Source organism: Haematobia irritans, chromosome 4 (genome assembly GCF_050003625.1).
Source record: "Haematobia irritans isolate KBUSLIRL chromosome 4, ASM5000362v1, whole genome shotgun sequence".
In the NCBI taxonomy this organism is placed as follows: Eukaryota; Metazoa; Arthropoda; class Insecta; order Diptera; family Muscidae; genus Haematobia; species Haematobia irritans.
This window is the reverse complement of record NC_134400.1, coordinates 160,846,592-160,990,770: the sequence shown is the minus strand read 5'-3', so window position 1 is coordinate 160,990,770 and position 144,179 is coordinate 160,846,592. Positions and strand designations below refer to the sequence as shown.

Below are 144,179 nucleotides of genomic sequence, written 5' to 3'. Positions count from 1 at the left end.
CATGGCCGCTAACAACCAGGTCCGTATCGGTCTATAGTTATATATAGCCGATATAGAAAATTTTGTCAAATTTTATTACTATAGAAAATTTTGTCAAAATTTTATTATTATAGAAAGTTTTGTAAAAATTTTATTACTATACAAAATTTTGTCAACATTTTATTTCTATAGAAAATTTTGTCAAAATTTTATTTCTATAGAAAATTTTGTCAAAATTTTATTTCGATAGAAAATTTTGTCAAGATTTTATTTCTGTAGAAAATTTTGTCAAAATTTTATTTCTATAGAAAAATTTGTCTAAATTTTATTGCTATAGAAAGTTTTGTCAAAATTTTTATTTCTATAGACAATTTTGTCAAAATTTTATTTCTATAGAAAATTTTGTCAAAATTTTATTTCTATAGAAAATCTTGTCAAAATTTTATTTGTACAGAAAATGTTGTCAAAATTTTATTGCTGCAGAAAATTTTGTCAAAATTTTATTTCTATAGAAAATTTTGTCAAAATTTTATTTCTATAGAAAATTTTGTCAAAATTTTTATTTCTATAGACAATTTTGTCAAAATTTTATTTCTATAGAAAATTTTGTCAAAATTTTATTTCTATAGAAAATTTTATCGAAATTTTTTTTCTATAGAAAATTTTGTCAAAATTTTATTTCTATAGAAAATTTTGTCAAAATTTTATTTCTATAGAAAATTTTGTCAAAATTTTATTTCTATAGAAAATTTTGTTAAAATTTTCATTTCTATAGAAAATTTTGTGAAAATTTTTATTTCTATAGAAAATTTTATTAAAATTTTTATTTCTATAGAAAATTTTATTAAAATTTTATTTCTATAGAAAATGTTGTCAAAATTTTATTTCTGTAGAAAATGTCAAAATTTGTTTTCTATAGAAAATCTTGTCAAAATTTTATTTCTATAGAAAATTTTGTCAAAATTTTATTTCTATAGAAAATTTTTTCAAAAGTTTATTTCTATAGAAAATTTTGTCAAAATTTTATTTCTATAGAAAATTTTGTCAAAATTTTATTTCCACGGAAATTTTTGTCAAAATTTTTTTTCTATAGAAAATTTTATTAAAATTTTATTTCAATAGAAAATGTTGTCAAAATTTTATTTCTGTAGAAAATTTTGTCAAAATGTTATTTCTATAGAAAAATTTGTCAAAATTTTATTGCTATAGAAAGTTTTATCAAAATTTTATTTCTATAGAAAATTTTGTTAAAAATTTATTTCTATTAAAAATTTTGTCAAATTTTTATACCCACCACCATAGAATGGTGACGGGGGTATAATAAGTTTGTCATTCCGTTTGTAACGCATCGAAATATCGATTTCCGACTATATAAAGTATATATTCTTGATCAGGGAAAAATTCTAAGACGATATAACGATGTCCGTCTGTCCGTCTGTCTGTCTGTCTGTCTGTTGTAATCACGCTACAGTCTTCAATAATGAAGCAATCGTGCTGAAATTTTGCACAAACTCGTCTTTTGTCTGCAGGCAGGTCAAGTTCGAAGATGGGCTATATCGGTCCAGGTTTTGATATAGTCCCCATATAAACCGACCTCCCGATTTGGGGTCTTGGGCTTATAGAAACCGTAGTTTTTATCAAATTTGTCTGAAATTGGAAACCTTGAGGTATTTTAGGGCCATAAAGAGGTGTGCCGAAAATGGTGAGTATCGATCCATATTTTGGTATAGCCCCCATATAGACCGATCTCCCGATTTTACTTCTTGGGCTTATAGAACCCGCAGTTTTTATTCAATTTACCTGAAATTGTAAATCTAGAGGTATTTTAGGACCACAAATACGTGTGCCAAAAATTGTGGGTATCGGTCCATGTTTTGGTATGGTCCCCATATAAAACGACCTCCCGATTTGTGTCTTGGGTTTATAGAAACCGTAGTTTTTATCAAATTTGTCTGAAATTGGAAACCTAGAGGTATTTTAGGGCCATAAAGAGGTGTGCCGAAAATGGTGAGTATCGATCCATATTTTGGTATAGCCCCCATATAGACCGATCTCCCGATTTTACTTCTTGGGCTTATAGAACCCGCAGTTTTTATTCAATTTACCTGAAATTGTAAATCTAGAGGTATTTTAGGACCACAAATACGTGTGCCAAAAATTGTGGGTATCGGTCCATGTTTTGGTATGGTCCCCATATAAAACGACCTCCCGATTTGGGGTCTTGGGCTTATAGAAACCGTAGTTTTTATCAAATTTGTCTGAAATTGGAAACCTAGAGGTATTTTAGGGCCATAAAGAGGTGTGCCGAAAATGGTGAGTATCGGTCCATATTTTGGTATAGCCCCCATATAGACCGATTTCCCGAGTTTACTTCTTGGGCTTCTAGAATCCGAAGTTTTTATTCAATTTACCTGAAATTGGAAATCTAGAGGTATTGTAGGACCACAAATACGTGTGCCGAAAACTGTGAGTATCGGTCCATATTTTGGTATAGCCCCCATATAGACCGATCTCCCGATTTTACTTCTTGGGCTTATAGAAACCGCAGTATTTATTCAATTTACCTGAAATTGGGAATCTAGAGGTATTGTAGGACCACAAATACGTGTGCCAAAAATTGTGAGTATCGGTCCATGTTTTGGTATGGTCCCCATATAAAACGACCTCCCGATTTGTGTCTTGGGTTTATAGAAACCGTAGTTTTTATCCAATTTGTCTGAAATTGGAAATCTAGAGGTATTTTAGGACCATAAAGAGGTGTGCCGAAAATGGTGAGTATCGGTCCATATTTTGGTATATCCCCCATATAGACCAATTTCCCGATTTTACTTCTTGGGCTTCTAGAAACCGTAGTTTTTATCTGATTTGCCTGAAATTGTAAATATTCTGGTATTTTAGGCTCACAAAAACGTGCATCGGATTAAGTTTTTATCGGTCCATTTGGTAATGCCTCCATATAGACCGACTTAACTTCTTGAGGGTGTAGAAGGCGCACTGATCATGAAAATTGCTTGAAACTCAATGTAAAATTTCCAGATTTTACTTCTACAGATTTAAGATTTCAAATCAAGACGTTATTGTATAATTTTCTTGCACACTTACAAGAGATGTTAATGATTCCTCTAAAACTCAAACAAAAATGGTTCTTATAAATCCAGAATCTGATATAGTCCTCATAGTTGAAATCTTTAAATTTATCTTCGGGAAGTGTCCTCAAGTCCTCAAGCCCTCCTGAAATTTCAAAGGAAACCCTAATATTTGGTTCATGGTGGTGGGTATTTAAGATTCGGCCCGGCCGAACTTACTGCTGTATATACTTGTTCTTTGTTACACCGGGGACTTATCAGCCAACCTGTTATATATTTATATTCTTGATCAGGAAGAAATTCTAAGACTATATAACCATGTCCGTCTGTCTGTCTGTTGTAATCACCCTACAGTCTTCAATAATGAAGCAATCGTGCTGAAATTTTTCACAAACTCGTCTTTTGTCTGCAGGCAGGTCAAGTTCGAAGATGGGCTATATCGGTCCAGGTTTTGATATAGTCCCCATATAAACCGACCTACCGATTTGAGGTCTTGGGCTTCTAGAAACCGTAATTTTTATTTGGAAAAACGTAGTTTGCCTGAAATTGGAAATCTAGAGGTATTTTCGGACCATAAAGAGTTGTGCTAAAAATGGTGAGTATCGGTCCATGTCTTGGTATAGCCCCCATATAGACCGATTTCCCGATTTTTCTTCTTGGGCTTATAGAAACCGTAGTTTTTATACAAGTGGCTTGCAATTTGAAATCTAGATTTCAAATTTAACTCCTTGGTTTTCTAGAAACCGTAGTTTTTATCCGATTTGCCTGAAATTGTAAATATACTGGTATTTTAGACTCACAAAAACGTGTATCGGATTTAGTTTTTATCGGTCCATTTGGTAAGGCCTCCATATACAACGATTTCATTTCTTGAGGGTATAGAAGGCGCACTGATCATGAAAATTGTTTGAAACTGATTTCCAGATTTTACTTCTCGCAATCATTTAACTAATGGCGGTAAAAATCTTCACATTTACCCCCATATTCATAAAAGTTAATGTAAACTTTAAACGTACTATTACCATACAAATTCCTTCGATAAACTGTCAGTAAATTATTATGAATATGGGTATTAAGATTTCAAATCACTTACACGAGATGCGTATGATTGCTCTAAAACTCAAAAAAAAAAAAAAACACGTATATACGGCCATAAGTTCGGCCAGGCCGAATCTTATGTATCCTCCACCATGGATTGCATAGAAACTTGTACTAAACACTGTCATCCACAATCGAAGTAATTGGGTTGCGGTAACACTTGCTGATGGCAAGGTATCTTAAAACTTCTTAACACAGTCTTCTCAACTGTAAGTTAGTCCATACGGGGTATATATTAAACAAAAACAAGTATATACAGCAGTAAGTTCGGCCGGGCCGAATCTTAAATACCCACCACCATGAACCAAATATTAGGGTTTCCTTTGAAATTTCAGGAGGGCTTGAGGACTTGAGGACACTTCCCGAAGATAAATTTAAAGATTTCAACTATGAGGACTATATCAGATTCTGGATTTATAAGAACCATTTTTGTTTGAGTTTTAGAGGAATCATTAACATCTCTTGTAAGTGTGCAAGAAAATTATACAATAACGTCTTGATTTGAAATCTTAAATCTGTAGAAGTAAAATCTGGAAATTTTACATTGAGTTTCAAGCAATTTTCATGATCAGTGCGCCTTCTACACCCTCAAGAAGTTAAGTCGGTCTATATGGAGGCATTACCAAATGGACCGATAAAAACTTAATCCGATGCACGTTTTTGTGAGCCTAAAATACCAGAATATTTACAATTTCAGGCAAATCAGATAAAAACTACGGTTTCTAGAAGCCCAAGAAGTAAAATCGGGAAATTGGTCTATATGGGGGATATACCAAAATATGGACCGATACTCACCATTTTCGGCACACCTCTTTATGGTCCTAAAATACCTCTAGATTTCCAATTTCAGACAAATTGGATAAAAACTACGGTTTCTATAAACCCAAGACACAAATCGGGAGGTCGTTTTATATGGGGACCATACCAAAACATGGACCGATACTCACAATTTTTGGCACACGTATTTGTGGTCCTACAATACCTCTAGATTCCCAATTTCAGGTAAATTGAATAAATACTGCGGTTTCTATAAGCCCAAGAAGTAAAATCGGGAGATCGGTCTATATGGGGGCTATACCAAAATATGGACCGATACTCACAGTTTTCGGCACACGTATTTGTGGTCCTACAATACCTCTAGATTTCCAATTTCAGGTAAATTGAATAAAAACTTCGGATTCTAGAAGCCCAAGAAGTAAACTCGGGAAATCGGTCTATATGGGGGCTATACCAAAATATGGACCGATACTCACCATTTTCGGCACACCTCTTTATGGCCCTAAAATACCTCTAGGTTTCCAATTTCAGACAAATTTGATAAAAACTACGGTTTCTATAAGCCCAAGACCCCAAATCGGGAGGTCGTTTTATATGGGGACCATACCAAAACATGGACCGATACCCACAATTTTTGGCACACGTATTTGTGGTCCTAAAATACCTCTAGATTTACAATTTCAGGTAAATTGAATAAAAACTGCGGGTTCTATAAGCCCAAGAAGTAAAATCGGGAGATCGGTCTATATGGGGGCTATACCAAAATATGGATCGATACTCACCATTTTCGGCACACCTCTTTATGGCCCTAAAATACCTCAAGGTTTCCAATTTCAGACAAATTTGATAAAAACTACGGTTTCTATAAGCCCAAGACCCCAAATCGGGAGGTCGGTTTATATGGGGACTATATCAAAACCTGGACCGATATAGCCCATCTTTGAACTTGACCTGCCTGCAGACAAAAGACGAGTTTGTGCAAAATTTCAGCACGATTGCTTCATTATTGAAGACTGTAGCGTGATTACAACAGACAGACAGACAGACAGACAGACAGACGGACATCGTTATATCGTCTTAGAATTTTTCCCTGATCAAGAATATATATACTTTATATAGTCGGAAATCGATATTTCGATGCGTTACAAACGGAATGACAAACTTATTATACCCCCGTCACCATTCTATGGTGGTGGGTATAAAAACACATTGTTTTGTCAAAATTCGTTTTTATTATTCAACATAGTTCCCGGCAAGAGCGATGCAACGATTATAACGACCTTCCAATTTTTTGATACCATTTTGGTAGTACTCCTTCGGTTTTGCCTTAAACTAGGCCTCAGTTTCGACGATCACCTCTTCATTGCAGGCAAATTTTTTCCCTGCGAGCATCCTTTTGAGGTCTGTGAACAAGAAAAAGTCGCTGGGGGCCAGATCTGGAGAATACGGTGGGTGGAGAAGCAATTCGAAGCCCAATTCATGAATTTTGTGCCACCGTTCTCAATGACTTGTTGCACGGTGCGTTGTCTTGGTGGAACAACACATTTTTCTTCTTCATATGGGGCCGTTTTGCCGCGATTTCGACCCTCAAACGCTCCAATAACCCCATATAATAGTCACTGTTGATGGTTTTTCCCTTCTCAAGATAATCGATAAAAATTATTCCATACGCATCCCAAAAAACTGAGGCCATTACTTTGCCAGCGGAGACGGTTCACCGGTCGCTGTCCACTCAGCCGACTGTCGATTGGACTCAGCAGTGTAGTGATGGAGCCATGTTTCATCATATCGACGGAAAAACTTGGGTGTATTACGAGTTAACAGCTGCAAACACCGCTCAGAATCATCAACACGTTGTTGTTTTTGGTCAAATGTGAACTCGCGCGGCACCCATTTTGCACAGAGCTTCCGCATACCCAAATATTGATGAATGATATGACCAACACGTTCCTTTGATATCTTTAAGGCCTCTGCTATCTCGATCAACTTCATTTTACGGTCATTCAAAATCATTTTGTGGATTTTTTTGATGTTTTCGTCGGTAACCACCTCTTTCGGGCGTCCTCTGCGTTCACCGTCCTCCGTGCTCATTTCACCACGCTTGAATTTTGCATACCAATCAATTATTGGTGATTTCCCTAGGACAGAGTCCGGAAACTCATTATCAAGCCAAGTTTTTGCTTCCACCGTATTTTTTCCCTTCAGAAAACAGTATTTTATCAAAACACGAAATTCCTTTTTATCCATTTTTTTCACAACAACAAAAGTTGATTCACAAAAGACGCTCTATCTCACAAACTTATTGACTTACAGACGTCAAATTTTGACACGAATCATTTAAAGGTTGGTACTATACAAAAATAATAAAGGGTGATACGGTCAAAATTTGGTCAAGGGAAAACGTGTGTAAATCGGTAAAATCGTTTATTTAAAAAATCAAATTAAATTTCTTTTTCAAGTTCAATTAGTATAAAATTCAGGCAAAATATTCAGTTAGGCTTTCGCTTTTCCAAATCCGAATTGCCGGGCCTCACGCTTGACACCTGCCATCAGATTTTGTACAGCCACCTTGTCCACCTTCTTCGCCGCAGAAAGCCAGTTTGCCTTGAACTGCTGCTCGTCCTTAGCAGTTTTTTTTTGGTCTTCTTTAGGTTCCGCTTGACAATAGCCCAGTATTTCTCAATTGGGCGGAGCTCTGGCGTTGCACTTTGTTGGCGGCGTACCACTCCATGGCCTTTTTACCGTAATGGCAAGATGCCAAATCCGGCCAAAACAGTACCGAACAACCGTGTTTCTTCAGGAAAGGCAGCAGACGTTTATTCAAACACTCTTTCAAGTAAATTTCTTGGTTGACAGTCCCGGAAGCTATGAAAATGCTGCTTTTCAAGCCACAGGTACAGATGGCTTGCAAACCAGATATTTCTTTACGAACTTTGACAGTTTTATGTGCTTGAAAATATCTGCTACCTTTCCCCTTCATTTTGCCGTATAAAACTCCTGTCCCGGAAGCTGCTTGTAGTCGGCTTTGACGTAGGTTTCGTCGTCCATTACCACGCAGTCAAACTTCGTCAGCATCGTCGTGTACAGCCTCCGGGATCGCGCTTTGGCCGTCGTATTTTGTTTATCATCGCGATTTGGAGTCACTACCTTCTTGCAAGTCGATAGTCCGGCTCGTTTTTTGGCTCAATGCACGGTTGTAAACGATACACCCAGCTTATTTGCGGCATCTCGGAGAGAGAGGTTAGGGTTTCGCTTGAAACTACCGGCAACTCTCTTTGTCGTCTCAGCGGCTTCCGGTTTTCGATTTCCCCCCGATCCAGACTTCCTGGCTGTCGACAAACGTTCCCAAAACACTTTAATTACATTTGTAACGGTTGATTTGGCAACTTTTAGCGATTTTGCCAGCTTTGCGTGCGAGTAGCTCGGATTTTCGCGGTGCGCGAGCAAAATTTTGATACGCTGCTCTTCTTGCTTGGACGGCATTTTGACAACTGAAGAGTGAATTCCAAAATCAAAATAGGAGCAACATTCTACACACACACACCTTCAAAATGAGGGGTGTTCAGGTTTTTTTAAATGTAAAATTGAAAGAAATACGTCAAGTTTATATTGACCAAATTTTGACCGTATCACCCTTTATGCATTTAATACTAGCGACGCCATCTATGTGCAAGACCGGGAACTTATCAGCCAACCTGTTACTTTATATAGTCGGAAATCGATATTTCGATGTGTTACAAACGGAATGACAAACTTATTATACCCCCGTCACCATTCTATGGTGGAGGGTATAAAAACGCATACAAAACCCGTATATGACCACATTATAATGAATGTAGCGAATGCATTTGCGATGATTCACTAAACAATTTATTCACATTAATTAACATTCTCACGATGTTGTCACCAATCACATAGTTTATAATAATTTCGTTTGATATTACTTGCATCATCGGCGGTTGCCTCTGTGGGATATTCTAAATTTGGTTCATTTTCTGGCAATTCTGGATTTTGGTCAGGAATCGCAGCAGCCTAAAGCCATTGAATAAATGAACAACGAATACAGTTAATTAATAGAATATTTAGCTAAATTGCAATTATCAAATAAATTCACCATACCTCAGTGTTTAAGGCAATCATGAATAGACCACAGACCACAGTGACTAATAGGAACAAAACTGACAACAGCTTCATAGTGCTTGAATTGGCGATAATTATTCCGTGCTGCAGTAAGATGCTGTTGTTGCCTTCTCAAATACTTGAAATGTACTGGAACGATTACCTCAAACTCTCAAGATTTTATACCAAATAGTTATTGCAGAAAAAACGCATAGCTTGGTCGAAGTTTATATACCCTACTCTAGGGATTTGTATCATCTGTCCATGTGGCAGAAAAGGCTTGTTAATTGTGCATGGAAGAATCGTACTTTGATGATGATATCCGAAGCCTTAAGTTTCGAGGTGATCGACATTTTGGTACTTTTAGTGCCAAGCATACTCTTCAAAATGGCCTACGATCCAACAGATTGCGATCCGAAGATTTTGGTGGCCATTGTGTTATTGCGATAGTTCTGTGGAATGTCCATGCGGGCGAAATGTTTGTCTGTTCAGGACATTTTCCCGATATTTATTTTCACCACTCGCTCGATGAATATGAGCAGGGAGCGACCATTGGCCTTTACGGCGGCCCACACATTTACCATCTGGCCTTTTTGGCAAATAATCACGGTTACCACAGTTGGTAGAATTCTACCAACTAAAATGGTAGATTTTTTACAGTTTGGTAGATTTTGTAAAATATTCCTCTCCAACAAAAATTTACAAAATTTTCTATAGAAATAAAATATAGACAAAATTTTCCATAGATATACAATTTTGACAAAATTTTCCATAGAAATAAAATTTTGACAAAATTTTCTATTGAAATAAAATTTTGACAAAATTTTCTATAGAAATAAAATTTTGACAAAATTTTCTATAGAAATAAAATTTTGACAAAATTTTCTATAGAAATCAAATTTTGACAAAATTTTCTATAGAAATCAAATTTTGACAAAATTTTCTATAGCAATAAAATTTTGACAAGATTTTCTATAGAAATAAAATTTTGACAAAATTTTCTATAGAAATAAAATTTTGACAAAATTTTCTATAGAAATAAAATTTTGACAAAATTTTCTATAGAAATAAAATGTTGACAAAATTTACTATAGAAATAAAATTTTGACAAAATTTACTATAGAAATACAATTTTGACAAAATTTTCTACAGAAATAAAATTTTGACACAATTTTCTTTAGAAATAAAATTTTGACAAAATTTCTATAGAAATAAAATTTTTGACAAAATTTTCTATAGAAATAAAATTTTGACAAGATTTTCTATAGAAATAAAATTTTGACAAAATTTTCTATAGAAATCAAATTTTGACAAAATTTTCTATAGAAATCAAATTTTGACAAAATTTTCTATAGAAATCAAATTTTGACAAAATTTTCTATAGAAATCAAATTTTGACAAAATTTTCTATAGAAATCAAATTTTGACAAAATTTTCTATAGAAATAAAATGTTGACAAAATTTTCTATAGAAATCAAATTTTGACAAAATTGTCTATAGAAATAAAATTTTGAAAAAATTTTCTGTAGAAATAAAATTTTGACAAAAGTTTATATAGAAATAAAATTTTAACAAAATTTTCTATAGAAATAAAATTTTGACAAGATTTTCTATAGAAATAAAATTTTGACAAAATTTTCTATAGAAATAAAATTTTGACAAAATTTTCTATAGAAATCAAATTTTGACAAAATTTTCTATAGAAATCAAATTTTGACAAAATTTTCTATAGCAATAAAATTTTGACAAGATTTTCTATAGAAATAAAATTTTGACAAAATTTTCTATAGAAATAAAATTTTGACAAAATTTTCTATAGAAATAAAATTTTGACAAAATTTTCTATAGAAATAAAATGTTGACAAAATTTACTATAGAAATAAAATTTTGACAAAATTTTCTATAGAAATAAAATTTTGACAAAATTTTCTATAGAAATAAAATGTTGACAAAATTTACTATAGAAATAAAATTTTGACAAAATTTACTATAGAAATACAATTTTGACAAAATTTTCTACAGAAATAAAATTTTGACACAATTTTCTTTAGAAATAAAATGTTGACAAAATTTACTATAGAAATAAAATTTTGACAAAATTTTCTATAGAAATAAAATTTTGACAAAATTTTCTATAGAAATAAAATTTTGACAAAATTTTCTATAGAAATAAAATGTTGACAAAATTTACTATAGAAATAAAATTTTGACAAAATTTACTATAGAAATACAATTTTGACAAAATTTTCTACAGAAATAAAATTTTGACACAATTTTCTTTAGAAATAAAATTTTGACAAAATTTCTATAGAAATAAAATTTTTGACAAAATTTTCTATAGAAATAAAATTTTGACAAGATTTTCTATAGAAATAAAATTTTGACAAAATTTTCTATAGAAATCAAATTTTGACAAAATTTTCTATAGAAATCAAATTTTGACAAAATTTTCTATAGAAATCAAATTTTGACAAAATTTTCTATAGAAATCAAATTTTGACAAAATTTTCTATAGAAATCAAATTTTGACAAAATTTTCTATAGAAATAAAATGTTGACAAAATTTTCTATAGAAATCAAATTTTGACAAAATTGTCTATAGAAATAAAATTTTGAAAAAATTTTCTGTAGAAATAAAATTTTGACAAAAGTTTATATAGAAATAAAATTTTAACAAAATTTTCTATAGAAATAAAATTTTGACAAGATTTTCTATAGAAATAAAATTTTGACAAAATTTTCTATAGAAATAAAATTTTGACAAAATTTTCTATAGAAATCAAATTTTGACAAAATTTTCTATAGAAATCAAATTTTGACAAAATTTTCTATAGCAATAAAATTTTGACAAGATTTTCTATAGAAATAAAATTTTGACAAAATTTTCTATAGAAATAAAATTTTGACAAAATTTTCTATAGAAATAAAACTTTGACAAAATTTTCTATAGAAATAAAATGTTGACAAAATTTACTATAGAAATAAAATTTTGACAAAATTTTCTATAGAAATAAAATTTTGACAAAATTTTCTATAGAAATAAAATGTTGACAAAATTTACTATAGAAATAAAATTTTGACAAAATTTACTATAGAAATACAATTTTGACAAAATTTTCTACAGAAATAAAATTTTGACACAATTTTCTTTAGAAATAAAATTTTGACAAAATTTCTATAGAAATAAAATTTTTGACAAAATTTTCTATAGAAATAAAATTTTGACAAGATTTTCTATAGAAATAAAATTTTGACAAAATTTTCTATAGAAATCAAATTTTGACAAAATTTTCTATAGAAATCAAATTTTGACAAAATTTTCTATAGAAATCAAATTTTGACAAAATTTTCTATAGAAATCAAATTTTGACAAAATTTTCTATAGAAATCAAATTTTGACAAAATTTTCTATAGAAATAAAATGTTGACAAAATTTTCTATAGAAATCAAATTTTGACAAAATTGTCTATAGAAATAAAATTTTGAAAAAAATTTCTGTAGAAATAAAATTTTGACAAAAGTTTATATAGAAATAAAATTTTAACAAAATTTTCTATAGAAATAAAATTTTGACAAGATTTTCTATAGAAATAAAATTTTGACAAAATTTTCTATAGAAATAAAATTTTGACAAAATTTTCTATAGAAATAAAATTTTGACAAAATTTTCTATAGAAATAAAATTTTGACAAAAATCTCTATAGAAATAAAGATTTGACAACATTTTACGTATAAATAAAACATTGACAACCTTTTATATAAAAATAAAATGTTGACAAAATTTTCTATAGAAATCAAATATAGACAAAATTTTCCATAGAAATACAATTTTGACAAAATTTTCCATAGAAATAAAATTTTGACAAAATTTTCTATAGAAATAAAATTTTGACAAAATTTTCTATAGAAATAAAATTTTGACAAAATTTTCTATAGAAATAAAATTTTGACAAAATTTTCTATAGAAATATAATTTTGAAAAAAATTTTCTATAGAAATAAAATTTTGACAAAATTTTCTATAGAAATAAAATTTTGAAAAAAATTTTGATACAAATAAAAATTTTAACAAAATTTTCTATAGAAGTAAAAATTTTAACAAAATTTTCTATAGAAATAAACATTTTAACAAAATGTTGTATAGAAGTAAAATTTTGACAAAATTTTCTATTGAAATAAAATTTTGACAAAATTTTCTGTAGAAATAAAATTTTGAAAAAATTTTCTGTAGAAATAAAATTTTGACAAAAGTTTATATAGAAATAAAATTTTAACAAAATTTTCTATAGAAATAAAATTTTGACAAGATTTTCTATAGAAATAAAATTTTGACAAAATTTTCTATAGAAATAAAATTTTGACAAAATTTTCTATAGAAATCAAATTTTGACAAAATTTTCTATAGAAATCAAATTTTGACAAAATTTTCTATAGAAAAAAAATGTTGACAAAATTTTCTATAGAAAAAAAATGTTGACAAAATTTTCTATAGAAATAAATTTTTATTCGTTTTGTTTTGTTATTGTTGCTTTTGTTCTTTAATCATTGTTTTTCTTTTTTTTTTGATTTCAGCTTAAAACCATGCATTGACTAAACTCCAACTGTAGCTTAACCAACAGAGGAAAATAATGTTTGTCAATAACAAAACAAAACGAATGCAAGAAGAGGAAGCACGCTCAAAATAAACCCAGCCAACTGCACTCAAATCGATGATTTGATGGTGGCAAAGGAAAAGAGATATGTTTGTACGAATTTATTTCGGCATAAGCCGGCTATCATGTAAACCCTTTTTTCGGAAGCTTCAAGTGTGGTTCATTGTTGGGTTTAATGAACTGCCTGGATTTATTCTGATAATTGGTTGATAGTTTTGCTGCAAGTAGAGGATGCTGATGAGGAATGTGGTAATTCCGAAACGTCCATGCGTCCATCCAAACATCTTGCAGTCTATAGGGCTTTGCCCAAATAAAGTTGACAAACATTCATTTTCTCTGTCGGTTAAGCTACACTTGTAGTTTAGTCAATGCATGGTTTTAAGCTGAATTCAAAAAAAACAACAACAAATAAAATTTTGACAAAATTTTCCATAGCAATAAAATTTTGACAAAATTTTCTATAGAAATAAAATTTTGACAAAATTTTCTATAGAAATAAAATTTTGACAAAATTTTCTATAGAAATAAAATTTTGACAAAATTTTCCATAGCAATAAAATTTTGACAAAATTTTCTATAGAAATAAAATTTTGACAAAATTTTCTATAGAAATAAAATTTTGACAAAATTTTCTATAGAAATAAAATATAGACAAAATTTTCTATAGAAATAAAATTTTGACAAAATTTTCTATAGAAATAAAATTTTTACAAAATTTTCTATAGATATAAACATTTGACAAAATTTTATATAGAAATAAAATTTTGACAAAAATCTTTATAGAAATAAAGATTTAACAACATTTTACATATAAATAAAATATTGGCAACATTTTATATAAAAACAAGTAAGTAAAGTCTAAAGTCGGGCGGGGCCGACTATATTGTACCCTTCACCATTATGTAGGCCAAAATTTGTGTTACCATCTCAACTACTTCACATTTGCTGGAAGCTATATAAAGGAGACAATTTTTTTACTTCTACAAAATCTCTAGAATTAAAATTTAAATCGGCTAACGCTATCCAGTTAATTGGAGGAAACTGCCATTGAAAATGGGTCTAAAATGTGTAACAGTCTACCATATTTCCCCAACTCTAGTGTAGGTATATATGGGAGCTATATATAATCTGAACCGATTTTGACTAAATTTGACATGTATAGTTAGAATAATAATTCTGCTATCTATGCGAAATTTCACGTAAATGGGAGTATAACTTTGGCCCCCCTGGTCATATGAGTGCAAATCGGACGAAAGATATATGGGAGCTATATCTAAATCTGAATCGATTTTGACCATATTTGGCACATACAATAGTATCGTTAAAAGTACCGCTTGTGCAAAATTTGAAAGAAGTCAGGGCAAAACTCGGGCTTTTGAGACCATATAAATCCAAATCGGGCGAAAGATATACATGTGAGCTATATCTAAATCTGAACCGATTTTAACAAAATTGGACACACTTAACGATACTATTAAACGTACCCCTTGTGCAAAATTTGAAGCAAATCACGGCAAAACTCTGGCTTTTATGGCCATATAAGTTCAAATCGGACGAAAGATATATATGGGAGCTATATCTAAATTTGAACCGATTTCAATCAAATTTACCAAGCATTGGTAGAATGTCAATTCTACCCTCTGTGCAAAAATTCCCGAAGATCGGTAGTAAACTTTGGCCTCTGTGGTCATATGAGTCTACATCGGACGAAAGATATATATGGGAGCTATATCTAAATCTGAACCGAATTGGCTAATATTTTGTAGGATTTGCGAGATTCATAAAATATTTGGATGTACGTATTTTAAGAAAATCGGTTGATAAACACGCTAACTATGACCAAATCGAGGATAAATATATATGGCAGCTATATCTAAATCTGAACCGATTTTTTCCAAAACCAACAGCGATTGTCTCTGTCCCAAGAAACGGGCCTATGCCAAATTTGAGGACGATCGGACTTAAATTGCGAGCTGTACTTTGTGCACAAAATTACATACACAGACAGACGGACGGACAGACAGACGGACATCGCTAAATCGACTCAGAATTTAATTCTAAGCCGATCGGTATACTAAAAGATGGGTCTATGACCACTATTTCTTGGCGTTACATACAAATGCACAAACTTATTATACCCTGTACCACAGTAGTGGTGAAGGGTATAATAAAATGTTGACAAAATTTTCCATACAAATAAAATGTTGACAAGATTTTCTATAAAAATCAAATTTTGACCAAATTTACTATAGAAATAAAAGATTGAGAAAATTTACACTAGAAATAAAATTAAGTATTTTATTTCCATAGAAAGTATTTTATTTCTATGGAAATAAAATACTTATTTTATTTCTAAAAATTTTTATAGAAATAAAATTTTGACAAAAAAATTTTTTTTTTTGTTGCGACACGGTAATGAGCAATAGCAGTGAAACGCTGATTTTGGTGATATAATAAATTCGGATTTGTAAACTGCTTGCACAGAAAAAACACCGTAGTTAAACTAACGCTTAATTTCACATATTTTTATTGCAAAAAAAAATATTTGTCAGATGTTAAATTTTATTATTATTTTTTTTTAAGTTTCCACTGTGCATTGACATTTTCCATTTTTTACGTATGTCTCAAACATTTTATGAACTAAACGTGGGTAAAAAGTTCAATGACCGTACACAGAAGTTCAATATGAACTAAAGCAATAGAGAATTTTCGTACGATTCCCAAAAATAGTAAGAATGACCAAGTGTGTGATTAAAATGGTCATGATTTCGCGCCAATGATTTTCTTCCTCACTATTTATACCCTGCGCCACACTGTAGAACAGGGTATTATAAGTTAGTGCATATTTTGCAACACCCAGAAGGAGACGAGATAGACACATGGTGTCTTTGGCAAAAATGCTCAGGGTGGGCTCTTGAGTCGATATAGCGATGTCCGTCTGTCCGTGAACACATTTTTGTAATCAAAGTCTAGGTCGCAGTTTTAGTCGAATCGACTTCAAATTTGGCAAAAGTATGTGTTTTGGCTCAGAATAAATACCTATTGATTTTGGAAGAAATCGGTTCAGATTTAGATATAGCTCCCATATATAAATTTCGCCCGATATGGACTTATATGGCCCAGAAGCCAGAGTTTTACCCTAATTTGCTTAAAATTTTGCACACGAAGAACAATTAGTAGATTAGTAGAAGCTAGATTTTTGGCCGAATTTGGTTTAAATTTTGCACTAGGAGTAAAATTAGTAGTATAGTCAACTGTGAAAAATTTGATTGAAATCGGTTCAGATTTAGATATAGCTCCCATATATATCTTTCGTCCGATATGGACTAATATGGTCCTAATAGCCAGAGTTTTGGCCCAATTTGGTTGAAATTTTGCACAGGGAGTAGATTTAGCATTGTAGCTATGCGTGCCAAATTTGGTTGAAATCGGTTCAGATTTAGATATAGCTCCCATATATAGCTTTCGACCGATTTACACTCATATGACCACAGAGGCCAATTTTTAACTCCGATTTAGTTGAAATTTTGCACAGGGAGTTCCACCTTAGTGCATTAGCCGACTTAAATTTTGAGTCTATAGATTTTGTAGAAGTCTATCAAATTCTGTCCAGATCGAGTGATATTTAAATGTATGTATTTGTGACAAACATTTATATATAGCCCCCAACATATTTGACGGATGTGATATGGTATCGAAAGTTTAGATCTACAAAGTGGTGCAGGGTATAATATAGTCGGCCCCGCCCGACTTTAGACTTTTCTTACTTGTTTTCTTTTAATTTTTAATTAAAAATTCATTTTAAACAATCACAATTTTATAATTGCATACACAAGAATTAAATTCAGGGTAACGGTATATATTACGGCTTAATAACACAGCTACAGCTTACATACTGTGGTTTGGGGCTGAACTATATTCGTTACTGTCATTTCCTCTTGGTAGCACCACTTGCTGTGTATATTACACTCCACGACTAATCGTACAAAATCACACGCATAACAAACCGCCATCTGCATTTATGGAAACTTGGCATCACTGGTTAATGTCACGTCAGTAACGAGAATGACAATACACAACGAAATGTCAAAGACACATTGACACGACAAATATTGCTAGAATTTTTAATTTCATTTCTATCGCTAAATAAAATTAATACGAAAGTTAACTAAATCACACCTGATAACATGGTTTTTGTAAAAAGTTGGGAAGACTTTGAAATAGCTGCCGAAAATATGTACATGGCAAATCCGGCGTCGTGTCGTTATACCATGAAATATATTCATACCAAGGGCCACATACTGCTCAAGATGACGGACAATGTTAAGGTAAATGGAGGAATTATAGTCGATATAAATCTCTGGCAGTTACTATGACGTTCCTAACCATGATTTTATGTATTTGCAGTGCATACAATACAAAGCTGAGAATATGCCTGATTTAAAGAAGATCGAAAAGTTTTCTGGGAATCTAATGGGTCATATGGCTTCAAAGGAATAATGAATAGTATGAAGTAGCCGCTCCATTTTACATTACTTTCAACTGATGACTGTATTTGAAAAGATACATTGGAATATGGTCATTATTGGAATAGGGGCAAGATAATTAAGGACAATTGAATTGGGTGGACAGTTTTGGGCACAGAGTAAAAGTGTAAATATCCATTTAGTTTAAATAACATTTTAAAAATGTTAGCTCTGTATACCACCACCCACTTGCGTACTATATGAAATCAATGTATTCGTTTTGCTACCATTTAAGATAGACCCTAAGAATGAGAACAACAGAAACCGCATTGTGAATTAAGTAAACCAAGCAAAAAAAAAAAAACAAAAGCTTCAAAAAGAAACATTTATTTTAACTTTAATAATAGTAACACTCAGTCAAAGAAATGTTGTTTCTAAAACATTTCGGTGAAGTGATTTTTTTAAGTTTTTACATAAAAATAAATGAATATGTGTATAGCAAAAATGATTTCTTTTGTAGTTTACCATTGTTTATACTCTAAGGCAAGTAAATTGTAAAAATAATAATTAGATCTTCCTGTACTGAATGTTACGGACCAACAGTGAAATACCCAACATGGACTTCTTTCTCATTCATCGAATACATGCCGGCACTAGAACTGACACCCATACCATTTCGTTATGATGATAAGTCAAAATTATATTCCCACATTCAGTATGAGTGTCTTAAGAAACGTTTACATTGGGCATAGTTATATCCAAAAGCGTAGAAAGGCGTCTGGAGGAGGGCTTTAACCCCTCCAGAAAATGTTCAGCCCCCAGCATTTGAAAACCTATTTACGATTTTCCAATGTATTACATTACTATAGCCCGCCATTTGGGGCATTTCGTATTTTCAACAATTAATTAAAACCCGCAGTGATTTAAAAAAGGCTTCCACGATGAAGCCTGCGCAACCCAACATGCTCTAACAAATACAACAATCAATGACTAATCCGACTCTCACGCCAGTGAGTCCAACCTACAGCTTTCGACCCCGGTACGTATCTTATGATATGTACAAATCATTTTGGTATCTACAGGTACACTGACAGCTCCCTCACACATATTCATCTATCATTTTCCGAAATATAAGCAGTAAATTTGCTGTTATTTTGGAACCATTAACTGACACGATGATGACGGTTTATATCGGTATATGTTTCGATATAAGACAATGAAGATCCATTTGCAATATATCTTCTTGAACAACCACAAGCATTAAAAGTCAAGAAAGAAACGATTTAGCTGAAATAGAATCTGCCTTCTTCAAACATTGAGAAACAGATATGGTGGATATGCTAATTTCTTACTTTTTGAACAAGTGGCTTGTATCATTTTCATGAGCCGAGACTCTGTCCTTTGCAAGAGAAACGGAAGTAAATATAATTGCCGACTATTATTTTAAGTAAATATTATTTTGTGTTTATAAAAACAGAACAAAATATAAAACGAGTACATACTAACGAAAGCTCAGCAGGGCCGAAGACCATATAACAGGTTGGCTGATAAGTCCCCGGTCTAACAAAGAAAAACACATTTTTTTTGTCAAAATTCGTTTTTATTATTCAACATAGTTCCCTTCAAGAGCGATACAACGATTATAACGACTTTCCAATTTTTTGATACCATTTTCGTAGTTCTCCTTCGGTTTTGCCTCAAAATAGGCCTCAGTTTCGGCGATCACCTCTTCATTGTAGCCAAATTTTTTCCCTGCGAGCATCATTTTGAGGTCTGAGAACAAGAAAAAGTCGCTGGGGGCCAGATCTGGAGAATACGGTGGGTGGGGAAGCAATTCGAAGCCCAATTCATTAATTTTTGCCATCGTTATCAATGACTTGTGGCACGGTGCGTTGTCTTGGTGGAACAACACTTTTTTTGTCTTCATATGGGACCGTTTTGCCGCGATTTCGACATTCAAACGCTCCAATAACGCCATATAATAGGTACTGTTGATGGCTTTCCCCTTCTCAAGATATTCGATAAAAATTATTGCATGCGCATCCCAAAAAACAGAGGCCATTACTTTGCCAGTCTTTCCACGCTTCGGAGACGGTTCACCGGCCGCTGTCCACTCAGCCGACTGTCGATTGGATTCAGGAGTGTAGTGATGAAGCCATGTTTCATCCATTGTCATATATCGACAGAAAAACACGGGTGTATTACGAGTTAACAGCTGCAAACACCGCACAGAATCATCAACACTTTGTTGTTTTTCGTCAAATGTGAGCTCGCGCGGCACCCATTTTGCACAAAGCTTCCGCATATCCAAATATTGATGAATGATACGACCAACACGTTCCTTTGATATATTTAAGGCCTCTGCTCCCGATCTCGATCAACTTCATTTTACGGTCATTCAAAATCATTTTGTGGTTTTTTTGATGTTTTCGTCGGTAACCACCACTTTCGGGCGTCCACTGCGTTCATCGTCCTCCGTGCTCATTTCACCACGCTTGAATTTTGCATACCAATCAATTATTGTTCCGGAAACTCATTATCAAGCCAAGTTTTTGCTTTCACCGTATTTTTTCCCTTCAGAAAACAGTATTTTATCAAAACACGAAATTCCTTTTTTTCCATTTTTTTTCACAATAACAAAAGTTGCTTCACAAAAGACGCTCTATCTCACAAACTAATTGACTTACAGACGTCAAATTTTGACACGAATCATTTGAAGGTTGGTACTATATAAAAATAATATGCATTTAATACTAGCGACGCCATCTGTGTGTCAGACCGGGGACTTATCAGCCAACCTGTTACACTCCACCAAGAATCACATAGATGAATGTCTTGCAACCATTATTAGATCTGGTGTTTAGATTTAATTTAATCTTGGTCTCTTCTCATTCCTTTGTTTTCGTCCACCGGTCGTTTTCTAAAAGATTCTATTGTGGTAATTCCTAGTTCTGTTAAGTCATCCACTGTAAGATCCCTGGTACATTCTGGTGGTGAGACACACATATTAGGCAAATATTAAATCCCGTTGAGAGATTTGCCGCAGTCTATGGTCGTTTTGAGAAACACTGAATTCAAAGATTTGAATGTAAATAGACTGTTTATGTTTGTGCCAACATTTGTTGGAATATTGCATCTTAGCTACTTCGTCAGCTCATATTTCGGTCTGGAAACCTGTAGTGATTTGCTTCTGCGATATTGAGTTCAAGATCTTTTGAGTGGACACCAAAACCTACTTGTCCATCCAGTTTGGAATTGTTGGTATTGAAATTTAAATCTAAATTATAGACCGACCATCATCTCAATTATGGAAATGTCATTATTGAAGATTGCCTCCGACTCCGAACCTATAGTAACACTTTTTTGTACTACCATGAATCTCAAGGTTGTCTACGAGTTAAAATCGAAAAGTGGGTATTAAAGGTGGGTATTAAGTTCGAGTTTAGCCGCTAAAAACGTCATTTTTTACGTTTACTTTTCTTTAATAATCCATTTTAAGGAATACAAACTTTGTGAAAATTTGCTTTGGGCTTTTCCCCATCATGTTATAATAAAATTTGCAACAAATTTGTATAATTTCATGGATTTTTCTTACTGATTCAGTTTTCACTTTAGCGATTTTAGCGGCTACACTCGAACTTAATACTCACCTTAAACTCGAACTTAATACCCACCTTAAGGTAAATACTATGTTCGTTTTTCGAGTTGAAATTTTCGCGGTTACTTTACTAAAACAATGCAATATAAAGCAGATAAATTAACTCAATTGATGCGCAATTTCTTGTTCCTATAGATTTCGGCATGACTTTACGGGAATATGTTTGTTTTCATTTATAATTTTGATTATTTCAGGAAAAGTAATCGCGAAAATATAGTGATTTTCAACTCGAAAAACGAACATAGTACACACCTTTAAGGTGAAAACCATCTTATTTTCGCGGTTACTTTTTTTAATCAAGTAATTTAGAAGGAGTAGTTTTTTTTAATTGCAAATTATAAAATTTTATATTTTTTTAGACTTAAGAAGTTTATATTTGTGATCACTTTAATTCCATAACTTTAACCATTTTAGATTATAAGTAAAGGTGAGTATTAAGTTCGAGTTTAGCCGCTAAAAACGTCATTTTTTCACGATTACTTTTCTTTAATAATCCATTTTAAGGAATACAAACTGCGTGGAAATTTGCTTTGGGCTTTTACCCATCAAGTTATAATAAAATTTGCAACAAATATGTATAATTTCATGCATTTTTCTTACTGATTTAGTTTTCACTTTAGCGATTTTAGCGGCTTTTGCTTTGGATCGTTCAAGTAAAATAAAGCATACTATTATTCATTGTTTATAGTTTTATTTGTAATTGAAATTATAAAATAAGAATAAATATATATAAATATCTAAGATAAGTTGGAGGGAATTGGATTTCTTCCACTAAGACCGGTACTACTTCGGTTTTCGATTAGAAAATCACATTATATTCCCGATTACTTTTTCTAAAAAAATCGAAATTATGCATGAAAACAAAGTCATTTTCAACTCGAAAACCGAACATAGTAGCCACCTTTAGTGATACTACAAGTGCAAACAAAGTTATTTGGGCTTCATACAAATCGTGGTCGATCAAAGTTTTTATATTTCTATATATGTTCCAGACCCATCGGCTCATAGAATTTGTCAAGATGTGCCTCAATTTGGACCAAATTTGAAGCAACCACTATGCCAACAATACTGCAAAAAAAAAAAACAAAAACTACAGTATATAATCGAAAAATATAGTAGGAATAGCCTCACTATCATCCTTTTTATTGTGGGTCCCACGGGACCTCATCACGATGGTATCGCACATATTAATAAGGGACTTAACCAGCCCAGGCCGTGTCATAGGACGGTCCTCGTGGCGCTTGACCTATCGAAAGCATTCGATACGGTCAACCATGCCACATTATTTGAGGACATCGAGAATACGTCCCTACCGACAGGAGCGAAGCGTTGGGTGCTGAATTATATGTGTGGACGCCAGTCGTACGTGGAATTCAGGGACAGAAAGTCAAGACCGCGTAGAGTCAAACAGGGAGTTCCCCAAGGTGGGGTGATATCTCCGGCACTGTTTAACCTCTACATGTCCTCGATTCCACCACCTCCTGACGGCGTCGAGATTGTATCATATGCGGATGACTGTACAATCTTGGCATCTGGGCCCAATGTTGATGACATTTGCGATCGGTTGAACGTCTACATAGCTAATCTTACCAGTTATTTCACTGCGAGAAACTTGAGGATATCCCACACCAAATCCTCAGCCACACTATTTACTACATGGACGGCAGAAGTACGCAGGCAGTTGAATATCAGAGTCGATGGAGTTATAATTCCGACCACAAATTACCCCAAGATTCTTGGGGTCACATTCGACAGCCTTTTTAGGTCATCTGCCCATGCCACTGCAATTTGTAATAAGCTCCGTGGTAGAAACAAGTTCTTCAAGTCACTTGCCGGCAGTACATGGGGTGCGGACAAAGAAACCTTGATAACTACTTATAAGGCAATTGGCCGGTCAGTGGTAAACTATGCAGCGCCAGTGTGGACACCGCAGACCAGTGATACGCAGTGGAATAACATACAAACCTGCCAGAACGCTGCTCTTAGAACTGCGACTGGATGTCTCCGCAGCACACCCCTGGATCACCTTTATGTGGAGACAAAGATCATCCCTGTGCGAAGACACAACTACATGTTATCAAAGCAGTATCTCCTGGGTTGTTATCGCAGTAATCATCCAAACCACCATCTTATGGATACACAACCACCACCCAGGAACGTAAGGGTTGATATACATAATCTAGAGCGCGAGATCCAGCGCTATAAAAGAGAGCCTCTAGATCAAGCAGCGTACCAGGCAGGTTTGAACAGGATTCATGAGGATACTGTAGCTGAAGCGGTGAGAAGCTACAAGGTTAATCCTGTTCTTGGAGTCCGACCACCGCCTATAGCACCGGAGGAAAGAGACCTCCCACGGCAGACTAGGGTAGTTTTGGCCCAATTAAGATCAGGCAAGTGCAGCCGCCTCAATTCCTACTTATCGGTGATTGATAGCAGCGTAGCTGACGTTTGTCCAATTTGCAACCAAGGGCCACACGACACGCGTCATCTTTTCTCTTGCCCAGCCAAACCAACCCGACTTACCACCAGATCACTCTGGACACACCCCACCTTAGTCGCAGGGTTCCTTGATCTGCCAACAAGCTGATGTACCAAGCGTATAACATGAAATGGATGAGATCACAATAAACTGTTACAACAACAACAACAACAACGATGGTATCGCTTCCGGAGTTATCACATACAGGAGTGTTAACGAAATTATAGTATATAAAAGTTCGCCCATCGACAATCGTTATTGTTGTGATTTGGAAATATACGAGCGTTAAAGGCCATGCATTGTATTTTTTCCGACAACTTTCAAGCAAATGTCATTATTCACTATAATTTGTTGTTGCGGTACTCTCTTTCCAGTCGGCTCTCATTTTCATGGGGTGCGATTGTTTGGATTACTGATTACTTTGTAGCTATTCGTTATTCAATTTATTGAAAAATTTTCACGTCATACGTCTAATATCATAATACGCGTTCAACTTTGCTAGCAAAGAAAAAATATTTTATACATTTTAATGAATTTTAGAATGAAATAAATCTGTTAAAAATATGCTTAAACACTATGTGCAAGTGATAAAGTTCAAAGTGCAATACAATTGGGGCCTATAATATGGCATAAAGAAGCAAATTGAATGCATAGAAAATTGGAAAAAAAATCTAGTCATTATATTTTAATTTTTCTTTTTGCCTTGTTTCTTTTGCAAACAACCCACGACGACAGACCAACCAGCATATATACATGTATATATCTTTAACAACGACAAAGTTTACCTTGAATATAACACAATCTGCAGATAATTCTATTTGTTAATAATTCATTAGCAAAATTCATAGAAGTGTATAAGTCTGTGGAGTGACAAAATAAAGAAAACGGAAAATATGACGAAAATGAAAAGTGTGCGGTGATGTTGTAAAAGGTCTTGGCCAATGTTTTCGGAAACAAATGCAATATTAATTGTGTGTACAATTATGATAATAATGGTGATGGAAAAAAAGTATTAATGATTTTCAAAGTGGGCATATATCCTTTATTTTCATATACACATAGGCAGAAGGTGTTCATATCTGTCATTGAAAAGAGAGTGACATAACACAAAGAGAGTGTGGTGAGAGAGAAAAAAACGGAGCGGAATAATTTCTGCAATTTACAAAGGGGTTGTAAAAACCCCCCAACGTATGTGTGTTTGTGCGCGAGACAAGTGTATGCTGCCAGCTTGTGACTCCTTCGCATCACTACTATTATTCCTCGCTCCAACAGCTGACGAGTGAAGAGCCGCCAAACCAACAAACAAAATCATCTTTGACTTTTTGAAGTGTCGTGTTTTTTTGTTTTGGCAAGGAGTAATTGTGGTCTGTTTTGTTGCTAGCTTTAAGCAAGTACATACAATTTGTGGGCATAAAAAAATAACAACGAAATGGATAACGACGACGCATTACTCAACAATAGCGGTCCTCAGCCTGGAGCTGAGACCGTGTATGGCACCGATGACAACAATATGGTCATGTCCGAAAAGGTTTGTTCTTTATTACATTACAGGATAGATACATATGTATTATAATGTAGGATATACTTGAAGGCATCCCACATCCTTTTGTTTATATCGGGTTGTGGAAAATGTGGTTGGCGCAAGAAGGGGATTTATGTTTCACTAAATATTTTGCATTACACACCATCATTGGTCATTGAATAAATCATGATATCATTGGGTTGGGCAATAAAGTCTTCATACTATCATTTTGGCAATGAAAGACAAATTGGCCACAAAGAATTTTTGATACATACATACATATATGGATTCCCCATGGTTTCTTCTTAATGTGGGCTTAAAAATTCCTTTTTTTTAGGTTTCACCAAAACACAAAATTAAAAGTACAAAAATCTGTAAGAAGACGATTATACTTTTATAAAGTCTTGTGAAATACTCGTAATGAATGGAAAACATCAAAGGAATTAATTGTGAACAATTTTATATATTGATAATTTAATTAATTTAAAAAAGTAATCGCGAAAACAAGCTGGTTTTCAGCTTGAAAACTGATCATAGTACTCAGCTACTCAAAAAACTAAATACTTCTATGAAGTAAAGTTAAAATATATTTTGCGAATTCAAAATATTTTTTGTTAAATATATTATTAAGATATATCGCGTTTATATTTGACAGTGCAATTTTGATTTTTTTAGTTTCTCCTTGGGACATTTTCTTCCAATTTTTCTCCAATGAAGTAATACGTTAAGACGATCCACTGCTCCAGCTTGAATTTCAGAATTATAGTCTGTCGAACTGGAACAATAAGTCTCCAATAGTATTTGCAAACTTTTTTCAACTGATGTCTCATTGGATCTATCATCTTCGCGGTCGCAATACAAATCTTAATCATTTTTCATAATTATGGTAGTAAAGTATTTAACGCCACAATTAGGGTTTTTTCCGGGATCCCGTTTCCGGGAATCCCCGGGAATTCGGTATTTTTTCGTTCCTGCTTTACCGGGAATTCGGTATTTTTTCGTTCCTGCTTTACCGGGAATTTAGTGCGGGAATTCCCGGGAAGTTTTCTTTGCAGTATTTTATGTAAAATGGAGGGATAAATACTACAAAAACATTATTTTTAGAACCATTGGGTTAATCATCATGCTCATTACACATCCAAAATCTACTTTAACTATTTTCAACTGCCATTTTCTTTGTAAATATTATTATTATTATTATTATTATCTTTATTTGTAATTTGAAGCCTTAAAGGCCAATTGAGGTAAATTACAATTAATCTACTAAAGAATAACTCCTCGAAACAAAGTTTTACTTATAATCTAAGATGGTTAAAGGTATGGAATTAAAGTTATCACAAATATAAACTTCTTAAGTCTAAAGAAAAAAAATACAAAATTTTATAATTTTCAATAAAAAACTACTCTTGCAATTATTATTAATATATATTTTTTTATTGTTATTATTATTTTTATTTTTGTATTTTTTTATATCTTTTTTTTTTTTTTTTTTATTTATTTTTAATCGTTTTCTTTTAAATCAATATTACTATTGCGAAAAAATATATATATTTAAAGCTTTTATTGTCGTCTTCAGTGACACCTACTCTTAAGTACAATATGGTTTTATTTTTGGTATTTTTTTTATTATTATTATTTTTTATTTTTTTATTTTATTTAAAATTTTTTTTTTTTTAATTATTATTATTATTTTTTTTTTTTATTTATTTATTTTTTTTTTATCCTATTAAAAAATAGCATTATGATAATCAGATTATAGTGACTAGGATTTTATATATATAAATATGGTATATGTTAGTCCAAATCTTGACAGTATTGCAGAAGATGCTTGCGGTATGTGGCATTTGTACTATTAAATACCCTTAAAGTGCTGGGAAGGGCATTGAACAGTCTAGCCGTTCGTACTGTGAATGAATGTCCCAAATAAGGTCCCACTCGAGGTATAACAAGTTGATTGGCTCGTACAGAGTGACAGAATGTAAACATATTGTAAAGGAAAGACGGGTTGCGACTACGGAAAAATTTATAGAAGGACTTCAAATCCATTTTGAATAGATTTTGGGTCTCATGTGTATGCGGTATAATTTAGCCTAAGTAGAGTAGAATATATAACAAAAAACTATAAAATGAAATAATTTAAGTAAAAATTTTCAATTACTTTGGGTTACGTTAGGTTAGGTGGCAGCCCGATGTATCAGGCTCACAAGGGACCTCCTTTTTATAGCCGAGTCCGAATGGAATTCCAAATTGCACTGAAACCACTTAGAGAAGCTTCCTAATGCCTGCAGATATGACTTCAACAAAAATGGATTCACACAAACCATAAGAATCTCCCGAAAACACCTTCTTAAATTTCAACGATTCTGAAATAAGAATTCCTACCCCTCCCCCACGGCGGGATGGTCTATCATTTCGACAAAAGTTGTAACCAGGAACAGATACTGCTCTATTAGAAATGTGTGGCTTCAGCCAAGTCTCCGTCAGCCCAAAAACATCCACCCGGGAGCTAGAAATCATATTTTTAAATTCATCAAACTTAACCGATGCTCCGGATGGGTTAATACTCTGGCAATTCACATGGGCAATATTCAGCAGATCGCAATCAGTCGGGAATAAATCGTTGACATTTAGGTCATAGCCAATTATCGGTCCCAAATTGGAACTACGGGACATCATTGAAAAAGAATAAAATCCGAACCTTTAGCCATATATAAAATAATAATCTAAAATAATTTTTTAGCGTAGAGAAGAACATCTTATTCATACAAATTGGTTTTAGAGGCAGCAAAGTTAAGCAAAGATTCGTGAAAAACAAAGGGAAAATACATATATAATATTTGTGCTATAACATTTAGTGTAATCTGATATAACAGGTGCAAAAATGCAATGAGATCAATATAATTACTTCCCCTATTATTCTTAAATCTAACACCCGGCTAGTCTTAAGAATAATTATGTTCTATACAGAATAGGATAAAAACATTAAACAGAGATAACAGTTTAACAACATATGGAGATAATCCAAACTGAAATAGAAACATTAGGGATTATAGCAATCCCGATCCATACATTTCTCAATACTATAAGAAATGAAAGGACGAAAATCTAGATTTTCTTATTTCAAAATTAGTCTAACTATAATATTGCGATTATTAAAAAGTAACTGGAAATAAGGAAACTCATAAATCACTTAAATACGTTTACATCTGTTCAATTAAGTAAGAAAATATAATATGTTAAGCATCAAATGGTTCATACATTGTTCAAGAATTCAATCTTCTACAGGGAAATCACATAATAGTTTGTAACACATCGAAATATCGATTTCCTACTATATAAAGTATATATATTCTGTCTGTCTGTTGTAATCACGCTACAGCCTTCATTAATGGCGCTATCGTCCTGAAATTTGGCACATATTCGTTTTTTGTAGGTCAATTTCGAAGATGGGCTATATCGGTGCAAGTATTGATATAGTCCCCATATAAACCGACCTCCCGATTTGGGTTCTTGGGCTTATAAAAACTGTAGTTTTTATCCAATTTGCCTGTAATGAAACTTCCTGTGATACCAACTGTGATATAGATGTTGATAACTTGAACAATTATTATACTAATGTGTCGTCCCTTTTTTCGCCTAGTTTAAGTACTTCTTACACTTCTGATATGCGTGACAATTGTCTCAATTTTCGTAGAGTTGATCCCTTTGAATTACATAGTGCAATATTTAGTATTAGGTCTAATGCTATTGGGACAGATCATATCCCAATACGGTTTATCAAGTTGATATTTCCGTATATACAACAGCACATTCTCCACCTGTTCAATACTATCTTAATGACTTGCAACTTTCCCTTGGCTTGGAAGCTGGCAAGAGTCATTCCACTAAGGAAAAAAGGTACATCAGGTTTTAATTGTTCTGATTACCGACCCATCTCTATTCTGCCTGCCTTGTCGAAAGCTTTCGAAATATTAATTAAGGATCAGTTAGTGGATCATCTCAATCGTTTCTCGTTGGTGGATACTAGTCAATCCGGTTTTAGGAGGTTTCATAGCACTACCTCGCTTATGATCAAGTTGACAGATGATATCAGGCGTGCGATGGATAATCGTAACCCAGCCATTCTGGCTGCTCTAGATCTGAGCAAAGCTTTTGACTCTGTAGATCACAACATCCTGTGCTATAAACTTAATCATGAATTCAACTTGACAGTGTCATCATGCGAGCTAATGTCCTCGTTTCTGTCTGGTCGTTCGCAGTTCGTGTCATATCGGGATCAATGTTCGGGTGTCAACACGATACTTGCCGGGGTACCCCAGGGCTCTATATTGGGACCGATTCTATTTACTTTGTATGTGAATGACCTACATCGTTACGTTCGGCATGTTAACTTAGCTATATATGCTGACGATATTCAGTTGCTAAGTACAAGTGATACGGAGGATCTGGATACCTGTGTCTCCAATCTAGATGATGATATTGGTCGTATCTGTGAATGGGCCCGTTGCAATAAACTTAGGATTAATGTAGATAAGACTAAATGTATAGTATTTGGTGGATCTCACAATTTACGTGCTAATAATTGTATTGTTGTCCAGAATAGTGTTGTCGTTCCGTCTAGTTGTATTACTTCGCTCGGATTCGAACTTGACAACGGTCTTACATTTGGCTCACATATCGCCCATGTGTGTGCGAAATTGAATTTTGTACTTAAGAAGTTATATTCCCTTAATGTTATATTTCCTACACAGATTAAATATATGTTGGCACATTCCTTGCTCATGCCGCATATACTTTACGGTATTGAGGTCTATACGGGTGCTAATCGATCCTGCGTTAACAGACTTATTTCGTGTTTTCATGGTATTCTTCGTTTTGTTTACGGCCAGCGATGTAGGAGGGACTACGACTACTTTGCTTCGCAGTTCTTGGGTTGTTCTTTTAACGATTTTGTATCCATAAAATGTCTTTGTTTCTTTTTTAATGTCATAAAACGCAGACAACCTTCTTATCTTCTGCATAACTTCAATTTTTTACACTCCACGAGAAATTCACAACTCCGTGTGGAACATTTCAGCCACAACATTTTTGAGAAATCTTTTGCAATTCGCATAACAAGGCTATGGAACCATTTGCCTGCTATTGCTAAGGATTTTTCAATTTCTTCTCATACATTTAAAGATAGATTGACTTTGCATTTTCATAATAATCGTTTGAACTAGTCATGTTTCTCACTGACAATAATTTTATCACCATTTATTTTTTCATAATTATTTTATTTTTTTTTTTTTTATAAAAGTGTGCGTTAGGTTTTTAGTTTTAGGATATTAGTTTTAAACATCACATTTCTTTGTTTTTATTTTCATAATTTTCATATATATTTCGTTTTATTATAGTATTTTTCACTTAATGTTTTTAAAATATGTATTAGTTAGTTTAATCATTTCAAGCAAATACCTGTAATCATTTGTATTATCTATCAACATATAGTCCGCATGGGCTCGGTTTGATTAAATAAAGATGAATATGAATATGAATATAATTGGAAATCTAGAGGTATTTTAGAACCATCAAAAAGTGTACCGAAAATGGTGTCTATCGGTCCATGTTTTGGTATAGCCCCCATATGGACCGATTTCCCGATTTTGCTTCTTGGGCGTCTAGAAAGTGGATTTTCTATCCGATTTGCCTGAAATTGGAAATCTAGATAAAGAGGTGTGCCGAAAATGGTGAGTACCGGTTCATGTGTTGATATAGCCCCCATATAGACCGATCTCCCGATTTTACTTCTTGGGCTTCTAGAATCCGTAGTTTTTACCCAATTTGCCTGAAATTGGAAACCTAGAGGTATTCTAAGAAAATAAAGAGATGCGCCGTAAATGGTGATTATTGGACCATGTTTTGATATAGCCCCAATATAGACCGATCTCCCGATTTTACTTCTTGGGATTCTAGAATCCGTAGTTTTTACCCAATTTGCCTGAAATTGGAAACCTAGAGGTATTCTAGGAAAATAAAGAAATGCGCCGTAAATGGTGATTATCGGACCATGTTTTGATATAGCCCCCATTACACCGAACTCCCGATTTTACTTCTTGGGCTTCTAGAATCCGTAGTTTTTACACAATTTGCCTGAAATTGGAAACCTAGAGGTATTCTAGGAAAATAAAGAGATGCGCCGTAAATGGTGATTATCGGACCATGTTTTGATATAGCCCCCATTACACCGAACTCCCGATTTTACTTCTTGGGCTTCTAGAATCCGTAGTTTTTACACAATTTGCCTGAAATTGGAAACCTAGAGGTATTCTAGGAAAATAAAGAGATGCGCCGTAAATGGTGATTATTGGACCATGTTTTGATATAGCCCCCATATAGACCGATCTCCCGATTTTACTTCTTGGGCTTCTAGAATCCGTAGTTTTTACACAATTTGCCTGAAATTGGAAACCTAGAGGTATACTAGGAAAATAAAGAGATGTGCCGAAAATGGTGATTATCGGATTATGTTTCGATATAGCCTCCATATAGACCGATCTCCAGATTTACTTCCTGGGCTTAGTTTTTATCCAATTTGCCTGAAATTGGAAATCTAGAGGTATTCTATGACCCTAAAGGGGTGCGCCGAATATACTGTGTATCGGTACAGTTTTTGATATAGCCTCCTTATAAACCGGCCCTCCGATTTGGAGTCTAGGTTCTAGAACTAGAATTGGTAAAGCCCCCATTACACCGAACTCCTGATTTAACTCCTAGGGTTTCTAGAAATTGTAGTTTTTATATGATTTGCCACAAATTGAAAATATACTGGCATTTTAGACCCATAACAAAGTGTACATGATTTTGTTTTATCGGTTCATTTGGTAAGGCCTCCATATAGACCGATTTCACTTATTGAGAGTATAGAAGGCGCACTGATAGGTTAGGTTAGGTGGCAGCCTAACCTAACCTATCAGTGCGCCTTAGACTATTCAGTCCATTGTGATACCACATTGGTGAACTACTCTCTTATCACTGAGTGCTGCCCGATTCCATGTTAAGCTCAATAACAAGGGACCTCCTTTTTATAGCCGAGTCCGAACGGCGTTCCACATTGCAGTGAAACCACTTAGAGAAGCTTTGAAACCCTCAGAAGTGTCACCAGCATTATTGAGGTGGGATAATCCACCGCTGAAAAACTTTTTAGTGTTCGGTCGAAGCAGGAATCGAACCCACGACCTTGTGTATGCAAGGCGGGCATGCTAACCATTGCACCACGGTGGCTCTCAAGGCGCACTAATCATGAAAATTGCTTGAAACTGAATGCAAAATTTCCAGATTTTACTTCTCGTAGTCATTTAAATAAGTGGGATGAAAATGCACAGATTATAGATTTCATATCAAGGCGTTACTCGTATTTCATCATTTTCTTGCACACTTACAAGAGATGTTTATGATTCCTCTAAAACTCAAACAAAAAATAGTTCTTATAAATTCAGAATCTGATCTAGTCGTCATAGGTAAAATATTTACATTTATCTGTGGGAAGCGTACTGGTTGAACTGATCTGCTTGGGAAAATATCTGTCATCTAATCCAATAAAAAATGAATTGATACTATTAATTTTTGTGATTGATTTTTGTTTCAATTAAAAAAATTTGTTGAATCAATTAAATTATTAATTGAATATGTTTTAAAACTCAATTAAAATTTTAATTGGAAACATTTTCGTGGAATTTTTTTCTGTGTATGGTTTTGTAAAGACTATTTCAAAATTTGGGAAAATTTCGGCTTTTTAGAAGATTAGATTTATACCATTATAGAAAAAGTCGGCTTTTCCAAATTTGGAGTAGTGGATTTTTCGACGTTCGATTACGATACGATTATTGAAAATTCAACTTTTGACGTCGCAACATTCGACTCCAATTTGACTTTTGGCTAAAGTTTGGTTAGTCAATTTTGGTCACTACCGGTCTTTAACCATCAGGTTTGATCACTTTAGTTACTATGAAGAGTTCGATTGTGACCAAAACAATGTCGATTTTAGTCGATTATGAATATTACAAAAATTCGACTTCGACGTAAAGCAGATTTTCGACTTTTGTGTCGCTAATGTTCTGTACCACTTACATATTTCGTTCATTGTTTTTTTTTGTTAATACTAGTCCATGTAAATTCTATGCTATGTTAATACAATGATGAGAACTGTATTAAGGTCGTCTGCATTGATTCCAAGCTCAATAACCTTTAAGGTCGATCGATGCCAAACCGCAAAGTTATGACAAAGCATAATGCTGGTAGGCCAATGTATCTTATGCAAAAGTCGTTTCTCTTGTAATGTTAGTAGCAAACCGATTTATTTTTATTTATAATGTCATTATTATTGTTGCGTATGATTGTTCATACATTTATTCATGAGTATTCATCACGTGTTTACGATTTGCTAGCAATAAACAATAACAAAATATTTGTAGTCGCAAAATCATTCCCATGAGCATTTGCACTTAGATATTTAAATCATTATTCATTTGTATACTCGTAATGTATTGTGGAAAGTTTAGTTTAGGTATTGTGGCAGCTATTTGGGTACGACAGGTAGGGAACTTCTGGAAAATGGGGTCTTTATAATGAACATGTTGTGAAAAGACGCCTCTGTTTTCCAAGTCACACTAAAAAAAGTGAACCCACCCGGATAGAAAATATAGGTTAATATTAAAAAGATTAGCTGAACTCTATTATAGACGCCATTATGAGAAGAATAAGACAATTAAGAGAAACATAAAGATATAAATTAAGAGAAATTTATTAGACTTTTTTAATTTTTTTCCTTTGACTACCTTTGGAGGACATCCAAAAACGACAACAAACTCTATTTCCCCACTTAATTTCGATTTGATGTTATTTTAAGTTAGAGGCTTTAATCTAAATAAGCTGCAAATATTTCCCATATTGGTGAATATTAAAATAAAATATTAAAATATATTTTTATAAACTTTTTAATAATAAACGAAAAATACGAAATTTTGAGACTATTTTTCCACTGTATGTCTCCAGTAAAGGACATTCATACTAGAATTATAGCCGATATTTTTCCGGATTCTTGTTTGTATTTTCTCTCACACTTCGATAGATATAGTAGTTCAAATAGTGGTTATTTTTGTAAGGCCTTTGGTCACAATTCAAGAATCAAATTCTCAGAACAAACTTATATAGCTCTTGAACTAATTGATATAGGTGCTCAAAATTTTCATTTTTTTCTAAATGCTGTTAGGACAAGTAAAACAAGAAGAAAAATTAAATTTTTTGACATTAGGTTTGTTTTCGGTAGTTTTAAGGAAAGGTTTAAGGAAAATTTCGTATTTTACAAATTTTTGTAAAAATTTTACTAGTAAATTAACAACTTTATGTGAAATTGAAATTTAGTAAAATGTTATGCTTCATTTGGGTAATTTTTTTTTATCTTTTTAGTTCATGTAAATAATGAAAAGCTTTAACTGAAACACAATAATATTCATAAACTAAAATAAAGTGAAATTGGCTATAGTGACCCCTTTTTTGGATGTACCAAAGAATAATATTTTTTAAACGAACCCAACGCCCACTTTCCCGCTTTTTCGACTGATGGGGGGGGGTGGTGCCACACCCCCATTACGTAGTGAAAGCGTATACACCATATTTCGGAGCATGGCGGCGTTGAAGCAGTGGATTTTAACCACCTACAGAGAAAAGCACCCATCACCAGTGCTGTGGAGTCGGAGCCTGAAGATTTTGCTGGAGTCGGAGTCGTAAAAATTTTGCTCGACTCCGACTCCGGCTAAACTAAATTTTTTAAAACAATTCACATTTTTGTAACTAAAACAGTTTTTACGCAAATTAGTTTCCAATGTGTTATTCTTTAGATCAATGTACGGTATGACCGTAAATGAAAAGCAACTTCCAATTACAGAACGTAATGAGAAGTTTCCTAGAATGTTAGACTCGCAGATGGGTTGAATCGATGCATTTTAATGCCCAACACCATAAAAATTTATTAAAAATATTTCGAACAAACGATTTTATTTTTGTACCCTTCACCACTACTGTGGTACAGGGTACAATAAGTTTGTGCATTTGTATGTAACGCCAAGGAGGAAAAGTCAGATACCCATCGTTTAGCATACCGATCGTCTTCGAATTGATTGCTGAGTCAATTTAGCTGTGTCCGTCTGTCTGTCTTTTTGTGTGCAAAGTACAGGTCGCAGTTTATGTCCGATAATCAAATTTGGCATACGGTCGTTTTTCGGGACAAAGACTATCGTTATTGATTTTGGAAAAAATCGGATCAAAACGGCCCATATGAAGAGGAAAAAAGTTTTGTTCCACCAAGACAACGCACCGTGCCACAAGTCATTGAGAACGATGGCAAAAATTCATGTATTGGGCTTCGAATTGATTCCCCACCCACCGTATTCTCCAGATCTGGTCCCCAGCGACTTTTTCTTGTTCTCAGACCTCAAAAGGATGCTCGCAGGGAAAAAATTTGGCTGCAATGAAGAGGTGATCGCCGAAACTGAGGCCTATTTTGAGGCAAAACCGAAGCAGTATTACCAAAATGGTATCAACAAATTGGAAGGTCGTTATTATCGTTATATCGCTCTTGAAGGGAACTATGTTGAATAATAAAAACGAATTTTGACAAAAAAAGGTGTTGCCTGTAATTCTTTCAAAAATTTATTTCTATAGAAAATTTAGTCAACATTTTATTTCTATAGAAAATGTTGTCAAAATTTTATTTCTATAGAAAATTTTCTTAAAAAGTTTATTTCTATAAAAAAATTTGTTAAAAAGTTTATTTCTATAAAAAATTTTGTCAAAATTTTCTTTCTATAGAAAATTTTGTTAAAAAGTTTATTTCTATAAACAATTTTGTCAAAATTTTCTTTCTATAGATATTTTGTTCAAAATTTTCCTATACCTCTAATTCATATTTATCGACTGATGAATCATAAATACATTTTTGAAAAATTCCCTAAATATTATTAATATTATAAATATTTCCCATATTTATAACCTGCGCCACACTGTGCCCAAGACATTAGCTGTGCCCAAGATTTTGTAGAAGTCCGACAAAATATTGTCCAATTCGGGTCAGTTTTAAATATTGGTTAATGGGAACATAAACCTTTATATAAAGCACTCAACGAATTTTAATATACCATGCACAAAGTTGTGCATGGTATATTAAAGTCAGCCCCGCCCGACTTCAGACTTTCCTTATTTGGTTTTTACTGAAATTGTGTTTCGTCCCATAACGTTAGATTTAAATTTTAAGTACATAGATTTGTAGAAGTGTATACAATTTTGTATAAATCGGTTCAGATTCAAATTCATGTATATGGGAACATAAACCTCGCAACAAATTTAAAGGATTTGAGATGGTATTAATAATTTTGGTTCACAATGTGTTGAAGGGTATACTACAATGAGCCCCGTTCGACTTTGAACTTTCTTTACTTGTCTATAAATACATATTCTGAAGACTGTTGGTATATGCTCATATTGTGATGGGTATTTATATCATTATTTTATTTATTAAACATAGGACCGACATTGGCTTAAATTTTGAAATATAGAGTTCAATTGCCATCAAATGTGAAATTAAGATCTTTTTGCACACATAAATAACTACGATAATTTATGTCGACCCGTTTACGGTATCCCCCACAATAGAACTACAAATTAGTGGTATTAAAATGAGATTTATTTATATTACCCGGAGTCGAGGCTGATGAAAAATGCTGGAGTCGGAGTCGAGCAAAATTGGTTCGACTCCACAGCCCTGCTCATCAGTCGGTTATAAAGACTACTAAAATCAATACTCAAATCTCCACTAAACACATACTTTTAGGTATTTAAATATGTTTTTATTAGTAATGAAACCTAGAACCACGGTTGCCAAAGTTGGTAGAATTCTACCAAAAATGGTAGATTTTTTACCGTCATTTGTAGAATTATTGATATTTTGATAGATTTTGCAAAATATATCTCTGCTAATAAGAGATATATCAATTTTCTATAGAAATAAAACTTTGACAAAATTTTCTATAGAAATAAAATTTTGACAAAGTATTCTATAGAAATAAAATTTTGACAAAATTTTCTATAGAAATAAAATTTTGACAAAATTTTCTATAGAAATAAAAATTTGAGAAAAATTGCCATAAAAATAAAATTTTAAGAAAATTTTTTATACAAATAAAATTTTGAGAAAATTTCTATAGAAATAAAATTTTGTGAAAATTTTCTATCAAAAAAAAATTTTTGAGACAATTTTCTATAGAAATAAAATGTTGACAAAATTTTCTATAGAAATCAAATTTTGACAAAATTTTCTATAGAAATAAAATTTTGACAAAATTTTCTATAGAAATAAAATTTTGACAAAATTTTCTATAGAAATAAAATTTTGACAAAATTTTCTATAGAAATAAAATTTTGACAATATTTTCTATAGAAATAAAACTTTGACAAAATTTTCTATAGAAATAAAATTTTGACAAAATTTTCTATAGAAATAAAATTTTGACAAAATTTTCTATAGAAATAAAAATTTGAGAAAAATTTCCATAAAAATAAAATTGTAAGAAAATTTTTTATACAAATAAAATTTTGAGAAAATTTCTATAGATATAAAATTTTGAGAAAATTTTCTATCAAATAAAATTTTGAGACAATTTTCTATAGAAATAAAATTTTGGCAAAATTTTCCTAGAAATAAAATTTTGGCAAAATTTTCCTAGAAATAAAATTTTGAAAAAATTTTCTATAGAAATAAAATTTTGACAAAATTTTCTATAGAAATAAAATTTTGACAAAATTTTCTATAGAAATAAAATTTTGACAAAATTTTCTATAGAAATAAAATTTTGAGAAAAATTTCCATAAAAATAAAATTTTGAGAAAATTTTCCATAGAAATAAAATTGTGAGAAAACTTTTTTCTGAAATTTTGAGAAAAATTTCAATAAAAATAAAATTTTGAAAAAAATTGCTATAGAAATAAAATTTTGACAAAATTTTCTATCGAAATAAAATTTTGACAAAATTTTCTATAGAAATAAAATTTTGAGAAAAATTTCCATAAAAATAAAATTTTGAGAAAATTTTCTATAGAAATAAAATTTTGACAAAATTTTCTATCGAAATAAAATTTTCTATAGAAATAAAATTTTGAAAAAATTTTCTATAGAAATAAAATTTTGAGAAAATTTTCCATAGAAATAAAATTTTGAGAAAATTTTCTATCGAAATAAAATTTTGACAAAATTTTCTATAGAAATAATATTTTGAGAAAATTTTCCATAGAAATAAAATTTTGATAAAATTTTCTATAGAAATAAAATTTTGAGAAAAATTTCCATAAAAATAAAATTTTGAGAAAATTTTCCATAGAAATAAAATTTTGAGAAAATTTTCTATAGAAATAAAATTTTGAGAAAATTTTCTATAGAAATAAATTTTTTACGAAATTTAACAATAGAAATAAAATTTGGACAAAATTTTCCATAGAAATAAAATTTAGATTTTTTTAGTTTGGTAGATTATTGGTAAATGTTTCTTCAAATTTTGGTAGGTTATTTTTGCCACATGTGGCAACTGTGCCTCGAACTCCAATGGCCTTGTTCACAATTGTAGTAATGTGATTATTAAGATTCAGTTTATGATCCATTAAATAAAAAAGCGAACCACGAACACCAAATGTGACATCAGTAGGTCTGGACATGGAGAATCGCATTTGTCAATAAATAAATGTACTACTACATTACGTTTTCAAATTCTTGATACAATATAGTCTGGAATGCCCATCATAGATTAATTATGAATACAATATTTTTATTTCGGGTTAGAAGTGATTTTATAATGCATGGCATATCTGTGAAACTTCCCCTAATTTAATAAGAAATGATGTCACATGCGATAATTCGGGCCAACGTAGTCATTTCCAATAAAGATAAGAAACACTTTGATTCAATTTTTAATGATAAAAAGTTATCACTTGGCAAAAATAGGTTTTGTTTTCATTTACACAAACAAATTTCTTTAAATGTAGATTACATAGTAAGTAAATTTCCATGCTTAAATTTCATTGAATTGAATGATTCATCCCATATCATTTGGTGGCAAATTGCTTGCGATTTATATGACACCAGCCATTGCCACTGTATCCATCGAAGATAAAAAGTGTCGTTAAATTCAAAGCTTTTCGTGGCTTTTCCGCACAATTCAAACTACAGTAATCGGCAGAAGTTAATGAACTGTAGCAGAGTATTGTAGACATGTTCTTTATTTGGAACTCATGGTGGCAAGTGCTTAAACCGCCGACTACATCATTGACTGACATACTATTTGCATCGAACGAAAATCGTACGACGATGAAAAAAAGTCTTTCGAGCATTGCAGGAAATAGCTATATTTGGATCACTGTTACTTTGTCACATTAATCGTATTGTCTACGATATGAGTACGAAATACATTGAGAGTTCTTGCTTGTAAAAATAACATTTCCACGCAAAGTAACATTTGATGTTGGCTTTTAAGGGTTCTTTATATTCATTTTTGGTAGGTGTTAAAATCACATTTCTATACTCACCACCTTTCTTAAGCAGGGTAAAATTCTAAAACATTCTACAGATGTCCTCAATCGGCCTGTTGCAGTCCTGAAACTTGACCAACAAAAATTTTACAATTAAAATTTTAACTGAATTTAAAAAAAAAATGTTAAATTAAAAATTTAATTGATTCTACTAATTTTTGAAGTAAAGGTGATAGTACCCACCTTCGGTGTTTTTCACCAAAATACTAAATTAGGAATGCAAAAATATATGTGAAGACAAATATATATGTATTAAATCTTGTCAAATCATGGATGATAAATTTTTAATTGAGTGCTTAACATTTTGTATGATGAAATTACAGTGAAACCTCTCAAACTTGATACACTGAAAACCTGAAACCTGTCAAAAGCGGAAAGTTGTCGTGAGACGTTTGCTATATTAAAACATGAAAATTAACGTCTCATAAGTAGACACCTTCCAAATATGGACAAAATTTAGACGACCATAAGTGTCCTCTTTTGAGAGGTTTCACCGTAATTGATTCAAAATATTAACCGAGAAAAAATAATTTAGGCCCAGAAACCTAACATAGTAACCACGTTAAAAGAAAAATCAATAATGACAAGTATATACGGCCGTAAGTTCGGCCCTCCACCATGGATTGCGTAGAAACTTCTTCTAAACACTGCCATTCACAATCGAATTACTTAAGTTGCGGTAACGCTTGCCGATGGCAAGGTATCTTAAACCTCCAAACACCGTCTTCTAAATTGTATGTAAGTACATACGTGGTATATATTAAATAAAAAAAGATCGATTAAATACGTATATAATTCTATAGAAATAAAATTTTGACAAAATTTTCTATAGATATAAAGTTTTGAAAAAATTTTCTATAGAAATAAAATTTTGACAAAATTTTCTATAGAAATAAAGTTTTGAAAAAATTTTCTATAGAAATGAAATTTTAACAAAATTTTCTATAGAAATGAAATTTTCACAAAATTTTCTATAGAAATAAAATTTTGACAAAATTTTCTATAGAAATAAAATTGTGACAAAACTTCTATAGAAATAAAATTTTGGTAGATTATTTTTGGCTCGAGTGGCAACCATGATTATGAACCGATAGGGACCAATTTTTGTGTGATTGGAGATCGGCTATATATAACTATAGACCGATATGGACCAATTTTGGTATGGTTGTTAGCAGCCATATACTAACACCACGTTCCAAATTTGAACCGGATCGGATGAATTTTGCTCCTTCAAGAGGTCAAATTTGGTGATCGGTTTATATTGGACCAATTTCTGCATAGTTGTTAGATACCATATAATTACGCCATGTATCAAATTTCAACCGGATCGGATGAAAATTGCTTCTCTTAGAGGCTCCGCAAGCCAAATCTGGGGATCGGTTTATATGGGGGCTATATATAATTATGGACCGATGTGGACGAATTTTTGCATGGTTAGAGACCATATACTAACACCATGTACCAAATTTCAGCGGGATCGAATGAAATTTGCTTCTCTTAGAGGATCTGCAAGCTAAATTTGGGTGTCCGTTTATATGGGCGATATACGTAAAAGTGGACCGATATTGCCCATTTGCAATACCTTCCGACCTACATCAATAACAACAATTTGTGCCAAGTTTTAAGTCGATAGCTTGTTTCGTTCGGAATTTAGCGCGATTTCAACAGACGGGCATGCTCAGATCGACTCAGAATTTCACCACGACCTAGAATATATATACTTTATGGAGTCTTAGAGCAATATTTCGATGTGTTACAAACGGAATGACAAAGTTAATATACCCCGATCCTATGGTGAAGGGTATACAAATTTACTCAAATGAACTTCCTGAGCAGTTAAAATGAAGAATACCTTTGGGAGGACATTTGTGGAAGTGCTTTTAAATTTGTGCCTTAAGAAGAACTTCCAAATTTGTTTGCTGGGTGGTTTTATACGAATTCGCAAAACGCAAAATTTTCCTTAATATCAATTTTCCGAACTACAAAGATATATAACACGAAGTTTTTACACACTGCTCTTATGTACAAGGAATTTTGTTTTGGCAAAAGATGGAATAGTTCAGAAGTTATAGGCAATCAAAAATTTTGCGTTTTGCGAATTCGTACACCAGAACATAGGGGATAGTATAACTTTCTGAAAATGACTCGTACATTTTTATTGCAAAACACACATCGATTACAACAGTTGACCACCTGACAGACTTGCTGAAGTCCTTACATATTAAAGAATTCGATAATATCAGATTGTTCTTCTTTTTCAAAGAATTAAATTTACATACATAGAATAATTATATGAATTTTCCTTTTGGGATTTTTCATGGGGAAAAATATTTCAGATTGTTTGCGGATATAACTTCCAAATTTTGGGGATCTCTCTCGAAAAATCTGGCAACCATGTGTTATTATTCTTCAATGGGAATCCATATGTTCATTTTTGCTTATGTATCATTATTTTGTCGTTCGTTGTGCTTGCGTGGCGCCTATGTAACGATATTAACATAAACTGATTTACTTTATTGATGCGACTATAAAAACTATTTAAGATATTCATTGATTTCTGGCGTTATTGGCGTCATATTTATGTCAACCTTTTGATGTTTTCTGTTCAAATGTTCTATATGTACTCTTACGTTTGTTTTTTTTCTCTGTTTAATTTGTTAGAATTGTGGGGCAAATGATAGCGACTGGTATAAAATCACGTTTGGATTACACGCCTTTTTTCGACATGTCTCTGTGGCTACCAAAAAGAGCAGTTAAAACTGCTGCTTTTGCTTTTTTATTTAGTCAAGTACTTTTGAGCTCGTTTATTTAATAAAATGTTATCGCCATTTGTTTTTATTTTGTTAGACTTACGTCACTTTTATACATTCATAGAACTTTGTTACTTGAGATACTCACCTAAACTCCATTGCCGTGATACTGGAAACCTGTTGGTTTACTATTTATATGAATTAAAGACGGAAGTGAGCCTTATAAAATGAGAAGTAATTGTTAAGCGATAATTTTGTGAACATTATCACAAGAGTTTTTCATATCTTATCAAAACGTCGTTAAAAATGCAAATTATCCAATGGATTTCCATTATCCCATATTGTTCACTACATCAAATAAAGGGGGTTATAATAATTATACCCTTCACCACTACTGTTGTACAGGGTATAATAAGTTTGTGCATTTGTATGTAACGCCAAGAAATAATTGTCATAGACCCATCTTTTAGTATACCGATCGGCTTAGAATTAAATTCTGAGTCGATTTAGCGATGTCCGTCTGTCTGTCTGTCTGTCTGTCTCTCTGTCTGTCCGTCTGTCTGTATATGCAATTTTGTGCACAAAGTACATCTCGCAATTTAAGACCGATCGTCCTCAAATTTGGCATAGGGTCGTTTCTTGGGACAGAGACAATCGCTATTGGTTTTGGAAAAAATCTGGTCAGGTTTAGATATAGCAGCCATATATATTTATCCCCGATTTGGTCATATTTAGCGTGTTTATCAACCGATTTTCTTGAAATACCGTACATCCAAATATTTTATGAGTCTCGAAAATCTTGCAAAATATCAGCCAAATCGGTTCAGATTTAGATATAGCTCCCATCCGATTTAGACTCATATTATCACAGAGGCCAAAGTTTACTACCGATCTTTGTGAAATTTTGCACAGAGGGTAGAATTGACATTCTACCAATGCTTGGTAAATTTGATTGAAATCGGTTCAAATTTAGATATAGCTCCCATATATATCTTTCGTCCGATTTGAACTTATATGGCCACAAAAGCCAGAGTTTTGCCGTGATTTGCTTCAAATTTTGCACAATGTGTACGTTTAATAGTATCGTTAAATATGTCAAATTTTGTTAAAATCGGTTCAGATTTAGATATAGCACACATATATATCTTTCGCCCGATTTGGACTTATATGGTCTCAAAAGCCCGAGTTTTGCCCTGACTTATTTCAAATTTTGCACAAGCGGTACTTTTAACGATACTATTGTATGTGCTAAATATGGTCAAAATCGATTCAGATTTAGATATAGCTCCCTTATATATCTTTCGTCCGATTTGAACTTATATGGCCTCAAAATCCATGGTTTTGCCGTGATTTGCATCAAATTTCGCACAAGGAGTACTACTAGTATTGGTATTTGTGCCATATTTGGTTAAAATCGGTTCAGATTTAGATATGGCTCCCATATATATCTTCCGTCAAATTTTGCACAAGCGGTACTTTTAACGATACTATTGTATGTGCTAAATATGGTCAAAATCGATTCAGATTTAGATATAGCTCCCTTATATATCTTTCGTCCGATTTGAACTTATATGGCCTCAAAATCCATGGTTTTGCCGTGATTTGCATCAAATTTCGCACAAGGAGTACTACTAGTATTGGTATTTGTGCCATATTTGGTTAAAATCGGTTCAGATTTAGATATGGCTCCCATATATATCTTCCGTCCGATTTGCACTCATATGACCAGGGGGGCCAAAGTTATACTCCCATTTACGTGAAATTTCGCATAGATAGCAGAATTATTATTCTAACTACACGTTCACAAAAAATAGCTTCTGTAACATATACTCCCAAACATATTTTGCTTCAAGCATATACATTTTTGGGTATTGCCCAAACATTTATATGTTTGATCTCTTCCAATATATAATATGTTTGAAAGCATATTGGTCTAAACAATATATGTTTGGGTAGTCTAAGTTCCAAACATTTTGTATTTTTGCATCCAAATTCAATAATGTTGTCTTCCAAAAAACAATATGTTATTATGTGAACATATAATATGTTTGGAAGCATTTTGCACCCAAAAATATTATATGCTTAAAAAAAAATTCTCCCAAACAATATTGTGCTCAAAATTTTATTTATTTATTTATATATTTACAATCATAATGAATTATGAAAATAAACAGGTAATATAGGTGCTAACAACATAGGTTTTCGACCTGAATGCTCAAAATTTTGTTTCTGCCCAATTGTATATTCCCCCACATCTTTCTCACTTCCACGAGATTTTTTAGTTCTTAGCACCTTTTTCTATAATACAAACATTGTAGAAGAAATTATTCAATTGTATGATTTTTTTTATTTTAATTTTACCTTTTGCCGGACGGGGATTCGAACAGCGGACCACACAGTTTGTAAGGATCAAAGAAGTAGCTGATCAATTGCCCAAGGAAAAATAAAATGTTAATTTTGTAATAACAAGCAACAACCACCAACTTAATTCAATATCGCTCCCTGTTAAATAGCGCTCCAAGCTACTAAACACATATATGTTTATAGGCTATTTCTAAATTAATATATGTTTGCATCCAAGCATATTATATTTACAAACATTTTATGTCCCAAACATAATATGTTCCAACATATTAACATATATGTCCCAAACATGTTATGCTAGTTTATGAACATTATATGCTTGCACTCAAAAATATTGTGTTTAAAAATTTGTGTTCCAAACATATAATGTTTATACCCGTGTAAAAATTGGGGGATCTGATTTGATATGGTTAGATCTTTGCCAAGATCTGAGCAGATCCGAAAAATGGTTATATCTGGTCAGATCTAAATACTATGAAATTGGATCTGATCAGATCTCAAAAATGAGACACATCTAATCAGATCTAATTTGATATAATTGTATATTATTTGATACATTTGTATCTTTCGAGATCTTTCAACAGCATAGGATACCTGCTCATAATAAAAGTCCATAATTTGTATATAATATGAGATCAATTAATTTATTTAAAAATACAAAAAGTATATGCATTACATACACTCCATAACCTAACCATAACCATTACATACACTTAAAAAATTTTAATATAAATTGAATTCCATCAAAGTCAATTAAGGAGGTATTGTTGTCCAGGGTTTTTTTCGTTTGTTTTTTCTTTAAGGCAATCTGTAATGAAATTTAGTAAATAGTATTAGGAATTAAATTGAACTATGTAAGCTAGTATAAGGATTGCTTTGGATCATTCTTCTTTAAGTTGCAATAAAAGTTGCTAAAAAGGCTATAATTTTATGTTGCTTTTAATACTCACATTTAAAGAGAATTCGTGAACAGTGATCAACATATCGAGTGATGTCCGATTCAATGTTTAGCTCAATAACATGGGACATCTTTCTTATAATCGAGTCTGAACGGCAATTCACGTTGCGTTGAGAAAACTTAGAGAATCTTTGAAGCAGTAAGAAATGTCACCAGCATTACTGTGAGGAGATAATCCACCGCCGAGATAATTTTTGGTCGGAACTGGGATTGAACGCATGACCTTTTGAATGTAAGGCGGGCATGGTAACCAATACCACCGTGGTTTCCTTTTTCCTAATCTAGAAAGTATTAAAACAATATATGGAAAGTACTACGTAAGAAATGACAAATACAATCTACTTACCTACATAATCTCCGTAATAAAAGAAACTACAATTTACCAAATTAAAACAATTAAGTATTTCTTAATTTTTTCGCCTTTCTTGGGTTATTTTTGTGTTATTAATGGGTTTTTGTTGAGACTGAAAGGCTGTTCACACTAAAGGCCGAATTGTCTAATTTAATGGAAACATGAAGGACTTTTATAATGTATAAAACCCATTTATTAGAAAATATCGATGTCTCCATTCCAAAGTACGCTAAGTCTAAAAGGTGAATTTTACAGGAAACAAGTTAAAAGTGTTTTGGAATTCTCAAAAACCGTTTAAGATATAAATTCACTTTTTTCGGTCTTAAAATCACGTTTATTGTGGATTTTTTTAGTATGTACGAATTGAAAATAATTATAATAGACCATGGCTAAAAATGACTTAGACCAATTTAGAACGAACATTTTTTTTTTTCCTTTTTGGATTGGAAATTTGTAAAACTTTTGTCACAGACTGCGTACAATATTAACAATAACTTTTGATAGAAGTGTCCAATAAATTCGAACATTTGAAAGGATGCAATTCACATCAATGCGAATAAAAAACAACGAACTCCATCAAAAAATGCTAAGTTGACTTAGCGTACTCTGCAATGGTTTTTCTTATATAAAGAGGTATTTCAAGTAGTTTTAACGTGTTCATGATTTTTTATTACCTTTTGGACCATATTTAACCCCATAGATAGTCAGATATGATGTTATATGTACCATATCTTATTATATATAGTGCTATACATGGTTCTATCCAATCATATATTATTAGATATGGGAGATATAATTAGATATTACACTATATATGATGAGATCTGCGATTATATCTAACCAGATCTAGCGCCATATATAGCATATCTGTGCAGATCTAATTATATCTGAACCAATATCTGAACAGATTAAATTAGATAAAATTTGATATTATTAGATAGGATTGGATCCTCCAATTTTTACACGGGTAGCCAAACATATGAAAAACAGTCTTTTTCATCCGTGTATACATGTCACATTTAGTCAAAATCGGTTCAGATTATATAATGTGTGTGAAAATAAATTATAATGGATCTCGTTATAAAACCACAAAATAAGCGCCCCCTATATGTCAAATTTGGAACTAAAGTTACATTATAATGGATTTATGATCAAAAAATAATTGTAACAAAATGCAAAAAACGCGCAAATTAGTTAAAATAATGTATCATATTGTATAATATAGGTCGAACTCTACCCAAAAAGGCGTACCAATACTCCATAACAATCAGTGGTGTGGAGATATGGCCACTTTTATACAGTGGGTCACAGACTGCAAACAAACAAGTGTGGGTTGACAAAACCAACTGGGGATGGAAGTAGAAATCGGGATCTACCAAACAACACAAGCCTTGTGTTCCAGACCCGCTGGGGAGCCGAGATATTGCCGACTTTGTGTTATGGGCCACTCATCCTGGAAAGAAATTTCCAAATTTCTTCCAAATGGAAATATGTGGACTGACCAAACCAACATGGAATGGAAGTAGAAACCGAGATCTACTCAAGCACATAACTCATGTGTTCCAGACCCCCTGGGGACCCGAGATATTGGCCATTTTGTGCTATGGGCCACTCATCCTGGAAAGAAATTTCCAAATTTCTTCCAAATGGAAATATGTGGACTGACCAAACCAACGTGGAATGGAAGTAGAAACCGAGATCTACTCAAGCACATAACTCATGTGTTCCAGACCCCCTGGGGACCCGAGATATTGGCCATTTTGTGTTATGGGCCACTCATCCTGGAAAGAAATTTCCAAATTTCTTCCAAATGGAAATATGTGGGCTGACCAAACCAACGTGGAATGGACGTAGAAACCGAGATATACTCAAAAACACAAACCTTGTGTTCCAGACCCGTTGGGGACCCGAGATATTGGCCACTTTGTGTTATGGGCCACTCATCCTGGAAAGAAATTTCCAAATTTCTACCAAATGGAAATATGTGGGCTGACCAAACCAACGTGGAATGGAAGTAGAAACCGAGATCTACTCAAGCACATAACTCATGTGTTCCAGACCCGCTGGGGACCCGAGATATTGGCCATTTTGTGTTATGGGCCACTCATCCTGGAAAGAAATTTCCAAATTTCTTCCAAATGGAAATATGTGGGCTGACCAAACCAACGTGGAATGGACGTAGAAACCGAGATCTACTCAAAAACACAAACCTTGTGTTCCAGACCCGCTGGGGAGCCGAAATATTGGCCATTTTGTGTTATGGGCCACTCATCCTGGAAAGAAATTTCCAAATTTCTTCCAAATGGAAATATGTGGGCTGACCAAACCAACGTGGAATGGACGTAGAAACCGAGATCTAATCAAAAACACAAACCGTGTGTTCCAGACCCGCTGGGGAGCCGAGATATTGACCATTTTGTGTTATGGACCATTCATCCTGGAAAGAAATTTCCAAATTTCGAGGGAATGGAGAATATTGAACACTTCCATAAACATTAAAATTATATTTGAATACAATTTGAAATCATTCAATTCAATTATTGAAGAAATTTGGAAATTTTTTTCCAGGATGAATGGTCCATAACACAAAATGGTCAATATCTCGGGTCCCCAGCGGGTATGGAACACATGAGTTATGTGCTTGAGTAGATCTCGGTTTCTACTTCCATTCCACGTTGGTTTGGTTAGCCCACATATTTCCATTTGGTAGAAATTTGGAAATTTGTTTCCAGGATGAGTGGCCCATAACACAAAGTGGCCAATATCTCGGGTCCCCAACGGGTCTGGAACACAAGGTTTGTGTTTTTGAGTAGATCTCGGTTTCTACGTCCATTCCACGTTGGTTTGGTCAGCCCACATATTTCCATTTGGAAGAAATTTGGAAATTTCTTTCCAGGATGAGTGGCCCATAACACAAAATGGCCAATATCTCGGGTCCCCAACGGGTCTGGAACACAAGGTTTGTGTTTTTGAGTAGATCTCGGTTTCTACTTCCATTCCGCGTTGGTTTGGTCAGCCGACATATTTCCATTTGGTAGAAATTTGGAAATTTCTTTCCAGGATGAGTGGCCCATAACACAAAATGGCCAATATTTCGGCTCCCCAGCGGGTCTGGAACACAAGGTTTGTGTTTTTGAGTAGATCTCGGTTTCTACTTCCATTCCACGTTGGTTTGGTCAGCCCACATATTTCCATTTGGAAGAAATTTGGAAATTTCCTTCCAGGATGAGTGGCCCATAACACAAAATGGCCAATATCTCGGGTCCCCATCGGGTCTGGAACACATGAGTTATGTGCTTGAGTAGATCTCGGTATCTACTTTCATTCCACGTTGGTATGGTCAGCCCACATATTTCCATTTGGAAGAAATTGGGAAATTTCTTTCCAGGATGAGTGGCCCATAACACAAAATGGCCAATATCTCGGGTCCCCAGCGGGTCTGGAACACATGAGTTATGTGCTTGAGTAGATCTCGGTATCTACTTTCATTCCACGTTGGTATAGTCAGCCCACATATTTCCATTTGGAAGAAATTTGGAAATTTCTTTCCAGGATGAGTGGACCATAACACAAAATGGCCAATATCTCGGTCCCCAGCGGGTCTGGAACACATGAGTTATGTGCTTGAGTAGATCTCGGTTTCTACTTCCATTCCACGTTGGTTTGGTCAGTCCACATATTTCCATTTGGAAGAAATTTGGAAATTTCTTTCCAGGATGAGTGGCCCATAACACAAAGTGGGCAATATCTCGGCTCCCCAGCGGGTCTGGAACACAAGGCTTATGTTGTTTGGTAGATCCCGATTTCTACTTCCATTCCCAGTTGGTTTTGTCAACCCACACTTGTTTGTTTGCAGTCTGTGACCCACTGTATAAAAGTGGCCATATCTCCACACCACTGATTGTTATGGAGTATTGGTACGCCTTTTTGGATAGAGTTCGACCTATATTATACAATCTGATATATTATTTTAACTAATTTGCGCGTTTTGTGCATTTTGTTACAATTATTTTTTGACCATAAATCCATTATAATGTAACTTTAGTTCCAAATTTGACATATAGGGGGGCGCTTATTTTGTGGTTTTATAACGAGATCCATTATAATTTATTTTCACACACATGATTATATATAGCTCCCATATATACGTACACCAGAGTTGGGGAAATATGGTAGACTGTTACACATTTTAGACCCATTTTCAATGGAAGTTTCCTCCAATTAACTGGATAGCGTTTGCCGATTTAAATTTTAATTCTAGAGATTTTGTAGAAGTAAAAAAATTGTCTCCTTTATATAGCTTCCAGCAAATGTGAAGTAGTTGAGATGGTAACACAAATTTTGGCCTACATAGGGGTGAAGGGTATACTATAGTCGGCCCCGCCCGACTTTAGACTTTACTTACTTCTTTTAACATTCCTTTGGTAACATCTATATCGGATTGTATATGATAAATTCTTGATCTGTGTGACTATTTTGATATATCCGTGGGAGTCAACCACAGAAAAAAACTTTCTGATTCAAGCACGAAATTAAGTGATCTTATTAATTTGTTTATTGAAATTACCATCAGAGAATTAATTAGAAATAAAAATATATTTGACTAAAACACATTTCATTAATTTTTTACTGGCTCAATCGAAATTGTCATTGATTTTGGTTGCAAAACCCAATTAATTAGATGTAAGGGAAAATAAATGCGTATATGAAAATTCGTTTCAGCGCCACCTATATGTGAAAATATGAGTTATGTACGAATAATTTTTTTTCTTTGCGATATAATCCTCCATAGAAATTGGCATAAATAGGCCAACCGGGAAGAGATAGAAAAGCCGAAGATAAACTGAAACCATAGCTTTCGATTGGAATTAAAACCTTTTGCCAGAAATCTTTCGAATCGCAGTAATGTTGCATATACCAGACAGAGAGAAAAGTGACCACTGTGGCCAAATGGAAAAAATGGGGCTCCAGATTTATATGTGAAATATAGATCTTTTAGTGCTCTATCCGATGGTAAAAACGGATACAGCTAAATGTGTTTGGGAGTCTCAATATAAGGCTTGGAAAAAAGTGGACCCACTGTTCCTCAAGAGAAAAGTGACCGCTGTGGCCAAATGGGTTCCAGATTTATATGTGAAAGATAGATCTTTTAGTGCTCTATCCGATGGTAAAAACGGATACAGCTAAATGTGTTTGAGAGTCTCAATATATGGCTTGGAAAAAAGTGGACCCACTGTTCCTCAAGAGAAAAGTGACCACTGTGGCCAAATGGAAAAAGATGGGGATCCAGATTTATATGTGAAAGATAGATCTTTTAGTGCTCTATCCGATGGTAGAAACGGATATTGTGAAATGTGTTTGAGAGTCTATATATAGGGGTGGAAATGGGGGCACTGCTCCTAGAGAAAAATGGAAAAGATGGGGTTCCAGTCACAGCAATATCACTAAAATATTTTAAATTGAAAACTCAATCATTTAAAAAATTAACTTTTTAATAAAATTCAAAAATATTGTAAACAAAATGAGTGAATGTTTTTTAACACTTTAATTCAATAAACACAAATTTTCAATTGAAAATTTTTCTCGGAAATAAACGTACATACACTCGAAAAAAAGTTTACTTGGATCCAAAGATTTTGACCTTCCCTTAAGGATTTTGGTATTGATTCCGAGCCAAAGATGCGGTTTCTTTAAAATAAAGACATTTTTTAGCGACCTATATGGCTTTCAATCTAGGACATATAAAATTACAACTAGGATACAAATCTTATTTATCAAATTTTCATTCTCTTTTCGCGGTTTATTAAGAAAGCAAATGCCAGTTAAAAAATCCAAATTATAAATTCAAAAACTTTAAACCAAAGACGTTAAATCCTCAAAATAAGTCTTAGCCTATATTTGAAGCGTTTTTATCTTAATTTAAGGACAATTTCTTTAAATCAAAAATGCGTTTCTTTACTTTAAGGAAAATTTGCCTTAGTTCAAAGACATGCTACTTTAACGGAGGGACGCAAATTTACAAAATTTGTGTCCTAACTTTAATGAAAAAACATTTTGAAGCATATATTATCAACTTTATTTTAATTAAATTTTCATTATTTTAAAGAAATTTGTCCTTAATATTTTGTAAATTCCGCATGCTAAAATTTAGGTTGCGTAACCATTAATATCACGTAAATATTTTTTTTCAGTGTACTACACATTTTTTAATAAAATTTTGACGCAAATCTAAAGAAAAGTCAAACAATAATTAAAATCGCAAATTTTATGAAAAATTTAAACTTTTGTAAAATTATAAGAATATTAATTCATCTAACAGACAATTAATTATAAATAAATTAACAGTGGAACAAAAAACAAATAAATGCCTCAATTACTCAAACTTAATACACCTAGACCTCGGTTTGCGTCGTTTCGTTATGCGTTGTTTCGAATTTGCGTCGCTGTTGAATTAGTACTAGTTTTCACTTTTCGTCGATAGATTTTCAAAGTTGCGTTATTATCTATCCCCAATCTTTGCATAGTTTGCCATAAAAAGTCATAATTCACTTTGCGTCGTGTTTTTTGGAACGTATCTGCCACGTAAAGCGAGGTCTATTTGTAGAATGTTTCGACCAAAATCAATAAAATTTTTAATTCAAATAGAATATTAATTAACAAGTTCCGAAGAAATCAAATAATTTGTGTTTTTATACCTTTCGCCATTAACATACTTCGTTATTCCGTTTTTAACACATCGAAATATTGGTTTCAGACCGTATAAAGTCTGTATATTCTAGGTCGTTGAGAAATCTGCGGTCGATCTACCTATCTCCGTCCGTATGGTGAAATCAAAACAAATTATCGACTTGAAACTTGGCGTAGGTACACGGATGAAAAAGACTGTTTTTCATATGTTTGGCTATAAACATTATATGTGTGGAACACAAATTTTTAAACACAATATTTTTGAGTGCAAGCATATAATGTTCATAAACTAGCATAACATGTTTGGGACATATATGTTAATATGTTAGAACATATTATGTTTGGGACATAAAATGTTTGTGAATATAATATGCTTGGATGCAAACATATATTAATTTAGAAATAGCCTATAAACATATATGTGTTTAGTAGCTTGGAGCGCTATTTAACAGGGAGCGATATTGAATTAAGTTGGTGGTTGTTGCTTGTTATTACAAAATTAACATTTTATTTTTCCTTGGGCAATTGATCAGCTACTTCTTTGATCCTTACAAACTGTGTGGTCCGCTGTTCGAATCCCCGTCCGGCAAAAGTTAAAATTAAAATAAAAAAAAATCATACAATTGAATAATTTCTTCTACAATGTTTGTATTACAGAAAAAGGTGCTAAGAACTAAAAAATCTCGTGGAAGTGAGAAAGATGTGGGGGAATATACAATTGGGCAGAAACAAAATTTTGAGCATTCAGGTCGAAAACCTATGTTGTTAGCACCTATATTACCTGTTTTTTTTTTCATTATTCGTTATGATTGTAAATATATAAATAAATAAAATTTTGAGCACAATATTGTTTGGGAGAATTTTTTTAAGCATATAATATTTTTGGGTGCAAAATGCTTCCAAACATATTATACGTTCACATAATAACATATTGTTTTTTGGAAGACAACATTATTGAATTTGGATGCAAAAATACAAAGTGTTTGGAACTTAGACTACCCAAACATATATTGTTTAGACTAATATGCTTTCAAACATATTATATATTGGAAGAGATCAAACATATAAATGTTTGGGCAATACCCAAAAATGTATATGCTTGAAGCAAAATATGTTTGGGAGTATATGTTACAGAAGCGATTTTTTATGAGCGTGCATATCAATTTATTTGAAATATTTCGAACAATCGAAAATTTTTTTTTAATTTTATTTTAAGGCCATATACATATGTGGAATATTGGCAGAAAATTTGTTTTTTATAGAAAGTTTTGTCAAAATGTTATTTCTATAAAAAGTTTTGTCAAAATTTTATTTCTATAGCAAATTTTGTCAAAATTGTATTCCTATAAAAACTGTATTCAAAATTTTATTACTATAACATAGAAATATTTTTTTCTATAGAAAATTTAGTCAAAATTTTATTTCTATAGAAAATTGAGTCAAAATTTTGTTTCTATAGAATATTTTGCAAAAGTAGAGGATCTTGATTAGGAATGTGGTAATTCCGAAACGTACGTCCATCCAACCATCTTGCAGTCTACAGGGCTTTGCCCAAATAAATTTGACAAACATTCTTTTCCTCTGTTGGTTAAGCTACACTTGTAGTTTAGGCAATGTATGATTTTAAGCTGAAATCAAAAATACAACAACAAAAATTTTATTTCTATAGAAAATTTTGCAAAATTTTGTTTGTTACACAAAATTTTTTTCAAAATATTATTTCTATTGATAATTTTATTTCTATAAAAATTTAAGTCAAAATTTTATTTCTATAGAAAATTTTGCCAAACTTTTATACTAATACATTTTTTTATTACAAAATTTTTTCAAAATTTTATTTCCATAGAAAATTTAGTTAAAATTTTGTTTCTGTAGAATACTTTGCAGAATTTTATTTACTACACAAAAATTTTTCTAAAATTGTATTTTTATTGATAATTTTTTCAAAATTTTATTTCTATAAGAAAAAATTGTCAAATTTTATTTCTATAGCAAATTTTCTCAAATTTTTTTTTCTTACTGATGCTCACTGATACTCACTGCTATAAAAAATGTATTCAAAATTTTATTACTATAGAAATATATTTTTCTATATAAAATTTAGTCAACATTTTATTTCTATAGAAAATTTAGTCAAAATTTTGTTCCTATAGAATATTTTGCAAAATTTTATTTCTATAGAAAATTTTGCAAAATTTTGTTTGCTACACAAATTTTTTTTTTTTAATTGTATTTCTATCGATAATTTTTTCAAACCTTTATTTCTATAAGAAATTATGCCAAATTTTATTTCTATAAAAATTTTATTCAAAATTTTGTTTCTATATATTTGATAAAAATTTGATTTCTATAGCAAATTTTGCCAAAATTTTATTACTACAGAAAATTTAGTCAGAATTTTGTTTCTGTAGAAAATTTTGCAAAATTTTATTTACTAGACAAAAATTTTTCCAAAATTGTATTCTCACTGATACTCACTGCTATGTCGAAAACTTGTAGAAATGACTCAAATTTTCAAATTTTTCAATGAATGATTCATAAATGCGTTTTTGCGACATTGTCTAAACAATTATAAATATTTCCCAAATATTGCCCGAGATTTTGTAGAAGTCTGATTTGAGATTTTATCAAAATGTAGATCTAAATACAAAGTTGTGCAGAGTATATTATGATGGGTATTTATAACATTATTTTATTTATTAAACATTGCCCTAAATTTGAAATATAGAGTTCAATTGGCATCTAATGTGAAATTAAGACCCTTTTTTTTGCACACATAAATAAATACGATACTTTATATCGATCCACTTACGGTACCCCCACAATAGATCTACAAGTTAGTGGTATTAAATGAGATTTAGTTATATTACCCGGAGTCGACTCCGGAGTCGGAGTCGAGCTGATGAAAAATGCTGGAGTCGGAGTCGAGCAAAATTGGCTCGACTCCACAGCCCTAGTTATGACTTGGTGTCATATTATGATTACCTCTAACCCAAACATTTGAATTGACGTTTCGACGCTTCGTGTTCAATGTCATTTGTGGCTGAGTGTGCTACGGCGTTCTGTTATGGTGCCAACAAACCTAGGTTCAAACCCGGATCGGAAGGAAAAAGTTTTTTAAATTGTAAAAATTGGATAAAAAAAATATAAAAGGATAACAACATATATTGGTAAAAATAAAAAGTGAAATTGGTGAAAAAATAATTTTTTTCTTTTTTAAATTTCTCCATTCAATTGAACTTCCAAGCAATACAAATGATCTGAAAACGAAGTACTTCCCTCCCATTTCAAGCCCATGTCAAATTCATTTGAGATGATCCAAGTTTGCACTAATTCCGGATCACAAGTTGGGGACCCAAACTACATTTTTGGAAACTCTGTTTTTTTTGCAAGGCTGTTTTATTGTATATCATATGCATGTATTTAAAAATAATGTGCTAAATAATTTTACACCGAAACATATGAAAAACATTCCTTTCGTCCATTTCAAGTATGAATTCTCTGCGTGTCAAATATTCAAATAAGACATTACTAGTTCTGAGATTAAATTGAAATCAAGTTCGATGTGTTTGTAAAACTGTGTCACTTTATAAAGATGCCCTAAATGTAAAACAAAGAATAATAGTTGATGAAAAGTTAATGTACTATAATAAGAATGAGATCAATTCATTGGTTTTAAATTTTACATTAATACGAGGAGGACTAAGGCACATCAAATATTTGTTTATTATTATCTGTTTGCATTTACTATATTGTCTTTATTTTTGAAGTACATTGTCTTTTCTCATTTTTCTTATTGTTTTTTCTGTAATTTTTATTATTTTGTATTTGTTTTTTCTTTTGTTTTATTTTCAGAGCGAAGAGGTTGTCAGCATCGTGAGTTTTGCATTTGTTTTGGTTAATTGTTGCAACAAAATTTTTTCGTTAATTAGCTTTTAATAGTTCTTCATTTAATTTTTTTAACCATTATTATTTTTGAATTTATGGTGTCTCGAATATTGAATGTTGTTGAAGTTTTGTAATGGCTGAAACGGTAATGTAGAAATGTTTATGTTTTAGTTGTTTGTCTTGCACTTTACTTACTAATTTGTGTTGTTTAAGTGATGTTTTGCACTGCATGCGAAAAATAAAAATGTTTGTGGTGAACATATTTGAAGAATACGATTTTAATGAAACAAATGCAAAAAATGTCGGAGATAACATCTAATTTTGAGAATCAGTTTACATTTGTCCGAATTGGCTATCTTATGCTCGAATTACGGCCTTCAATCGGACTACAAAGCCATCACACGCTGCATGAAAGTGATTCTACGGTATTTTGGGCTCATTCTCAGTGAAACATTGTCTTGAGATGGTCGAAACTCAAAATGTCTCAGGAGCAAATGTCCAACGGATTGATATTCCAGAGTTGATAAAGTTGACACTTTTGTGCTTTTTGTGATACATTTCGACTGCCAAAAGCACCGTGGCACGACCGCGAGCCATTTGGTACTTTTTCATCACAATTACTCTATATAGAGCTATTTTGCCCTAAATGTGAACGTTTCTCAGATATCAACTCAACCCTAAAAATTATAAATAGCGGACATTGAAGAAATAAACATATTCCAAAATGAGGATATTTTAGTTTTTATTACAGGATCTCAGCACTTTTCAGAGGAATATTGTCTATACCACATTCGTTCGCAAATGTGAAACGTAAAATGTGATTTTTTTTTGCCACACTGAGGAATAGAGAATTACAAGAAAGTGTATATATTTGAAACGCTCATAAGATGCCGTTAGCAATAATGCTTAGAGGTGGCCCCTGTACCGGTTGCCACAGTTGTTAGAATTCTAAAAAAAATGGTACATTTTTTACTATTTTGTAGATTGGTAGAATTCTTGATTTTGGTAGATTGTGCAAAGAGGTACTTCATCATACATATACAATAGAAATAAACTTTTGACAAAATTCTCCATAGAAATAAAATTTTGACAGAATCATCTATGGAAATAAAATTTTGACAAAATTTTCTATAGAAATAAAAAAAATAAAAAATGTTCTATAAGAATAAATTTTTTGCTATAGAAATAAAATTTTGACAAAATTTTCTATGGGAATAAAATTTTGCCAAAATTTTCTATAGTTTTTTTTTTAGAAAAACTAAAAAAAAATGTCCAAATCGGTCCAGATTTAAATGTACGTATACTTTACAATAGTCTTTAAATGTATAAAGGGTGATTCTTTTGAGGTTAGGATTTTCATGCATTAGTATTTGACAGATCACGTGGGATTTCAGACATGGTGTCAAAGAGAAAGATGCTCAGTATGCTTTGACATTTCATCATGAATAGACTTACTAACGAGCCACAACGTCGAATTTTCAGTGAATGGGCCCTAGAAAAGTTGGCAGAAAATCCGCTTTTTTATCGACAAATTTTGTTCAGCGATGAGGCTCATTTCTGGTTGAATGGCTACGTAAATAAGCAAAATTGCCGCATTTGGAGTGAAGAGCAACCAGAAGCCGTTCAAGAACTGCCCATGCATCCCGAAAAATGCACTGTTTGGTGTGGTTTGGGAGCCACCGTGGTGCAATGGTTAGCATGCCCGCCTTGCATACACAAGGTCGTGGGTTCGATTCCTGCTTCGACCGAACACCAAAAAGTTTTTCAGCGGTGGATTATCCCACCTCAGTAATGCTGGTGACATTTCTGAGGGTTTTCAAAAGCTTCTCTAAGTGGTTTCACTGCAATGTGGAACGCCGTTCGGACTCGGCTATAAAAAGGAGGTCCCTTGTCATTGAGCTTAACATGGAATCGGGCAGCACTCAGTGATAAGAGAGAAGTTCACCAATGTGGTATCACAATGGACTGAATAGTCTAAGTGAGCCTGATACATCGGGCTGCCACCTAACCTAACCTAACCTTGGTGTGGTTTGTACGCTGGTGGAATCATTGGACCGTATTTTTTCAAAGATGCTGTTGGACGCAACGTTACGGTGAATGGCGATCGCTATCGTTCGATGCTAACAAACTTTTTGTTGCCAAAAATGGAAGAACTGAACTTGGTTGACATGTGGTTTCAACAAGATGGCGCTACATGCCACACAGCTCGCGATTCTATGGCCATTTTGAGGGAAAACTTCGGAGAACAATTCATCTCAAGAAATGGACCGGTAAGTTGGCCACCAAGATCATGCGATTTGACGCCTTTAGACTATTTTTTGTGGGGCTACGTCAAGTCTAAAGTCTACAGAAATAAGCCAGCAACTATTCCAGCTTTGGAAGACAACATTTCCGAAGAAATTCGGGCTATTCCGGCCGAAATGCTCGAAAAAGTTGCCCAAAATTGGACTTTCCGAATGGACCACCTAAGACGCAGCCGCGGTCAACATTTAAATGAAATTATCTTCAAAAAGTAAATGTCATGGACCAATCTAACGTTTCAAATAAAGAACCGATGAGATTTTGCAAATTTTATGCGTTTTTTTTTTAAAAAAAGTTATCAAGCTCTTAACAAATCACCCTTTACAATAGTCTTTAAATTTGATATTATGTAATTTTGCACCTTTTGCCTTCGTAAAGTACCTTTTTAATACATTTTTAGTACTTTTTCGTCAACACCATTTATCATCCCTGTGATATCCGTGAATTTTGGTCGCCATTGTGCGATAGAAATGAAGAGTGGAACCTCCTGTTCTAATTATTCTTGGCTGAGGATTGGCGAGTGTGCTAAGTCTTGCTGGAATATCTACACTGTTAGAAAACTATTTTTTTCATATGTTCCGATATAAACAAAATGAGTTTCGGGCACAATTTTTAAACACAATATATTTAAGTGCAAACATGTAATGTTCCTAAACTAAAACTAAATGTTTGGGACACATATGTTAATATGTTAGAATATATTATGTTTGGGACATGAATGTTTTATAAAAATAATATGTGTGAATGTAAACATATATAAATTTACAAATTTCGAGTAAACATATATGTTGTGATATTTTATTCAGAGAGCGACAGAGAGAGAAAGAGAGAGAGAGAGAGAGAGTATAGAGAAAGAAATAGAGATGGAAACCGGGAGGGTTGACGAAAGATATCAACATAACACAGCGAGAGAATGAAAAGAGAGCAATTTCTGTGAAACCGCTTGTATGTTGTTTCGGAAAACTGTTTAAGGCCAAAGATTTGATATGCTTAAGTCTAAATATTATTTAATTTGACTATTAGAATGAGTATTCGGAGTAAAGAGAATAGACATTCGGAACCAAGAGAATAGACATTTGAAAAAAAAAACAACGTGTGTTTTCGTCTTGAGAGCAGCATTTTATGTACATGTGTTTTGTTTATCATTTTGGCATTATGGGCACAATTTTTTTTCGTGGTTCGTTAAAAGAAATCGGAACGTATGCTAACCACTGCTCCACGTGGTCAACAAATGTATATTTCTGTTAAATAATGTTATGTTTGCATGGGCTCGTGGGCGCTTCAAACTATGCTATATAAATGTAACTTATAACGATAATTGTCTATTGGTGACTATAACAGCTACGTAGTCCAGTGGTAGTGTGTTGGCTTACAAATTGCATGGTTCCCGGTTCGATTCTCCGTCCAGGCGAAAGGTAAAATTAAAAAAAAAAATATAAAAAGTTGAATAATTTCTTCAACATTATTTGTATTACAGAAAAAGGTGCCAAGAACTAAAAATTTCGTGAAAGTGAAAATTATGTGAGGGAATGAGCACAATCTTCTTGGGGAGAAAATTCTTCCAAGCATATAATTTTTTGGGCTCAAAATGCTTCCAAACATATAATATGTTCAAATAAGACAAAAATAATAATGTCTCGACAATATCCAATAATATTTATATGTGCTACCTGCAAAATATGTTTGGAACATATGTTAGAGAAGCGTTTTTTTTGAGGGTGTAGGGTCTGCGGCAGAAATTTTTGTCTGCTCAGGACTTCAGTACTATCTTTATTCGGCATTTATTTTGATCCCACGGACGAAAAATATGAGCGGGAAGTTCTGGTGGCCAATCGAAGGTGTATTCTCAGCTGATCTCTTTTGCCTCTTTCCTCTTTTAGAACTTCAATGACTTTAGTCCAAGCTTATTTTTCAATATGTTTTGCATCGATTCAGCTTACAAGCAAATTTTCCACCATTGCGGCGTGGATTTGTTACCTGTTTTTCAATCATTTTTTTTTGACGCGATGCAACACTATTAGTTTCACGGCAACGAGTAATGGCACCAGAAAAAAAAAGATTTATTCACATTTGAATGCTGGAGGGCTCTAACTTGTGGTTTTCCAGTCAAATATAAAGCAATCACAACATAACGCTTGAATGAACGAATAACTTTATTCTGAATGCAATGCATCAATATGCCTTTATAAGCTTGTAAAGAATTAACAGCCTATTTCTGCTATCCGAATTCTAGTCTTCGTTCGCAAACAAAACGAAAAACAGCTGAATTTGGTTTTCTAAGGGGTATCTAAACGAAAATCGAAACGAAAGTAGACGTAAAGTAATCTCTAAAATTGGGTTTCTCTAACTCGATTCGTTCGCATTTTGTCGAACTAATTGAGATCTGGTAATGTTAGCAATTAACAGTAACGTAAGGCATGCGAACGAACGAAAGGAAGTTAGAGAAACCCAAATCTAGACGAAATTGAGTGAATGCCGTTCGTTCGCAATTGCTTTCGTTCGGATATCAGAAATAGACTGTAAATGAATCTGTCAGCTGTCAAACGAGCGCTTCAAAAATTGTAGCAACCTTAAGATGGTTTCAATACTGTTTAGAACCTAGATTTAATGCTACACCCTCAAACAAAATCGCTTCTGTAATATATGCCCCAAACACATTTTGCTTCAAGCATATATATTTTCAGTGTTGGTCCAAAAAAATATTGTTTGTATTAATGGGTGATACGGTCAAAATTTGGTCAATATAAATTTGACGTATTTCTTTCAATTTTGCATTTAAAAAACCTGAACACCCCTCATTTTGAAGGTGTGTGTGTGTAGAATGTTGCTCCTATTTTGATTTTGGAATTCACTCTTCAGTTGTCAAAATGCCTTCCAAGCAAGAAGAGCAGCGTATCAAAATTTTGCTCGCGCACTGCGAAAATCCGAGCTACTCGCACGCAAAGCTGGCAAAATCGCTAAAAGTTGCCAAATCAACCGTTACAAATGTAATTAAAGTGTTTGGGGAACGTTTGTCGACAGACAGGAAGTCTGGATCGGGGGGAAATCGAAAACCGGAAGCCGCTGAGACGACAAAGAGAGTTGCCGGTAGTTTCAAGCGAAACCCTAACCTCTCTCTCCGAGATGCCGCAAATAAGCTGGGTGTATCGTCTACAACCGTGCATAGAGCCAAAAAACGAGCCGGACTATCGACTTACAAGAAGGTAGTGACTCCAAATCGCGATGATAAACAAAATACGACGGCCAAAGCGCGATCCCGGAGGCTGTACACGACGATGCTGACGAAGTTTGACTGCGTGATAATGGACGACGAAACCTACGTCAAAGCCGACTACAAGCAGCTTCCGGGACAGGAGTTTTATGCGGAAAAAGGAAGGGGAAAGATAGCAGATATTTTCAAGCACATAAAACTGTCAAAGTTCGCAAAGAAATATCTGGTTTGGCAAGCCATCTGTACCTGTGGCTTGAAAAGCAGCATTTTCATAGCTTCCGGGACTGTCAACCAAGAAATTTACGTGAAAGAGTGTTTGAATAAACGTCTGCTGCCTTTCCTGAAGAAACACGGTTGTTCCGTACTGTTTTGGCCGGATTTGGCATCTTGCCATTACGGTAAAAAGGCCATGGAGTGGTACGCCACCAACAACGTGCAGGTGGTTCCCAAGGACAAGAACCCTCCCAACACGCCAGAGCTCCGCCCAATTGAGAAATACTGGGCTATTGTCAAGCGGAACCTAAAGAAGACCAAAAAACTGCTAAGGACGAGCAGCAGTTCAAGGCAAAATGGCTTTCTGCGGCGAAGAAGGTGGGCAAGGTGGCTGTACAAAATCTGATGGCAGGTGTCAAGCGTGAGGCCCGGCAATTCGGATTTGGAAAAGCGAAAGCCTAACTGAATATTTTTCCTGAATTTTATACTAATTGAACTTGAAAAAGAAATTTAATTTGATTTTTTAAATAAACGATTTCACCGATTTACACGCGTTTTCCCTTGACCAAATTTTGACCGTATCACCCTTTATTAAAACATATTACGTTTCACCTCAGGAATACACAGGTAGAAAAAAATTTTAATGAAATTTTCTTTGTGTATATATATTTTTAAGGCACCAATTGGTTACTTCCATTATTTTACTTGCAGCATACTCTCTAGGGCTCTCTTTCTAAACACACATATGTGTATAGGCTATTTCAAAATTAACCCGTGCTGTACTAGCGTGACCATATGGTAACATACATTAGACCTTGATTAAATGTTCTCGTGTTGATCGCTGATAAACATACCATTTCATTTCAAAATTCGAAAAAATAATTACAGCATAATTCGGGTTACTATATGTTTGCATCCAAGCATATTATATTTAGAAACATTTTATGTCCCAAACATATTATGTTCTAACATATTAACATATATGTCTCAAACATGTTATGCTAGTTTATGAACATTATATGCTTGCACTTAAAAATATTGTGTTAAAAAATTTGAGTTCCAAACATATAATTTTTACACCCAGACATATGAAAAACAGTCTTTTTCGTCTGTGTAGATTTACATTTTCAAATTTGTCTTACTTTTAGAGAAACCGCAACTTTGGCTCGGTATCAATACCAAAATACTTAACGTTAAAATCTTTGGATCCAAGTAAATTTTTTTTTGCACTTTTTGCAAAAAAAAGTGAACCCTCTATTTCACAAAACCAATTGACTTCTATTATAGTTTAAGGCATTATTATGTTTTGAGAAAGTTTCCTTTACTCGAATAATTTTTTGCATACGTTAGTTAAGTGAACTAGAAAACTAGAAAAAATTATACACAAATGAAGCAAAATGATTTACTAAATTCGTATTTCTCACAAAGTAGTTCATTATTTCTTTAAATTTGTAAATTTTACTACAAATGCGCCTATCTTGAACTTCCAATGGCACTAAGGACATTCTTGCAATTTTGAACTCAATTTTTTTCTTGAATTTATCGAAAAATATTATTGTGATATCGGCGTGGTGTCAGCGTTTGAAATACTATTTAGCTAAAATTTTCTAAAATTTATCTTAATTTTCTAAAATTAACCCACATTTGTGTTCCTGGTGGGTTCACTATTTTTTTCAGTGTAAATGTAAAAATCTAGAATTCACACATAAATTAGATATTTAGTGTAGTATTTGTTCAAGCTGAAATATTAACAATAAAAGAGGTAGTAGATAGGATAAGCTGAAATATTCCTACAATACATATTTCCAATACAGTCAATTTGTAATAAATTTATTAGAATCTGTGTTCCTTTACTTAAAGACGGCCATCGATTGTGGCAAATATCTCAACGAGATGGCTGAGCTGTTCAGTATTCATCTAATATGGGGCGGTAGAACGTACACCCAGCGAAGGAATATGATCACCTCAAAAATGTTTCAAGAGCAAACAGAGAAGTTCACCACCTGCAGTATTACAATGGACTGAATAGTCTGTGAACCTGGCAATTGATACATACACAAATAGCAGTAGTTAAAAAATGATTCGAAATATGAGCTATGGTATATATGGTATAATCTTTGGCATAAATTGCAATATCAATTTTAGTTAATGTGGTCTGATAAAGATAATATAACTATTCTAGAGTAATATCTATTTTTACTAACTATTTATGCCATCTATAGTATCATCTGCACCTTAACATACATGTCTATCTTTTTTCTACCATTTTGCCTCTTAGTTTTGCAATTGACAATAAATGTAAGGTATTTCATAGCCATTAAACTCAGAAACTTCAATTGAATGCATGGTTTGTTTTACCATCAACCAAAGTAATAATAATAATAACAAATGATGAAACAGATGCAGACTTTTAAGTTGCTTTTGTGCCATATCATAAATTTGCTGCTTTAAGGAAATATTTGAATTAAATTTTTATATCTGCGTTTATACTAAAAAATATATCGACCGTTTTCATTTGACATTGTCGTAAGTGATCCATCAGTATTTTGAGTCAACTCGTGTAAGACCCATACATAGAGGTTCCAGCCTTATTCTAAAATTTTCACTCAGTTTGTTTTGTGCGACTTTTAGCTTTTGGGTAATCGAAACGGTGCTTACATCACTCGACAGTGTCCCCGATATTATTATTATTTTTTATTATTATTTATTAATAGATTAACAATTCATAATTCTTAAAATACATATAAATTTTTAAGTTAATCTATATATGACGTAGCAGTTCCGCTGTATGTCATATTACTTAATTATAATTCTGTTTAATGGACATATTCTTTTAAACGTTGAATTCATTCAAGATTAATTTCCTATATTTTATGCAAGATTCTAAGTAGTTGTATAGTATTGAAAAGTTCGTGCCATTTAATATATTAATAACTTCGTTTTCATTTAAAGACGTTTTACCAAAATAAGACATTCTAAATCCGCGATAAATTGGACATATGCCTAAAAAGTGAAATGTGTTTTCCTTCGCATTCATATTACACATGCTACACATACCATCTAACACACTTCTGAAGGAACGAGAGTTTAACTCCAGCAAACCTCCTCTAGCTTTTACAATTAAACTCGTTGCACGAGAGGATAAATTTTCTGTGAGTGTTGGTATATCATTATACTCCAACTTCGGATAAAGGTCATGAGATTGCGAATTAAGAGCATTCATATAAAAAGCATTGCGTTCCTCTATCTTTAGTTTTTCTATAATGACACTCGAGTGCATACATAGTGGCATTCTATCATCCAATTCATTTCGAAAGGAATTACATATATCTAACCATTTTCCTGCCCAATATTCACCCAATTCTATCATCCTTTCCGCTAGTATGCGAGGTAGGCGATGAGAGCCTAGATATAAGATCTTAGATATATATTCTAAATGCATTCTTAAAGTCGTAATGAATAGGGAATCAAACCCCGTCTCCAGGTAAAGCATATAATTAGGAGTATTCGGCGGTAGATATAACATCTTCTTTATAAAAAATCTAAATAACTTTTCTGCGCCATCAAACTGTTGGAAACCCCAAATTTGAACGGCATAAAACATTAAAGATCTCGAACATGCTTCGAATATTTTCAGTTTATTCGCTTTAGAAATCTTTGGGTGATTCAAGTATTTAGACCATGTTGAAGTTATTGCCATCTTCGATTCACACAGCTTATTGTTAATATATCTATCAAATGCCAAATTATAAGTAATGTCAACTCCAAGGTATCTGTAGTGATCCACGATTTCGATACTAGTATCCCCATAATACCAATTCAAGTCTGCAGGAGCCCTACGCCCCTTCCTAAAAACTAAAATCTTCGATTTGATCAAATTAAGTTTCAAGTGCCACTTCAAACAATATTCCCGAAGAGTATCAATCATATCCTGCAGACCTCGTGGAGTATCTGATAGGATAACTATATCATCTGCGTACAGTAACACTTTGACGTTAATTCCAGCAACAGTGACACCGCCTGGAAGTATATCCGGGATATCATTTGTGTATAGAGAAAATAAAATTGGGCTCAAAATACATCCTTGCTTCACACCAGAATCCAAGAAGAAAAAAATTGAAAACGATTCTCCATCATGTATTCTGCTTTTTGTACCATTGTACAACAATTGCAAAATCCGTATAATTTTGGTACTCAAACCTAGACATGATAACTTGAAAAAGAGACAGTGTCCCCGATATTAAGCACAGGAATTCTCACGTAAATTTTTTCTGGTTTGAAAAACATCACTCATTAGTTTGCGCAGACCTTAAGGTGTCCAAATAAACTGGTTTTTAAAAAAGCGGTTTTGGTTTGAAGAAAATTTATTAAAAATAATTAATGCTTTTCTGCTGTTTAAGCAAATTTCATATGTTGAATGAAAAAAATTGGATTTAAAAATTGTTAAAATGTCTTTAGCACTATACGAAGTTTACGACAGGTACAATTTTAGTAAAATTTACTCATTTGAGAGACTTATGAACTCCTATACAAAGAAAAATATTTATTAATTTTTTTTCGGTCTCACAAGGCTTCTTGTTATGAATAATGTTAACAGCTTAGACAGACATTTCTCGATTCTTAGTATTACAGCAACACTTTTCACACAATTTTTCCAATGAAACCAAAAATTTTTGACACATTACAACCTTTTCTCGAATCACAAAGATGCAGAAACAGTCCAATGAGATAAACAAAATTTTATTTATCATAATATATTCCTCTTGTTTCTGTTTCATTTTTGATATACCATGTGAGTAAATTATTAATGTGAGAATTACAGAACATGGGTACTGTGTCGGTTTTTACAGGATGCGGCGGTTTATTGACTAACCACCCGGTTTTGGACACACCAATAAATTTACTAGCTCTGTACACACAAAAAAAAATTTCTGATTCAATAACGAAATTAATTGATCCAATTAATTTTTTAATTGAAATGTCTTCAATCACGAAAATGATAGTATGGAGCCACCGTGGTGCAATGGTTAGCATGCCCGCCTTGCATACACAAGGTCGTGGGTTCGATTCCTGCTTCGACCAAACACCAAAAAAAAAGTTTTTCAGCGGTGGATTATCCCACCTCAGTAATGCTGGTGACATTTCTGAGGGTTTCAAAGCTTCTCTAAGTGGTTTCACTGCAATGTGGAACGCCGTTCGGACTCGGCTATAAAAAGGAGGTCCCTTGTCATTGAGCTTAACATGGAATCGGGCAGCACTCAGTGATAAGAGAGAAGTTCACCAATGTGGTATCACAATGGACTGAATAGTCTAAGTGAGCCTGATACATCGGGCTGCCACCTAACCTAACCTAACCTAACCTAGTATGAATCACAGTTTTAATTGGGCATAGAAAAAAATTTTGATTAAAAAATTAATTGATGTCATTACCAAATTTCAATTAATTTTTTAATTGATTCAATTAAAAATTTAATTGATGTTGATTGCAAAACTCAATTAATTTATTAATTAAAAAAAGGTAACTATTTTCAATTACCTTTTGAATTGGCTTAGAATTTTTATTTGGATTAACAATTGATTGTTTGAAAAAAAAAATTAAAATTAAAAATTTAAAAAAATGTTAATCACTTTTTTAACTGATTTAGTCTTCCGAATTTGATTAAAAGTTTATTGTATCAATTAACTTTTTAATTAAAAATTTTAAAATTTTCAATCATTGACTTAATTAACTTAACGTTTCTATCTTGATTAAAAAGTTAATTGTACCAATTAATTTATTAATTGAAAAAAATTTCAACTTCAATTAACTTTTTAATTGGAAATATTTTGGTGATATTTTTTTCTGTGTACTATCATTTTCGTGATTGAAGACATTTCAATTAAAAAATTAATTGGATCAATTAATTTCGTGATTGAATCAGAATTTTTTTTTTGTGTGTACAGAGCTAGTAAATCTATTGGTGTGTCCAAAACCGGGTGGTTAGTCAATAAACCGCCGCATCCTGTAAAAACCGACACAGTACCCATGTTCTGTAATTCTCACATTAATAATTTACTCACATGGTATATCAAAAATGAAACAGAAACAAGAGGAATATATTATGATAAATAAAATTTTGTTTATCTCATTGGACTGTTTCTGCATCTTTGTGATTCGAGAAAAGGTTGTAATGTGTAATACTAAGAATCGAGAAATGTCTGTCTAAGCTGTTAACATTATTCATAACAAGAAGCCTTGTGAGACCGAAAAAAAAAATAATAAATATTTTTCTTTGTATAGGAGTTCATAAGTCTCTCAAATGAGTAAATTTTACTAAAATTGTACCTGTCGTAAACTTCGTATAGTGCTAAAGACATTTTAACAATTTTTAAATCCAATTTTTTTCATTCAACATATGAAATTTGCTTAAACAGCAGAAAAGCATTAATTATTTTTAATAAATTTTCTTCAAACCAAAACCGCTTTTTTAAAAACCAGTTTAGTTGGACACGCAGAAAAAAATATCGACTAAATATTTCCAATTAAAAAGTTAATTGAAGTTGAAAATGTTTTCAATTAATAAATTAATTGATACAATTAACTTTTTAATCATGATAGAAACATTAAGTTAATTAAGCCAATGATTGAAAATTTTAAAATTTTTAATTAAAAAATTAATTGATACAATTAACTTTTTAATCAAATTCGGAAGACTAATTCAGTTAGAAAAAGTGCTGATTTTTTTTTAATTTTTAATTAAAAATGTATTTCAAACAATCATTTGTTAATCCAAATAAAAACTCGTAAGTCAATTCAGAAAGTAATTAAAAATAGTTACCTTTTTTAATTAATAAATTAATTGAGTTTTGCAATCAACATCAATTAAATTTTTAATTAAATCAATTAAAAAATTAATTGAAATTTGCTGAAAAAATCAATTAATTTTTTAATCAAGAATTTTTTCTATGCCCAATTAAAACTGTGATTGATACTACCATTTTCGTGATTGAAGACATTTCAATTAAAAAATTAATTGGATCAATTAATTTGGTGATTGAATCAGAAAAAAATTTTTTTGTGTGCACCTTAAGGTCTGCGCAAACTAATGAGTGATGTTTTTCAAACCAGGAAAAATTTACGTGAGAATTCCTGTCCTTAATATCGGGGACACTGTCTCTTTTTCAAGTTATCATGTCTAGGTTTGAGTACCAAAATTATACGGATTTTGCAATTGTTGGACAATGGTACAAAAAGCAGAATACATGATGGAGAATCGTTTTCAATTTTTTTCTTCTTGGATTCTGGTGTGAAGCAAGGATGTATTTTGAGCCCAATTTTATTTCCTCTATACACAAATGATATCCCGGATATACTTCCAGGCGGTGTCACTGTTGTTGGAATTAAAGTCAAAGTGTTACTGTACGCAGATGATATAGTTATCCTATCAGATACTCCACGAGGTCTGCAGGATATGATTGATGCTCTTCGGAAATATTGTTTGAAGTGGCACTTGAAAGTTAATTTGATCAAATCGAAGATTTTAGTTGTTAGGAAGGGGCGTAGGGCTCCTACAGACTTGAATTGGTACTATGGGGATACTAGTATCGAAATCGTGGATCACTACAGATATCTTGGAGTTGACATTACTTATAATTTGGCATTTGATAGACATATTAACAATAAGCTGTGTGAATCGAAGATGGCGATAATTCTACATGGTCTAAATACTTGAATCACCCAAAGATTTCTAAAGCGAATAAACTGAAAATATTCGAAGCATGTTCGAGATCTTTAATGTTTTATGCCGTTCAAATTTGGGGTTTCCAACAGTTTGATGGCGCAGAAAAGTTATTTAGATTTTTTATAAAGAAGATGTTATATCTACCGCCGAATACTCCTAATTATATGCTTTACCTGGAGACGGGGTTTGATTCCCTATTCATTACGACTTTAAGAATACATTTAGAATATATATCTAAGATCTTACATCTAGGCTCTCATCGCCTACCTCGCATACTAGCGGAAAGGATGATAGAATTGGGTGAATATTGGGCAGGAAAATGGTTAGATATATGTAATTCCTTTCGAAATGAATTGGATGATAGAATGCCACTATGTATGCACTCGAGTGTCATTATAGAAAAACTAAAGATAGAGGAACGCAATGCTTTTTATATGAATGCTCTTAATTCGCAATCTCATGACCTTTATCCGAAGTTGGAGTATAATGATATATTGCCCTATTTTCAGAAATATGGCTTTATTACACACACCAATGGAGCGATTTCATCCTTTTTTTAATAATGTACTCAATAATAGTGGCATACTAACTCTGTAGCTTCAGAATCAACTATAGCTCCTAATGTCAGACATTTCTGTTCAGATTGTTATTAAACTCCCATGTACCCCTTAATGTTCTTAACCTATACCATTGATACCCCACAAACAATGTTTACTAATTTAGTAGGGGTGGTTTAGGGTATGATATAGTCGGCCCCGCCAAACTTTCTACATTACTCTCTTTTGGTTTTTAATTGAATCAATTAAAAATGTTATTGATGTTGATTGTAAAACCTATTAAATTTTTTATTTAAAAAAGTAGCTATTTCAATTTTGTTTAACTGAATTTGTGTTTTTAGGTTGATAACAACATTGAGTGTGAAATCAATTTTTAATTAAAATTAAAAAAAAAAAAAATCCATCACTTTTTGAACTGACTTAGTCCTCCGAGTTTGATTAAAATGTTAATTGTGTCAATTAATTTTTGCCATTCGGCAGTTGGCATCACTGTACAGGAATGTGAATTCCACCAATCTGTAATCTAAACTGTTGCAGTTTATGTTATGCTCAATCACATACATAAGTACATCGTCTCAATTTTGTAAAATGATATCTTTACGATGTTCATTAGTTGAAATTTCTTCTCATAATAGACACTTATACATAATGCACATGCATATATATTTTTCCCAAAGCATTTGAGCATTTTTTTGTCTTAATACTACAATGTACAATCATTATCATCGTATGGATACGGTTATGGTGACGTTGGTATTGTTGTATGAAAAGCTTATATCATTAACAAAATGTTTACAATACAGGGTGGCACAAAACTTACTAACTTTCTATTATACGATATATGCTCTCATGTTCACCTCAAGCAAAAAAGTTACATACGAGTATATTATAAAAATTTTAATAGTTTGGTTTGATATTAGCCAAATTTCAAGAATACCAAAATACCACTTTGTCGTTTTATACCCTCCACCATAGGATGGCGGGTATATTAACTTTGTCATTCCGTTTGTAACACATCGAAATATTGCTTTAAGACCCCATAAAGTATATATATTCTGGGTCGTGGTAAAATTCTGAGTCGACCTAAGAATGTCCGTCCATTTGTTGAAATCACGCTAACTTCCGACCGAAACAAGCTATCGACTTGAAACTTGGCATAAGTAGTTGTTATTAATGTAGGTCGGATGGTATTGCAAATGGGCCATATCGTTGCACTTTTACGTATAGCCCCCATATAAACGGACCCCCAAATTTGGCTTGCGGAGCCTCTAAGAGAAGAATATTTCATCCGATCCGGCTGATATTTGGTACATGCTATTAGAATATGATCTCCAACAACTAAGCAAAAATTGGTCCACATCGGTCCATAATATAGCCCTCATATAAACCGATCCCCAGATTTGGCATGCGGAGCCTCTAAGAGAAGCAAATTTCATCCGATTCGGTTGAAATTTGGTACGTGGTGTTAGTATATGGTCTCTAACAACCATGCCAGAATCGGTCCATAATTATATATAGCCCTTATATAAACCGATCCCCAGATTTGACCTCCGGAGCCTCGTGGAGGAGCAAAATTCATCCGATCCGGTTGAAACTTAGTACGTGTTGTTAGTATATGGTCTCTAACAACCATGCAAATTTGGTCCATATCGGTTCTTAATTATATATAGGAAGGAGCAAAATTCATCCGATCCGGTCGAAATTTGGTAAATTTCGCTAGAATATGGCCGATAACAACCATGTCAAAATTGGTCCGTACCGATCTATATTATATATAGCCCCTAAATAAACCGATCACGATTGCCACTCAAGCCAAAAATAATCTACCAAAATTTTATATTTCTATAGGAAAATTTTATCAAAATGTTATTTCTATAGGAAAATTTTATCAAAATGTTATTTCTATAGAAAATTTTGTCAACATTTTATGTCTTTAGGAAATTTTGTCAAAATATAATTTCTATACAAAATTTTGTCAAAAATTAATTTCTATAGAAAATTTTGTCAATTTTTTTTTTTATAGAAAATTTAAGAAGCATTTCATAGTTGGAGAGGAATATTTTGCAAAATCTTCCAAAACATCAAGAATTCTACCAATCTACCAAACAGTAAAAAATCTGCCATTTTTAGTAGACTCGTGTTCATAATTGTATATAGCCCCCATATAAAGCGACCCCCATATTTCAATTCTGGCTCTATAATTACCGCACAAAATTTCATATCGGTTCGTAATTATTTCTTCCCTATATACCGGTCAAGAACTGAATATAAATATAAATGTATATGGTCTCTAACAACCATGCAAAATTGGTCCATATCGGTTCTTAATTATATATAGGAAAGAGCAAAATTCATCCGATCCGGTCGAAATTTGGTAAATTTCGCTAGAATATGGCCGATAACAACCATGTCAAAATTGGTCCGTACCGATCTATATTATATATAGCCCCTAAATAAACCGATCACGATTGCCACTCAAGCCAAAAATAATCTACCAAAATTTTATATTTCTATAGGAAAATTTTATCAAAATGTTATTTCTATAGGAAAATTTTATCAAAATGTTATTTCTATAGAAAATTTTGTCAACATTTTATGTCTTTAGGAAATTTTGTCAAAATATAATTTCTATACAAAATTTTGTCAAAAATTAATTTCTATAGAAAATTTTGTCAATTTTTTTTTCTATAGAAAATTTAAGAAGCATTTCATAGTTGGGGAGGAATATTTTGCAAAATCTTCCAAAACATCAAGAATTCTACCAATCTACCAAACAGTAAAAAATCTGCCATTTTTAGTAGACTCGTGTTCATAATTGTATATAGCCCCCATATAAAGCGACCCCCATATTTCAATTCTGGCTCTATAATTACCGCACAAAATTTCATATCGGTTCGTAATTATTTCTTCCCTATATACCGGTCAAGAACTGAATATAAATGTATTTAATTGATCTTTCTTTTGTCTACTATATATCACGCATGGATTAACTTACAATTTAGAAGACGGTGTTAAGGATTTTTTAAGATACCTTGCCATCGGCAAGTGTTACCGCAACCCATATAATTTAATTGTGGATGATAGTCTTTAGTAGAATTTTCTATGCAATCCATGGTGGAGGGTACATAAGATTTAGTCTGGCAGACCTTACGGCCGTATATACTTGTTTTTAATGTGATTCGTCGATTTGTGTATCCCTAGCACATAAACTTTCTTTTATTCTTCGTAATTTAACAAATAAATTATCATTACAATAAAGAAATTCGTAAAATTTAAGAGAATGAACGGGGACACTATTAATAAAATGTCGCGTTAGTCGCGTTAGTGTTGAAAAGAGTGTAATAATTTATGTAACTAGCAATTATACGATATCTTTTGGGTCACTAAAAAAACATGACATTGATAACTCGCATATTATGTCTTTTTTCTCATACACCAAAAGAGGTAAATTCATTTTGTTCCCCATCAAAGCCTTTGTGGCTTTATATGATCATACTTCATTTTGCTTTTGGTTAGCTTACAGTATGACATATCATTATTTAAATCATTACATATTTTTGTTTGTTTGTTTTTTTTTTTTTGAGTTTTGTAATTGATATCTAAAGTGTTAATCAAAAATAATATAGTACATTTTAATTGAGTTACGAATCACTTTTTATTAATGTGGTCTACTATCTTGTCATCAGTTTTTGATTTAAATTTTACGAAAGATTAAGCATTACAGAGGAAAGCAATTTTGCAAAATGGTCACTGCAAGCATTTAATTGTCACTAAGGGCAACATATATTAAAAATATTGAGAAAAAAAAACATGTTCATAAAATAGAGAAATAGTTTAGTAGACTTGTTTTACTGCTACGAAATTTTTCGGGCCGTTTTTCTTGCGGACAAGAAATATTACCGGTTGCAGTTCTCTGGTACACAGAAGCATATTTGGGGTATTATAATAATAAGTTTGGGAGATATACCGTATTCACGTATTTAAGGAAATTAAGAGGTGCTTAGTTATGGTAGCTTTATTTAAATCTGAACATAAATGCCTGATATTTCTCAATATCAAGAAGTGCTAAATTTAAATAAGATCGGTTCATACATGAGAGCACTGTAAAATGATTATTGATAATTTTGTGATTTATGCATATCAAAATCAGACTCGAAATAAGCGATACTTTGTATTTTACTCGTTACGAAATTCTAACATAATTGCTGTGCAAATTCATTAAAAAATATAATTATGAAAGTTTGAGCAATTGACAAATTTATAACGCAATAATTTTATAACTACTTCTTCTCATCGAAAATTCGTGATCGATTTTGTTGCCTTATTTTGTGCAAATTTGCCTGAACTTTCGGTGGGTATTTTCTTAGCCTTTTTCAGAATCTATCACGAATTTTCGATGGAATTGAGGTAGGGGATTATGCCGAATAGCTGGCATAGCCATTCTTTAATACTTTTCATCGCAAATAAAAAGAAGTAATTATATTATATATTTATATATTATATTATATATATAGCGTTGTAAATTTGTCAATTGTTCTAACTTTCACAAATTAATTTTTAAATGAATTTTCACAGCAATAATTTTTAGAATTTCGTAACGAGTAAAATGCAAAAAGTACATCAATTCAAAATTATAAAGCATGTGCTCCGTTTTGCACGCTACTGTATGTACAAGTAGGAGATATACATGATTTTACACCTACAGAGTTTACATCACTGTTTTTTTTTATTTGGTAGAATTCTTGATGTTTTGGTAGAATTCTTACTATTTGGTAGAATTCTTGATGTTTTGGTAGATTTTGCAAAATATTTCTATCCACCTAGGTTAGTTAGGTTAAAGTGGCAGTCCGATCTAGTTTCAGGCTCACTTAGACTATCCACCTAAGAGGTACTTCACAAATGCTCTATAGGAATAAAATTTTGACAAAATATTGTCTAGGAATTTTCCTATGAAAATGTTCACAAAATTTTCTCTAGGAATAGAATTTTGACAATACATTTTCTGAGAATGAAATGTTGAGAAAAATTTCTTTGGAGATAAAATGTTGACAAAATTTTCTCTAGGAATGAAATTTTGACAAAATTTTCTCTGGGAATAAAATATTGACAATATTTTCTATAGGAATAAAACGCTGACAAAATTTTCGTTAGAAATAAAATTGTTGACAAAATTTTCTAAAAATTAAAATTTTAACATAATATTCTCCAGGAATATTCCTATAAACATTTTGACAAAATTTTCTCTGTTGACAACACTTTCTCTAGGAATAAAATGTTGAAAACATTTTCTCTAAGAATAAAATGTTAACAAAATTTTCTAAGAAATGTAGTCAAAATTATATTTCTTAGAAAATTTTGTTTTGTTCCAGGTATATTCCTATACAAATTTTGACAAAATGGGAATAAAATGTTGACAACACCTTCTCGAAGAATAAAATATAGTAACATTTTCTCTAAGGGCCTGTTCGAAACCGAAACTTTTTACTAGCATTGGTAAAAATTTGACGTAAATCGAGGTGAGTATAATTTCACTTGCCCACACACAAAAAAATTTTTTTCTGATTCAATCACCAAATTAATTGATCCAATTAATTTTTTAATTGAAATGTCTTCAATCACGAAAATGATAGTATCAATCATAGTTTTAATTGGGCATAGAAAAAATTCTTGATTAAAAAATTAATTGATTTTCAAATTAATTTCAATTAATTTTTTAATTGATTCAATTAAAAATTTAATTGATGTTGATTGCAAAACTCAATTAATTTATTAATTAAAAAAGGTAACTATTTTTAATTACTTTCTGAATTGGCTTAGAGTTTTTATTTGGATTAACAAATGGTTGTTTGAAATACATTTTTAATTAAAAATTAAAAAAAAAATCAGCACTTTTTTTAACTGAATTAGTCTTCCGAATTTGATTAAAAAGTTAATTGTATCAATTAATTTTTTAATTAAAAATTTAAAAATTTTCAATCATTGACTTAATTCTTCTATCATGATTAAAAAGTTAATTGTATCAATTAATTTATTAATTGAAAAAATTTTCAACTTCAATTAACTTTTTAATTGGAAATATTTTGGTGATATTTTTTTCTGTGCAGGGGGCTAGTAAGAAATTTGACATTTGTTGAAAATTCTTGACATTTATGACATCAGTAGGCTTGGCATGTTTTGATTATATCAAAACGAACAAAATGTAGTTTTATTTGTTAAAGAAATGAGTACACAAAATTAGCAATTGTTTTTCACCATAGTAAATTGATATCTCACCATAGCACTATGGGTGGAAATTAAAAATTTGCGGCAAAAATTATTTACAAGCAATCTATTATCGCCAAACATGGTATATCGATATATCTTATCAAAATCAAATGTTACCAACAAAAAGGGAGTCAATCCCCCCTATTCCAGGTGCGTTACTTTAGAGGGGTCGAAATTGTAAGTCCACTTGGAGTACTATAGAATATACTCATTGATGGATTTTAATTTATACTTGCTTATTTTCCTTATTAAAAAAGCTCCTTTTCCCCAGAACTTGATGTAAATAGTATAAACCAGTTGTCATTTTATTAAATTAATTTTATTAATTAAGATTAAACAAATATTAACCATCAAAATCACTTTCTTCGGTATCTAACTCTAATTCCGTCCGTCTGTGTTTGTTGTTCGCAGGATTCCGGTCGCATTTATTAACCGATTTTGATAAAATTTGGTACAACGTGTTTTCTTGGTCAAGGAACAAACACTGTTGAATTTGGAAAAAATTGGATCAAAGTTAGATATAGCCCTCATATACATGTATCGCCCGATTTCAAAAAATGAAACCATACTGCGCTTATTTACTACTCGATTGTCTTCAAATTTAACACAAAGTGATATTTTATAATACCCTTAATGTGTGCAAAATTTCATCAAATTTGGTTCAGATTTAGATATAGTTCCCATATATATGTATCGCCCGATTTTTCCAAATTTGACTATAAAACCCTTAAATTTATTTTAGTATTGGCAAGTTTGGGCAGACAAACCTTACAGTACACACAAAGAAAAAATTTTCTGATTCTATCACGAAATTAATTGATCCAATTATTTTTTTAATTGAAAAGTCTTCAATCACCGAAATGATAGTATCAATTAAAAAATTAATTGAATGTCAATTAAAAAATTAATTGATCCAATTAAAAAATTAATTGATACTATTAATTTTTGTGGTTGATTTTTGTTTTAATTAAAAATTTTGTTGAATTAATTAAATTTTTAATTGAATAATTTTTAAAACTCAATTAAAATTTTAATTGAAAAAATTTTCGTGAAATTTTTTTCTGTGTACGTAAAAGTATACTTTCTCACGAACAATTATAAGCAACAATTTTCATTAACAATCGTTAACATTTCTAAAGGGTGATTCTTTTGAGGTTAGGATTTTCATGCATTAGTATTTGACAGATCACGTGGGATTTCAGACATGGTGTCAAAGAGAAAGATGCTCAGTATGCTTTGACATTTCATCATGAATAGACTTACGATCTGCCACAACGTCGAATTTTCAGTGAATGGGCCCTAGAAAAGTTGGCAGAAAATCCGCTTTTTTATCGACAAATTTTGTTCAGCGATGAGGCTCATTTCTGGTTGAATGGCTACGTAAATAAGCAAAATTGCCGCATTTGGAGTGAAAAGCAACCAGAAGCCGTTCAAGAACTGCCCATGCATCCCGAAAAATGCACTGTTTGGTGTGGTTTGTACGCTGGTGGAATCATTGGACCGTATTTTTTCAAAGATGCTGTTGGACGCAACGTTACGGTGAATGGCGATCGCTATCGTTCGATGCTAACAAACTTTTTGTTGCCAAAAATGGAAGAACTGAACTTGGTTGACATGTGGTTTCAACAAGATGGCGCTACATGCCACACAGCTCGCGATTCTATGGCCATTTTGAGGGAAAACTTCGGAGAACAATTCATCTCAAGAAATGGACCGGTAAGTTGGTCACCAAGATCATGCGATTTGACGCCTTTAGGCTATTTTTTGTGGGGCTACGTCAAGTCTAAAGTCTACAGAAATAAGCCAGCAACTATTCCAGCTTTGGAAGACAACATTTCCGAAGAAATTCGGGCTATTCCGGCCGAAATGCTCGAAAAAGTTGCCCAAAATTGGACTTTCCGAATGGACCACCTAAGACGCAGCCGCGGTCAACATTTAAATGAAATTATCTTCAAAAAGTAAATGTCATGGACCAATCTAACGTTTCAAATAAAGAACCGATGAGATTTTGCAAATTTTATGCGTTTTTTTTTAAAAAAAAGTTATCAAGCTCTTAACAAATCACCCTTTAGTTCTATTCTTTGCAAATATACGTATGTACTAAAATTTTCACATATAAACAGCACTTTTGAATCCACAAATTCAAGCTCAAAAACAAAAATATTTTTTAAAGTGTTTACAACATTTTGTACTACTAAACCTTCTCTTAGAATGTACATTTAAAAGTTTTCTTATTCACTTTTATTGAGAAAAAAAAAAATTAAGCACGAAATTTTAAAATTTTTGCTCTCCTTGATTACACGCAACTTGCATAAATTTTGGTAAACATTGGCAACCTTTTTCTCCTGAACAGTGTTGCCAAGTTTTAAATTAACTTTCGATTTATACTTTCCAAGATGTTCTATAGTAATTTCACTTGGAACATCCAATAATTTTTCATTTTGCCGCTGTTTTGCGATTTCCGCCCATAGTGCATAGTAAAAAGTTTAGGTTTCGAACAGGCCCTAAGAATAAAATTTTAACAAAATTTTCTAAGAAATAAAATTTTGACTCCAGGAATATTCCAGTACAAATTTTGATAACATTTTCTCTAGGAATAAAATGTTGAAAACATATTCTCTAAGAATAAAATTTTAAGAAAATTTTCTAAGAAATAAAATTTTGGCTCCAGGAATATTCCTGTATAAATTTTGACAAAATTTTCTCTGGAAATAAAATGTTGACAAAATTTTCTCTAGGAATAACATGTTGACAACATTTTCTGTAAGAATAAAATTTTAACAAAATTTTCTATAGGAATAAAGTTTTGAAAAAATTTTCTATAGAAATAAAATTTAATAAAATTATCCAAAAATGGTACATATTATACTAAAGGGTGATTTGTTAAGAGCTTGATAACTTTTTTTGCAAAATCTCATCGGTTCTTTATTTGAAACGTTAGATTGGTCCATGACATTTACTTTTTGAAGATAATTTCATTTAAATGTTGACCGCGGCTGCGTCTTAGGTGGTCCATTCGGAAAGTCCAATTTTGGGCAACTTTTTCGAGCATTTCGGCCGGAATAGCCCGAATTTCTTCGGAAATGTTGTCTTCCAAAGCTGGAATAGTTGCTGGCTTATTTCTGTAGACTTTAGACTTGACGTAGCCCCACAAAAAATAGTCTAAAGGCGTCAAATCGCATGATCTTGGTGGCCAACTTACCGGTCCATTTCTTGAGATGAATTGTTCTCCGAAGTTTTCCCTCAAAATGGCCATAGAATCGCGAGCTGTGTGGCATGTAGCGCCATCTTGTTGAAACCACATGTCAACCAAGTTCAGTTCTTCCATTTTTGGCAACAAAAAGTTTGTTAGCATCGAACGATAGCGATCGCCATTCACCGTAACGTTGCGTCCAACAGCATCTTTGAAAAAATACGGTCCAATGATTCCACCAGCGTACAAACCACACCAAACAGTGCATTTTTCGGGATGCATGGGCAGTTCTTGAACGGCTTCTGGTTGCTCTTCACTCCAAATGCGGCAATTTTGCTTATTTACGTAGCCATTCAACCAGAAATGAGCCTCATCGCTGAACAAAATTTGTCGATAAAAAAGCGGATTTTCTGCCACTGATTTTGGTAATAAAATTCAATGATTTGCAAGCGTTGCTCGTTAGTAAGTCTATTCATGATGAAATGTCAAAGCATACTGAGCATCTTTCTCTTTGACACCATGTCTGAAATCCCACGTGATCTGTCAAATACTAATGCATGAAAATCCTAACCTCAAAAGAATCACCCTTTATTTGGTAGAGTTCTTGATGTTTTTGTAGATTTTACAAAATATTCCTATCCACCTAAGAGGTAGTTCACAAATTTTCTATAGAAATAAAATTTTCTCTAGGAATAAAATTTTTACAAAATATTCTCTAGGAATTTTCCTATGAAAATTTTCTCTAGGAATAAAATTTTTTCTCTGGTATTAAAATGTTGACAAATTTTTCTCTGGGAATAAAATATAGACATTTTCTATAGGAATAAAATGGTGACAACATTTTCCATAGGAATAAAATTTCCACAAAATTTTCTCTAGGAATAAAATATTGGCAACATTTTCTCTGGGAATAAAATGCTGACCAAATTTGGGAAAATCGAAATTTGAACCGATTGTTGTCAAGTTTAGTTGATACTATAGAATATTACGTTTTCCCAACTTTGAGTTGGGCCAATGTAATGCAGAACAACTCAAAAAATGTATAATTAATTACCTATAGCCGATTTATGCCTGCCTATTTCTTTATTGCTTTAATTCATAGTCATATAGATCTATTTGTATTCTCAAATCATTAATAAATTTTTTTATTTTTCTCTTTAAACCCACTTATAGGTGCAACAATTGGCTGGAAGTATTTATCAAGAGTTTGAACGCATGATTAATTGTTACGATGAGGATGTCGTAAAGAATTTAATGCCTTTGTTAGTGAATGTATTGGAATGTTTGGACGCATCGTATCGGATAAATCAAGAACAAGATGTGGAGTTGGAATTGCTGCGGGAGGATAATGAACAGTTGGTCACACAATATGAAAGGGAGAAAAGTGCGCGAAAGCAGTCCGAACAGAAGGTAAGAACTAATAAGTAAATTAATATATTGTTTTAAATTCCCTAATATCCCTGTTTTCTGATCATTGCCTTATACAGCTTTTAGAATCTGAAGATTTGGCAGAACAAGAAAACAAAGAGTTGGCCAGTCGTCTTGAATCGCTGGAAAGTATAGTGCGAATGTTAGAATTAAAGCATAAAAATAGTTTAGAACATGCAAGTCGTTTGGAAGAACGTGAATCTGATTTGAAAAAGGTATTTATTACTATTATTTTAGTCAAATAAAAATTTAAAATATTGACATTGTTCTCTTTTCCCTTCTGATAGGAATACAATAAACTACATGAACGGTATACGGAACTTTTTAAAAATCATGTAGATTATATGGAACGTACCAAAATGCTAATGGGTTCCACACATTCCCAGATGAGTTCAACTTCAGAACGCATGGAATTAAGTCGAGCTAGATTAAACCCTGTGGCTAGGTAATCTTTATATATACCTTTTCCCTTATAGATTCCATCATATATTATATATTTCTTAAATTAAATTGCCGTACATGACGTAGTCTCGAGCAACTACACAAAAAATAGACCATAACGCTATAATTAAGGGTAGATATCCAAATATGACTTTCTGACGTTCAGGAGGCTTAGTACTCGTACTTCATCCGATCCGCTTGAAATTCAGTACATATTTTTTTCTCATATAGACAGATCCACAAAATAGAATTTTTAAAACTTTTTGAAGACTTATTTTTTATTCGATCCGAGACGAATGTTTTTAACCTCTTGCGAGCGCACTAAAATAACCCACATTGGACCCATAATATTTCATAACTCCGATTTAGCTTTTATCCAATTATGTGCGTTTGGATAAATTATAATTTGAAAATTGCGGCAGAGAAATTATCCGAGTTAAGAACCTTAAATATAATTTATCTTTCGTAACGATAAGAAAATTTGATTTGTTTCTTCGATTTCGAAAGACAAGGAGCTGAACGTCTCAATATATGCAAAGAAAACAATTAATAATATTTTTAAAATTTGAATGACCATTATGTAATACCTGGCCTACAATTTTTTGTGCAAGTTTTTTCAAATTACAATTGGGCTATTAGAGAACGGTTGCCACTCGAGACATAAATAATTCACCAAAATGTGGGGAAATTTTTACCAAAATTTTATCCTTTAGAAAATTTTGTCAAAATTTTACTTCTGTAGAAAAATTTGTCAACTTTTTAGTTTTATAGAAAATTTTGTCAAAAATTTAGTTTTATAGAAAATCTTGTCAAAATTTTATTTTTGTAGAAAAATTTTGTTAAAAATTTATTTCTATAGAAAATTTTGTCAAAATTTTATTTTTATAGAAAATTTTATCAAAGTTTTGTTTTTATAGAAAATTTTATAAAAATTTTGTTTTTATAGAAAATTTTGTCATCATTTTATTTTTATAGAAAATTTTATCAAAGTTTTATTTTTATAGAAAATTTTGTCAAAATTTTGTTTTTATAGAAAATTTTGTCAAAATTTTGTTTTTATAGAAAATTTTGTCAAATTTTTGTTTTAATAGAAAATTATGTCAACATTTTATATCTATAGAACATTTTCTCAACATTTTATTTTTATAGAAAATTTTGTCAACATTTAGTTTTATAGAAAATGTTGTTACGTATTCGAATTTGCTTCAGGGAACTTTGCCCAGTTATGAACTAGAAACTAACATATTATTTATCTTTTAAATGCGTTAGAAGTTAAATTAGAAACTTTAATTTAATTTTGACAAATTTTTCTACAAAAATAAATACTTTATAACATTTTCTATAGAAGTAAAATGTTGACAAAATTTTCTATAAAAATAAAATTTTGACAAAATTTTCTATAAAAGTAAAATTTAGACAAAATTTTCTATAAAAGTAAAATTTTGACAAAATTTTCTATAGAAGTAAAATTTTGACAAAATATTGTATAAAAACAAAATTTTGATAAAATTTTTTATAAAAACTAAATTTTGATAAAATTTTCTATAAAAATAAAATTTTGACAAAATAAAAAAATTTATTTTTTAAAAAATTTTATTTTTATAGAAAAATTTTGTCAAAAATTTATTTCTATAGAAAATTTTGTCAAAAGTTTAGTTTTATAGAAAATTTTATCAAAATTTTGTTTTTATAGAAAATTTTATCAAAATTTAGTTTTTATACAAAATCTTGTCAAAATTTTATTTTTATAGAAAAATTTTGTCAAAATTTTATTTCTATACAAAATTTTGTCAAAATTTAATTTTTATAGAAAATTTTATCAAAATTTAGTTTTTATTTACAAGAAGAAATTGATGATTTGTTTACATCCATTGATGACTGGTGCCGCTCGACCGGAAGCAAAATATCTTTCTCGAAGACAAAATGCTTACACATATGCAGAAAACATATGTGTCTCCACACAAACTTCGTCATTCAAAATACAGAAATTGAGACAGTTAACTCACTAAAAATCCTTGGTGTTATATTCAACAAAAACTTCTCCTGGTCCTCCCACATTGATCATCTTAAACTATCTTTACAAACTAGAATAAATCTGATAAAATGTCTGGCATCCAGCAAAAGCAATGCTCATCAAAACGCTCTTCTAAATGCTGTACAAAGTTTAATTGTATCCAAGTTAGATTACGGTTTAACGATTTATGGCAAAGCTCCTAAATCGTTATTAAATAAAATTAATCCAATGTATCACTCAGCAGTTAGAATTGCTTTGGGAGCTTTAAGATCAACCCCAATAATAAACTTGCTTGCTGAATCTGGCATGTGCACTTTGAAAGAGCGTTTCAACAGACTTTTAGTTAACTTAATCACCCAAATCAAGTTTCCCTCAGAAGCACATCTTATTAAACGTATATCATCTATACAAACTTTAACTACCCTAAAACGACCATCCTCCTTATTTCTCGCCATGAAGCTAGCTACAAAATTGGGCATAGATCCTAAACCACATAAAGCTTATTTCCCCACTGAACCACCATGGAATTTAAACAAAAAGGTTTTCGTTGTAAACCTTATCGACTTGGGGAAAAAACACACACCTCTTGTGGAATTCTGCTCCTTATTCAAAGAAATTTCTTCTTCCTTTACAAATAAAAAATGGAACTTATTGTTCACAGATGGCTCAAAAACACAAACTACAACTGCTTGTGCAGTGATTAACCATAAACTTCAAACAGATTTTATGGCTATCCTGGATGAAAATACGTCAATCTTCACCGCCGAATCAGCCGCTATATATTGGACACTCAACAAATACAAAAACGTACGTGGAAAATTTATATTATGTTCAGATTCGCAATCAGCGATCAAGGCAATTCAAAACATTAACAATCGCAGTATCATAGTATCAAAAATAAGGGACATATTAATTAAATACCATACAAAATTTAAAATAATGTGGATCCCGGGCCACGCGGGTATCTTTGGAAATACATTAGCGGACGAAGCAGCAAAATTTGCCTCAAATGCACCTATCTTGCGATATATTGTACCCAACCGGAATGACTTGAAAAGACTTGCCTACGAATACCTAAAGCAACAAGAAAACTTAGAATGGGATGACTACGAACACTACTACAAACAATTTAACACACATAAAACTACACAAATTTTCCCTAATTCAGTATCTAGATTATGGATTAAAAAATTCATACGTCTTCGACTTGGCCACACCTCGCTAACCCACCAACATATCTTCAATAGTAAACCTGCGGAATTATGTCCTGCGTGCGGCTTGCAGCAAGTGGACATTAAACACATCGTTTTCAGTTGTACCAAGATAATCGAAGCTCAACTTACAATTTTTGGCTCACAATGCCTCCCTGATCTTCTAAAGACAACAACACCAGTTAATATCCAAAATGTTCACAAAATTTTAACACATTGTAATATATGGCATCTTATTTAATTACATATCAATATGTTAACATAAATTTAGGTCGAAAACCTTAGTTGTTAGTACCTTCATTTTTTTGTATTTATTTTCATAATTTATTATGATTTTAAATAAACTAATAATAATAATAATAATAATTTAGTTTTTATACAAAATTTTGTCAAAATTTTGTTTTTATAGAATATTTTGTCAAAATTTTATTCCTATAGAAAATTTTGTCAAAATTTTACTTTTATAGAAAATTTTGTCAAAATTTTACTTTTATAAAATATTTTGTCAAAATTTTATTTTTATAGAAAATTTTGTCAAAATTTTACTTCTATAGAAAATTTTATAAAGTATTTATTTTTGTAGAAAATTTTTTCAAAATTAAATTAAAGTTTCTAATTTAACTTCAAACACATTTAAAAGATAAATAATATGTTAGTTTCTAGTTCATAACTGGGCAAAGTTCCCTGAAGCAATTTCGAATACGTACCCTACGGGAAATGGATCAACCACAGAACAAGTACAGGACTAGTCCCTGGTGTGTATGGACCAGTCCCAGTTCTGGTCAAAACGTATGGAAGGGACCGGTCACTTTAATATGGGTTTGTCTTTGACGGGGTAAATTTACATGTTAGGACGCGTCTTGGACTCATGTCAAAGGACACGTCCTGTGACAATTTAGCAGGAGCACCCCATAGACAGGTCCTCAGGAACCAGTATCGGACAAACTCTTAGAAATCTGTTTCAAATTGGGCATCCCAATCGAACCCGCAATGAAAAAAAAACAACTTTTGAAATATGTCGAACAATAGGCTATTCTGATAATTTTATTTCACTTAATGTGAAAATGCTTGATATCAAAATCTTAATGGATCTAAGATTTTAATATCAAGGGTAGGTACACCCAAAGAAAAAATACTTTCCTCCGGACCGAATTTTTATAAATGATTTTGTTTTACAGCTTTTTTTTATTTGATTTTAAAGAATAATTTGTACCGTCAAAAGAAAACGTTTAGTTTGTCTAAAATTTCGTTTCTCAGAAAAGAAAACTCTCCTTTCAGTGTATATCCTCTTGCAGCTATTTTCTTAAAATTTGTAAAGCTATTTTAGTATTCATATCATATTCATAACATAAAGTAATAATAAATTGTTTCCATTTTCTCTTCTTGATTTTCAGTTAGTAAATATTTTTTACGCTCACACAGTTCCTGGCTTATTTACTTATATAAATGTGAATTTATCTCATTTGAAATGAGATGAAATCTCACATTTTATAATATGATTTGAATAATCCTAGCGCGTAAAAACATTCTGTTTAGCGAAAAGGCAAACAAAAAAACAATTTTATTTATTTTTTATAATTTTCTTTTACAATTAATCTATTGCAGATCATCTGGACCCGTTTCCTTTGGCTTTGCTTCCTTAGAAAACTCTACAATGTTGGACACAGAAACTATATGTAGTGTTGGCAGCAATTCCGATGACTCAGGGCCTCCTTCACTTCAAAATGAATTCGATAGTTTACATACGGTGGAAAGGGCAGCTGCAACAGATACATTGCAACAACAAAATCAAGCCACATCACCTCAAAGTGATAGTAGTCCTATTGTGCCAAATATTCCATCAAATGGTTTGTATACTCTTTTAGTTTTTCAATAACAAAGTTGTTAGTTTGTCTTGTATAACATGCATAATTCTAATACACATTTTCCGGCATAAATAAAGATAATCGAATTTCTCGCGCCATTGTATTGGGGTATAAATTTCTCATTCCATTTGTAACGCGACAGCATCTATATAAAATATTTTTATTCCCGATCTGGGTGAAATGCAAAGGCAATCTAAAGAGATGCAACATTTGTCTGTCTATGGTCCACGGTTGCCACAGTTGGTAGAATTCTACCAAAAATTGTAGATTTGTTTCTGTTTGGTAGAATGGTTTATTTTTGGTTATTGTTCATGGAACAATACAATTTTGACAAAATTTTCTACAACAATACAATTTTAAATAGATTGCAAATAAATAAGTTTGAAAACAAAAATAAAAATAGAAAATTTTGACAAAAATAAATAAAATTTTGAAAAAAAAAATAAAATTCTATAGAAATAAAAGTTTGATAAAATTTTCTATAGAAATAAAAGTTTGACAAAATTTTCTATAGAAATAAAATTTTGACAAAATTTTCTATAGAAATAAAATTTTGACAAAATTTTCTATAGAAATAAAATTTTGACAAAATTTTCTATAGAAATAAAATTTTGACAAAATTTTCTATAGAAATACAATTTTGACAAAAACTATTTATAGATGTAAGTTCCTTTCAAACTTTCAACTTTCCCCATTTATATCCAAATACAATGTTCTTTCGATTTTCTACCAATACAAATTAGAATTATGCATATTATAATATAAAATTATAACCCTAAACTAATATCCAAGTAACTGATGAAATTATTTTTTTATTTTTCTTGTCATTTTAATGCATTTTACGTTCAACTGAAATCCCTCCATAATCATGTATTGACCTGTGTGTTAACATATTGAATATCCTTATGTTTTTCTATTTGTGTTTACATTAAACAACAAACAACAAAAAATCAAATTCCCTGCTCCATCGATTTTTATCAATGAGTGATGTATTTATGTTTGACCGTCCAATGTTATCACATTATTCAAATTTTATAATGTGATCGATAAATGCCACCTATCCGTTCATCCTAAAAACCATTCATCCTAACCACCAACCACCATACGTAATTACAACAACGATTTGCCATTGTTCATTTTAACTCATCTTCGAATAGTTGGTCGTACCACTACTAAAAAGGAACAACGCTCTGCTAATAATCTCTATCAAGAGCTGTCCTTTCAAGATAACGAAGAGAGTGAAGAGAATGAAATTGTTACAGGTATGTATAGTAGCTACCATTGGGAAGTGATAAATATTGTAAATTATAAACTTTACAAATGATACAAATGTGTTTCTGTACAGGGTGTGAGCTATATTGTATTGTAGAAAACATTTTCACTTCATGTGGAGGAACTTTAAATAAAATCAAAATTAAAAAAAAAAACATTCTGAATAATCTGAATTCTTTAAGAAATTGAATGTATTGTTATTGTCTCTTGCAATGAAAACAATTTTGTGATTAACTCTAGCTCTGGCACGATTTTTTTCTATATTTCCTCTATATTATGGAATATTTACATTTATAAATAGTGCCACAGCTAGGATTAAGTTTTTCTTGGTGTAATGGAGCATGATGTTGTATTCAGCAAGAAAAAATTAATTTAAATGACCAATGTTGTCCCTAGAAACAGGCTTTTCAAATACACAATAACGATTTTTATACCCTGCGCCACACTGTGGAACAGGGTATTATAAGTTAGTGCATATGTTTGCAACACCCAGAAGGAGACGAGATAGACACATGGTGTCTTTGGCAAAAATGCTCAGGGTGGGCTCCTGAGTCGATATAGCAATGTCCGTGAACACATTTTTGTAATCAAAGTCTAGGTCGCAGTTTTAGTCCAATCGACTTCAAATTTGGCACAAGTATGTGTGTTGGCTCAGAATAGAACCCTATTGGTTTTGGAAGAAATCGGTTCAGATTTAGATATAGCTCCCATATATATATTTCGCCCGATATGGTCTTATATGGCCCCAGAAGCCAGAGTTTTACCCTAATTTGCTTAAAATTTTTCACAAAAAGAACAATTAGTACTATAGTCAAGTGTGCCAAATTTTATTGAAATCGGTTCAGATTTAGATATAGCTCCTATATATATCTTTCGCCCGATATGGACTAATGCGGTCCCAGAAGACAGAGTTTTACCCCAATTTGGTTGAAATTTTGCACCAGGAGTACAATTAGTAGTGTATTCAAGTGTGCCAAATTTTATTGAAATCGGTTCAGATTTAGATATAGCTCCCATATATATCGTTCGCTCGATTTACACTCATATGAGTACAGTGGCCAATCTTTTACTCCGATTTAATTGAAATTTTGCACAGGGATTAGAATTAGCATTGTAGCTATGCGTGCCAAATTTGGTTGAAATCGGTTCAGATTTAGATATAGCTCCCATATATATCGTTCGCCCGATTTACACTCATATGCCCACAGTGGCCAATCTTTTACTCCGATTTAATTGAAATTTTGCACAGGGAGTAGAATTAGCATTGTAGTTATGCGTGCCAAATTTCGTTGAAATCGGTTCAGATTTAGATATAGCTCCCATATATATGTTTTTCTGATTTCGACAAAAATGGTCAAAATACCAACATTTTGCTTAGTCGAAAAGTTGTAAAAATCACTCTAATTTTCCTAAACTTCTAATACATATACTACTGTGGTACAGGGTATAATAAGTTTGTGCATTTGTATGTAACGCCAAGAAGGAAAAGTCTGAGACCCATCGTTTAGTATACCGATCGTCTTAGAATTAAATTCTGAGTCGATTTAGCGATGTCCGTCTGTCTGTCTGTCTGTTGATGTATTTTTGTGTGCAAAGTACAGCTCGCAGTTTTAGTCCGATTGTCCTAAAATTTGGTATGGGGGTCCTGTTTCGGCTCAAAGACGATCCCTATTGATTTTGGAAAAAATCGGTTCAGATTTAGATATAGCTGCCATATATATTTTTCACCGATCTAGTCATAATTGGCGTGTATATCAACCGATCTTCCTCAAATTCCGTACATCCGAATATTTTATGGGTCTCGAAAAACTTGCAGAATATCAGCCAAATCGGTTCAGATTTATATATAGCTCCCATATATAGCTTTCGCCCGATTTACACACATTTGCCCACAGAGGCCAATTTTTTACTCCGATTTAGTTGAAATTTTGCATAGGGAGTAGAATTAGCATTGTAACTATGCGTGCCAAATTTGGTTGAAATCGGTTCAGATTTAGATATAGCCCCCATATATAGCTTTCGCCCGATTTACACTCAAATGACCACAGAGGCCAATTTTTTGCTCCGATTTAGTTGAAATTTTACACAGGGAGTAGAATTAGCATTGTAGCTATGCGTGCCAAATTTGGTTGAAATCGGTTCAGATTTAGATATAGCTCCCATATATAGCTTTCGCCCGATTTACACTCATATGACCGTAGAGGCCAATTTTTAACTCCGATTTAGTTGAAATTTTACACAGGGAGTAGAATTAGCATTGTAGCTATGCGTGCCATATTTGGTTGAAATCGGTTCAGATTTAGATATAGCTCCCATTTATATGTTTTTCTGATTTCGACAAAAATGGTCAAAATACCAACATTTTCCTTGTAAAATCGCCACTGCTTAGTCGAAAAGTTGTAAAAATGACTCTAATTTTCCTAAACTTCTAATACATATATATCCAGCGATAAATCATAAATAAACTTTTGCGAAGTTTTCTTAAAATTGCTCCAGATTTAAATGTTTCCCATATTTTTTTAGTAACATTGTGTTCCACCCTAGTGCATTAGCCGACTTAAATTTTGAGTCTATAGATTTTGTAGAAGTCTATCAAATTCTGTCCAGATCGAGTGATATTTAAATCTATGTATTTGGGACAAACCTTTATATATAGCCCCCAACACATTTGACGGATGTGATATGGTATCGAAAATTGAGATCTACAAAGTGGTGCAGGCCCCGCCCGAATTTAGACTTTCCTTACTTATTCTAATTGAAGTTAATATGCGTGTCCTAGCGATTGGATTCAGAATCGATTTTCAATTTAATTTCGACCTTATTGGTAACATACCCTTATAGAGGTCGAATATTTTTGCAAAAAGTTTTATATAGAAAAATATTTCACCAATATTTTTGTCAAATAAAAATGTAATTGAATTTTAAAAATATTAAATTGAAATATCAATTGAATTTATTTAATTTTAAATTAAAAAAAAAAAAAAAAAAAACAAAAAAATAAAACAAAAATTAATTGATGATCATTTTCGTGATTGAAAAAAAAATCAATTAATTTTCTGATTGAAGCCAAAAAATATTTTTTCTGTGTAATATCACTATTAAATTTAAAATTTTATGGAAAATTAAACAACACTAGAAGACCGTCCATTTAAACTATACTATTGGCCATTTTCATATAGTTTGGTTAGGCGATCAGTTAAGAGAAACTAAATTGCTACAGATTTTTATACCCTTCACCACTACTGGTATAGGGTATAATAAGTTTGTGCATTTGTATGTAACGCCCAGAAGGACCATCGTTTAGCATTCCGATCGTCTTAGAATTAAATTCTAATCGATTTAGCGATGTCCGTCTGTCTGTATATGTAATTTTATGTGCAAAGTACAGCTCGCAGTATAAGTCCGATCGTGGATAACAATTTGCCTGAAATTGAAAATCTAGAGGTATTATGGGAACACAAATAGGTGTGTCGCAAATGTGGTGTATCGGTCAATGTTTTGGTGTAGCCCCCATATAAACCGATCTCCCGACTTTACGTCTTGGGCTTCTAAAATTCGTAGTTTTTATCCAATTTGCCTGAAATTGGAACTCTAGAGGTATTTTAGGACCATCAAAAGGTGTGCCGAAAATGGTCCGTATCGGTCAATATTTAGGTATAGCCCACATATAGACTGATCTCACGACTATACTTCTTGGGCTTCTAGAATTCGTAGTTTTTACCCAATTTGTCTGAAATTAGAATTCTAGAGGTATGGTGGTGAGTATTGGTCCATGTTTTGGTATAGCCCCTATATAGACCTACCTCCCGAATTTATTTCTAGGACTTTATTTTTATACCCTCCACCATAGGATGGGGGGTATATTAACTTTGTCATTCCGTTTGTAACACATCGAAATATTGCTCTAAGACCCCATAAAGTATATATATTCTGGGTCGTGGTGAAATTCTGAGTCGATCTGAGCATGTCCGTCCGTCCGTCCGTCCGTCCGTCCGTCCGTCTGTTGAAATCACGCTAACTTCCGAACGAAACAAGCTATCGACTTGAAACTTGGCACAAGTAGTTGTTATTGATGTAGGTCGGATGGTATTGCAAATGGGCCATATCGGTCCACTTTTACGTATAGCCCCCATATAAACGGACCCCCAAATTTGGCTTGCGAGGCCTCTAAGAGAAGCAAATTTCATCCGATCCGGCTGAAATTTGGTACATAGTGTCAGTATATGGTCTCTAACAACCATGCAAAAATTGGTCCATATCGGTCCATAATTATATATAGCTCCCATATAAACCGATCCCCAGATTTGACCTCCGGAGCCTCTTGGAGGAGCAAAATTCATCCGATCCGGTTGAAATTTAGTACGTGGTCTTAGTATACGGTCTCTAACACCCATGCAAAAATTGGTCCATGTCGGTCCATAATTATATATAGCCCCCATATAAACCGATCCCCAGATTTGATCTCCGGAGCCTCTTGGAGGAGAAAAATTCATCCGATCCGGTTGAAATGTGGTACCTGATGTTAGTATACGGCCTCTAACAACCATGCAAAAATTGGTCCATATCGGTTCATAATTATATATAGCTCCCATATAAACCGATCCCCAGATTTGAACTCCGGAGTCTCTTGGAGGAGCAAAATTCATCCGATCCAATTGAAATTCAGTACGTGGTGTTAGTATATAGTCTCTAACAACCATGCAAAAATTGGTCCATATCGGTTCATAATTATATATAGCTCCCATATAAACCGATCCCCAGATTTGACCTCAGGAGCCTCTTGGAGGAGCGAAATTCATCCGATCCAGTTGAAATTTGGTACATGGTGTTAGTATATGGTATCTAACAACCATGCAAAAATTGGTCCATATCGGTCCATAATTATATATAGCAAAAGTCATCCGATGCGGTTGAAATTTGGTACATTTTGTCAATATATGGCCTCTAACAGCCATGTAAAAATTGGTCAATATCGGTCTTTAGTTATATATAGCCGATGACTTATTACACAAAAATTGGTCCATATCGCCAAAAATAATCTACCAAAACTTTATTTCCATAGAAAATTTTGTCAAATTTTATTACTATAGAAAGTTGTGTCAAAATTTCATTTCTATAGAAAGTTTTGTCAAACGTTTATTTCTATAGAAATGTTTGTCAAAATTTTAGTTCCATAGAAAGTTTTGTCAAAATTTTATTTTTATAGAAAATTTTGTAAAAAATTTATTTCTGTAGAAAATTTTGTCAACATTTTATTTCTATACAAAATTTTGTCAACATTTTATTTCCATAGAAAATTTTGTCAACATTTTATTTCTATAGAAAATTTTGTCAAGTTTTTATTTCTATAGAAAATTTTGTCAAACTATAGTATATACGTATTTAATCGGCCTTTTTTTGTTTAATATATACCCCGTATGGGCTAACTTACAATTTAGAAGACAGTGTTAAAAAGTTTTACGATACCTTGCCATCGGCAAGTGTTATCGCAACCCAAGTAATTCGATTGTGGATGACAGCCTTTAGTAGAAGTTCCTACGCAATCCATGGTGGAGGGTACATAAGATTCGGCCTGGCCGAACTTACGGCCGTATATACTTGTTATTTTTATTTCTACGACCGAATATGGTGTGTGTCGAGCCAAAACATCTCCCATCTCCCGATTTAACTCCTTGGGCTTCTGGAAACCGTAGTTTTTATCCGATTTGCTCGAAATTATAAATATACTGGCATTGTAGACCCTCAAAATCTGTATCACGTTTATTTTTACCGGTCCATTTGGTAAGGCATCGATATAGACCGATTTATCTTCTTGACGGTACACCCAAAGAAAAAATATTTTCCTCCGCAAACTTTGCTTGTCTAAAATTTCGTTCCTCAGAAAAGGGAACTCTTCTTTCAGTGTATAGCAGGCGCACTGCTCATGAAAATTGCTTGAAACTGAAAGTACAATTTCCAGATTTTACTACTCGCAATCATTTAAATAATGACGGTAAAAATCTACAGATTTAAGATTTAAAATCAAGGCGTTATTTCATCATTTGCACGATTTCCCTAAAACTCAAACAAAAATGGTTCTTCTAAATCCAGAATCTGATCTAGTCTTCATAGGTAGATCTTTAAATTTATCTTCGGGAAGCGAACTGGATGAACTGATTTGCTGGGGAGAATATTTGTCATCAAACCCCCTGAAATTCTATATATTATCAACTAACGCGATACAACGAAGAGTTTTCAAAGGAAATTATTATATTTGATTCATAGTGGTGGGTATTTAAGATTCGGCCCGGCCGAACTTACTGCTGTATATACTTGTTTTCTACTAACATTGTGTTTTGTCCGAGGTTGTTAGCCGATTTACATTTTAATTGTAGAGAATTTGTAGAAGTCTAAAAAAACGAAATCGCGTCGGATTTAAATACATATATAAGACCTTTGTACAGCTCAAAATAAATTTGATGGATTTGGCATGGTACCAAAAATGTTGGTCTGCATGGTGTTGAAGGGTACAATACAGTTGGCTGCGCCCGACTTTAGACTACCTATTTGTTAGGCATATTAAATACAGAAAAGCGCTAATAGGGTTGGACTGTTGCGTACATAAGAAGTACACTCAAAATAAACACAAGGTTTGAATTGAAGAATAAAGAAAAGAAATCTATTACAAAGATTTAGTCAAAACTGAATTTTTCGATTTTTTTTTTAAATTTTCAAAACTTGTGATTTCGTGAAAGTCGATGTTTGATCTTATTAAAAGTCGATTAGATAAAGCCGAGGCCGCAGCCCCCCTAAAGCCGATTTATTATATTTCATGTTAGCCTGATACCGAAACAGGCAATTAACGTCCAAATGCATTATATCTAATTTTACAATTATTAATCGAGCTTTATGGACAGATTTAGATTAAGGAACATGATTAATACAGTCATTGAAAAGAAAACGCCAGATACAAATCTATACACGCCTGGACTGTACATGTTTCGATTCGGGCGAATGAATCTTTCCACAGCCTTTAGTACAGATCTGGCTGGGAGAGATAACTCAATTTTGGGCTCTTTATGCTAACTCCTTATGAAGAAAACATTTGGGAATTTTCCTCTTACAAATTGAATCATTTTTTCTCCCACTGTACATCATCTTTTCATATAACTACATGTCCCTTAATCTTATTTTTATTTCGTTTTGTTACACAGTAATGCAACAACACGAAATTTATTTTTAGAAAGCTAATTTGTTTGAATTCACCTAAGTGGTGAACAATCGAACAATGCTTATTGTTTCTACAGTCAACAACAACAACCTGTGACAACTTACAGAAACTGGTTTCAAGGAGACAACAACAATTCTAACGCGTACATTAGTAGTGTTTTTCCTAGTTTTACGTCGGGCTCTTCGTTGCTTATTATATTTCATGTTAGCCTGATACCGAAACAGGCAATTAACGTCCAAATGCATTATATCTAATTTTACAATTATTAATCGAGCTTTGTGGACAATAAGATTAAGGGACTTGTAGTTATATGAAAATATGATGTACAGTGGGAGTAAAAATTATTCAATTTGTAAGAGGAAAATTCCCAACTGTTTTCTCCATAAGGAGTTAGCATAAAGAGCCCAGAATTGAGTTATCTCTCCCAGCCAGATCTGTACTAAAGGCTGTAGAAAGATTCATTCGCCCGAATCGAAACATGTACAGTAGATAGGGTCACGGCCTAAAGGAAAAAAAAAAGTTGATGCGGTCACCCCCCAGTTTTGTAGCATATTCGAAGACAATTTCAGAACACCAAAAAAATTTTTTTTCCGTGCACCCTACGACCTCCCGAAATACAATTTATTGTGATGTGTCGTCATTTGAAGTCCGATCGAAAAGAAACGCATATCGTTGTTCGTGGTTGATCAGGGGCTATATTTCGTGCATTGGTCATTTTTGACTCCGACGTCAAATTTGATTTTTAATTTTTATACCCTCCACCATAGGATGGGGGTATATTAACTTTGTCATTCCGTTTGTAACACATCGAAATATTGCTCTAAGACCCCATAAAGTATATATATTCTGGGTCGTGGTGAAATTCTGAGTCGATCTAAGCATGTCCGTCCGTCCGTCCGTCTGTCCGTCTGTCCGGCTGTCCGTCCGTCTGTGGAAATCACGCTAACTTCCGAACGAAACAAGCTATCGACTTGAAACTTGGCACAAGTAGGTGTTATTGATGTAGGTCGGATGGTATTGAAAATCGGCCATATCGGACCACGTTTACGTATAGCCCCCATATAAACCGATCCACAAATTTGGCTTGGGGAGCCTCCCGGAGCAGCAAAATTCATCCGATCCGGTTGAAATTTGGTACCTGATGTTAGTATACGGCCTCTAACAACCATGCAAAAATTGGTCTATATCGGTCCATAATTATATATAGCTCCCATATAAACCGATCCCCAGATTTGACCTCCGGAGCCTCTTGGAGGAGCAAAATTCATCCGATCCGGTTGAAATTTACTACGTGGTCTTAGTATACGGTCTCTAACACACATGCAAAAATTGGTCCATGTCGGTCCATAATTATATATAGCCCCCATATAAACCGATCCCCAGATTTGACCTCCGGAGCCTCTTGGAGGGGAAAAATTCATCCGATCCGGTTGAAATGTGGTACCTGATGTTAGTATACGGTCTCTAAAAACCATGCAAAAATTGGTCCATATCGGTCCATAATTATATATAGCCCCCATATAAACCGATCCCCAGATTTGACCTCCGGAGCCTCTTGGAGGGGCAAAATTCATCCGATCCGGTTGAAATGTGGTACCTGATGTTAGTATACGGCCTCTAACAACCATGCAAAAATTGGTCCATATCGGTTCATAATTATATATAGCTCCCATATAAACCGATCCCCAGATTTGAACTCCGGAGCCTCTTGGAGGAGCAAAATTCATCCGATCCAATTGAAATTTAGTACGTGGTGTAAGTATATAGTCTCTAACAACCATGCAAAAATTGGTCCATATCGGTTCATAATTATATATAGCTCCCATATAAACCGATCCCCAGATTTGACCTCAGGAGCCTCTTGGAGGAGCGAAATTCATCCGATCCAGTTGAAATTTGGTACATGGTGTTAGTATATGGTATCTAACAACCATGCAAAAATTGGTCCATATCGGTCCATAATTATATATAGCAAAAGTCATCCGATGCGGTTGAAATTTGGTACATTTTGTCAATATATGGCCTCTAACAGCCATGTAAAAATTGGTCAATATCGGTCTTTAGTTATATAAAAAAAAAAATTATTTCTGTAGAAAATTTTGTCAACATTTTATTTCTATACAAAATTTTGTCAACATTTTACTTCCATAGAAAATTTTGTCAACATTTTATTTCTATAGAAAATTTTGTCAAATTTTTATTTCTATAGAAAATTTTGTCAAAATTTTATTTCTATAGAAAATTTTGTCAAGTTTTCATTTCTATAGAAAATTTTGTCAAACTATATTATATACGTATTTAATCGGCCTTTTTTTGTTTAATATATACCCCGTAGGAGCTAACTTACAATTTAGAAGACAGTGTTAAAAAGTTTTACGATACCTTGCCATCGGCAAGTGTTATCGCAACCCAAGTAATTCGATTGTGGATGATAGCCTTTAGTAGAAGTTCCTACGCAATCCATGGTGGAGGGTACATAAGATTCGGCCTGGCCGAACTTACGGCCGTATATACTTGTTTTATTTCGCTTCGTATACCCCTATGATGCCCATATCTGATAACCATTTTAAAGATCTTAACAAAATATGAAACGTTTGCTTTTGAAGTATTTACTTATATTCATAAACAAAAAAGTTACAGAGATTTTAAAAAGTCAATAGGTCACCCTACACAACACTAAATAGTTTTTGCTGTGTTGTCATGATGTCCGATCGAAACCACACACTGAAAAAAAAGCATACTCGGTTCCAAAGATTTTGTCTTTACTTTAAAAAATTTTGTATTGATTCCGAGCCAAAGAAGCGGAGAATACAAGTAAGGATACTTTTAAGACACAATTCTCTTTTAAATTTAGGTTTTGTGTACTTGCTTCTAGGACGCAAATTTTAATTTTTCGCTTTCTCAGCTTTTTTTCTTCATATGCTATCAAAGTCTTTTAAAAACGAGTTAACGGCATCTTTATTTTCCAAATTAGGACTCGACTTCCAGTAGAAATTATGCTATGTTTGAAGTAAAAAACTTCTTTAAAATAAAGTTTTGAAAAACATGTCCTATATTTGAACGATTTTTTGCTTTGTAGTCAAGATGCAAAAAGACAACAAATTTAAAGACAATTTCATTAAATTTAAAGAATTTTTCTGAATTATTAAAGTCAAGTTGACCTTAGCCTATAAATTTTTTCTTTCATGTTAAGATACCCATTTTTAAGTCAAATCACTTAATTATAAGGACAATACGTCTTCATTGAAAAGTTTATCGACTTTTGGACAAGGAAAAAATCTTTATATTAGAGAAATGCGTCTTCTATGCTAAGCAAAATTCGCATTTGTATTTTAAAGACGTGAAATCTTTGACCACACGACAATATTTTTTTCAGTGCATGCACATCGTTATTCACATCTACGAAATTAATTTATAAGGCATTTAGAACACAAAACATGTTTATCTGTAAATTTCTAACGGTACCTTTGTATACATACTCGTTGTTTGCACTACGGCATTTTCTGTGTTATGCAAAGTGCATGTGTTTTTGCTAGAACAATTTGAGAGTCTACTGTGTTAAAATTCTAACAATCACTTTCGCTACATGATTTTTTAAGTCTGTCCATATTTTTGTGAGAGAAGGCTGTTGATACACCCTCAAAAAAAATCGCTTCTTTAACATATGTTCCAAACATATTTTGCAGGAAGCATATATATTATTGGATACTGCCGAAACATTAATATGTTTGTTTTATGTGAACATATTATATGTTTGGGAGCATTTTGAGCCCAAAAATATTGTATGCTTGGTAGAATTTTTCCCAAAGACGATTGTGCTCATTCCTTAATATACTCGTAATTTTCACTTCCGCCAAATATTTTAGTTCTTGGCACCTTTTTCTGTAATACAAATAATGTTGAAGAAATTATTCACTTTTATAAATTTTTTAAATTTTACCTCCCGTCTGCACGGAGAATCGAACCGAGGACCATACAGTTTGTAAGCCAACACACTATCCACTGGGCTACGTAGCTGTTATAGTCACCAGCAAATAATTATCGTTATAAGTTACATTTATATAGCATAGTTTGCAGCGCCCACGAGCCCATGCAAACATAACATTATTTAACAGAAACATACATTTGTTTGCCACGTGGAGCAGTGGTTATCATGTGTGCCTTGCATGCAAAGGGTCGTGGGTTCAATCCCTGCTCCGACCGAACACTTTTTTAATTTAACTTTAAAACTTTGAAATGTGGGTTATTAAAGATTTATAGTCAGTAACAGTGCTTGATATAAACGAAATTGACTGATTTTTTGATAAAATATTATTTTTTTTAAAGCAAAAATAACAATTTTGTAACAAAAAACTGTTTTTGGTACAAAACTTTAAAATTTGGTATTCAAAAACTCTAACAAAAGAAGAACGTGGAGTCGAGTATAAATATACATAAGTAATTTTATAATATAAACATAAATGAACAGTTCTTTACTAGCATTTAACACCATCGCTCTAAAATGCCTTTTATTTTTCGTTAATAATTCATTTTAAAGAAAATAAACTTTTTAAATTGTTTTAGCTGCAAAACTCGAACTTAACGCCCGCTTTTATATTTGAAGGTGTCCGTCAACTCCTCGTGGACTACTTATTAATAAAGAGGAACTAAACTTTGTTTTTATATATTTTACTGTGTAATTTTTCACTATTTCCTCCTTATTTCATTTTACTGTCCCAACTCTAAAAAGAGTATAGTGCCCTTTCGTTATTTTTATGAAGACCCCTGATTTCTTTTAACGAACCAAGAAAAAAATTGTGCCCATAATGCCAAAATGATAAACAAAACACATGTCCACACATACATAAAATGCTGCTCTCAAGGCGAAAACATATGCTGTTTGTTTTTCAAATGTATATTCTCTTGGTTCCGAATGTCCATTCTCTTTATTCAAATTAAATAATATTTAGACTTAAGCATATCAAATTTTTGGCCCTATCATAAAACAGTTTTCCGAAACAACATACAACATTCTTTCGCTGTGTTATGTTGATATCTTTTGTCAACTCTCCCGGTTCCCATCTCTATTTCTTTCTCTATACTCTCTCTGTCGCTTTGAATAAAATATCACAACATATGTATGTTTAGTCGAAATTTGTAAATTTATATATGTTTGCATTCACACATATGATTTTTATGAAACATTCATGCCCCAAACATAATATAATCTAACATATTAACATAGATGTCCCAAACATTTAGTGTTAGTTTAGGAACATTACATGTTTGCACTTAAATATATTGTGTTTTAAAATTGTGCCCGAAACACATTTTGTTTATATCGGAACATATGAAAAACATATTTTTCTAAGAGTGTAGTATTTGAAAAAAGTGAAAACAACAGCCTTCTCTCACAAAAATACGGACAGACTTAAAAAATCTTGTAGCGAAAGTGATTGTTAGAATTTTAAAACAGTAGACTCTCAAATTGTTCTAGCAAAAACACATGCACTTTGCATAACACAGAAAATGCCGTAGTGCAAACAACGAGTATGTATACAAAGGTACCGTTAGAAATTTACAGATAAACATGTTTTGTGTTCTAAATGCCTTATAAATTAATTTCGTAGATGTGAATAACGATGTGCATGTGGTTTCGATCGGACATCATGACAACACAGCAAAAACTATTTGGTGGTGTGTAGGGTGACTTATTGACTTTTTAAAATCTCTGTAACTTTTTTGTTTATGAATATAAGTAAATACTTCAAAAGCAAAAGTTTCATATTTTGTTAAGATCTTTAAAATGGTTATCAGAAATGGGCATCATAGGTGTATACGAAGCGAAATAAAAAAATTAAAAATCAAATTTGACGTCGGAGTCAAAAATGGCCAATGCACGAAATATAGCCCCTGATCAACCACGAACAACGATATGCGTTTCTTTTCGATCGGACTTCAAATGACGACACAGCACAATAAATTGTATTTCGGGGGGTCGTAGGGTACAAGTTGAACCTATGGTTATTGCGAGAGTCACCGATGTCTCTGAAGAGGACATTCTTGATGACTCGATTGAAGCGGCTGATGTGACGGTTGTTGAAAATCTCGATGGTCCTACGGATCCTCCAGATAAATCTTCATCATTGTAAGGCTGCATGTGCTGCCTTAAAAGTTCTCCTGATGAAAGGGGACATAGATATAGTTCTTATTCAAGAACCATATGTTTATAAAAACAAAATATGTGAATTAAGTACTCCGGGGTTCAAACTATTGCAGTATAGTGGTAATGATGTAAATCGAGCCTGTATAATTGCTAAAAACGAGCTCAACTTGTTTCTGCTTCCTTCAATGTGCAATACAGACACTGTCGTTGCCAGTTTAGAAATAGCCAAATGCAAATATTGGGTATCTTCGGTCTACATGGGACATGACAGGGAGATGCCTCCATATGCCGTTAAGACCTTAGTGGAGGAGTCACGGAAAACAAAGACGAAACTCATTATGGGATGCGATGCGAATGCACATCATAGTATATGGGGAAGTAGTGATACTAATGCAAGGGGAGAGTCGCTAATAGAGTTTATTTTGCGTACTAATCTGGTAGTTTGCAACAAGGGAGATGTCCCAACCTTTGTCACTAAAAACAGGCAAGAGGTTTTGGACATCACCTTGGCCTCGCAAGAACTGAATGAAATGATATCTGAGTGGCAGGTTTTAAGTGAACACAGCTTCTCAGATCATCGCTACATCAGTTTCAAATTTGATGTTCATATCACCAAGATCATATTTCCGCCAAATGTTAGGAAAGCTGACTGGAATAGGTATAGGGAATCGTTCAATATGATGATACCGGAAATAACAGAGACAAATATGAGAAATGTGCAAGATATCGAATACGCAGTGGAGCGGATTACTAAGGCCTTCAACATCTCACTGAAAGCTGCATGCCAAGGGGGAAACATCGACCACCATGGTGGTCTACGGAATTAAGTAATATGAGGAAATCCTGCAGGAAGCTCTTTAACAAGGCAAAGTCCACCAGAGCTTCTGAGGACTGGGACGCTTACAAGAAGATTCTGAGAGGATACAAGAAGATTCTGAGAGGATACAAGCGAGAACTGAGAAAGGCTCAGCATAACTCTTGGAATGATTATTGCAGCAGTATTGAGAATACGTCCGAGGCTTCCAGACTACGGAAGGTTCTAGCATGCACCAACTCCGCTCCAGGTTTCATTGAAACATCGGAGGGCAATTGGACAACGTCCAGTGAGGAGACGCTGGAGGTACTATTGGACACACATTTTCCTGGAAATCAGACGGTTGAACCATGTACTGGCGGTGCCACAGTTGCTCAGCGGTCGTTTCCTGTCGAGGAAATTGTATCGGAAACTAGAATAAGATGGGCGCTAAATAGCTTTGGACCATTCAAATCCCCTGGACCTGATGGAATTACTGCGGCGGAGTTACAAGCTGTAACTGACAAAATTATCCCCTGGTTGTCGGTGATATATAAAGGATGTATCAACTTATCATATATCCCAGGAAAGTGGAGGGAAACAAAAGTCGTCTTCATACCTAAAGCGGGAAAAGCCTCTCACTCGAGGGCGAAGGATTTCCGACCAATCAGCTTATCCTCATTACTACTTAAGACTCTGGAGAGGATGATAGATATTTATCTTAGAACTAGCATCGATTCAAGTTTGTTCTCGAAACGACAGCATGCATACTCGAAGGGCAGGTCTACTGAGACCGCACTACATGAACTAGTCAGCTTTATTGAAAGCTCACTATCTGTCAAAGAATACACAATCGTGGCGTTTCTAGACATCGAAGGGGCGTTCAATAATGTCCATCCGAGCTCGATATTAAATGGACTGACAACTCTGAATGTTGATCCATGTATACTCAGGCTGTTAGACGAACTGCTAATGAAGAGACGTATTTCAGCCACACTAGGACAAGCAAACATACAAAAGTATGTGAACAGAGGCACTCCCCAAGGAGGAGTTCTATCACCTCTTCTTTGGAATGTTGCTATAAATAGCCTTCTGGTTACTCTAGAAAAAGAAAGGATAAAAGTGGTGGCATACGCAGATGATGTAGCTCTGGCAGTCAGGGGAAAATTCCCATCCACAATCAGAGATATTATTCAGAGGGCCCTCCGGATGACTGAAAAATGGGCGAAAGACAATGGTCTTGGGGTAAATCCCGCAAAGACAGAATTAGTCATGTACTGCAAAGATCGCAAAACTCCCACGGTTAGGCCTATTTCCTTAGGGGGTATTGAAATTCCCTTTGGTGATTGTGCAAAATACCTTGGCGTTATTTTGGACAGGAAGCTGAACTTTAAGCTTAATATTGAAGAAAGGGCGAGGAAGGCAACTGTAGCTTTGTACTCGTGCAAAAAGGCAATAGGAAAAAAGTGGGGACTAAAACCAAAAATTGTGCATTGGCTATACACGGCAGTGGTTAGACCTATAATGCTATATGGTGTTGTAGTCTGGTGGCCGGCACTTCAGAAACCGACTGGTTTAGATAAAGTTCAGCGTATGGCGTGTTTGTGTATTTCAGGCGCATTCAGCAAGACAGGAACAAATTCCCTTAATGTCATGCTGCATCTATTGCCTTTAGACATTTTGGCCAAACAGTCAGCTGCAACAACGGCTGTGCGGTTGCGCGAACTATCGCTGTGGTCGGAAAAAGGTTACGGTCACAGTTCTGTCCTCAAAACAATGTCAGATGTGCCTAACGTAGTGGATTACACTTTGGCGAGTCCACTTTTCGACAAAAAGTTTGAGACTCTAATCCCCAACAGTGAGGCGTGGTGCACACAGACCCCGGGGAATAAAGAATATATAGATTTCTACACTGATGGCTCCAAATTGGATGGACAAGTGGGTTTCGGAGTATATTCTAATGATTTGGAACTTCGAATAGCGAAAAGATTACCTAATCACTGTAGTGTTTTTCAGGCTGAAATATTAGCAATAAGAGAGGTGGCGAATTGGCTGAGAAGTAATGTTCCAAAAATGTGGGCATTAATATATACTCAGACAGTCAACCTGCAATAAAATCCTTGGACTCTGTGTTCCTCAACTCGAAAACGGCCATCGATTGCCGCAAATCTCTCAATGAGATGGCTGAGCAGTACAATATTCACCTAATATGGGTGCCTGGCCATAGGAACATACCGGGGAACTGCGAAGCCGATGAGTTGGCAAGGCTAGGGACTACCTTACATATTCCAGGGGAACTAGAATTTGTTGGTATGCCCCTAGCTACCTGCAAGCTCATGCTGCGTGAGAAGGCTGTTATGATGGCAAATGTTCGATGGGAGAATTGCAAGGGTTGTAACGACACCAAGCAAATATGGCCCCATTTCAACTTAAACCGCACACTAGATATGCTAATGTTCTCGAGACGTCAGATATCACTCCTGATATCTGCTATAACGGGTCGCTGCCTGATAGGAGATTTTGCAAAAACTATTGGCGCGAAGTATAATGACTATTGTATGAGCTGTCATGATGCGGAGGAAAAAGAATCAATTAAACACCTCTTGTGTGAGTGTCCTGCATTTTGTGTAAAGCGCAAGCAACTTTTAGGAGCATATAGCTTCAGATTACTGGCGGATCTGGAAAACGTTAACTTAAGCAGTCTGCTAATGTTTTTGGAACAATCTGGTTGGTTCAACAAAGAAAAATAATCAAGAAGGTTCAGCGGTTAAAACTAGAAGTGCCCATATGTAATAGGTACTTTTAGTTAATGTGGTATCACAATGGACTGAATAGTCTAAGTGAGCCTGAATCTTAATCGGGCTGCCACTTTAACCTAACCTAACCTAACCTAGGGTGCACGGAAAAAAATTTGTTTTGGTGTTCTGAAATTGTCTTCGAATATGCTACAAAACTGAGGGGTGACCGCATCAACTTTTTTTTTCCTTTAGGCCGTGACCCTATCAACTTTTTTTCGTGACCCTATCTAATGTACAGTCCAGGCGAGTATAGATTTGTATCTGGCGTTTTCTTTTCAATGACTCTATTAATCATGTTCCTTAATCTAAATCTGTCCATAAAGCTCGATTAATAATTGTAAAACTAAATTTATTAATTTTTATTTATTAATGCTAATTAAAATTATTGAAGTGGCCTTTTTTATATAACACTGTAAGTATAATATACAAGATTTCTCATTAATTTTTAAAAATTTCCCTTGAAGTGAAAATGTGTTCATTGTTTACAATAGAAACTAGTGTGAAATTTATATAACATACTTATTCTCTCGTTTAAATGTCATTGATCTAATATGTTTAAATAATATTGTCTTTCTTTTATGTACAAATCAAAAACATAATACTCGTCTTTACCAAAACAAAAAAAACAAACACAAAATGGACAACATTTGTCCCCATGACAACAACTACAACAACACCATTAATCTGCACATGTAATGATTATTTAACTGCAACAAACAAATACAAAAACATCAACAAAATCACAATCAATGTATAAAAACCTTTACAGGAAGCTGGGTACATCCTGGGGAATATGCTTCTTCAGGTAGGTATCACAATTCTTATATCTATGCCATTATGTATATTACCTGTAAATATCTAAAACATCAAATTGTCCAAATAAATCTGTGACAAAGGAAAAAATCAAGAATATCCCCCCTTTTCCGTCCCTCAAACTATAACCACAAACTCAAGGACAAAAGTGAAAGATATAAAATCACAAATAAATAGTATTAAAATTCATGTTTATAATTTATCAAAATGATAATAATAAAAAAAACTAAAACTGTTGTAAATCCATTCTCATTTTCTTGTTGTTTATTGTATTCTTTTTTTCTTATTCCAATGTCTGGTCATTGTTTTATAATAAACAAATGATACAAAATGCAAAACAAAAACAAAATATGCTCCCAAACTTTCTTCTTACATACAAAACACACGCACGAACCACATACATCTCAACCCGAAATATCTCAACAATTTGCATATTATTATTATTACTCTATGGATTTTGCTATCACCATCATCATCATCATGTTTGTGTGTGTATGTGTTGATGCGTGCCATGAATTTACGTTATATACTTACTCTACACGAAAAATAAACGAAAATCAAATATTAAAGCTAATGACAACTACTTTGGTAAGTTGCATTCATTTACCTTCCTTTTGTATTAAAGTAAACTCCGTTAATTTTTAAATTTATATCCTGTAGTTGTTGCTTGCACTGTAGTTCATATTGCACATAATTATCCTTGTTTGAAAGAGGATTAGCCCGCCATTATGCACCATGTTAATGTATATATTTCTTTAGAAATTTTAAAGAATATTTTTTTGTTTAATTCGCATGAGAGTTATTGCTAGACAGACAGACGGACATACTAAAGTTCAATCGAAACAGGAAATTATGAATCGCATTTCATCATAAATGTGATTTCCACACTGAAAGAAAAAGCTTGTTCGGTTTCAAAGTTTTTGTATTTACATTAATGATTTTGCTATTGATTCTGAGCCAAAGAAGCAGATTATTGAAGTACATCCAGAAAAAAGTAACCCCTTCTTTGAGTTAAAAAGAACTTTATTGTGAAGAAAGTTGAACTTCGTATAGCGCCAAAGACATTTTTATTTGTTTGAACGATGTGATTTTCGTAGAAATTAGGTAGAATGCATTCCATATATTACTTAACATTTTCCTATATTTATATACCACTATACAACGAGTACAGAATGAAAAAATTTAACTGAATTGAATTCATATATGGATTGATTTTATTGAATTTTTTTTTTCATTCATTTGGACAAATCGTACATATTTGTGGTAAACCTTTTACTTCAAAATTAGAACTGCTTACTTTCGTTTTTAAATACGATTTATTTATTTATATAAGCAATTTTTTCTTCTATAAAATACATGTTTTATTAATATATTAAATATACTTATTTAAAATCAACAACATCGACTGGCCTTGAAATATTAGTTTATTATTCCACTATTTCCAATTTCCATGTAATGTTATCAACTGTAAACCGCATTTTTCTTCTTATTCTTTTACCTTTCACTTTTAATAAGTTGCTGCCTAACGATTTTGTCCTCCTTTTACAATTTCAATACCTGCAAATAAAAAAAATCATAAACCAATTTTTGCACAAAAGATTAGCGTCACTGAATATTACCTGATAATTGAAGACGAATTAAGGGGGTGTTAACAGGTTGACTGATAAGTCCCCGGTCTAACAAAGAAAAACACATTTTTTTTTGTCAAAATTCGTTTTTATTATTCAACATAGTTCAAGAGCGATACAACGATTATAACGACCTTCCAATTTTTTGATACCATTTTGGTAGTACTCCTTCGATTTTGCCTCAAACTAGGCCCCAGTTTCGGCGATCACCTCTTCGTTGCAGCCAAATTTTTTCCCTGCGGACATCCTTTTGAGGTCTGCGAACACGAATAAGTCGCTGGGGGCCAGATCTGGAGAATACGGTGGGTGGGGAAGCAATTCGAAGCCCAATTCATGAATTTTTGCCATCGTTCTCAATGACTTGTGGCACGGTGCGTTGCCTTGGTGGAACAACACTTTTTTCTTCTTCATATCGGGCCGTTTTGCCGCGATTTCGACCTTCAAACGCTCCTATAACGCCATATGATAGTCACTGTTGATGGCTTTCCCCTTCTCAAGATAATCGATAAAAATTATTCCATGCGCATCCTAAAACACAGAGGCCATTACTTTGCCAGCGGTCTTTTGAGTCTTTCCACGCTTCGGAGACGATTCACCGGTCGCTGTCCACACAGATTGGACTCAGGAGTGTAGTGATGGAGCCATGTTTCATCCATTGTCACATATGGACGGAAAAACTCGGGTGTATTACGAGTTAACAGCTGCAAACACCGCTCAGAATCATCAACATGTTGTTGGTTTTGGTCAAATGTGACCAAAACCATTTTTGACCATTTTTGTCGAAATCAGAAAAACATATATATGGGAGCTATATCTAAATCTGAACCGATTTCAATCAAATTTGGCACACATGACTATATTACTAATTGTACTCCTAGTGCAAAATTTCAAACAAATTGGGCCAAAACTCTGGCTTCTGGGGCCATATAAGTCCATATCGGGCGGAAAATATATATGGAAGCTATATCTAAATCTGAACCGATTTCAATCAAATTTGGCACACATGACTATACAACCAATTGTACTTCTTGTGCAAAATTTCAAGCTAATCGGGATAAAACTCAGGCTTCTGGGTCCATATCGGGCGAAAGATATATATGGGAGCTATATCTAAATCTGAACCGATTTCAATCAAATTTTGCACACTTGACTATACTAATAATTGTACTGCTAGTGCAAAATTTCAACCGAATTCGGCCAAAAATCTGGCTTCTGGGGCCATATAAGTCCATATCGGGCGAAAGATATATATGGGAGCTATATCTAAATCTGAACCGATTTCAATCAAATTTTGCACACTTGACTATACGACTAAGTGTTATGTTTGTACAAAATTTCAAGCAAATCGGTATAAAACTCTGGCTGCTGGGTCCATATATGCACTAATATCGGGCGAAAGATATATATGGGAGCTATATCTAAATCTGAACCGATTTCTTCCAAAATCAATAAGGTTCTATTCTGACCCAAATTAGGAACATGTGCCAAATTTGAAGGCGATTGGACTTAAATTGCGACCTAGACTTTGATCACAAAAATGTGTTCTCAGACAGACGGACGGACGGACATGGTTATATCGACTCAGGGACCCACCCTGAGCATTATTGCCAAAGACACCATGTGTCTATCTCGTCTCCTTCTGGGTGTTACAAACATATGCACTAACTTATAATACCCTGTTCCACAGTGTGTCGCAGGGTATAATAATAAGCATTTAATACTAATACTGCGACGCCAGACCGGGGACTTATCAGCCAACCTCTTATTCTTCTGGTATTTTCTCACTAATTTAAAATAACAAATATTTTATATGTTATTTATTATATTATTGTACTAAATTATTTTTAACTATCTCTCCGTATATCATAATAACACGATTCCAACTAAAAAACAACCCACTCGCAAACATATCGATTACATCGATGAGAGGTATCGATTACAGGCAGATAAAATAAATATATGAAAATTTCCTATATTCTAACAAGTGTGTTTCCTTAAGTTTTGAAAGGATTGAATACTTCTTAGTACGAATGAAATAAAATATTTTTCTATGCCAAGTGTTATTCGTATGTATGATAAGCTTTCTATAATAAAGGAAGTCAGAATTATCATTTTATAGGAAATTTTACTAAATTTGAGGAAACTTGGGTTCAGTGAATAAAATTTTCTTTTTCAGTAGTAAATTCTAATACCCAGCGAAGAAAACTGTATTAGTAAAATTCCACGACTTATTCTAGTTAATGAACTATTCCTAACTGCTTTAAATTTAGGATTTTTTTACTGAAACAATCCAATTTTATTATTTCACACAAAAATTTACCTTAATGGAAATAAAATGGCTAAACTAAATTGATGAACATTTTTTCCTTTAGTTTAGAAAGCACTTTTTTCTGGGTGTATGTTTCAAGTAAAAAAACGTCTTTAATAGCATTTAAGCATTGTAGCCAAGATACAAGAAGTCCACAAATTTCAAGTCAATTTCATTAATTTTGAAATTTTTTTCAGAATTATTAAAACCAACAAAATTGTTTTTTAATCAAATCACTTCATTGAACATAACATTGGACATAACGATTTCATTGGAAAGTTTATCGACTTTTGGATATTTGCCATGTTAATTAAGCCGATTTGTTTGAAGCTTACAGGGAAAATAGACGTAGGTCATATAAAAAACATCATTGACAAAATTGGTGCCTGAAAAACGCAATTTTCCAAGTATGTATATCTCAAAAATTCAACGACCGTACAAAACACTCATTGGCACCAATGATTGTTTTTTAGTTCAATTTATCCTTTATGAGAAGGTGTAATTTCATAAATGGTAGTTAAATTACAAACCACGTCATAGCATATTTCTTGTTATAACAAAACATTGAGGAAATATGAGAAAATTTTAATTTTTTTTTTATGATTTCTAGGCAGGCTTTCAAGGTCATGAGTTTATGCAAATAAAAGATTCTGTATTTCATATTTTTTTATCCTACGTTTCGATGGGGTTTTTCCATCTTCCTTAGAGATTTTCTTTATTGAAATCTAGCAACGACATAATAAAAATTTAATTATTTAAATTATTTTAATTTTAAATTATTTAATTAAATAAAAATTTTATTAAATTTTCGGACGAGGTAGTTCATAAAAGAGTTTACTTTTCTAATATTACAGATTTAAATGATGTTTTCTTCAAAGAATATATTATGTGTTAAAATTTGATCCTTTTTGTCACATTTTTGTAATATAACTTCGCTAATTTTCTTGAAGAAAAAGTTTATAACTTGAAGTTTTAGAGGAACATATATAGAAATCCTGTCGAGTTAAATTAAATTGAGCTAGCAGCAAACTCAACCATAAAATGCGACTCGCAATTAACATTGTGCGTTATGGTTGGACCGCCCTTTAAAACATTTTAAAATTCTGGGTTTATGATTTTTAGTCCTTTTTATTACCTATTTGTTTCGTTTTTAATACTTTTTTTATTTCCTATATCTTTGGGTGGTCGGTGTTTATTACTATAAATCATTGATTTTCTCCACACACGCCCTAAAAAACTTTGCTGATTCTCATTTTTAATTTAATTTACTACTGTACATATGGAAATAAAAAAAAAAAAAAATTTACAATAGACATAATTAAAAAAAAAACAACTAAAAGTATTATATAAAAAAGTACACATACACAAAAAATATATATAATGGCTTCAATCACAGAATTTTTTTTTTTTTTTTTTATATATTTTTTATTTACTTCAATTTGTTACAATTCATAAATTCTATGTTGCCCCAGCGCCCTAATGGCTTTATAGGAGCTAACCTTATCAGTACCTATAGACGTGTTATGAATATTCACTTGTTATATAACAAATTAATTTACGATTAAAAATTGTTTTACGTTGAAAATTAAAAATAATTTAGTTTAATTTACATGAAAACTATTTACATCAGAAGCATTTCCATATCACGTAATAAAAATGATTTTATTTCTCTTTTAAATGTAGAAATTCTTGATATATTCTTCAAATTATCGGGAATTCGGTTAAATGCTACACATCCACTATGCTCGATTCCCTGTTTAGCCACTTCTAGACGACATCGTTTTACTTTTAAATTTGTATTATTTCTTGTATTGAATGCAGTTTGATTTATGAGAAATTGTATTGATCCCAGTCCGATATTATTAGTAGCCTTGAACATATATGTCAATAATTGAAATTTGTATATGCCATACACTGGTAAAATTGTTTTAGCAATATTGCTGTATAACTCCGAAGTAGGGTATAATATCGGTAAATTGAAAACAATTTTGAGTGCCTTATTCTGGGTTCTTTGCAATGCTCTCAAATGAAAGTTATTTTTGTGAGCATATATTATTGCCAAGTAATTTAAATGGCTTTGAATCAAAGAATTATATAGTAAAAGTTTTGTCTTTACATTAAAAACATTACGAAATTTATGCAGCATGCCAATAGCAGGTGACACTTTTTTCTTCAACTCTTCCATATGCATATTCCACGCTAAGTTGTTTGATAGTATCAATCGCCAAAGTCAATTAAAAATTAATTGATCCAATTGAAAAAATTATTGATACTATTAACTTTTGTGATTGATTTTTGTTTCATTAAAATTTTTGTAGAATCAATTAAATTTTTAATTGAATATTTTTGAAAATTCAATTAAAAATTTAATTGGAAAAATTATTTATGGTAACCTGATAACAATGCAGGCTGGTTATTCCAGTCCAAATTAATTACTTTGCATATTATTATTAAAATTTAATACGAGCTTATTGGACTTGAAAGATTGAGGAATTGATTGATTACGAAGCTATTGAAAAGAAAACGCCACTTACCAATCCACAAGCCAGACTAGACATATGTTTCTTTGCTGGCTAATGGAAGTTACCGTAGTCTTTAGTGTAGATCTGGCGGGGTAAGAGATGATTTAATTTGGTCTTATTTGAACACCACTGTGCATCATCTTCTCAGATATCAACAATTTGTTAATCTTATTTTTAGTAGACTCGCCAAACGTCACAGACAAAATTTAAAATGTTGCGCATTTAATTTCTTTTTTTTTTTAATACAAAACATAATAAAATTTCTTTGATCTAATTCGGATCTCGGGTTGGAAATAGTTGCCGATGTCTATGTTGGATAAAAAAGACATATTAAAAAATTCAATACCTATATAAGCCACTTTCGGAGTTTATATACAGCACTCCATATATAATTATGAAGCGATATGGACCCAATTTTCGTATTGTAGTTAGCGAGAATATACTGACATCATACACCAAATTTCAATCGGATCAGATTAAATTTTGTGGCTTCAGAAGTCAAATCTGGAGATCGTATTATATGGAAGCTATATAATTATGGACCAATTTTTGTGTGATTATTATCTTGGGATCTGTTCCAAATTTTAACCGGGTCAGATGAAGTTTGATCCTTCAAGAGGCTCAAAAAGTCAGATCTGGGAATCGGTTTTTATGAACTATGCTCCCCCAGTAGTTTCCAGAAGTCAAATCTGGGGATCGGTTTATTTCGGGGTATATTTAATTATGAACCGATATGGACCAATTTTTGCATGGCTGTATATTGTCAATTTGAAATACGGTCTTGACTCAGAATTTCACTACGAACAAGAGTAAATATTTCGATGTCCTTTTAGCGGAATCACAATATTAGCATACTCCCATCCTATGGCGAATGGTATAATAACATTCAAAATGAGATGAAATATTTTCAATATTAAATGTGTATATATTGGTAGATGGGAAGTGGTGTAGGGTATAATGAATTCTTCTTCATCCAACTTTTCACTTTCTTTATTTGTTTTAATTTTATCATTCATTGCTAATTCTTTCTTAATATGGATTTTATAACTTTCTTGTAGCTATGGAGGCTCGTTGAGCTCTAAATATTTATTTCTTATTTGACAGTAATGTAGTAATACATACATATATATTTATTCGCTGTATTCTAAACTCTGTAGATTTTTATATACATTTTTTTTCATTTACGTAGTTGCATTGAAGTAGAAACAAAATTTTAATAAATTTGTTTTCATAATACGAGATTTTTTTTTGACAAATTTGGATTCATTAAAACATTTTTCATACTCTAATTGTAGGAATGGGCAAAGAGGTGGAAAATCTTATCATGGAGAACAATGAACTATTGGCCACTAAGTATGTAGCTATGAGGATTTTTGTTTTAGTGGAATCTTTCATACAAACTTACCTTTTTTTCTAAATTTACTTCTCTTAATAGGAATGCTCTTAACATTGTCAAGGATGATTTGATAGCACGCGTAGACGAGCTGACTGGAGAAATTGAAATATTACGCGAAGAGCTCAATGCCATACAACAATCACGTAGTAAATTGCGCACCAAAGTCCAAGAATTGGAGGATGAATTGAAGAAAACCAAAGAGCAAGTTAAACAACAAAGTATGTCTCTACATTTCCTATCGTAGCAAAAAAATCCTAATGCTAAACTTCAACTTTTAGGTGACAATGATCAAGAGGAGAATGATGTGCCATTGGCTCAACGCAAACGCTTTACACGTGTAGAAATGGCCATGGTACTTATGGAACGTAATCAATACAAAGAACGTTTAATGGAATTACAAGAAGCTGTGCGTTTAACGGAAATTCTTAGAGCATCAAGAACCGTAGATAATTTAGATAAAAAATCCAAACAGAGTATTTGGAAATATTTTAGTAGCCTTTTTACGTAAGTTAAACGACTAAATTAGCAACCTAAATCTTTGTAGTGATTTGATTTGAATTAACATTCGTTTTTCTGTTTCATTTCAGCCCCTCCAATCGCCCTCAAGAACGTGTCAGTGATGGGCAAGGAGGGGGTCCTATTTTTCGTTACTCAAGCCCATCACACTCCCATGGATCACCCAGTAGAAATAGCGAAAGTCGCCTTGCCATAACCGGTGGTCGTGATGGAGGCCCACCTCCTCACCCCGCCAGTGCTGGCTTGGCGAATGCTCTTGCCAACAAAGATTATGCCGAAGAAGGAACTTCGGAAAGGGCAAGAGCTAGACGTCATGAGCAATATAGACAGCTGAGAGCTCATGTCCAAAAGGAAGATGGTCGTTTGCATGCCTATGGTTGGAGTTTACCCGTTAATAAAACAGAAAAAGAACAACAAACTAGGCATTCAGGTGGTGTACCAGTTCCCGTCTACTGCAATCCCTTGGCGGAAGCTTCACCTCACATGAAAGTATTTTGTGCGGCTGGCGTTAATCTTAATGGGGGCTTCTTGAAGAATGGACAATCGATTATTCCATCACATTCGCCATTTGCCCCACGATCTACAGCTAAAATTGCTGAAATTACTAGTCCCTCAGCAGAACATTCTGCCGAAGCCCTGGATAGACAAATAACACGAGCCAGCCTTGAACATCTTGAGCCTGAAACACAGCTAACACCCTACGTTTGGATTTGTACAAGTACACATGCGGCCAGTACGGTCACAGTGGTCGATGCAAATGAATCGGCAACAGTACTCGATGTATTCCCCGTTTGTGCCTCCCATTTATTGTGTATTGCCTCTGTACCAGGTGCCATGGAGAAGGATTATGCCTTGTTGGAAAATTCGGAAGTTATAAAGGCTGGTGAAATGTTGGAAAGACCAGGTGAAGGCACCGAGGGTCTTGGTAAAGTCGAATTTGTACGTGTTAAGCCGAAATCAGATAAAAACAGTAATACCAAAGATATCGACTCATCATTGGAGGTTAATGCCGAAACACCGGTTGAGGAGAAAGCTAAAGAAGCCACCGAAAAATCAAATGAACAAAATGGTTCAATGCCCATTGAACCATTGGGCAATGTTAATGAAATCAAAATACGTCAACCTCTACCTGGTGCTCCGCAACGTCTTCAAGTGGACTCAACAAGAGGCACGAATTCTACGGCATCATCAAATGGCTCATCGGCAACAAGCAATAACAATAACTCTTTGAGCCAGCAATTACCTTTCTCAAAACCAAACAATCCCATATTGGGAACAAAGGATCGTCAGGAGGACATTATGAGTTCCGTCGGTCCTACCATGTGGATGGGTGCTCAAGATGGTTGGTTGTATGTCCACAGTGCCGTTGGTCGTTGGAATGAGTGCTTGCACAAGGTTCATTTACCGGATGCCGTCCTAGCGATAGTTCATGTTGAATCACGGGTCGTGGTGGCCCTTGCAAATGCACAATTAGCCGTGTTCCGTCGCCAAACAGACGGCCAATGGGATCTGAATAGTTTTCACCTAGTTACGCTAGGTGACCGAAATCATTCGATACGTTGCCTCTGTGTGGCTGGCGAACGCATATGGGCCGCTCACCGCAATAAAATCTTTATTGTCGATCCGATATCATTGAATGTGATCCATTCGCTGGATGCCCATCCTCGCAAAGAGAGCCAAGTGCGACAAATGGCAGCAACAGGTGCTGGTGTTTGGGTTTCTATAAGGTAAAAAACAAAACTCTAAGGAATTTATTCGTGGCCCACAAGTAAACCATGAAAAAATTTTATCGTATTATTTTTTTTACAGATTGGACTCAACGTTACGTTTGTACAACACCTACACATTCGAACACAAACAAGATGTCGATATTGAACCTTATGTATCGAAAATGCTTGGCACCGGTAAATTAGGATTCTCATTTGTACGGATAACAGCTTTAATGGTCTCATGTAATCGCCTTTGGATAGGCACTAGTAATGGAGTTATAATATCAGTACCCCTGTCAGAGGGTCAAGGTAAAATAAGTAAGTCTGATGGAGTAGAGCTTATTCCCATTGTGGGCTTTTATATTTTCCACGAATAGATATAGTTATAGATAGAGAAGCCGCTAGATTTAAGTATTATCAAAATGTACAAGTGATGTCTCGGTTAAAACATTGTATTTTTTTGTTTAATTGGAAATTACAGAATTCCAAAGTTACACTCAAACCAAGTAGTTGAAGTCTGATGTGAAGCCATAATTTCACGGAGTCTGTTGCCTCAAAGTTACAAATCACTCCAATTCTTCTGATATCTTCTTTGACTTTGAAATTTATATTAAGTCCACACATTAGCAGACATTTCACTGTGTTTGCCTATGTATGAGTAATCTCAATTCATGGTTGATTAGTCGAAAATCGGCTTGCTTTAGTGTCAGCCGCCGCTGAAAAATGTTTCTACTTATTTCTCATAAACAGTGTTGCCAGAAATGATTTCTCGTCATTTTGACAATTTTTAAGGGCCAAAAAGCGAGAATGACGATTCGACGATTTTTGCAAAAATCGTCATTTTGGATATTTCAAAGTTGTGCTGAGTGTGTCTAGCTCTTAAAGTTTTCGAGAAATTTGAAATTTTCGAAAAAGTTCCAGAATCGCGGTTTTCGAATATCGAAAATATAATATTGTGTTAAAATTATTCTAATATTGGCCTGATTTGTGTCGTTGAGATCAGCTAACTATCTCAAGCCGAATTATTTTGAAAACATGCCAAATATATGACAAGAAAATAGCCTTTGAAAAAGATTAAAAAATAGAAAGGTCAAAAATCTACTTATACAAAATTTCAAAAAGAGATATTTTTAAATTTTGAAAAAATGGAAAGGCCAAAATTTCGTCTGATTTTGATTACAATCCTTAAAAAATTCACTCATAAAAAAGTCTAAAAAAACTGCAGTCTATGTCTATTTTAGCAAACACACACACACACAGGAATATGATGACCCCAAAGATGTTTTAAGAGCAAAATGTTATTTTTGAACGGTGAACATGGAACATTTTTATCGGAAAACATATACAGTTATGTGAAAACTAATAGCGACAGTGCCTACGAACATTTAGATAATATTAACAAGCGAACAAAAAATCGATAAATCTTTCTTTTTTAAACGATTCTTAAAAGATAGAAATAATATTAGTAACAAAATTGTTGTTACTATTGTACGAGTATTTCGATATTTTTGTGATTTACGTGTGAAAAAATAAGGACACTTCATTAAATTTTAGACGTATTACTAACTTTAATACATTTAAACTAAATAGGTATTTATACTGAATATTGTTCCATAGAACCTCAGTGTTACATTAGTACTTAGTTACGGATCTTTTGTTATCTAGAACATTATTGAATCGACCAAACTTTGGCAAAAATGTAGCAGTATTTCGTTCCACGAAACCTGCATTAGTTTCCATAGCTCTTCGTAATTTTCTATTGGGTTCAATTCTGGGGACTGTACAGCCCATCCTAATACATTGATTTTATTTATTTATTTATTTATTTTATTGTCCTGAAACCACTTCTTTGTGTACCTTGCCGTGTGCTTTGGGTCATTATTCATTATATTCATAATATAATGAAATTAGCTTGCACAAATCAATGTTGCCTTATGCCGAAGAAAATATGTCACTTCAATGGGTCTTCAAGTAGTGGGTCCACACTATAATTCGAGAATGACCTTCATATCATGATGCTGTCATCACCGTTTTGGCCCGTCTTTAAATTATATTTGGGATTGAATTCTTGATATATATGTTAGGTCTTCTTACATGGTGGACACCTCTATCAGAAGAAAACAAGTTTACTTGTGTCTCAACGGACCACAAAATATTACGTCATTTTTGCTTAGGTCAATTGATTTGATTTTTAGCTAACTTTAATCTTTGTGGAACATTATTTTTGGATAATAATGGACCTTTTCTTGTATTTCGGACTCTAAATCCATCTCCAATGTGTGTTTTTCGAATAATTGATGCATAAACGTCTCTTTATAGTAGGTGCAATTTTAGGTTTTCTGCCACGGGTTTGACCCTTGGGAATCTACTTATTGTTATTTTCGCTATTTTTTAGATGTACCGAGCATTTTTGTAATGTTTCTGGACGAATGCCCGCTTTTAATTAATATTTTAATACTATTTTGGATAGCGCGGTCGTAGCGCTGATTTCTACCCCTATTTCACAAAAAGTTTACAGAAGTGCAACTTGTTATACCCTCCACCATAGGATGGGGGTATATTAACTTTGTCATTCCGTTTGTAACACATCGAAATATTGCTCTAAGACCCCATAAAGTATATATATTCTGGGTCGTGGTGAAATTCTGAGTCGATCTGAGCATGTCCGTCCCTCCGTCCGTCTGTTGAAATCACGCTAACTTTCGAACGAAACAAGCTATTGACTTGAAACTTGGCACAAGTAGTTGTTATTGATGTAGGTCGGATGGTATTGCAAATGGGCCATATCGGTCCACTTTTACGTATAGCCCCCATATAAACGGACCCCAAATTTGGCTTGCTGCCGATCCGGCTGAAATTTGGTACATGGTGTTGGTATATGGTCTCTAACATCCGGCTGAAATTTGGTACATGGTGTTAGTATATGGTCTCTAACAACTATGCAAAAATTGGTCCACACCGGTCCATAATTATATATAGCCCCCATATAAACCGATCCCCAGATTTGGCTTGCGGAGCCTCTAAGAGAAGAAAGTTTCGTCCGATCCGGCTGAAATTTGATACATGGTGTTAGTATATGGTCTCTAACATCCATGCAAAAATTGGTCCGCATCGGTCCATAATTATATATAGCCCCCATATAAACCGATCCCCCGATTTTGCTTTCGGAGCCTCTAAGAGAAGCAAATTTCATCCGATCCGGCTGAAATTTGGTACATGGTGTAAGTATATGGTCTCTAATGGCCATGCAAAAATTGGTCCAAATCGGTCCATAATTATATATAGCCCCATATAAACCGATCCCCAGATTTGAACTCCGGAGCCCCTTGGAAGAGCAAAATTCATCCGATTCGGTTGAAATTTGGTACGTGATGTTAGTATATGGTCTCTAACAACTGTGCAAAAATTGGTCCACATCGGCCCATAATTATATATAGCCCCCATATAAACCGATCCCCCGATTTGGCTTGCGGAGCCTCTAAGAGAAGCAAATTTCCTCCGATCCGGCTGAAATTTGGTACATGGTGTTGGTATATGGTCTCTAATAACTATGCATAAATTGGTCCACATCGGTCAATAATTATATATAGCCCCCATATAGACCGATCCCCCGATTTGGCTTGCGGAGCCTCTAAGAGAAGCAAATTTCATCCGATCCGGCTGAAATTTGGTACATGGTGTTCATATATGGCCTCAAACATCCATGCAAAAATTGGTCGAAATCGGTCCATCATTATATATAGCCCCCATATAAACCGATCCACAGATTTGACCTCCGGTGCCTTTTGGAGAAGCAAAATTCATCCGATCTGGGTGAAATTTGGTACGTGGTGGTAGTATATGATATTTAACAACCATGCCAAAAGTGGTCCATATCAGTCCATAATCATATATAGCCCACATATAAACCGATCCCGAGAGTTGGTTTTGGAGCCTCTTGGAGGAGCAAATTTCATCCGAGTCAGTTGAAATGTGGTACATTGTGCTAGTATATGGTCGTTAACAACCATACCTAACTAGGTCCATATCGGTCCATAGTTATATATAGCCCTCAGATATCGATCCCCAATCACACAAAAATTGGTCCATATCAAGTTCATATCAAGCACATATAAGCGACCCCATGTTTCAATTCTGGCTCTCTACGTACCGTACAAAAGTCCATATCGATTCGTAATTATTTGTAGACTTACCTATACATACCCTTTTTGTCTAATATATACCACGTATGGACTAACTAACAATTTAGAAAACGATATTAAGAAGTTTTAAGATACCACAACCCAAGTATTTTGATTGTGGATGACAGTCTTTCGTAGAAGTTTCTACGCAATCCATGGTGGAGGGTACTTAAGATTCGGCCTGGCCGAACTTACGGCCGTATATACTTGTTTAGTAATTAATTTTAATTTTATATGAATTCGTAAACACAAAAGACGGTGAATGCGACTGTCCTTATAATTTTTCACACAACTGTACATGGTTGCCGAAAGCAGTTACATAATTTTCGATAAAATATTATGGTGGCGACAAACATATTTTTGCTCTTGAAACATGTTTGGGGTTGATCATATTCCTTCTCTGGGTGCAGTGACTGCTTTTCCCTTTTTATCAAATTTCTTTGAGTGAGTACGATTTTTCAAAGATGGATAAATCGCATTGCAACTTTGTTCATACAATATTAGACATGCATATGACTATAGAGAATAGGTTCATTTTCTACGCGAGCAATGTTTGAAGGAGTGCCTTTCGGTCAAACCGATATCGCAATCACAATTACTTACGTCACAACATCAGAATAAGTCCTTTAACTTATTAAATAGTAAATAGACCTTGTATTGTCAAAAAAAAATGTAATAAAATAAATATAATTATTAGCTTATATTTTCTCTCTATGATTCCAGGTGATCGCAGTACTCAACTACCAACGTGTTGTATGGCAAACGCTCAATTGTCTTTCCATGGACATCGGGATGCCGTTAAATTCTTTGTTTCTGTACCACTGCGTCAAAACAATAGTGCTCAATTGCAATTCACCAACAAACGGCCCGATATGCTGGTAATGTGTGGCGGTGAAGGATATATTGATTTTCGTATAAGTAAGTAAACTTCACATATATCACAAAAGATGATATTTTTCATATTCTATATATGTATTGCTTATTAGTATTTTTATACATGACTTTCTATAGTAGCTATTTTTCAATTATAATTCGAGAATATAAAAACAGATTGGTATAGTTTTGTTTTATTATTTTATCCTATTTTTTTGTTGTTCTTATATACACAGGACAAGAAAGATCTGTAACTGATGCTAGTGATAATGCTGCGCATTTAATAGTTTGGAAAGTCGACTCGTAAGATAGTTTTCTTTTATGATTTTTGTTGATTTTTATTTGCCGTGGTTTTTTGTTTTAGTCTGAAAAAGGCATGAAATAGAATTTCATACTAATTTTTGTTGGAAGGATAAAACAACCAATTAAAAACAAAAAAGTTTTTTAGTAATTCGCCAAAAAGTAAATAACAAATACTAACAACCCTGCTACAATTGTGAAAAATATAGATAGTGCTAAAACAATGAAATCCATATGATTATGCACACAAAAAATAAATTCTGACTCAATCACGAAATTAATTGATCCAATTAATTTTTTAATTGAAATGTTTTCAATCACAAAAATGATAGTATCAATCACAGTTTTAATTGGACATAAGAAAATATTTGATTAAAAAATTCATGATTTTGATTTCAAAATTCAATTAATTTTTTAATTGATTCAATTAAAATTTTAATAGAGTTTGATTGCAATTTTTTAATTGATTGAATCAAAAATTTAATTGATGTCGATTGGAAAACTTAGTTTTTCAATTGATTCAATTAATTATGTAGTTAAACTTTTTAATTAAATCAGTTAAACAAACCCAATTAGGGTTTTGCATTCGAAATCGATTAATTGTTAATTGTTAATTGGAACAATTAATTGTTAAATAAAAAACCTAGAAAATGTTCACTCATTTTCTCAACTAACTTTGTGTTCTTAGTTTGATTAAAAATTGACAATATTAATTAATTTTTTATAAAAAGTTAAATAATTTCAATAATTTTTTAAACTGACTTAGTCTTCCGAGTTTAGGTGGGTATTAACTTCGAGTTTAGCCGCTAAAATCGCTAAAGTGAAAACTAAATCAGTAAGAAAAATGCATGAAATTATACATATATGTTGCAAATTTTATTATAACTTGATGGGGAAAAGCCCAAAGCAAATTTTCACAAAGTTTGTATTCCTTAAAATGGATTATTAAAGAAAAGTAATCGTGAAAAAATCATGTTTTTAGGGGCTAAACTCGAACTTAATACCCACCTTTTGATTAAAAAGTTAATTGTATCAATTAATTTGTAAATTAAAAATTTTAAAATGTTCAATCATTGACTTAATTAACTTAATGTTTCTATCTTGATTAAAAACAAAATTGTTTCAATTAATTTAATAATTGAAAAAAATCAACTTTTTAATTGGAAATATTTTGGTGATATTTTTTCTGTGTGACTTAGTATTCCGAGTTCGATTAAAAAGTTAATTGTATCAATTAATTTGTTAATTAAAATTTTTAAATGTTCAATCATTGATTTAATTAACTTAATGTTTTTATATTGATTAAAAAGATAATTATTTCAATTAATTTATTAATTGAAAAAATTTTCAACTTCAATCAACTTTTTAATTGGAAATATTTTGGTGATATTTTTTCTGTGTGACTTACGAGGGCGGTTCGGAAACTTCTTAGGCTAGCACAAAAAGCGCGGTATAAACAGAAAAAAGTTAAGTGTTTTAGAAACTTCCATCTCTGTTATGAACACATGTTAAATTTTGTTTCAATCTGGCAACTCATTCATATAGAAACAGGTGTTCAAAAAAGACGCATCCGCAATTTTTTTACAATTGAAAAATTAGAAATGCGTGCTGTCATTAAATATTTACATAAAAAGGTTTATCGGGACAAGAAATTCATAATGATATGGTGAATGTGTTAGGTGAAAGTGCTTCTTCATATGCAATAGTAAAAAATTGGGTAGCTGAATTTAAACGTGGTCGTACAAGCATTGAAGATGAACTACGTAGTGGACGTCCAAAAACAGCAACAACAACAGCAATTGTAGCCAAAATGCATGATATGGTATTAAGTGATCGACGAATAAAAGTGCGTGAAATTGCTAATATCATGGGCATCTCACATGATCGAGTCCATTTAATTTTGCATGAAGAACTACAGATGAAAAAGCTTTCTGCAAGATGGGTGCCGCATTTGTTAGCAGTCGATCAAAAACGCATAAGAATGAACATTTCTCAAGCTTGTTTGGATAGTTTTAAGCGAAATAAAAGAGTCGTTTCATAACTGTTGATGAGACATGGATCCATCCAGAAACAAAAGAACAATCCAAACAATGGAGGAAGTGGTGCTCCAAAGAAGGCAAAAACAATTCAATCGGCTGGTAAGGTTATGGCAACAGTTTTTTGGGACTTCAAAGGTTTTTTATTGATTGACTATCTGCAAAAGGGTAAAACAATAAATTCAAGTTCTATTGCAATCTTTTGGATCAATTATATGTACAAATTCGAGAAAAACGTTCTGGCTTACTACACAAAAAAATAATTTTTCATCAAGATAATCAACGAATTAAAGTACGAGTTTCTTAACCACCCACCTTATTCTCCTGATTTAGCTCCCAGTGACTTTTACTTGTTCCCAAATCTAAAAAAAAAAATCCTTGCTGGCAAGCGTTTTACCTCAAATGAAGATGCAATTACAGTTGTAAACCACTATTTTGAAGACCTTGGGGAAAACTATTTTAATCAAGGGATAGAATTGCTAGAAAAGCGTTGGACTGAGTGTATTGAAGTTTCAGGAGATTATATTGAAAAATAAAAATATTTTGGAAAAACTATTCTCTTTCATTGATAGACTAAGAAGTTTCCGAACCGCCCTCGTAGTTTTCCGAGTTTGATTAAAAAGTTATTTGTATCAATTAATTTGTTGATAAAAAATGTTTAAATTTTCAATCATTGACTTAATTAACTTAATATTTCTATCTTGATTAAAAAGTTAATTGTAACAATTAAGTTATTAATTGAAAAAAGTTTTCAACTTCAATCAACTTGTTAATTGGTAATATTATTTTGTTGTGATTTTTTTCTGTGTTAGTAGAATCAGACGTGTTCAATTAAATGCATTTTGTGTGTGTGTGTATTACACACTGGTCTAAAAATATATCCGTATAAGAGCTACATATATTAATTTTGATTATAATCTTTATATGCCTTAGTGGACTAAAACAAAAAATGCGTCTATTATTGTTGTTTTTTTATTATTATATGATACTAATATAATTCGTTTGTGTATTTTTATGTCAAAATGTTCAGTACGTTTAATTTATAGTTCTGCCAGCTGAAATTATTCCTTTGAATTTTGAGAATATCTACCGAAACCACTGTGTCTTACGAGTATATACGTGTGTGTGTGTATTTAATGCGCCATATTAGCGTTTATGTATTTTTTTTTTTGACTTGTGTTTACTCCTTATTCCTTCTCAGTATTCAAACAAATCAATTTGGAGCGATTATAGCTGTGATTTCGAAAATGTTTCCAAGGTTATATTTTTATTTTTTATTTACACATTTTATTTATTAAGAAAGTTATCAAAATTTTTGCAATTGGTGATATTTTAATGCACTCCTGATCACATATTGTTTTTTTTTCTCGTTCGCAAATTCCTTTGTTATACGTTTGCACTCTTTTTTTATTTTGTTTTCTTTTTTATAAAATATCAACTTATACGCTTTATTTATTTGATTTCACCACTTATTGATATATTTTCTGGGAAAACTTAAATGGAGAGTAATCAGAATTTACAGAGATTCACAAAACCACACATAATGAATACTATTGCTGGTTACGGAATAACATTTTGTTAATTAATTCCAATGTTTTTTTTTTTAATGTGGCTTTTGATTTTAATGGAAAAACAAAGAATCAAAAAATTAACTTAATTTATTTTATACGTTACAAAAAAAAATCCCCGAAATTTTAACAAATTTCAATAATTTTATCTTATATAGGTATATATAAAATTCAAAGTATGTTAGTTTGTATGATCCGGGTAAGCTCGGAAACGGCTGAACAGGTTTACTTAAATATTTCGGAGAACGTAGAGGGTGATCATGTAGTGGAAATAGGGTACCACATTTTTTTTATTTCTGGTGAGGGAGGGATACCTCTTCCTCGCCCGACTTTTTCCAAATCGGGCCAAAGTTCTCCGATTTGGATGAAATTATCCCTTGGAAATTTAGGGGTGATGTCTAGAAATTTTAGGGGTAATGTCTAGACAAATATCCGCTATATTATTTTTCGCTATTTGGTTCCGGAGGGGGCCTCCCCTTTGTCCGACTTTTTTTAAACTTGAGATTTACAGAGAACATGCCGTGAGGGTATGAAATTAATATGGGGTACATAATTTTTTAATATTTGGACGGGGAGGGGGACCTCCCTCTTGCCTGACTTTTGCAAATTCGAGCAAAATTATCCGATTTTCTTGAAATTTTCATTGAAGGTTTAAGGGGGCGTATAGACAAAGAACGCCTACTTTATTTTTATACCCGCCACCATAAGATGGGGGGTATATTAACTTTGTTATTCCGTTTGTAACACATCGAAATATTGCTCTAAGACCCCATAAAGTATATATATTCTGGGTCGTGGTGAAATTCTCAGTATATCTGAGCATTTCCGTCCGTCCGTCCGTCTGTTGAAATCACGCTAACTTCCGAACAAAACAAGCTATCGACTTCAAACTTGGCACAAGTAGTTGTTATTGATGTAGGTCGGATGGTATTGCAAATGGGCCATATCGGTCCACTTTTACGTATAGGCCCCATATAAACGGACCCCAAATTTGGCTTGCGAGGCCTCTAAGAGAAGCAAATTTCATCCGATCCGGCTGAAATTTGGTACATGGTGTTAGTATATGGTCTCTAACAACCATGCAAAAATTGATCCATATCGGTCCATAATTACATATAGCCCCCATATAAACCGATCCCCCGATTTGGCTTGCGAGGCCGCTAAGAGAAGCAAATTTCATCCGATCCGGCTGAAATTTGGTACATGGTGTTAGTATATGGTCTCCAACAACCATGCAAAAATTGCTCCACATCGGTCAATAATTATATATAGCCCCCATATAAACCGATCACCAGATTTGACCTCCGGAGCCTCTTGGAAGACCAAAATTCATCTGATTCAGTTGAAATTTGGTACGTGGTGTTAATATATGGCCTCAAACTCCCATGCAAAAATTGGTCGAAATCGGTCAATAATTATATATAGGCTCCATATAAACCGATCCCCAGATTTGACCTCCGGAGCCCCTTGGAAGAGCAAAATTCATCTGATTTGTTTGAAATTTGGTACATGATGTTAGTATATGGTCTCTAACAACCATGCAAAAATTGGTCCACATCGGTACATAATTATATAGCCCCCATATAAACCGATCCCCAGATTTGACCTCCGATGCTTTTTGGAGAAGCAAAATTCATCCTATCTGCTTGAAATTTGGTACGTGGTGGTAGTATATGATATTTAATCAGTCCATAATCATACATAGCCCCATATAAACCGATCCCGAGATTTGGTTTTGGAGCAAATTTCATCCGAGTGAGTTGAAATTTTGGTACATTGTGCTAGTATATGGTCGTTAACAACCATGCCTAACTAGGTCCATATCGGTCTATAGTTATAACAGGTTGGCTGATAAGTTCGCGGTCTAACAAAGAAAAACACATTTTTTTTTTTGTCAAAATACGTTTTTATAATTCAACATAGTTCCCTTCAAGAGCGATACAACGATTATAACGACCTTCCAATTTTTTGATACCATTTTGGTAGTACTCCTTCGGTTTTGCCTCAAAATAGGCCTCAGTTTCGTCGATCACCTCTTCATTGCAGCCAAATGTTTTCACTGCGAGCATCCTTTTGAGTCTGAGAATAAGAAAAAGTCGCTGAGGGCCAGATCTGGAGAATACGGTGGGTGGGGAAGCAATTCGAAGCCCAATTCATGAATTTTTGCCATCGTTCTCAATGACTTGTGGCACGGTGCGTTGTCTTGGTGGAACAACACTTTTTTCTTCTTCATATGGGGCCGTTTTGCCGTGATTTCGACCTTCAAACGCTCCAATAACGCCATATAATAGTCACTGTTGATGGTTTTTCCCTTCTCAAGATAATCGATAAAAATTATTCCATGCGCATCCCAAAAAACAGAAGCCATTACTTTGCCAGCGGACTTTTGAGCCTTTCCACGCTTCGGAGACGGTTCACCGGTCGCTGCCCACTCTGCCGACTGTCGATTGGACTCAGGAGTGTAGTGATGGAGCCATGTTTCATCCATTGTCACAAATCGACGGAAAAACTCGGGTGTATCATCAACACGTTGTTGTTGTTGGTCAAATGTGAGCTCGCGCGGCACCCATTTTGCACAGAGCTTCCGCTTATCCAAATATTGATGAATGATATGACCAACACGTTTCTTTGATATCTTTAAAGCCTCTGCTATCTCGATCAACTTCATTTTATGGTCATTCAAAATCTTTTTGTGGATTTTCTTGATGTTTTCGTCGGTAACCACCTCTTTCGGGCGTCTACTGCGTTCACCGTCCTCCGTGCTCATTTCACCGCGCTTGAATTTTGCATACCAATCAATTATTGTTGATTTCCCTGGGACAGAGTCCGGAAACTCATTATCAAGCCAAGTTTTTGCTTCCACCGTATTTTTTCCCTTCAGAAAACAATATTTTATCAAAACACGAAATTCCTTTTTTTCCATTTTTTTCACAATAACAAAAGTTGCTTCACAAAAGACGCTCTATCTCACAAACTAATTGACTAACAGACGTCAACTTTTGACACGAATCATTTGAAGGTTGGTACTATATAAAAATATTATGCATTTAATACTAGCGACGCCATCTATGTGTCAGACCGGGGACTTATCAGCCAACCTGTTATATGGCCCTCAGATAAATCGATCCCCAGCCACACAAAAATTGGTCCATATCAAGTTCATAATTGTATATAGCCCCCATATAAGCGACCCCCATATTTCAATTCTGGATACCTTGCCACCGGTATCCATGGTGGAGGGTACATAAGATTCGGCCTGGCCGAACTTACGGCCGTATATATTTGTTTTTTTTTTTTTATAATTGGTCCCCTTTGCCCGAAAATACAGTGAAAAAACAAAAATTCTCCGACATACATACGGAGAACCTGGCTGAGGTTATGGTACCTGATTTTTTTAATATTTGGTCGGGGAAAAATAAAAGGGCACAGGGAGACATCCGTTTCTCCTTAAGTACATACAGTGAAACAATTAAACTTTTCCAATTTACTTAAAATTTACAAAGGATATCTGATTTTGTGATATTGCCCTCCTTTTTAAAATTGGGCTTATAATTTGCTTGACATTTTCTAGGATGTCATGTGCAACATGCGCTTCATCATTTTTAGACATTTGGTCGTGGAGGGGGACCTCCTCAAAAATTGAAAAAAAGTGAAATTCTCAAGTTTACTTGAAATTTATAAAGTCCGTAGGGGAAGGTTATGAAATCAATATGATGTGTCTAATTTTTGTGTATTTGGACGGGGAGGGAAGCTTCTCCTTGTCCACACTTGAAAGAAAGTTTCTAGGTTTTCTTGGAATTTTCGGGCAGATTATGGGCGCACAGCAATGTGAAACGGCGTTCGGACTCGGCTATAAAAAGGAGGTCCCTTGTCATTGAGCTAACATCGAATCGGGCAGCACTCAGTAATAAGACAGAAGTTCACAACTGTGGTATTACAATGGACTGAATAGTCTAAGTGAGCCTTATATATTGTGCTGCCACCTAACCTAACAAATATCTGGGGACATTTGCTTTATAAACACATTAAAATTAACCTCGCATAACTGGACATTTCCCAAAGGTGGACAATATTTAGGCGACCGTCGGTGTCCACTTTGGAGAGGTTTCACTGTACTGCACCAAGTGGATAGCTTGTGTCATTCGAAAGTTAGCGTGATTCCATAGACAAACAATTTGAGTGGTTGCTTTACTCCAATGTTCTCGGGAGGCCAACATTCTCTGGGTGAAACAAGCACTAACAACAATCGATTGCACCCAAATAAGGAATATGCAAATCCATATTCCATATTGCTTCCCCCAAATTTTTTGATTCCCATACACTGAAAAAAATATTGACCTAATATGGAGGATTATGCAACTTAAATTTTAGTACTCAAAATTTACGCAGTGCTAAGACAAAATTCTTTAAAATAATAAAAAAATTAAAAAATTCTTTAAAATAATTTTAATTAAAAGAAAGTTTATAATCCTTGCTTCAAAAATTTTTTTCATTTAATTTAGGACACAAATCTTGAAATTTTGCGTCCCTCTGTTGAAGTTGTAGATCTTTGAAGTAAGGCAAATGTTCCTTAAAATAAAGAAAAAAAATTTTCATATAAAGAAGTCGTCTTCAACTCAACTGACATATTGAATTTTTAAATTTAAGATAAAAATGCTTCAAACACAGGCTAAGGCTTATTTTAAGGATTTGCATTTTGGTTTAAAGTTTTTTTTTAGCATTAAGAAAATAGTTTTTACTTTGAAGTACTTGGCATAATTTGGATTTTGAATTTATTTGTACATGGATACCTTTATTAATATATCGCCAACAGAGAATAAAAATTCGATGAATGAGATCTGTATCCAATTTTAATTTTATTGATCCTAGATTTAAAGCCAGGGAGGTCCGTAAAAAATGTCTTTATTTTAAAGAAGCCGCATCTTTGGCTCGGAATCAATACCAAAATCCTTAAGGAAGGTCAAAATCTTTGGATCCAAGTACATTTTTTTTTTTGTATAATACTTTGGATATCTTACAGTCGACCTAATCTAAATCTTACTTATTTAAAATGTGGGACCAATTTTAGATATCGTCATAGCTTTACAATTAATTTGCATTATCACAATCATTGTACATTGAATTTAAAAAAAATAATTATAACGAAATTCTAACACGCAATTGCCTTATATGCATTTGTTATGTATATATACATATTCTCAAATAATAATTGCATTTACACAAACGTTTATAACAAAAGTAGAAGCTTTTTTGTTTAATAACACGCCACCTTGTTTTTGTCTTCAAATTGATACACTTCTGCAAAGCAACATTTTTTCACATTCACTCTTTTTTTCTTCTTTTCGTTTTTTCAGATGACAATGATATGGAAAAAAGCATTAATCTGGAGCAGAATCAGACAATCGAAAATCGTGGTGACAAAAGTTATTTGATTGTTTGGCATGTTAGTCAACGTTAAAATTACTGTAAAAAAATATATAAACAATTTTTTTGAATTGAACCTCCCTCCCCCCATGCACTAACAATATATAGTTATAATTTTATTTTTTTTAGTTTTTATATTTTGTATACAAAAAAGACCGTATATAGCAAAATTATATGGGTACAATAGAAAAACCCCCAACAATAGATACCATAACACCATAACCAAAAAAAATAATGATTTTAAGTAGGTACCAATCAAACAAGTATAAGCTTTTAATGAGATTGTGTTTTTTTTTTTTTTTTTTTTTTTTTTTTAAGAAAGATATTTAGATCCTTATTAGTTTTTTTTTATTTACAATGAAAGGCATTGAGTATTTGGCTATAATTTACATAGGCTTTTAATTATATGAAATTCAAGCTTTATATATAAAGTAAACGTATTACGAAAATATAACAGCGTATAAAGAAAAACAAAAAAAAAAAACAAATATTTATATAATTGCATATTATGTAGAGACAAGTGATATTGTAACCTCCAAAAAACGACGACAACAACATAAAAACAATATAATCTAATATGAGCAACCACATTATCTATCATAAAATAGTGATAGATTAATAATGAAGCCGTTAATAAAAGTATCTAAAAATATTTTTCATATTTCCAATTCTTCACCAAACATCTACCATACATACACAAGCTTTTCTAATACTTTTTCTCATAATCTAAGACATCACTAGAAGCCTTGATTTGTAAATTTCTTTCAAACAAAATTTGGTTATATAAATTTAACAAGTTTTTTATGTTTTTTTTTAGTTTTTAATTTATTTTAAGCGTTATAATTTTGTATATATAATTTGCTTTAGTTATGTACTCTTTGATAAAGAAAATGAAGACATTTTATTGTTTTAAAATAATTTGTTAAATTTGTTTGTAAGATTTTATTTAAAATTAAACAAAAAAAAAAGTTAAGAAAAAAATAATAATTGTTTTTTAATTTTAAATAGATTTATTACAATTTAAATGGAATTTCCATTAATTTTGTGTTGTTTCAATATTTTCGTGATTGTTTGCGAAATTCGTGAAATTGTATAAAATATCTGCAATTTAATATATAAAAGTGAACACGAATATGAAGATTAGGTGAGGGAGGTGGTTTTCGTTTTCTACAAGCACACCTACACTATAATATGCATTATATGATACCACGTGGTCTACCGATTCTATGTGTGAAACGTTGAAGACTCACCACCATTACGGTACACGGTAGATAAACCACCTCGGGAAAACATCTAGGTGTTCCGTCCAAACTGAGATTGACCCATGACATCCTAACAATTGCATCCACAATTTATTGATATTCCATTACTTTATGCCCACAGCAAAAATCGTCCTCGCTACCCTTTGGCTTAACGTGTTCATTTAAAATATTATTCCAAAGTACAAAATAGCAGACATGCTAAAAATACGTTGTTAATTTGAACATACCAAATTTGAGAAAAATCGTATGTAAATTTCGTTTTTGGTGACTCTATAACAGAACTAAAATGGATCAATGTCAACCTCATTTGGTACACGATTGGAGGCCTTCGTAACAATTTTAGACCAAATCCGACTAACTCTACCCGTTCTAGGCTCTCATGAAGTCAAATCGGCAGATCGATTTATATGGGGCCTATATAAGAAAATGGATCTATATAGCTTGTCAAACTTAACCTAGCATTACATTAATTACAATTTTAAATGCGAGCTAATTGGACATGAAGATTTAGGTATTATTATGCTATTGAAAAGAAAATGCCAGATACCCATCTTACAAGCCTGACTATACATATGTTTCAGTGTTGGCTAATCCACATTTCCATAGTCTCTAGTAAGATCTGGCTGGGTGAGATGATTCAAATTGGGTTTTATATGCTGATCTCTTATGGGAATTACATACGAGAATCATTTCTTCCAAGTCGAACATTTTTTCTCCGCCACTGTGCATCATCTTCTCAAAACATCTCCTTTTTTTTAAAGCTTTTTTGCTTTGGACATGAAATCTTCCTCACGACAATATTTTTTTCAGTGTATAGAGTTATTCTGCTGTAAATGTGAACGTTTCTCAGATACCAACTCAACTTTAACAATTATAAAAAGCGGATATTGAAGAAATAAACATATTCCAAAATGAGGATATTTTAGTTTTTAATTCAGGATCTCAACATTTTTGAGAGGAATGCTTTGGACATGAAATCTTCCTCACGACAATATTTTTTTCAGTGTATAGAGTTATTCTGCTGTAAATGTGAACGTTTCTCAGATATCAACTCAACTCTAAAAATTATAAAAAGCGGATATTGAAGAAATAAACATATTCCAAAATGAGGATATTTTAGTTTTTAATTCAGGATCTCAACATTTTTGAGAGGAATATTGTCTATACCACATTCGTCTTCAAATGTGAAATGTTAATTTTTCCGCCACACTGAAAAACAGGGTATTAAAAGATAGTGTATATATTTGAAACGTCCAGAAGGAAACGAAATACACACATGGTGTCTTTAGCAATAATGCTTAGAGCTGGCCCCTGAGCCACAGTTGTTAGAATTCTACACAAAATGGTACATTTTTTACTGTCTTGTAGATTGGGAGAATTCTTGTTTTTGGTAGATTTTGCAAAGAAGCGCTTTTTCGTAAATTTTCGATTGAAATAAGCTTTTGACAAAATGAAAAAAAATTTTGACAAAATTTTATATAGAAATAAAATTTGACAAAATTTTCTATAGAAAAAAAATTTGACAAAATTTTCTATAGGAAAAAAAATTGACAAAATTTTCCATAGAAATAGAATTTTGACAAAATTTTCTATAGAAATAACATTTTGACAAAATTGTGTATAGAAATAAATTGTTGACCAAATTTTCTATAAGAATTCAATTTTTCCTACAGAAATAAAATGTTGACAAAATTTACTATAGAATAAAAATTGGACAAAAATTTCCTACATAAATAAATTGTTGACAAAATTTTCCGTAGAAATAAAATTTTCAAAACTTTTTCTTTTGAAATGAATGTTGCCAAAGAAATAAAATGTTGACAAAACTTACTATAGAAATAAAATGTTGACAAAAATTTTCTATACAAATAAAATTTTTACAAAATTTACTATAGATTAAAAATTGGACAACATTTTCTATGGAAATAAAATTTTGACAAAATTTTGCTATGGGAATAAAATTTTAACAAAATTTCCTGCAGAAATAAATTGTTGACAAAATTTTCCGTAGAAATAAAGTTTTAAAAAATTTTTATTTTGAAATAAATGTTGCCAAAGAAATACAATTTTGACAAAATTTACTATAGAAATAAAATTTTGGCAACAATTTCTATAGAAATAAAATGTTTATAAAATTTTCTGCAGAAATAAAATTTTGACAAAATTTTCTATAGAAAAAAATTTTGCTAAATAAGATTTTTCTACAAAAATAAAATTTTGACAAAATTTTCTATAGAAAAAAATTGCAAAATAAGATTTTTTTTTAGAAAAACTAAAATACAATAATTTTTTTAGAAAAAATAAATAATAATTGATATTATGCAATTTTAGCACCTTTTGACTTCGAAAAGAACATGATATCTATACAATAACAATATACATTTGTATTTATTTATGTTTTATATTCAAAGTCAAGTCATTGGACCATATGCGGCCCATCAGTTACATCAATAACTACACAGAAAACGATACCACTAAACTATTTCCAATTAAAAAATTGATTGAAGTTGAAAAATTTTCAATTAATAAATTAATTGATACAATTAAATTAATTGAATCAAGCCAGAAGCATTAAGTTAATTAAGTCAATGATTGAAAATTTTTAATTAAAAAATTAATTGATAGAATTAACTGTTTAATCAAACTCGAAGGACTAAGTCAGTTGGAAATTTTCTTAATTTTATTTATTATTTCAAACAATTAAATTATTAATCAAACAAAAAACACAAAGTCAGATATGAAAGTAATTGAAAATAGTCACATTTTTAATCCACATATTTATTGAGTTTTGCAATCAACATCAATTAAATTTCTAATTGAATCAATTAAAATATTAATTGAAATTTTCAAATTAATTAATTTTTTAATCAAATATTTTTGTATGCCCAATTAAAACTGACTGATACTATCATTTTCGTGACTGAAGACATTTCAATTAAAAAATTAATTGGATCAATTAATTTCGTGATTGATTCAGAAAAAAATTTGTGTGTATATATAATTTAAAAAGATGGTTTCGATTAAAAACGCGGAAAACATCTCTATCAAATTGAGGAGTACTTTAATTTTGCCATCATCTCAAATTTAACAATTAAATCATCATGATGTTCACTTAAAAAATTCCTTCCACCATGATCTTACTCACAAATGTTCTTCGGTGGAGAGTATTTTCACTTAATATTTGCAAATTAGGATCCCAAACAAAATTGTACTGAGTCTTATTATTAGAAGATGCTTGACCAGGCCATCACAAAATATTGATTAAAATTTAATTTATTCTTAAAAAATATTTTCCTTATTGATTTTTTAAAACAAACTACTAGTTGGAAAACATTAGAAATTTTGCAATGTTTTTTTTTATGAAAACTAAAAGATTATTTGTAAATATAATTATACATATTTGTAGCATTTTTTGAACTAACCCAAACAAATATTCAACAAAATTAACAACAAATCACACCAACCACATTTATAAAGGAAAAGAGTTGTTTTTTTGTCGTAAAAAATGAAAGAGATAAAAATAAAGTATTAAAATAAAAAATTTACTCTACTAAAACATAACATAAATCCTTGTTTCATTGTCTTATGACTGGTAATACACTTAACAATGTGTTTTGTAGAAAATTCCATCCGATTCCAAACCATCGTTTCCTTAGAAACTTTCACATATAGCCCAATTCTGAATATTCCCTGGGGAATGATTTCCCTGGGAATTCACTTTCCCCGGGAATAAAATCCTGTTTTATTTTAATACAATTTTTGAATTGAAATTTAATTGAATTGGTGAGTTAAAATCAAAAAACTTGAAAAACGTTTTGAGTAAGAGGCGCAATGGCCAATGGATAGAAAGGGAAAGCTACGCGATGTCATTAGCCCACTAGAGTTGCCTGCCTGGCTTTTCAAGGTTTCACAAATATTATAGGGTAAAAATACCTGTTGGACATGTTAGACGTATCTGTGGCCCAATATAGCCTGAGAAGTCATAAATATATTTGAAGAACACCTATGCTCGAAGTGGATATTTTTCATCAAAACGGAAGAAGAAAAAAAAAGAAAATTTCATTAGCTTTTTACGCCACGTAGGGCACATGTCCGCATTATTGATCCTTTAAGGAAAAATCAGCTTTATTAAAACAGAAAGGCATATTATAGTTTAAATGTAAAGTCCTCATTTTGTAAATATGAAAGAATATGTAAAAAATGTACAGATCTATGACCATGAGATGAGGATTCGGTAGTTGGATGCATCCCATCCTGGTGCGTGTAACACATTGAAATGTCGATTTCCGACTATATGAAGTATATATAACAGGTTGGCTGATAAGTCCCCGGTCTAACAAAGAAAAACACATTTTTTTTTTGTCAAAATTCGTTTTTATTATTCAACATAGTTCCCTTCAAGAGCGATACAACGATTATAACGACCTTCCAATTGTTTGATACCATTTTGGTAGTACTTCTTCGGGTTTGCCTCGAAATAGGCCTCAGTTTCGGCGATCACCTCTTCATTGCAGCCAAATTTTTCCCTGCGAGCATCCTTTTGAGGCTGTGAACAAGAAAAGTCGCTGAGGCCAGATCTGGAAAATACGGTGGGTGGGGAAGCAATTCGAAGCCCAATTCATGAATTTTTGCCATTGCTCTCAATGACTTGTGGCATGGTGCGTTATATTCTTGATCAGGGAGAAATTTGCCTGAAATTTGAAATCTAGAGGTATTTTAGGACCAGAAATAGGGGTGTCGAAAATGGGGTGTATCGATCCATGTTTTGGTATAGACCCCATATAGACCGATCTCCCGATTTTATTTTTGGGCGTCTAGCAACTGTATTTGCAACCCGATATGCCTGAAATTGGAAATCTGGAGGTATTCTGAGACCATAAAAAGATGTGTCGAAAATGGTCCGTATCGGTCCATGTTTTCGTATAGCCCCCATATAGACCGATCTCCAGATTTCATTTCTTGAGCTTCTAGAAACTGTATTTACTATCCGATTTGCCTGAAATTTGAAATCTACAGGTATTTTAGGACCAGAAATAGGTTTGCCGAAAATGGAGTGTATCGGTCCATGTTTTGGTATAGCCCCCATATAGACCGATCTCCCGATTTTACTTCTTGGGCGTCTACAAACTGTATTTTGTATCCGGATTGCTTGAAATTGAAAATCTAGAGGTATTTATTTATTTATTTATTTTATTTCGTCTAGGGAAAATATTCCTTACAGACTAATGCTTAATAATAAATTGTGTTTAACAAGTTCTTAAATTGATTAATATTCAAAGAAAAGTCTACGTCGTATAGCAAACTTATTCTATTACATTCTGTAAGAAATCTAGTGATGGGCTCATTCATAGCGTAGCTAGTTCTATGACAAGGAACATGAAAAACTTCAAAATTTCTTAATCTTCGGGATGGTACATGAAATCCTATTTTACTAAAAATATAAGGACAATCTAAAGTGCCACATATAACTTTATATAAGAATAGAATGCATTGCAGAAGTCTTCGATCTTTTAATGTAGGCAAATGTATCAATTTACATCGATGCTCATAGAGTGGAATTGGCTCAGTAAAATTGAGTGAACTTAAGCAAAACTTCACAAATTTTTTCTGAAGACGTTCAATACGATTAATATGCGTACTACACGACGGGCTCCAAACAATTTGTGCATATTCTAACTTTGTCCTTACAAGCGCAGTGTACAAAGTCTTGCGAACATAAGGATCTTGAAACTCTGTACTATGTCGTCTGATCAAAGCTAAAAGGGCATAGGCTTTTGGCATTATGTAATCAATATGAGCATTAAATGATAATTTAGAATCGAAAAAAATGCCGAGATCTAAAATCTCACTAACCTGCCTAACACGATTATCGGTAACATAATACTCAGATATCATTGGGGAGTGACGACGACTAAAACATACATAAAAACATTTTCTAACATTTAGTGACAAGTGATTAATCTCACACCAATTCACAATCGAATTTAAATCACATTGAAGATGAATAGCATCTAATAAACTATTGACGCACTTGAATAATTTTAAATCATCTGCATATAACAAAGTGTTGGAAAAAGAAATGCTCTTAGGCAAATCATTTATGAACAAATTAAATAATAATGGGCCCAGAACACTACCCTGTGGAACCCCTGATTTCGCAAAATAATTATAAGAGTTTACGCCATCAATAGACACCAAGTACACTCTATTGAATAAATATGACCCAATCCACTTTAATGATTTTGAATGAAATCCAATCCTTGCTAATTTCGCAAGCAATATATCATGATCGACTTTGTCAAACGCCTTGGATAAATCAAGAAAAATAGTATCTACTTGGCAACCCCTTTCGAAACTATCTATGCAAAAATTAGTAAATGATAAAAGATTCGTTGTTGTAGACCTGCCACTTACAAATCCATGTTGGTAAGTAGATAAAATCGGCTTAACAGCAGCAGAAATGTAACGATACATAACATGTTCAAATACTTTAGAAACATTCGACAATTTTGATATGGGCCTATAATTAGATATATCAGTTTTATTTCCCGATTTAAAAATTGGAGTTACAAAAGAAATTTTCCAACGATCGATAAATAACCCCGATTGTAATGATTTATTAAATATTAATCGTAACGGTAAACAGACAGAAATAGCAAGTTTTTGTAAAAGAAACGCAGATAAACCATCAACATCAAATTTGCGTGAAGCTTTCAAGGATGCAATTGCATCCAAAATATCACTCTCATTAATTTGAATGAAACCAAAATCTAAACAATCATCAACAAGGTCCAAGTAAGAAGTACTATCATCGTAGTGAACTTCCTCATTGAAATTTGATGCGAAGAAAGTTGCGAATAAGTTAGCTAAATCCACAGAATCATTAACAATAATATCACCTAAATGCATCGACGATGGGTATTCACTGAATGATTTTTTCGAGTCTATATATTGCCAAAAAGACTTAGGATTGTCCTTGATCCTATTCTGAAAGTCTAGTAAGTATTGCTTATATAGAAACTTGTTTAAGTAATCAAATTCACGCGAATAATATTTGTAACGCTCATAATTTACATTATCTTTATAATTCTTAAACAGTTTGTAGAACTTATTCCTTAAATTCTTTAACTTTTTCAATCCTGGCGTGTACCATGGAAGTTTATGCACCTTACCATTACTAGCTCGCAAGTATTTATTAGTATGCATCTGAATTTTATTGACAAAATAAAAATAGCAATCATCTACTGATTTGTCATTAAACGCATCAGCCCAGTTATAATCTAATAACTCCTGATTTAAAATCTCAAAATTACAATTATCAGGGTAAAAATAATTACAATACGATGAACTAATTTTACGAAACATTATAAATTCAAAATCAATTTCTAAAGCCACATGATGCATATCTGGCATGGATAAAGGCATTTCACATTTACTAATATCGAATTGTAAATTGCTACTAATAAAAATTAGATCTAAAATACGATTAAGAGAGTTGACAAACCCATTTATCTGACATAAATTTATACTTAGAAGTGTATCTATAAAATTTATTTCAATTGAAGTATTAACATTCATTGCATATAACAACCGGGAGTCAGGAATTGTAGTCCATATCAGCTTACTTAGATTGAAGTCACCAAAAATAGCAAGTTCATTTTGATGACATTCTTCAGCAATTTGTTTCACATTCTGAATATGCTCATTATATACAGTATAGGAGCTTGTAGGGGGAATGTATGAAACTACCACAGTCAAATTAGATTGGCCACTTATAGTAATACATAATTGATCCAATAAACTGTTATCATTGGGCAAATTTACTCTCATAGCAGCTATACCACGACGGACAGCAACAAGCACACCACCACCCCTCATGTTATTAGTACTCATAGTATCTCTATCCTTACGGAAAACTTGAAATAATCTGGCATCAAAGAATTCTTCATCATGGAAATCGCTGTTTAACCAGGTTTCAACCAAGACGATCACATCATAAATACACTGACTGGTGTTAAAGAAAATATCCTGGCTTTTAGTGCGCATGCCAGACATATTTTGAAAATAAAACTTTAGCTTGCTTGTAAGAGGACAGTTTAAGTTTGCTCCTTCGCCAATATATCCTTTCGAAAAAATTCAAAAGGCCGCACTTTAACATATTCAGGCCACATTTCTGATTTAAATAGCTCATTATAAAAAGTCTCCGTTATGCCAAGTTTAAAACTAACTCTTCGTATCGTCGAAAGGTCAATATCTTTCTTTATAAGCTTACGGCAAAGAATGTGATCATTACCAATTCGCAAACTGCTAGAAACATAATTTACAATTTGTTCCTCAGATACTGTCGGCTTGAAAGAAGACAAATGCACCCATTTTCTTCGAGCTACAACATCTAAGTCATTCGATTTATTTTGTCCAATGACAAAAGCTTTACGATTATTTTTCTTGTGTTTAACATTAACCCATTCCGAAATGTTAGTTGGGTTCGGTTTAACAGCGCTCTCATTGCAAGCAAGAGAAGATACAGCTTGAGTATTTGTCTCTCCCTTGTATTCTCTTAGCATATCATCAACAACAACAATATTATTTCCATCAGTACAGATCTCTTTGGATGCAACTCTTTTATTCGCCACAACTACACCATCTCGCAACACATTACAGATATCTTTAGATGAAGTTCTCTCATTAGCAACAACAATAGCATCAGCACCAACAGTTAAAGCAGACGAAGAAGCACTCAAATCAGAAGAATGTGAAAATAATGTGGGCTTTGTATTTACTATTTCACCGCTTGTAGGGGCATTAACAGCATGAGTTGGTAAATAATTACCAGTACCAATAACATTCTCTGTATTTACATTATCCAATACTTGAATGTTAGTAATAATGGGCGCATTATCATCTTTACGCACATCACCAATTTCATTTCTTTCACTCGAGCCAGAGACCAAATGATCTTTCGATGTACTTGCCAGCATTTTATCTACAGATTTATCTAACCTCTCACACATTAAAGTTTTTATGTTTTCCTTTAACTCTTTAATTTCGGCAGAGAGCACGCAAACAGCAGCAACTAAGTCTTTAGATGTTTTAAGACAATCATCACATTTATAGACAATGTTTTTTAATTTATGAATCGCATTATAAATTGAAGGTTCATTAATATCAGCACAAAACAAATGAAGTTTCGATTTACAAATGCAACATTTCATATATTTGTTACTTTGAAATGGTTTGTAACATTTAAAACACACAGATTTTGGCGGAGAATACATTGCTTGCGACTGTTTGTAACAACATTCAGGCATAGACTGAAGACCACAAATAGGTGAGTCGAAAATGGGGAATATTCGTCCATGTTTTGGTATAGCCCCCATATAGACCGATCTCCTGATTTTACTTCTTGGACGTCTAGATACTGTATTTTCTATCCGATTTGCTTGAAATTAAAAATCTAGAGGTATTTTAAGACCACAAATAGGTATGTCGAAAATGGTCCAGGTTTTGATATAGCTCCGATATGAACCGACCCCCCGATTTGGGGCCGTGAGCTTCTAGAAACCGTAGTTTTTATTCGATTTGCCTAAAATTGGAAAAATATACATGTATTTTAGGACCACGAATAGGTGTGCAGTCCATATTTCGGTGTAGCCCCCATATAGACCGATCTTCCAAATTTACTTCTTGGGCTTCTATAATCCGTAGTTTTTATCCAATTTGCCAGAAATTAGAAATCTAGAGGTATTTCACTTCTTGGGCTTCTATATATTACTTCTTGGGCTTCTAGAGTTCGTAGTTTTTACCCAATTTGTCTGAAATTGGAATTCTAGTAGTATTTGAGGAACATTAAGAGGTGTATCAAAAATTGTGAGTATTGGTCCATGTTTTGGGATAGGCGCCATATAGACCTGCCTCCCGAATTTATTTCTTGGGATGCTAGAATCTGTAGTTTTTATCCACTTGGCCTGAAAATGTAAATATACTGGTATTTTAGACCATCACAAATTTGTATCGCATTTATTTTTTCCGGTCCATTATGTAAGACATTGATCGATCGACCGATTTCACTCCTTGAGGGTATAACAGGAGCACTGATCATAAAAATTACTTGAAACTAAAAGTAAAATTTTCAGATTTTACTCCTCGTTATCATTTAAATAATGGCGGTAAAAGTCTACAGATTTAAGATTTCAACTCAAGGCTTTATTTCATCATTTACATAATCTGTTTATAATTTCTCTAAAACTCAAGCAAAATTGTTTCTTATAAATCAAGAATCTGATCTAATCTTCATAGGTAAAATCTTAAATTTATCTTCGGGAAGCGTGCTGGTTAAACTGATCTGCTTGGGAGAATATATTCCATCAAATCCCCTGAAATTCTATATATTATCAAGTAACCCGATACGACGAAGATTTTTCAAAGTAAACTGTTATATTTGATTCATAGTGGTGGGTCTTTAAGATTCGGCCCGGCCGAACTTACTACTGTATATACACGCAAAGAAAAAAAAACGTTTGGAAAATGTGTACCGAAAACGTTTTTCTTTTGTTAGAGTTTTTTGAATTGCTTCGAAAATTTTAAACTTTTATCACCGAAAAAATTCGTTTGTTACAAAATTTTTATTTTTTCAATAAAAAAAGTTATTTTTGAAATAACAACACAGTCCATTTCGTTTATATTAAACACTGTTCTTTTCTGACTTTAGGTCTTTAATAAGACACATTTTACAGTTCAAAATTTAATATAGTACAATGTAATGTTGAACAGTTTTTCGGAATCTTCCGAATATATCTGGAATATATGAAAAAAAAAAAAACAAAAGCAAAAAAAAAAACTTTGGCCGAAGCAGGGATCGAACCCACGACCCTTGGCATGAGAGTCGGACGTAGCTACCACTGCTCCACGGTGCCAAACTAAATGTTTGTTTCTGTTAAATAAACTTTGTTTATTCGGTTCGTGGGCGCCGCAAGCTATGCTATATAGATATAACTTATATGGATATTTATCTATTGATGACCATAACAGGTACATAGCTCAGTGGTTAGTGTGTTGGCTTACAATGTGCATGGTCCGCGGTTCGATTCTCCGTCCAGGCGAAAGGTAAAAAAAATTTTAAAAATTTATAAAATTGTATAATTTCTTCTACATTGTTGGTATTACAGGAAAAGGTGTTAAGAACTAAAAATCCTCGTGGATGTGAGAAAGATGTGAGGGACAATGCAATTAGCAAGAAAATAATGTTTTTTTTGAGCTAGTCTTTATGAAATTGTTTTTACATCCTGGAAAAGAATAAACGTTTATCACAAAAAGTATATACTTTTCTTCCAAATACACTTCCTTACAGCGAAAAGCAAATGAGAAACGAACTTTGTTTGTCTAAAATTTCGTTTGGGAGGAAAGAATTATTTTTTTGCGTGTACTTGTTTGCTTTTAATTTGTGATTGTTGACCTGAAAACTACTAAAATGTTGCACATTTTATATCAGGGTAATTCCATTCACAAAGGTCTCGATCTTGATGCGGTCCACACGTGGATGACTTTCTCCTGGATATGTCAAAA

At 32.8% G+C, this 144,179-nt stretch overlaps 3 protein-coding genes across 13 annotated transcripts; 2 read left to right on the top strand and 1 right to left on the bottom strand.

The window, feature by feature from the left end:
- The first annotated feature begins 17,782 nt into the window (after positions 1-17,782).
- Positions 17,783-18,684, top strand: Srp9 (signal recognition particle 9). The gene is made up of 2 exons (XM_075306313.1): positions 17,783-18,038; positions 18,118-18,684. Exons 1-2 carry the CDS (start codon positions 17,898-17,900, stop codon positions 18,208-18,210), a joined length of 234 nt encoding a protein of 77 aa, XP_075162428.1. The 5' UTR covers positions 17,783-17,897; the 3' UTR covers positions 18,211-18,684.
- Positions 18,685-24,769: 6,085 nt separating this feature from the next.
- On the top strand, positions 24,770-132,342 carry syd (JNK-interacting protein syd). 11 transcript variants are annotated; one of them, XR_012722359.1, is made up of 18 exons: positions 24,771-25,841; positions 57,412-57,432; positions 82,078-82,314; positions 82,392-82,547; positions 82,620-82,777; positions 87,604-87,845; positions 89,021-89,125; positions 106,851-106,886; positions 107,465-107,482; positions 114,648-114,705; positions 114,788-114,966; positions 115,027-115,252; positions 115,336-116,991; positions 117,074-117,291; positions 121,878-122,072; positions 122,264-122,330; positions 125,394-125,621; positions 131,286-132,342. XR_012722359.1 is itself a non-coding variant. In XM_075308487.1 (17 exons), exons 2-17 carry the CDS (start codon positions 25,743-25,745, stop codon positions 131,387-131,389), a joined length of 3,708 nt encoding a protein of 1,235 aa, XP_075164602.1. In that variant the 5' UTR covers positions 24,771-25,244; positions 25,376-25,742; the 3' UTR covers positions 131,390-132,342. The 11 variants fall into 11 exon arrangements, 10 of the variants coding, with proteins under 10 accessions (XP_075164603.1, XP_075164602.1, XP_075164606.1 ...); XM_075308487.1 differs by lacking the exons at positions 122,264-122,330; positions 125,394-125,621 and having other exon boundaries at positions 24,771-25,244; positions 25,376-25,841; XM_075308491.1 differs by lacking the exon at positions 125,394-125,621.
- Positions 132,343-136,714: 4,372 nt separating this feature from the next.
- On the bottom strand, positions 136,715-140,672 carry LOC142235846 (uncharacterized). The gene is made up of 4 exons (XM_075307100.1): positions 140,243-140,672; positions 139,205-140,158; positions 138,155-138,667; positions 136,715-136,740 (listed from the first exon to the last, which is right to left on the bottom strand). The coding sequence occupies exons 1-4, from the start codon at positions 140,670-140,672 to the stop codon at positions 136,715-136,717; spliced, it is 1,923 nt and encodes a 640-aa protein (XP_075163215.1).
- Positions 140,673-144,179: the final 3,507 nt, after the last annotated feature.

Excerpts from the sequence above, each read along its gene's own strand:
- LOC142235846 (XM_075307100.1), bottom strand. The coding sequence starts at position 140,672 with ATGTCTGGCATGCGCACTAAAAGCCAGGATATTTTCTTTAACACCAGT. Across the intron at positions 140,159-140,242 it reads TTTTGGTGACTTCAATCTAA|ATACACTTCTAAGTATAAAT; the intron begins GTAAGCTGATAT and ends TAAATTTTATAG. Across the intron at positions 136,741-138,154 it reads TCCACTCTATGAGCATCGAT|CTGATTTTTCCTTAAAGGAT; the intron begins GTAAATTGATAC and ends GTTTTAATAAAG.
- Srp9 (XM_075306313.1), top strand. The coding sequence starts at position 17,898 with ATGGTTTTTGTAAAAAGTTGGGAAGACTTTGAAATAGCTGCCGAAAAT. Across the intron at positions 18,039-18,117 it reads AGATGACGGACAATGTTAAG|TGCATACAATACAAAGCTGA; the intron begins GTAAATGGAGGA and ends ATGTATTTGCAG.
- syd (XM_075308487.1), top strand. The coding sequence starts at position 25,743 with ATGGATAACGACGACGCATTACTCAACAATAGCGGTCCTCAGCCTGGA. Across the intron at positions 82,548-82,619 it reads GTGAATCTGATTTGAAAAAG|GAATACAATAAACTACATGA; the intron begins GTATTTATTACT and ends CCCTTCTGATAG. Across the intron at positions 116,992-117,073 it reads GGTGTTTGGGTTTCTATAAG|ATTGGACTCAACGTTACGTT; the intron begins GTAAAAAACAAA and ends TTTTTTTTACAG.